The following is a 142960-nucleotide window of genomic DNA, read 5'->3' as shown; positions in this document are numbered from 1 at the left end:
GCAGGTGTGTGCAATTGCAATGCAGAGGTAGTTGTTTCCAGTCAGGAATGTTTTCCAGTTTTTGGTTCAGAGAGTGTTTTCTTGTTGGAGAGTGTGGGGGGGTGGGGGTGGGGTGGGAGGGGTAGAGTCCAGTCTGTCTTCCTATACTTCTGCCAATCTGGTGATTCTGCTGGCTAGGAGCCGGGAGGGAAGAGAGTTCAGCAGTCTCACAGCCTGGTGGATGAAGCTGTTGGTGAGCCTGGTAGTGCGGGAGCGGAGACTTCTGTATCTCTTTCCAGAGGGCAGGAGGCTGAACAGACAGTGCGCGGGGTGGGTTGCATCGTTGACAATTGTGATGGCTTTGCGGGTGAGGCGAGTGGTGTAGATGTCTTGTAGATGTCTTGCAGGGAGGGGAGTGGTACACCAACTATCCTGAACTTAAGTCTATGAGCAGCATTCGTACATATGTGTCTTTATTGTCCAGGTGGGTGAGGGCAAGATGTAGGGTGGAGGTGATGATGTCATCTGTTGACTGGTTTGGGTGATAGGTGAACTGCAGTGGGTCCAGTGTGGGTGGCAGCTGGGTCTGAAACATCTGGAAGCACTTCATCATGATGGGTGTGAGTATAATGGGACAGTAGTCATTGAGGCAGGACACTGGGGACTTATTTGGCACAGGAATGATGGTTGTGGACTTGAGGCACGTTGGGACGACAGCAGTGATCAGGGAGAGGTTGAAGATGTCAGTGAGGACATCTGTCAGCTGGTCTGTGCAGTCTCTGAGCACTTTCCCAGGGATGTTATCTGGACCAGCAGCTTTTTGTGGGTTAACTCTGCAAAGAGTTTTCCTCACATCAGGTCAGACACAGAACCTGGTTGTTGTGAGGGGGGGGGGGACTTCCTTACCAACATATCATTCTGAGCGTCAAACCGTGCATAGAAGTAGTTCAGTGCATGTGGTAGGGAGGGAGAAATTCACAAGATCGCACGAGATTTCAAACTGGAGTTATAAGAGGCAGACGACTACACACACACCACGTGTATGCTATTGCTATTTATTGTGGTGTAACCTGTCAAGGACAAAAACGTACAGAAAATTCTTCATCAAGCCTAGAAATCATAGCTTTCCTACTTTTGCTAAACCTGGATTGGTGGCGTGGTGGTTACAACAAGAAGGTCCTGGGTTCAAATCCACAATCTCGCTAGTGGTTTCTTTCTGGGAATTCTGGTTTCCTCCCACAGTTAAAAGTCATGCAGTCATAAGAGTTAGGTTAGGTTAATTGGTGATTCTAAATTACCTGTGAGTGCAGATGGTTGTTTGTCTCTATGTGAAAGACAGGTGAGCAGTCCAGGGTGTACCCTGCCTCTTACCCTATCACTTCAGGGTTATGCCCCAGCCCCCCTGCAACCCGGATAAAGATAGGAGGATGGCAGTTGTTGTAGATCCATTCAGTTTTTATGTTAACCAGACTCTAGAGTCTAGACTTTGTTGAACATTATGTAATATGAAGACAACATGTAGTATTTAAATGACCAAGTAGTACTGGGGTAAAAGCTATTGAATAGTGTTGAAATAAAATGACAAAATTGTGAAGGATTAAAATATTCCGAGAGCTCAACTTTAGCTCATCTAAACATGTTTCAATTGCGTTTTATCAACACAAAATGCACAGGTTTATGGAATATGAATAAGTTGTGTTGATTTAACTAAGTTGTTTAAGTTTCTGCCAAAGCAAAACAGTTGTGTGCAACCAATGTCCACTATTGAATTAAGTAAATCTAACATGGCCTTTTTTTCAGAGCAGATTTGTTCTTATGTACTGTCAGTGTATGAGGCATATTATCTCTTGACCTACAATATTGCTTTGCTGCAATTTTTCTTTGCTTGCTCATCTGGGATGAGATGCCTAAGGATACCTTGTGCCACATTTGGAGATGCCAAAGTCATATGACACAACATTATGATTTCATCCCATTTTATGGGATTCATTTTTGCAAGCACTTCTCTCTTTATTAACAGAAAACTGCTTCTGCTGCCCAGTTCCACATCCTCTGTTTGGAAACTAAGACGCTGTGACCACACAAACAACTTTACATGAACTCTATGAAAACTTTGGCATGTACCAAACTTTGTGTCTAACAAGTAAATTATTGTCATGAAGGGGTCATTCCATGAAAAATCAGCCAGTCTCCTGACTTACTCTTTCAGAATCACCTCATTTCTTTCCATAAGAATTTTAGAATATTTTACAAAGGCAACATTTTTAACATTAATAAATTCATTGAAATAAAGAACAAAAACATCAAAAAAGAATCACACTCTATTAAAAACTGCTGCCACTCCAAGTGTCAAAAATACAATCCTTTGTGTTTCAGGCTCAAATTTCAGACATTTTGAAAAACATCTTCTGGACCTAAGATTGTTATGATAAATGTGATATGCATATGCTAGGCAGTTTGAACATGCTGAAGTATGTTCAGAACTCAAATGCTCAGTTCTTACCTGCACTAATTCCTATCACCCCCTTCCTTATGTAACCATACTGGCTCCCAGTCAAGTTCTGCATCTCTATAAAATCCTTCTCCTCACCTTAATATCCCTACATGCTCTTTCTCCCCAGTATTTACCTAATCTTTTCCTCCCCTAAACTCTATTCTTTTCTTTTTTCATGTTACATGCAAATTGCATGTTATAGTATTCATATTTATTCACATAGTACTCAAGGTTTTGCCCTTTAATTACATAGATAGTGTATTTTTTTTTTTTACTCGGAAATCTTGTTGTTAGTTTTTTTTTTTTTAACTAAATGTAACTAAATGTATACCAAACATTCTAACTTGTAGCACTCTAATGTCTCAAAACACAGTACAAATTCACACACTGTACTGTGCTGTCACATTTGTCATGGAAATTTAATTATCAAAGTCTGTAGACGTGGTTAGCAGTAGTCAACCCCTTTGAACTTATGTCACTGTAGGTTAACATTCATCTGTAGGTTTAATTTTTGAAACAACTTGTCTGTGGTGTTGTTGGTGTGTCTGACCAGAATAACAGATTATAAACTTTTAAGGAGCATATGGTTCCAGTGGTATTGATGCTATAATCATTGATGTCAGACTAAAGTGTGTGTCCAAGCTCAGACCCAGGTGATATTCAGTTTATAAATGGAGGAAAAAATGATTTCCAAATTTGGAATTTGTGAAAGCATCAGTCCAGAGAACGCATCTCAACTGTTCAAGAGTCCAATGGCAGTCTGCTCGATACCACCATATGTGATGCTTTGGATTTTGCGTTGTGATGTAAGGCTTGGAATTAGCTACTCAGCCATGGAAACCCATTCCATGAAGCTCTCTTTACACTGTTCTTGAGCAATGGTCACAAGAAGTGTAGCAACTGACTCTGCATAATGTGGGTGACTGCACATTATGCGTCTCAGCATCTGCTGACCCCACTTTGTGATTTTACATAGAACTGAATGATTTGCATAGGGGAGTGAATACTTCTGGCAGTATAGTTTCTATAATTACTGTAAATTTCAATAACAATGTGCTTATTATTTTACATCTGATAAGAAATACCATGTTTCACCACATGGGGATGCTGTCCCTCTAGAATTTCCAATCCGTCCCTCTTTGAGCTTCTCTGCCATAAAGGAAGTCTTATCTCCTTTGACAATACAAACACAAAATACTGTGGTTATTGAGACAACAATTTGTAAAAATTTTATATATTTTTCAGTGTGTTGCAATAGTCCCAAGGTTTGAGTTAAGCTGCATCATCTGACTTTTTCCACTCAGTTACAGATATGACATATGTATGTTTTTTTAATGGTACAAGCCAGTTAATGTAATTTTGGCATCTGACTAGGATGTCTCCTGGGTGAGACCTTTTGGACACGTTTTACTGGAAGGAGACTCTGAGGCAAACTGGAGAGATTACATCTCTTGATTGAGTTAATGAGGAGTTAGTGCCCCCTCTTCTAATGGAAGAACTAGAAGAGGTTGCTGTGGAGAGGGGGGGCTGGCAGCTCTGCTTTGACTGCTGCCCCCGCAATGAGGACAGAGAATTAATGGATGAATCTACTTCTACTTCTAGCTTTGGTGTGGTTATATTTTTATTTAATTGGTCTTTATTTGTTATATTGTTATTAATAATACTATTAATAAGGACATATATTTATCTAATATTTAAATAATAAGTTGATTCTTGATATCTTGACGTTAAACAACTCATCACAGCGCAAACATGGCTACGACAAATGGGACAAAAGAAGAGAGGGGAAAAGAAAACATGAAGCTCTTCTTTTTTGCAGTTCCCAAACATTCCTGGACCTTAAATGACCTTAATGGGAATTTTCCAATCAGCTCCTGTCAATGCAGGAAGTTGGCCATGGGAATCAGGACAAATGTATAAAAGTGCCCCTTCCTTAAACTATCTAGCATTTCTCATGTATCTTGATGCCTGTTTTGTCCATCGTTACTGTTCTGTCTTTCATGGGAAGAAATCAAGTCAGCTGGCCCAAAGTGTAACAACACAACACAGAAATACTTGGTGCTCAGATGACTCTGTTCTTTCTGCTTGTCTGCTGATTTAAATTTTATTACAAAAGCTCAGCAGATGTGTGGCGATGTGTTGCTTGAGATATTGAACAAACATCGACCTTCAGGTCTGGAAGTACCAATAACTCCATTTCCTTAAATGTCTATTCGAGACTGACTTCAAAAATGAATAAATTGCCTATGTTAAAATAACCAAATTTACATTAACGGAAAAAAAAACATATTTACAGCCACCATTCTACCATTTCTTGGATTTCTTTTACAACTCACAACACTGATTTTTTTTAAGGCTTAATATTTTAATTGTAGCTTTTGTTAGCATTTTTGCAGATGCAATGGAATTACCTGACAAATAATATGGCCTGCTGTGAGGGATAAAAGTGTGTGCTTCAGATTCTGTGAGTAAAATTCTAATTTCAGCGCTAATCAGCAGATATTGCTGTCTTCATGTTGCACCAGTACAGTTTATGAATGCAGGATGTTCCCAGCTCCAAATATGGCCGCCTATGGCTCTAAGAGAAAAAAAAAATCAACATGTCAAGCAACTCTGAGTCTTCAAAGACTCTGAGGCTGCAATTTGCATTCCTGGCTGAAAGCATCATGTGTGTCCTGTATATACAGTCTATGATGCTTTGTAGCAAACAGGTCTTAACTTTCCACATAATATCCTGCAGAACTAGTCCACATAGTTGCTGCATGAACACGAACAGTTTCTGGCTATTGTGGTTCCAAGCACAAACTCTAATGGTTTGCATATGTTGCATTTATTTTCAAAATGTATAAAGCATTCACATTATTCAAGTGTAATAATAAATATAAAACAAATTTAAATTGTCATTAACAGCATTGGTCACTGCTTAATACCCAACCTTTTTTGTGTGTGTGTCCAATGACATTACGAACAATTTGAAACAAAACACATCATATACATTATGCTAGACATAGTAGTAGTCCATGCTTAATTCTATGTGTGTTCATAGCTAAAATGACCATAATATAATGTACTAGAAACCCATCAGTATCATCCAGACTGTCATATTTTAGGAAATGCAAGAAATATTTGAGAAGAAATGATAAAAGACATGCTGGTATGAAAAGATAATCTACACGGTATCAAATGTGGCTGAAAACAGAGTGCAGTTCAAATGTGAAAAAAAATTAGCAAAATGTTTTTAAGCGGTTTTACAAAATCACATTGTAAATTTCCAGTGCAAAATGTTAAATAAGTCAGTCATAAGTCCAGCCAATAAGCCACAGAGTTTAGGCTCAGTCTACAGGTAACGTAGAAGTCTCCAATGTGTCCAGTGCTGGTACTTCCAAAGACATGAGGCTCAATTTTGTATTTCCTGGGCACACTCAAGGACTGTAAACCAGCAAGAACTATAAAAAACACTGCTCATGCAATATTTATGTGATACTGAAATGTAAATGTATTGTTTTAAAGTCTCATTTAATTCAAATGGCACCTAGTAAGAACGAAATTCAACTGATTATAGAGCAGGTGAGCTAGAATAAACATTTCTGCAAAAAAAAAATGTGAAGAAGTGACAGTGAAATAAACACAGTGTAAGTTTGTTATAAGTTTAAGTGAAATACCTGGCAAGCAGTTAAATGCACTAGCATTGGAGGAAATCTTCATCTCTATCTTAAGTTTATCGTCAATGATAGGCGACAAATTTTGGGAGTAAAATCTCAGAAAAATATATATTTAAGAGGTGTTTGCCTTTACATGAATGTGCCTCATGCCTTTTTCTTTGGGCTTTGAAATATAACAAATACGTCACAGTCAGGATTTTAGTGCATTTTTTAGCTTTTCCATTTGGGCCTTTTAAGGTCCTGAAACACATTAGTACTATTAAGGCAGCTGTGACTTGGACCAGATCTCTTCTAGCCTGTGCAAGCTGCTGTTAGTCAGGAGATAAAAATCACAAAGAGCATGTTTTTGAAAAGCTTTCAGATACAGTCACTGCTGCTGTTCTCAAAAAAGGCTTTATCAGCATGCTTGTGACTAAAGTCATGAATTAATTTGTGCCCAACTGAGTCACACCAGTAAATAAAGAAAAGAATAAGACATCTATGCTATACAGTGCAGACTCCCTCAATGGTGTCACCCAAACTGTGTTTTTTTTTTTTTCACCTTTTATGGCCTTTTTGGTGACTTCAGTCTCAGCATATAAACAGTGCAAGCTTCAGGTGCATGTTTGTTTCAGTTCAAGAAGAAGCCACAATCCAGTTATTCTTGATGGATTTAGCAATCTGTGTAGCACCACAACTCCAGACATTGCTGCCCAGTTGTTCAATCCCTAGTGCTGGGCGTTTACTCAGATGTTGGGTAAAGACCATCGTTTAAGTCATTAGGAGCCGTATAATGTTAGAAGGAAGAAGACAAAAGGAATTAGTCATCATTTGCATGATTCCTTAGATAAAATGAATCATGTTATGAAAGCTAAGGTGAACGGACTTATTCAGCTTTAGATTATCTTTTATGCATGTGTGTTTTTTTTCAGCAGGTTTGTAAATCTATTATCTATTATTTTATTTTTTTTCTAAACTGCGAGGTCATCTGCTCTAGTTCGGCTGCTCGTTCCGCTGGCTTTGCTGTATCTTCGCTTGTCCTTATGCAGCAGCACGTCTGGGCCACCATTTTGGATCTGAACACAGCCGACGTCCCTGCTCTCGGGGGTATAGCAGTTAGCATCGGGTCTCGGGTATCTCCCATCTTGGATCTGACCGTCATTGGTCTTCTGCCATCCATGCGAATAGCAGCTCATTTGGAGGAAGTTTACCTCTTCCACTGCGGCTGCCATTTTGTTCTGCTCGGTAGCCATGTTTTCAGAGTTTTGTTGGTTTGCTAGTCGGTGGTTGGGGAAGGGGAGGGGTAGGAAGTGTGTGGAGCCAGTCACGCACTGGTTGAAATCTGGAGGTGGTGTTGATGGTGGTGGAGGAGACAAAGAGAGCTGTCGGCTCAGAGAGGTGTTGGCTGCTTTGTTTGCTTTTGCAGAGCACAAGAATCGCCTGCAATAAACAGAGTGAACCAGTGGGAAAATGTAAGATTTCAAGTTATGCTGCCAACCACAACATACCGTGCTGCCTGCTGTGAACACTTCTTTAAGAATTCACTACCACAAAGTGGAAACCAATCCCTGTTTTCTTCATTCCATTTGTTCTAATGGTAAATTCCAGGAAGTACATCTGAATCACTGAAGGCTTAAAATTTTTATTGGAATCTCTTGAGGGAAATGAAATTTCGTGAGAAAGTTGTGTTGTTTAATTTTTCAAGACTTTAAAATCCATATGAATACGTCTCACTGTTGACCAAAAATCTGAATCATCAACAATCGTTATCTTTATCTCTTTCTTTAATCAGGTTTAGACTGAATACAGGAGAATAACCTGTGTCTAGTACCATATTAGGATATTATTACCACATTGCAGTATTTACTCTTACTCTTCAGAAAAAAAGCCACCTTTATTTTTTCATTTTTAGTGGCGTTTTAGTGGAGTTAGTGGAGTTTTGTCTAGTTAAAACTCCACTTTTTTCTGGCCACTTTGGGGGTCACAAAACAACAGATTAACACAGTCGTATAATAATATAATTTACATAATTTACCACTATTTTTGTTTGTGCAAACTGGCAACAAATTACATCTTTGTTAATGACTAAATGCTCAAATAGGTCTTAATAACTTTATCAACTTTAAGCTTCTTAAATAGGAAATAAACATAACAATCATTAAATAAAATCATTAATTAACTAAAAAATTATCATCAATTATCATCATAGTTCAAAAGAATATTCTGAATCTGTTGAATCTTTCGTCTATGTCGTCATGTAAAAACCTCAATCATGGCTTTTCTAACTAAAAAACTATACAATGAATTTCTGACCTGCAACAATGTTTCCATGCCAGGTGATGTAGTTCAAGCACACTGAGGACCAGAGAGACAGCTGACACGACCAACATGAACACTATAAAGACATTTTTTTCTGTAGGTCTGGAGACATAGCAGTTAACTGGATGTGGACATGGCCATGCCTAAAAGAGCAAAGGAACAAGAGAATTACTGTTATAGGCCCAAATATTGTGGATAACAGCAAAGAATGAAATCAAAATTATGTCTGATTTTTACCTTGCAGACGTACAGAGGATTGAGAAAGATTCCATACAGGAAGTACTGAAGACACAGAAACACCACCTGGATGGAAGGACAGTTTTTTTGTTGTTGTTTTTTTACAGGTAGACATCATGTTTTAGGCACAATACAAATACGAGTCCTTTAATGTTTACAAATCCTAAACTTTCATGAGCAATTTGGTCCAAACTCTGCAATACAATTTTTCATTAATTTACTTCTCTTGGCATTTCAGACCCACCTACAGCCTTTGGAGGACAGACACGAGCTTGAACTAGACAGATTTGAAATCTTGACCTGCTATCGAGTTATGTTTAAGTTAAAGGCAGAAATGGTGACATTTACCTCCATGATGCTGCGTATCAGTATACTCAGAACATATGTCTGCAGCAGCGCTCCCCTCAGGCGAATTCGACCTGCTGAGTGACTTTCATTTTTTTCATTTCCATCTTCTTCCCCTTTCCTCTCTTGTTTCTCTCCACCTCCACCTCCTCCTTCACCTCCTCCTGGGTCTTCTTCTCCCCCTCCCTCCTCTCTTCCCTCCTCCTCCCTGTTCCTTCTTTTCTCCTCTCTGCGGACAGTGTGCATAGCGTGGCCCATGTAGATCAGACTGGGAGTGGATACAAACACAATTTGGAGCACCTGGAAAGACATGAATATGATTTAAAATCAAAAGTAAAACAAAGTTATTTTCATCTGCAGCAGTGTGAGATATTTCTCAGTATGGACTCCCAGGACTTTATACTTTAAACAATTTAGGTGGGGAGAGAAACAACGAAACTCATCCAGAGCAGATCAGGCATCAGTGATTGAAAGTATGAAACGCAAGAGATGTGTCATTGTTCTGGCCCATTAGCCCAGTTATGTGTTTTCATGAACTTTAGAATCATATTTGATGTTGTAATTGGCTCTCCGTTATAATTGATTGCCATGTTTCTTAGTGTTTTAGTTCTTTGTTTCTCTCTTTCTTCCCCTTACTTCTGGTTTTAACTGATAATCTGTTCTTGCTTGTTCCTTGCTTTTAATTTTACTTCCTTGTGTCTAGTCATCCTGATTCATTTCAGCTGTCTCTTTTTACCCATTTTCCACATCCCCCATGTCTATATAGTTTCTAGTGAGTTTCCTTCTGTTGTCTGCTGTGTTTCTGGACTTTGTTATATTATGATCTGTTTTATTATCGGCCACAATAAAGGTTTTGCTCACTTCAAACCCGTCTCATTTGGAGAATGCATATGGATCCTATTTTCCTGCAGTCTTTGACAGAATGACTCAACTAGCAGTTGAGTGCTTGAACAGCAACAGGTGGCGCTCTCCTTTTTAAATAGGGCTTTTGAACTGAAGCTATGGCTCAGTCCTGAGTATTAGTCTGTACTCAGGGGGACAAACTGGGGCAGCTGCCACTGCAGGCTTTGCAGCCTGCTTGAACATATTACTTGAACATTTATTTTTTTAGGTTTACATAAAGGTTAGTGACTCAAAATTAAAAGATTAACTCACTAATCTGATATCTGCAAGAGTTTAACTTCCACCATTGAAGATTATTCATTTTCTAGGAAGCTGTTAAATTTAGGTCAGACTAATGCAGTAGAATGCAAAGATTTAAGCTTGATAGACCTGGAAATCTATGTCCTAGCCTACGTTGTAATTGGAAACTCAACCTTTCATACCATTCAAGTCTTTATGGCATGCATCAACCCAAAGTGTTGCCACATTTCTTGGGAAATGAGTTTCCGGTTTTTTTGGTTCTGAGATTTTGATAAGAGTTTTATTGTTTGATCTGAACTGCTGTTGTGGGGGGGGGGGGGGATTCATTTGCAGGGAGGCATTTATGAAGCAGCCCTTGCTCTCGGCTGCAAGCATAGATAATCTCAATGAATAGCCTGTATGACATGGAAACATTTCACTATAATTAATCCCTTGAGGACATCAAGTGACTGCAATTTATTTTTCACACTGCACTGAAATAAATGGAAGTAAATAGCTGTAAGGAAGGTGGCAAACCAATCTTAACACGTGATAGATTTAAAATTAAAATGCTTCTTTTTCTTCAACGACTGCAGGATACTGTAGCCTGAAATGTTTGATGAATGAACAGGGATGTACAGACACAGATACATTCCAACTGACTAATTAGAGTTCATATTGTGTTTACAGTTTTAGAAAATGTTTAAAAATCATCAACAGGTATAAAGAAGTTCTTTTGGTTGATGTGATAGAGTAACTCTAATATATTTCTAATAAAATGTCAAGCTTTAAGATGGATTGGCTGACTTCTTTATGATCTTTGATTTCAGTTGGTTAAAACAAAAAGATAATCTTTGACTGCCAATGCATTACCCAGTATCGTATGTGTGCTATGGGGAAGGCTCGGTCATAACAGACGTTCTCACAGCCTGGCTGTTCAGTGTCACAGTTAAAATCTTCCTGTTCATCTCCCCACGATGACTCGGCTGCTGTCCCGAGGACAAGGATTCGGAAGATAAACAGGATGGTCAGCCACACCTGTGGAGAAAAAACATGAAGCAATTATGACCTCCAGTCTTCTTCTTCTTCCAAAGATTAGAACAAAATCAGCATTAGCTCAGAGTAGGTTAATTGGATAAGTGTAATTTAAGTGTTACTATAATTATTTGTTTCTGCTGAATTGCTTCAATTAAAATATCCTTTAATCAAAGTCTAGACTGTGGACATTCCATTTTTACCCTTTTTAAAACAATAAAGGTATAAACAGCTCTTAAAGGTTACTCCAGCCCAGAGGGGAGGGCCACTATAATGAATGAAAATTGTTATTTTCATCTGCAGTTATTTGTGTTTGGTAGTATATTTATGTTATGGGAACTCATTTCCACCTCCATCCATGGAAAAGCAGGGAAAGCAATAGCAAGACCCTGCACAGAGCAGTGAGAACAATAGGTCAGTGATTTGGTCGGGTGCACCATGAAAGGAGGACTCGGAGTTTAGCTGGATTGTAAAGTGGCATTTAAATAGTTGGATGCCTTGACAACTTCTAACTGAGCCATCAGCTGGCTGGCAGTGAGAATAGCTGGTCTGCCAGTACTGACTTCATGGCCACCCTGAACTAAAGTTATTACACACTTTAGGAGCTGGTTATCTTTGTAGTACTTCTAAACAGATTTAAAAATGCCTTAGAAAAAGTACACAAAGTGCTGACTGATTGAATTGACCATTACAATTAGTTATTTAAGAAAGAATCTAAACTAGAAAACTGAGCCTTCTCACAAGTTCAGTGATATATAATGTTTATTGTTTTGTTTTTTTAAAACCAAGAGCGTCATCATTTCCTAAACCTAACCAAGCGAGTGAAAGAAAGATTTAAAAGAAACAGTCCCACAAAGAACGTGAATTCCAGTCCTCTTGACCTTGTGCCATGTCTAAATTTGTTATCTTGGTTTATAAATTGTGCTCCTGGATTCCTAAGCTTTGCCAACAGTTCTGTAAACAACTTACTTTGAGGACTACTACTACTTAGCTTCTCTGAAGAAAGAGGACGCACACAGTACATGCACACATTTTACAACAATGGACATGCATTGAAAACCAGAGGTTACTGCTATCGTTACAGTTGTAAGTAACATTAGTTCCATAAAATCTCTGAAAGTGAAGTTATTTGTTTTTGGTTTCTTTTAAGACTTGTTGAGTTGAGTTTCAAATGGTTAAACTAACAGATGTTTGTATGATGTTTCATTCTAGTGTTACAAGACTCTGAAACATAAACCACAAACCACGAGTCAGGATACACAAAATAAACAGGATGATTTAGAAATACATGAATGTTCTATTTTGAGTGTATATGTTTGTCTGTCATGAACAGAGGATGTCGGACCAGTCTTGTGTGTTAGTATGCAATGTGTGTGTACATATACATGTCTGTGTTTGCATGTTACCTTGCCGACAGAGGTAGAGTGCTCCTGTACTTCCTCCAGGAAGTTTCCCAGTAGGCTCCAGTCTGCCATGACTGATTACAACTCAGATTCCTTACTCACTGCTAAACTGTGAGCTGGGCAATATCCACCTGAACACACCAACAAAGAGCATGGGGAGGTTTGCATGAGTAACAGGTGGGTCACATGATGCATTCAACTAATTTTATAACAAAGTTTAATAAAAATCTATGAGGTACCAAGAATAATCCTCCCTGAATCAGACAGAATTTTATGTTTTCAATAGATTTTAGGACTTCCTACATTTATGGAGATGTAGCTTCTTTTTTATTACTTCATGAGAATGCTTTTCGACAAAAGCAGGGAATGTACAAGTGAGAAAATGTCTTTAGCTTAGAAAAAAGCATGAAAATCTATGAAATTAACATCAACTGTTAACATTTGTTTGGCACAATTTTTTAATCTTCCTTTAAAAAAACATTTCATCTTGTTTATAAATAGATTTTAGGGCTATGAATATGAAGAAATGTGAAACGCATAACTGAATGCCATGTAATGACTAAAATTATAGTATAACAGTGTTATATTCAATATATATATACATTTCCTTGTTCTGTATATAAAGCGGATTTAAAATATTTTTCAAAATATTTCAACTTAAATAATTCATCCAGGAGAAATACTGAGAATAGAATATCACTTTGTAGTGTTTTAATCTGGAGAGCTAAAAGACTTGAAATATTTCAGTGGAAGGTTTTGTCATGCATGTTATGGTCAGGTGGGCTGAATTAAACACATATCTCGAGAATAACTTGGGGCAATCTTTAAAAAAATGTTTTATATCTTTGTATGATATTCATTTGCACTTCTCATGAATTCGTGATTAACCACAAAACATTTAGAAATATGGGGTTATTCTTCTGGTATTATTTTCTTTCATTTGGGGATTGGGCAAACTGTGTTACTTAAAATATTTCACTGTGTGTGCTTCTCCTTGTTTTCTATTCATGGAGTATTAGTGCACCTTCTAAAATTCCAAATTTGGTGCAATTATTATCTTTTTTCCATGCTCTTGCTCAAAAAACCTTAGTTGATGAGTGGATAAACCATTGAGGAATAGACTGCCTGTTGCTGTGTGTGTGTGTGTGTGTGTGTGTGTGTGTGTGTGTGTGTGTGTGTGTGTGTGTGTGTGTGTGTGTGTGTGTGTGTGTGTGGCATGTTTACATATCTTTGTTGGGACCAAAAATTGGAATGTCACTGTACTTGTGGGACCACCAGCTGTTATGGCTACAAAATGCCCATCCCCAAGAGTTTGAAGGCATTTTTGAGACTCAAAATGTGGTTTTGTTGTTACAATTAGGTAAAGGTTAAGTTTAGGCAAAGGGTTAGGGTTAGCCATTAATTTTAGATGGTTAGGGTCAGGGTAAGCAGCTAGGGAAAGCATTATGTCAATTATATGTCCCCACTAAAATATGAGAACACGGCTGTGTGTGTGTGTGTGTGTGTGTGTGTGTGTGTGTGTGTGAGTGTGTGTGTGTGTGTGTGTGTGTGTGTATGTGTGTGTGTGTTATTCTATTATCTTGAACCTCTGAGCCTCCCTCCAGCCCGGCCACGACCCCATTAATAAAAATGTCTGTGCCCATGGTTTAGTTTAGCTTCACTCTCTGTTCCCACACTCCCCCTCCGCCTGTCGCTGGGGAAGGAAAACTAGAGATCTACTGTAAACACTGCTACCACACACACACACACACACACACACACACATCCAGTCTGTTCCTATGTTTGGTTGTGTCTGTACCAGTATGAATACAAATCTTCCTTCCCAGCAAACATGCCCCCTTGGGGCCAGTGTGGGCAGACCTGCATGTCCCACAGTGGGCAGTCCACTATGGGCCCCAGTGCCATGCCAATGCCTGTAGGGGACTAGGCATCTGGACCGAATGGTATGGAGCCCAGAAGTACACACATTCCATACCAGTACCAGGATCAAGAGTGTAGGACCCACATATGCCCCATGTTGCATTACTGTCACCAGCTGGTATGGAATGTTGATTAAAATCTGTGCTTCCTTTAAGCACTCCCTCGTTTACAATGTGCATCAATGCACAATGCTGGAGATTTTCACACCAGGCACCTGGCCTGACACAACCATCAGGTCTTATGTCTCTTGTGCTTCAACCAAGAATCTTTTGCTTGTTAATTACTCAAGTCTCCAAGTAATAGAGGCACTTACCCTTAAAGACAAAAACCAAAACCCTCAAATTCTTGGAATATGACCTGATATCTTTCACTTCTTGAGTTATTTTGCAGTATATCAATAAGAACCAGTTTAACTTCTATTTTACTGAGGTTTTGAATCAGTGACCTTCTCTCAGCCTCATTTAATCTTCTCCTCAACAGTCATTTATTCCTTCATGGTGATTCCTTATCATAAAGAATGTGCTAGCAAACAGGCCTGTTTGACCCCACAGTGGGCAGGTGTGGGTGAGCTGTGGGGCTGTATGGGCGCAGAGCAAACCTACATTTATCCCACTTGGGATTCAACTGGGTATGTTGGGGTTAAAAAAGTTAAATATTTCACATTACTTTTTACTTTTAAACTTTTTTAAAATACTTTTTTAAAAGTTTTGTTAACACCAAAACTCTGAGGAGATTTTTCAGTTATCGTTATTATCTAAATACATGTATGTGTAGATACATACATGACAAGATAATAAAAAGGAAACACAGACAAGGTAACTGATGATGACATACCTAGGTATTAGGATTATGGATTTTGATGTTACACAAAATGTGATTCTGATGAGTACCAGACTCTGTACAGACTTCCAAAACAGGGGGAACAATAAAGAGCATTTCTGGGTGGAGTGGGACTGCTTTACATGCCAAATTTCTCACCCTTCTGTCATTTGATTGATGTCATTTCTCGAACCAGTGGGCAAATGTCTCTGACTGTTTTTGTCCCTAACTTGGAACTCATATTAAACTTATATTAAAAGTCTATTTCAAACGTGTTGTTATGCAAGAAGCACTAATTTCAGATGAGAAACGAAGATGAACTTCTGACCAGAAAAAAAAGTTTAAAATCAGATTACAACTTTTTTGGCAACTTATTTATTAAATGCCCATCCCTTCCTGTTTTTGTAAAGCCCAGAAGCTTCAAACAAACCATGTGTGTGTGTCTCTGTGTTGTGTGTGTCTGTGTGCTCCCATTCATATCTTTCACAAGTGATCCCAGCATCATTAATAACAATATTACTTCCTTGTATAGACTTTCTCTTGACCTTTGCATGCATGTGTGTTTCTCTTTGTGTGTGTGTGAGAGAGAGAGACTGGGTGTGTATATGTGGAGTCAGTATTGTTCTGCATCCTGTCTTGATAATGGGCACACAGACACACAGACACACACAAACACACACACACATACAAAGGCCCCCTCTTTCTCGGGCTGGTTTACAATAATAAATGATGAATCATTGACATCGGTCAGACATGAGGATGTTTTCAATGCGATAATAAGCTGAATAGAAAGTATTAACAGGTCAACGTGATAAAATTCTGCCACATCCATCAACATCATGGGCGTTCATTTAGAGACAAACTAAATTCCAAACTCAAGTAACAAAAGAAGTTTAATTTGTTAATTATTTTAGAATTTACTCAAAGATTTCTCTATCTTTATGCACACTGGCATGCACACACACACACACCTTTTATCTGTGGCACTTCTTTGTGATCTTATTTAAGGTTTTGGGGTCTGAAAATGCTGTTTTGTGGTCATTTTTAGCACTGATGTGGTCATTATTAACACTGGAATGCATAAAAACAGAAAAAGATGCTTACACTTTTGATATTAAACTGATATTAACTAAAACTCTGCCACATACAGATACTTTACCTGATTTAGGATACAGAGAAAGGAAACTTCTAATCCAGTGATAGCCTGATGATTGTAGACTGAAGTTAAACTGATGGATGCTTTCTTCCTGTTGGTGAGGTGCTAGTAAGCCAGGCACTCCTCCTCTTCAGAGTTGATCCTCAGGACGTAGGAGCAGCAGATTTGACAGATGCACGTATTCAGATGATCTGTGATGAATGACGGCCACTCTCCAGCTGTGAGTGTGAGCGTTCCTGTTCAGCCTCAGTCACTGAATGTCAGCGTGAACTTGATGAACCCGACAAACTTCAGGACAGACAGGTTGAGACTGACACAAAGACGGATCGATGGAGAGAGTCAAGTTGATTCAGGGGAGTGAAAAAGGAGTCAATCCAGCAGTTTGGAGCAATTTGTGTCCAGAGAGATCTGAACTGAAATGAAATGTGTGTGAAGCTGTAGTTTATACCCCCCCTCTCTCTCCCTCTCTCTCTCACTCACTCTCTCCCCCTCTCCTCCTTCTACATCTCCAGAGGAAGTGGGCCTGGTGCCTCGCTGCCTGCTATTCAACTCTCAAATATAGGTGCATGTGTTTGTTTGTGGTGTTTGGCACTGAAGGAAGTCACATATTGTATTAAGACACAATAGCTAAAAGACCCAGTCCTGCATTCCTTCATGTCACTCTCTCGACATATATCTCTCCGCTTCTCTTAAGCTCTGGTAAGTGACTTAAGCTTAAAGTATAATTCCACAGGATTTATTATGGAATCTCTTTGGAAAACCGCTGGTTAGGTTCCTGCACTGAGACTCTTCCGAAGATAAACACAAACTGGTTTCAGTTTTTCTTTTTTGTGATTTCAGTGAATTACATTCATTTCATTTACTTATTTGTTTTTAATGGAAACTGAAATTTGCCAAATATAATCAAAAAGTAAAAGTGAACATCTTTGCTCAAAATAAAAAGTAGGCTAAGATGCAACATGTGACTTCAGTTCATGACCCCAGAATGACTGAAGGGTTAAAATGTTGGACAGAATTTTGCTTGGGGTTTTTTAATCAGCATGAAAACACTTTCTAGCAGCTGTGTCTTCTTTTCAGAGAACTTGTGATAGAATAAAAAGCACCATGGCTTCCTCCAGGCTCTTATCAGCGTGTCTTTTCCTCAGCATATCTAAAGCAGTGGTTATACCATGTGACACTTAAAACAATGTGGCGAACAACACTGCACAGCCAGAGGATATAAACGTTACACCAAATGTCATAAATTTTCAAGGTAATTTTCTTGTTTTGAACCAGCTGAACTGCGATTAAAAAATTAAGTGATGACATTTGGCTTCATTTCAGTGAATTCATTGAAGTTTTCTTAAATTTAGTGTGTGATATGCAAACACATAAATCCTCCACTAATTATGTAGTTTCACAGTTAGGGGATTTTCTTGAATGGAGTGGGTAGATAAAATAAGGTCTCTCGCTTTAAAATTACCAGATATTGTTCTAACATGCAACTCTGCTCACTGCTCACTTCATTAGGTACACCTGTTTAGCTGCTTGTTGATGCAAATACCTACACAGCCACTCAGAGCAATGAAGCGTGTGAACATGGTCCAGATGATCCTCTGTTCAAACAGATCATCAGAGTGAGGGAAAAAGGTCATTTAAATAACTTTCGATGTAGAATGCTTGTGATGCCATACAGGGAGGTCTGATGACCTGGGATAACTATTTCTACAGTCTGCAGAGAATGGTTAAAAAAAGAGGAAAGCAGCAGTTATCTGGGTTAGATAAGGAAGGCAACAGTACCTCTAGTAATCACTTGTTACAACCAAGGTATGCAGAAGAACATCTCTGAAAGCACAACACATCAAATTTTGAACCTTGGGCTACAGACCACAATGGGTGGCGGCCACGCCTGTCAGCTAAGAACAGGAGACTGAGGAAGTTATTACATGTAATATAACTGTAGTGTAGTTTGCTTAAAGGCTACTGCTACCGTTTTAATTCTTAAACAATTGAATATTTTATTTCCTTATTGCATTTACACTTCAAAAATTCTAAAAGTTGGAATAACTTGTGACACATTTTCAGCTGGAATCCAAAAACCTAGTTGCTGGCTTTTTGTCACATGAAGTAGAGTGATCATTTACTTCTGGGTTGTCCTAAGAAAAAAAAAAAAAATCTCCATGGGACAAAACAACAGATCCCTCAAAAACTTCCTGTAACGCATGATCTTTTCATCAAAGATCAACTTTTAATGCTTCACAAAGCATGCACACCCTTTGATATACAAAAACTCTTTATTTTGTTCCAAATAGCTTCAGTTCTGCAGATTTTTAAAATAATAAATAGAAAATTTCCTTGTTAAACTTTTTGAACTTGTTGATTTTTTGTTTATTTCCTTGTTTTTGCTCACATGTTTATTGAATAGGCGACCATATCTAACTAATCTAGAATACAATCATGCACATGTGACTGAGATTTCATACCATATTGATACTTTGGTATTGTTATGGATTTTCCGTGCATTGGGTAAACTAGATGAATTGCACGAGGTTAGTGTTCTTTGTCATTTATTTATGCACTAACTTATACCTTAACTTATAACCTACACCTGTTTTGCATCAGTTAAAAGTATGAATAATTCATTTAAGTGTCATCATAAATCAGATTAAGAAGCACTCTGAGAACACAAACCTCCACCATGGCAGCTCACTCTCTGCACACTATTTGCTTTTATGCAAATAGTTTTGTATTTTCTGTATATTCATTTTGCCTTCTTTGTTCTTTTTAAATGTAATTTAATAAGTTTAAGACGTGAAACAAATACATTTGAGCATAAATGTTTATTATTATTTTTTATTTATGTGCTTAGACAAATTTAAATGTTTAGCAATAGATACATAGTAGGGAAAATGGATTTGCTAAGTAAATAGCATAAGTTTATTTTGTTTTCCAAAAGAAATTAGTACTTTGTACATGTCTTCAAATTTTTATGCATTTAAATCGTGATGAAACCTGTTTCTGTAATGTACACAAAAAGTATCCAATGCCAACATGTTTGCCTCAGTCTGAAAACCTGTTTTCATTTTAAATAGCTCTGTATCCCTTTGACCTTGAGGTAAGTTTATTGACCTTGAAGTAGAGGTCAGAGGTTAAATCTAAGATGAATCATAGTTCCTAAGTTTCTAAAAGGTTTTCTGTCAATTTTCAACCAATAAGTCATCAAGCTGGCCGCGACGACCTTAGTGGATGTAAGGCAAGTTGTAATGGATTATTAACATGACCCCACTCTACACAATAAACTTTTATCAGAATCAATTCAAAACTTTTTTAGTTATTGTGTTCATGGGACAAAATGACATACATGCAAATGTAGCCAAAAACATGGTGGTGGTAAGAAACTTGCTGTGGAGTTGTGAGATGTGATACATGTTTGTGTCACCTTATTCATAAAGGAATTAAAAGAAAATTAAAAGAATTTAACTAAAAAGACAACTTCAAGCATAATTACACTCTTTTCCACTTTTGGTGCTTTGTCATTACTCACCCAACAAGCAGTTGTTTTCCTAAATTTTCTCACACAGAAAGTCGACTAATGTGAGGTCATCACAGTTTACCAAGTAAAAGTGATCACCTCACGTTAGCCTCTAGAGAAACAAGGATTTCTTCTTAGCTTGAAAAAGGAGATGTATATATTTAAGAAAAAGAAGAATATCTCTAAAGTGTCAAATTATATGTAGACATATGAAGAAGAGAAAATAATTAAAATGAAAAAAATCAAGACACTGATGCAGAAAATTTAAATTGAATTCCCGTATAGTCAATATTTGAGAAGGTATAAAAACTAGATAGGTGTTATTAGTGGTCCAAATAATGAATGTAGGCCTGTTTAAAACTGTAAAATGAACCAATAAACTCTCAGAGACTCAATGATGAAATGCAGAAAGAGTACAGGCAAACATTTACTTCCTATCATCATCTCCTCTCCTCCTCTTTAAATTGTGTCTGTATGTGTGGCTGTGTGTGAACTGCATATTGGTGTGTATCCATTTTGGAGTGTTTTGGATGCATCACACCTCTGCTATCTCTTAGCTAATGGGAACAACGATAACATACCTTCCATTAAAAGAACACACGCACACAGAAAAATGATGTTAACACTCTGGCTGACTGCTCCCGACTATTTTTAAGAAGCACTCCAGTGGTGTGGCAGCGCACACCGGGAGGTTGGGTTTATCTGAACCTCAGCACCTCCTCTGACAAACAGCTGACTGTCACACCCGAGAGAGAGGAAGCTCCAAGAGGGATGACAAAGTCGAGCAAAATGTTAACACAGTGCTGGAGCTACAGAGTTTTGTTATCGGAAAGGTCACACTGTGAACAGAAGCCTACAACAATCATTTCCAAAATCAAATATTTAAAAAAACTAAGTGCAATTCAACTAAAAATACTTTTTTTTTCTAATATGGCCAAACTTTTCAGATGAATTAATATTTAATTTCAAACACTTATCTTAACACTTGTGTCCTTATCTTAGTCTAGAAACACATGTGACTGTTAAGCTGCTTGCCGCCGTTATATGGGCTGATCAGACCAAGATGATCCAAGTTTGTTCCAGTTTTGTTCACATGATACTGTTCTTAGCTAAAAGCACACACTAAATATCTTATCTTTATCTTGAAGATTGTTTATGACATGATTGATATTTTGTGATTAACATTTGGAACTAATGATGACACCTACTACATAAAGAAGAATGGATCCATCTATGGTCTCATGACTCTCCCCCAGTTACAGTTCTGGCCCCTGGGCACAGTTTTTCTGCATGTAGACAGTTTGTGTTTATGTTTAAGATTAAATATTAGCACATCTACCTCCTGAATCCCATTCATTATTGCTCAGTGTGCTGGTAAGAGTATAAATTTAGTCGTAGGGTTTACACTTATCTATGAGGGCAGGTTGGTAGAAATAGTCTGTGTGGGACTGTTTGTTTCATTCACCATCCTGTTTTTTTATGTAATATGTGGATGCCTAGTGTACTGCTTCACACATTTGCCTGACAAGTGAAAGACACACAGCCTGCCCTCTGCTGGTCACAGTGTGGTACTACCTCATCACGCACAAGCTACATTTTATGTGTTCCTGTTGTATGGGCTCAAAATGTGGTCATAAATATTTTGTACTTGTAAAAAAGATTTGTATGTGTAAAAAAGATTTGTATGTGTAAAAAAGATTTGTGTGTGCGTAAAAAAGATTTGTATGTGTAAAAAGAATTTGTGTGTGCGTAAAAAAGATTTGTATGTGTAAAAAAGATTTGTATGTGTAAAAAAGATTTGTGTGTCCGTAAAAAAGATTTGTATGTGTAAAAAGAATTTGTGTGTGCGTAAAAAAGATTTGTATGTGTAAAAAAGATTTGTGTGTGCGTAAAAAAGATTTGTATGTGTAAAAAAGATTTGTGTGTGCGTAAAAAAGATTTGTGTGTGGACTTAGAAAAAAAAACCCTGCAAGTTACAAGTACGAATTTTGACCCTATTTTTCTTCCTTTCATCTGATTGGTCAATGTCATGTCAATCACAAATGTAACAATCCAATCAGAGAACAGATGGGTTTGGCTGTTGGAGGGGCGCTTTTTTTGAACTGCAGGTCTTTGAAGGGAATAAATGCCCTTTTACATGCCAACCCAGCGTTTTCCTTCATCACCACGAAGGAAAACAGTCTGTGGTCGTCCGAGTTTGGTGATTTTTGTGTCACAGGTCTACGTGTTTAATATAGGGACTTCCACAGCCTTTTCAACAGCGCTGCGGACCGCGGGGTGGGGGCGGGCAGTGTTTTGGAAATGACAGTCTTCATTACAAAGCTTTCTTCGTTATGAATTAGCATACATGTTTTTATTGAACATTTGAAGAACCAGCAAAAAAAACAGAAACTCTTGTAGAGGACATAAAGTCAGAGATAGAAAAGACAAGGAGCAGGTGCATCTAGTACAGGTAGAGCTGCTGCAAAAACCCACAGAGCCCAGCAGCCAGCGCAACAAATTCTGGATCCTTTGCTTTTAGTTAGCAGTTAGCATTAGCAGCACATCCTGCGTCTGATGTGAAAGGACTTTTATGCTGCGCACTGTGACTCACAGCAATGGTCCTGGGTCAGCCCTGACTTTGTGTTAAACTAATCCTAAAGTAATAATGGTATTTCTAACCACTGATATACCACAACTTTTTCCTTTCAACAGCTACTGAAAGTTAGGGGACCTAGCTGCTATCGGATATTTATATAGAGATCCTCCAGCTTCAAACTGTATCACCCTTCAAGGACCTGCAGTTCAAAAAAGCGCCCCTCCGACAGCCAAACCCATCTGTTCTCTGATTGGATTGTTACATTTGTGATTGACATGACATTGACCAATCAGATGAAAGGAAGAAAAATAGGGTCAAAATTCGTACTTGTAACTTGCAGGGGTTTTTTTTCTAAGTCCACACACAAATCTTTTTTACGCACACACAAATCTTTTTTACACACACAAATCTTTTTTACACATACAAATCTTTTTTACGCACACACAAATTCTTTTTACACATACAAATCTTTTTTACGCACACACAAATCTTTTTTACACATACAAATCTTTTTTACACATACAAATCTTTTTTACAAGTACAAAATATTTATGACCACATTTTGAGCCCATACTGTTGTGTTATAAACATTTTTGTCTGCTGTAAAAGTGAGGGCAGAGGTGTTACTAATGTAACTACTGATAGTGGTTTGAAAAGCTAAGCCAGCATGCAGTACCTGTGTTGTTATTGATGGCATTTAGATATAGAAGCACTAAAAAATGCAAATGCTTTACTTCACTTGGTGGTCTCAGTGCTACAGCACTGAGAAACTGAAGGGTACAGAGGCCAAACAGGGCAGAAAAGTCAGTGGTAGTAAAAAGTAACAGCTGGAGAACATTTTCTTTATTAATTAGGATAATTAGAATCGAGATTGTACACAAAGACCTTGTATCTTAAGTCCAGAGAAATTGTTTAATTATCTAATAATAAATAACTAAATAAAATATAATAAAGAATATAAATACATAAAAATATAATAAATATAAATAAAAATTTAAAACTAGATTATATAAAACATAAATCTATATTCATAAATACGTATAAATATAATTTGTGAAAAAAAACAGTGGCACTTTTTTTTTTTTTTTTTACTGAAATTTGTCAGCAGTGACTCTTTTTTTCCTGCATCTGTCAGTCACTGTTTAAAGTTGTCTGAACATGTTGCATGCCTTTAACTCATTATTCCTACCACAGAAGACAAGTGGGTTTTTATGTGTTTCTGAGGCTTGGGGGGTAGAGGGGTGGGGGTGACTCTGGACAGCTGGTCTTCTTTCTGTTCCTGCATCACTCCTCCTCCTCTTCTCCCCCTCTCTCTCTCTCCTCATACCATGCTGTCATTTTTCAGCAGAACAAAGCAGGAGTCTTCACCGATCACTGCTGGATATAAACTCATCATCTATGCAGGTACATGAGGATATTTTGGAAGTTTGGGTGTTTAGCTTTGAACAGACTCGCTATAAAGTGAAATTTGGATACAGGCAAGTTGGTTCTTACAGGCTGATTGCAGCAATTTCTGAACAAAGTATGATCAGACTCAGTCTTCACTGCTATTTTATTTTTCACAGTAGCATTACTGATGGTATCATGCATTAGGGCGCCGCTTTACTTCTGTTATTGTTGGACAGCATCATGATTGTTCCACTCCTGTCCACTTCAGATGTTGACCATCTCTGTGCTCCTGCTGCAGTTCCTCCTCTTCTTTCATCCTGTGTCCTCCTCTCCCCTTTCCAAGGTAAACTCACTGCTGAAAATATGTCATTTTGTTTTTATTTCGATAAAATGGAAATTGAGAGAAGTGTACGGGATAATTATAGTGCTCTATTATGTTTAAGTACTAATGAGAATATGTTTAATATTACACTAAAAAAAGCTTTTGTTGTTACTGTTGTTGTTGCTAATACTCACTAGTTAGTAGCTGATGTTTACGGGCAGGTGTGTGCTTGCATATGTTGAGGTAATCATGATTTAGGAAAGTGTCTGCATGTGTTTTGTGCAAATGTTTTTAAGGCAACATAGAAACCCACAGAAATATAGAACAGGTCCTCAGGTGTGTCTCTGAATAGAACTGTCAGCCGCTCATCTCTAATCACACTCCCTCCACCTGTAATTTTGGTGAAAACACACTCTGCTATGAGTAAGCTTGTTTCAAAAGAAGTTTCCATGGCAACTTTTTTTAACCTTTAGCTTTGAAAGAAGATTAAAAACATATGGTGACACACATTAAAATTTACTTTAATTCAAAGGTTTCAACAATCATGAGATAAAAACACTTTTTGAAAAATGTGAATAGAGTAACTCCAACATGTCTTTTTAAATGTATATGTCGTACACAACAGCCAATTACTAAAAATACATCAGGAAAAAAAATGAAAAAATACAATAAATCAGAACTTTAATACAAAAATGTTACAAAAAAGACAGAACATAAACCAAAAGGACTTTTGAGGGAAAAATGGATTACTGCAGAATTGAAAATCTACACAATATTCATGCAGAAGAAGCACAGCATTGTTAGAGAAGAGAATAATGAGGTTGACTAAGGGAAGGAAAGAGAAGAGAAAATATAAAAGAGAGAACGAGAGAACAAATCCAGAAACTTGTTTTGCAGCCAAACAAAGTAAATAAGACATATACTCATAATTACACCGAAAACTTTACTGCGGTGTTTGTGTGTGTGTGTGTGTGTGTGTGTGTGTGTGTGTGTGTGTGTGTGTGTGTGTGTTCCGTACCGTCAGCTGGTTGCTAACAGCAGGTTTTCAGTGCAGCAGGTGTCAGCTGGACAGCCACAGGCGACAGATGTACCTATTGTGTGTGTGTGTGTGTGTGTGTGTGTGTGTGTGTGTGTGTGTGTGTGTGTGTGTGTGTGTGTGTGCACCCTTCTGTGTCTTTGTGTAGAACAATCTGGGAGTGAAGACATTTCACTAAAGTGAGAACATTTTTTTAAAGTGACGGGTTTGTGCAGTCCTCTTTCATTTAAAAGACTGTCCTCAGATCAAAGTGAAGATTACTGCTGGAGCCTGAGTTAAGATGTCCTTATGGTAGAGCTTTGTGAATACATGATTTCAAAAATGTTTTCATACAGAAGTTTTCAGGTTTTCCATCCTGTTAATAAAGAGGAATGTCAGGAATCAGAGTGTAATTTTGTTCTTCTGTGTATTGAGTATTTATTGCTGCTTCATATAATTCACTGTCTCTTTAAGAACACTTTGAAAAGTAAATCTTAGGTTGTCATATCATAAACATGATGAACTTACTGAGAATTATCATCTGAATCTCGTCTGTTTTTCAGCTTTATGAACCTTTAGTAAGTTTATGTTGCGCTGATTACCTGCCGGCAGGTAATCAGTACAGGGATGGAAATAAATACAATACAAGACTCTGAATATAATAAAGAAAACAAAATATTTCACAGGTAATCATTATTATTTTTATCATTATAATCATTTAAATTCAGCATTTCTCATTTGCTTCCAAAAATTTGGCTTTTGAATAAGTTTATTAAAATTGCCTAAAATAATATTTATATAAATATTTAATGATATTACAATATATTATAACAGTGCTTTGCCTATATTTACATTGGTTATAACAACATTTTACTTATCAACTGTATCTTATCAACTGCATCTTAATTTGGTGTTTAATATATTATTTTCTATACATTCACATTTAATTCAACTTCTTTCAGTTCCTTTAATATGTAACTGGATTTAAATTTGTTGATAAATCAGTTTTTGTCTCACTCAGAAATGGAGGTGGTGAAATTAAATTTTAAATTATAAACAATGAAAAAGTCCTGAAGAAGACAGAATTTAAAATGAGATGCATCGCTGCGCAGCTGCTCCAATACATTTTGTCTGTGTGTGTTTGTGTGTGTGAGAGAGGGAGAAAGTCATGGTCATTCAGCGTGCCATGTGGCCTTTCAGACGAAGGTCAAAGGTCACCATCTGGAATGTGGAGCACACCCACCCCAAATTATTCCTCCACTCTTCCCAATTCTCTTCACTGTGATGACAATGTCTTTGTCCCTGTGTGTGTTCTTCTGTGTTAGGATGAGTCGGTGTGTGCCAGGACTTTCTGCGGTGCAGGTAGAGAGTGTGTATCGACTGACCGAGGAGAACCAGTCTGTCGCTGTTTACAGGTAAAGGAACTGACTACTAGCAAACATGTGTACTTGTAAATGTGTACGTCTGTATTAGTTTAGGGAAAGACTGCAGGTAATATTTCTGCAGCTACCATTTTTTGGTAATCTTCTATTGACAAGCCTGTTTCCTTTGCAGCAGTGTGACATGTCAGAGCACTGGGTGTGTGGCAGCAACGGAAAATCCTACAGGAATCACTGTGAACTGCACAGAGACGCCTGCATCACCCAGACCAAGATACACATGGAGCACAGAGAACACTGTCTGGGTCAGTATCCACAAACACAAACTCTTTATGCTTTGAGTGAAGCTGTGCAGTCATAAAGGATTTGTGTGTGCTTCTATTTGCAGAGAAACCAACAAAGGCCAATGTGAGCCCCAGTAAGTCACGAAATATTTCACATTTATACACAATTCAGCAAATTTGAGTGGCTGTCTAAAGCCGGTCTCTTTTTCACGTTTCACGCTTGCAGTCGTGTGTTTCCTATCTGATCGTGACTGGATGAGAGAGAGAGTGATCCAGTGGATTCAGAAAGAAGCTGAAGATCTGGCCTCAAACACATCAGCTGGTGACATCCTTCAGACATATTTTCAGGTGTGAATACTTCATACACTGTATAATAATTACAAATGTATCTGTTAGTCACTTGTAGGAAGAAATGGTACATTTTAGCTTATTATCTTGCATAGCTTCAGCCTTATGATATACCATTATTGTAACCATTTATTAACTTACATGGATTCTGACACTGACTGCTTGCATAGTCATTCTTAATATATTCACTTCCTAGTTAGAGAAGAAGTAATATATGAGAATATCTGTGAATAACTAAACGAGGTAAAAGGTTTTGAATGCAGTTGTTGATGGTGTTTTTGTGTCACAGGCGTATGATGATGGGGATTCACAGCTTGATTCAAATGAATTTCTGCGATTCCTGAAGCACAATGAGACGGCACTCAACATCACATACTCAGACACTCTGCAGACTAACCTGCTGCTGAGGTATTCGTTTTTTCATCGCTGAGAGTTTGTTCTTCTAATTGTTTCGCGTTTTGTTTTGTTGTTTTGTTTGTATATTGCAGCACACATTTTGCACATCATTTTAGAAATTAAATGGCTGTTAAAACTTCATATCCAGACTTCTCCAGTCATTTGTCTCTTACTTCTTTCTTTTTCTTAGATCTCTGTGTGTCGATGCTTTGATAGAGCTGTCGGATGAAAATGCTGACTGGAAGCTGAGTTTGACTGAGTTTATCAACTGTCTTACGCCCACCTACCACCCAACTGAGAGAAGTAAACATGCATACACACAAGCAGCAACATAAGAGTACGAACCTGGACAAACACTTTTTGTGTTTGTGTGATTGACATTTTTATAAGATTTCTATTTGCTTTTCTCTATTGTATTCAGCTTTGGATTTATCCTAACACTGTTTATCATTTGAAGACTATTATTTACTGGACTTTACAATCAAGAACAAAGAGTTTACTACTTGGGGATGTATGTATAAACCCTTTTGATTCTAAAAAGGAACATATAATTACACAAACACATACTTAGTGGCAAAGTATGTTTAACTCAATGTATGATCTACATCAGGAGTGTCGAACACAAGACTCACGGGCTAGAATCAGCCAAGCAAAGTTTTGGATAATGTGAAGAAGAGCACATATTTTGGACTATTTTAATGTATTTTCACACATTTTACAGCATCTGTTCCTCTTACAAGAATTTTTATTAAAAACTGAAAACTGAAACGTTTTATATTTTTAAGGACAAGAAAGTTAGCTGTTCTTGTGTTTATTACATTGTGTTTTATGTGTGTAGAGTGTGCTCTGGAAGACGAGGTCTTTGAGGATGGAGCTGAAACTCAGATGGAGTGCAACAAGTGTGTGTGCGCCTGTGGAAACTGGGTGTGCACCGCTCTGACCTGCAATGGTGCGAGTTCACATAAAAACACTAGTCGTATTGTATGACTGCTGCATTTGTTCTGTTTCTGCCCGCTGCTGTGTTTATCTTTGGAACATGTATTTCAGGAGAGCATCAGGTTGATGAAGATACTGATGAAGGAGGAGAAGATGAAGAAATGACCGAAGAAGAGTGGAGCAGGAGGGTGGCTGAACTCAATGCTTTACAGGTCGACAGTCTCTCCTGAAACAATATTATTAACCTTTAAATTGTTATTCACAGAGACGTTTAATCTCAACATAAAAGTTACTCAAATTTAGACCAGAGTGGCAAAAATACATTTATTTCTTCTGAATAAATAAATGCATTAAAATGTAGAATAAGGGAGTTTAACAGAAAGGCACAACCACTGCCTGGTTTTCAATAATTGTTGATTGAATATTTTTTATTAATTAAAACTATTAACTTAAATAAGTCATTTAAATGTACAACTACAAAAATCTTCTGTAGTAATGTGATGCACACATGATTGGTATAAGTTTAAACACTACCTACAGGTCAATGAACGTCTCTTTTACCTGTTTCAGGCATCTGTCACCATGGAGAACTGAGGTCCTGAGTCACAACAGCCAGTCAGCAGCTGAGTGGCCTCCCGCTCCAAACATGAGGAACAGGTTTAGTTTAAATAGCTGTTGTTATTATTCTTATAAATGATTCAACACATTTTATTTGTGTGAACTGTTAAATCACTTCTAAACATTATTCTACCTCTTATTTTGCTTCCTGAATTTAATGCGCTCAAGTTGGTTGCTAATATACAACTAGTTTTTAAAAAATGTTTTTAATTTGTTATTAATTGCTTTATACTTTTGAAGAATGGAATTGTATTTTCTGGCTTTTGAAGAGCACATGAGCACGTTTTTGTTTTTTTCATTTTTTGATCGATAACTCTGTCTAAACTTTGATTTCCCTCCGTATTAATGAACAAGTATTTATGAAATCTAATTTCTTATGATCAGTGAAACAAACAAACAGCCCCCAATGCTGTTTGTTTTCTTGGGGTTTGTAATGAGATACTACTTTAACTGTTTTGATAATGAAAGCTATTTTTGTATCATTTTTTATCTAATAAAAATGAGCGTGAGAAGCAACTATCGAATTCTTTTTTTATTATTCATTGTTCAACACAATATATACAAATGTTGTTTTAATAAATAACAGTTTACAAAATATCAAGAACGTAGGTTTAAGGATTTATTCTGAGAAAAAAAGAAAGAAAAAAGATAGAAAAACATTAAAACTGGTTAAATGCTTACATTATGCTAAAATAATACATCCAATCATCAATAAGGTCTCCAAACAGGCTCCTCCCCTCTCATGGAAAGACATGCCCCTTCAATGTAATTGGTCAGTGCTGTGACAACATTGCGGTCCTCCCCTGTGGTTTGGAATGGTTGGTTGGGCCCGTAGTGGAAGCTGCCGGCCTGGAATGGACCACTGTGGCTGAGCGGAGCGGGGGGAGGAGGAGGAGAAGACAGATAGGAACTGTATGGAGGAGGTTGGGTAGAGTAAGGGAGAGCAGGCAGGTGGTGCATTCTGGGAGTAGGAGCAAATGAAGATGCCAAAGAGGTCACTGGGCCCAGAAAGGACTCATTCATCCACAGAGAGGTGGAAGGAAAGGATCTGCATTCTGAAGCGAGACAAGAAGCATCAACATCAGTATTTCTCCAGAACTTGTTGTCTTCTTTTGTTGTTTGCTCAGCTGTCATGTGACATGAGCATGACTACGCCCCACTACTGTTTCATAAGAGAAAGTTTTCTTTCTAAAAACTAAAATTACAAATGAACGACATTTTCAGTGGCCTTGCTGTGTCATTCTTGCTGTGACATTTTATGTCTTACCTGATGAAGCCGTGCTGCTACTGATGCTGCTGGTGGGCCTAAAAACTCCAGCCTTCATCTCCTTCTGCCTCTGACCTGAGATCAGAAGAAATAATGTTAAAACCTGCCCGGATCACCTCAGAATTGATCCAATCATACTGTTTTCACTCGTATTTACTAACGTCTGGGCAGCCGTGGTCCGTCCACGGTAATCTTGATGGCCCTGTGTAGGGTGGCGATCTGAGGAGGTGATGTCAGCACGTTTATCGTCAAGGTGAAGCTCTTGCCTTTAAAACAATAATAAAACATATGTACACATGAAACTAGTTGAGTATACTTTATATACATTTGCCTACTTTGTTTTTATTTACTTAACTGAATCAAATTTTTTGTCTTATTCACTGTTTTGCTTTGACTGCTCAAAACTTTTCACTTGTTAATGTACTTTATCCAGCGTTATTTCTATTGTATTTTAATTTATTTTTAATACTCTTAATTGTATTTAGTGTGTTCTTTATTTCTTTTAAATCTTATGGCTTTTTAATTTATTTAAATGTGCTCATGATTACACATGATTTGCTTTCTTTTACTCAGTTTTGCTCTGATGTTATTGATTAAGAAACGAATTAATTAACTAGAGTTAATTAATTCTGGCTCCATAGCTTGATTATTGATCTAACTTTACGGGTATTCAAATATTTAAAAGAAACATATAACAACAACTAAATGTTTTAACTGTGTGATTGCAGGGCACTGCAATTGCAAATAGTGTAAACAGTGTAGACAGAGGTGGTAAAGATGGCAGGCTGCAGTCTTTCCTCTTGTTTATTGACAAACAAGTATGAATAACTTGTAACAGTGCTGCATGTATCTGTTTGTATACCTCTGCCGCTGCGGCCGATGAAGCGGAGGTCGTTGAAGTGGGCACAGCCTTGCTTCATGGTGGCTGTGGCATTACGTAGCTCAGCGCTAACATTTTCATCATTGCCAGCCATCACTGTCACAACCACGCCATTAGGCACATCGTTCCCCAGGGCAACAACCTGACAAATTAAAAAACATTGTAACAGGTCTTTTATCTTTGTGAACAGAAGATTTTTAGTCTTTCAGTATGAATAAACTGTATTTTGGTTTAAAAATAGCACCAGTGTATATGTAGATTACTCACAGTAAAGGCTCTTGGTAGTGTCTTATTACACCTCCAGTGCTGAGGCAGGCTGCTGCAGAGGAAATTTGGGCTGTCGGTCGGGACCAGTCCTCTGGGTTTAGCTGTACTGCACTGGTGGAGACACCTCAGCTCCTGTTCATCCAGTTGACGAGTGCTGGCTGATGGTGACAGGTGGCACTTCACCACAGGATCTTAATGATAGGAATAAAGAAGTCAATTTTTATCCCATTTTGTCTTTCATTTTTTGTTCTTTTCTCTGAGATTACATGCATTTTAGACTTGAATATATTTTTATTTCCTGAAGTCAGTCTTAGATTCAGACTGTATTAAGAGTCATATTAGATGGCAATTTAAATAAAGGGTTAGCTATTGTAGCTACTGCCTCAATCTAAAGCACTCCAACGCCAGTTATATTTGTATACATAAATGTGTATTGTAAAATCATTACTAATTATATAAATTTATTTACTTTTTAATTTTGGACCGTTTGGTCCTCCATACAGGTGAGATTTCCGCAGGAGAGCGCTCAAAGATATACAGTATATTTTGCTAAAGCTGTGTCGCTATGGTGGATATGTTAAAATTCTGAGCACTGATTAGAGTATAAACACTTCCCCTTTAAACTGTGTATCTTCTTCAACTCTAATCTCAGCTGCTAACCTTGTATTTAACAGCTCATAGCTGGAGTGTAACGCCTTTCGACCAGGACGTATAGAAAACTACAAGTACCACACCCTCGCGCTCCCTTGCGTCATCAAATCGCGCCGAAAACAGAAGAGAACCAGAACATTAACAGTAATAGCGTCTCTCTGACAGACTCTGGTGAGAGTTTTTACTTGTTTTATGCTTTTCTATGTGTCTTTGGTTCTCCTCTTCGCCTCCCCTCCTCTTGCCTCTCCTTTGTTTCTTTTCTGCATTGTGTTTCAGCCACCGCAGTGTTTGAATATGAGGGAACTGCGCTGTATTATTATTCATATTTTACTGCCGGAGGGGAAGTTACTGCGGTCACACCACCTGTCCAACTGTAGGAGTGTGTATGTGTGTTTTTATATTTATGTATGTGTGTGAACGTGTGTTAGGACGTTGTGTTTATTCTCCAGAGCTCTGTTCTGCTATTTTGTTGTTTTAGGCTCTTGGCTCGGCTTCTGTTGTGCTCTGATTTGTTTAGATGAAGTGATCCCAAAATACTAAAACCACATGAAAGTGAACTACAAGTGCAGCATTGTGATTTATTTCATTTGAAACACGCACACACACACACACTGTATAAAGAAGACACACATACACATCTGTCAAAGTAGAGACTAAGTGCAACAAAGCCGTGCAAAGCCGTAACATGAACCAGCAGGTTCCTTCACATAGATAAAAACATGATGCAGGAGGATCAATCTCAGATGCAGCAGCGATCAGGATGAAAAAAGAAGCTAAAAAAGCTGCAGTATTTCTAATTGGAGCTGCTTTAGCTGTTCTATACTGATATACAGGGTGAGTTTCTGTCTCTATTCAGACAGTGAAAAGGACGGCACATAACATCCACATGTGTGAATGAAGTTATGGTCGTTGGCACTAAACTTGAAGATGAAACTTTTCAGAAGTTTCAAGCAGATGAGATGAATGTTACTTTGTTCAGCTTGGGACTTTATTGGCATTAACTTGGCCGGCATTAACAGACAGTGTTTGGAGCTGCATGAATGTTAGCATGCCTGTGGATACACCAGAACACTAACTTACAGAATGACTTTTCAGTCTGCAGTAATGACCCAAAGCAGGCTTTCAGAATTAACCGAGATTCCTTATTTCATTCCTTATTAAGGAGGGGGGAAAAGAAGAAAACTATAACACGCTCTGATTTTAGTAGAACATTCAACACTGCTATCAGAAATCATTCAGGAGGCTGAGAGGCGAAACTGCTTTAAAATCCTAAAGAGGTCCAGCTGCCTTCTACGATGACGTTGATGACTGAGAACCTACACAGACATTTATATTGGGGGTGTTCTCTTCTTGTACAGTCAATAGATGATATAAGAAGATATAGTATATTTTGACTATATATAGTCAAAGTATACCTTATAGTCAATAAAGTATATTTAAAGAGAGAACAAAAGTTAAAATATTGTTAGATCTTTTCTTCACTCAAAAGATTGTAAATTAATTTTGCTCTCTAGTTTAAGGTGGTTCTGTCTTGGTTTTGTCATCAGGTGGGTGTGGTTATGAGCAGTCCCATGGCTGGCTCCGCCCCCTCCAGCTCTAAAGACCGTCCAGCTTCCAGGATCAATTTTATCCCAGAGCTACAGAGCATGATGTAAGACACACACACACACACACACACACACACACACACACACACACACGCGCAAACAAACAAAGAGAAGGAGTCTCACCCCAGTACAGCATTGGGCTGGGGCTGCTGAACAGACTGTTTGAAGCCATGGAAACCTGTTTTTTAAAGGAGAGAGCCACAATATTAGCATTGTGGTTAATGACACTTTGCAAATCCAAAACAGATGCCTGAAAACAGCACATAGCCCTTCATTTCAATATTTTATATAACACATTTGTACAAAGAGTTCAGAAGAATTTCAAGAAATTTTTTTTTTTTTAATTGCTAAAGTATAACTTTAAGTAACATTTGGTTTTATGTCAAGCAAAACAAACGAAAAACAAAAACATAAAAGTATGAAATTAAATGGCTCATATTCAGAGACATGAGCCACGAGTGATAATCAGTTCAGACTTGAAGTCTCTAGACATTTAGTTAACCTTTACATTCACAACCAGTCAATATGACTGATGGAAAAAAGTACTGCTCTGCACAAAAGAAAAAAAAAGAAATCTAATTAACATTCCTACAAATTCACAGTAAGTGACAGTAGGTCAGTATATACAGAATGTAATATTTTATCAGTTTTTATTAGCAACTCTTTCATTATTAGCTTATTTCTAGGTTACAATAATCACATTCTGTTGTATTAAGTGACAAGAAACTCCATATATTTAGATTTTGGACCTTTTAGTTAGAAAAAAAGAAATAATCAGGAAGGTTCAGCATTAATAAATAATTGGCATTTTTCACTATTTTCTGAAATCATCCTGTCGGGGAAATAATTAGTGGATAAATCAGTGAAAGTGGAAAAAGATCTTTAAAAATAAAAATGTAGTTAAAAACAACTGTTAAAAGCAACTGTTAGTTAAAACTGTTAGTTAAAGTTAAAAACAACTGGACAACTCCGGTACCATAACAAATTACTTTTTGACCTAGTTTCTAATATGAAGTCACTTTTTCTGCTTAGGTTTTTTTTAGAAGTACTACACATAAAACTGTCATATTTAAATTCTTACTGAAGGATTTTTTTTCTAAAGAAGCCACATGCCTGCTGCAGCCTCCTTTGTGTTGTGTGTCTTTTGCTGTACTCACCTTGTGTGGGCTGCAGAGAGGTGATGCTGGTGGTCAGAGAGGCTAAAACCAGACTAAACCCCAAAACCTAAAATCAACCTAAAGTCTGAAGCCAACCTCCGAACCTGAGGCCAACCTGCCCACAACCCCAAACCAAAACCTCTCTCACCTGTATGACAGAGCAACAAACAACCAATCAGGGAGCAGGTTAAAGGGCCGGGGGGCAGAGATTAAGCAAGGGGAATGGTGGGGGTGGCGATCAGGTGTTTGTATTTCATAGAGAAATAAAAGGAGAGAGTGGGAAAGAGAAGAAATGAGAGAAGGAAAGCGCTCCAGGATGTGGGTTTACGTTAGTCTGCCATCATGGAAGTGGCTTTCTGGATGCAAATTGAGGTTTTGACCAAATTGTGGTCAAGGTGTATGTGTGGCCTGTTGACCTTAGTGTGTGTGTGAGAGAGAAACAGAGGCATACACAGACACATTTACTGGCTGCATGTTTATTTGGAAAGAAACCAAAACTTCAGCTCTGCCTTGTTTTTAGACAATAAATCATGTTTTTGTTTAGTTTAGTAACAGTTAATAATTAAATAAAAGAAGTTTCTTAAATACTGTACAGATTAAGAACTGCTTTTCATCTTATGAAGATTCCTTTACTTATGTAAAATGTTTATAAACAAGCAGTCACACCAGATTTTTAACAAATCTGAGCTGAACTGAATCTCACTACCAACTTAAAGTATCTGCTAATTTTTCTCCTGCTATGTTTCAGTTAGTACCAAAACAAGTTTTAATATCCAGCTACATTTAATTTGGATGCAATTTAAGGTATTTAAAGTAATGTGAGAGACGCATCGTTTAAAGGACTAAAGTCATCTGAGAAAGCGCGTTTTACAGTACCTGTAAAAAAGTAAGTAAGTACGCCCCACTTTTAGCAGCAATAACTTGATTTAATTGATTTCTGTATGACTTCATCCGTCTGTCATATTCTTCACAGCATTTCACTTGAGTTGAGGTCTGATCCATTACAGCAGTTTGATTCTCCTCTCTTTCAGCCATTGTGCTGTAGTTTTGCTGCTGTGCTTGGAATCATTGTCCTGTTGCATGACCCAGTTTCAGTCGGGTTTTAGCCATCTGACATTACCTTACACTTAACCCCAGAATACTTTGAAATAGTTCACAGTCAACTCAATGGCTGCAAGGTGCCCAGGTCCCCCGTACTTGATTTGTTTGGCTTTCTCCAAACGTGGTGCTGTGCGTCATTGCCAAACATCTTCACTTTGGTCTTGACTGTCCAAACGGGATTGTTCCAGTCTTGTGGTTTGACTGCCATGTTCTCTTTTTTGAGAAGGGGCTTTCTCCTGGTAACCCTTCCAAACAAGCCAGTCTGTTTCTAATTATTTGCAAGTGTTAGTGGTTTATGGTGAGAACAAAAATGAAGGTAATGTCCTGTAATGACAGTGTTGAATGTGAGCATCTTTGTATGCCTCTTTAAATTACTAATAAAATATCTCACCATTCACAGGTTTTAGCTGTTGTATAGTTAGTAACGATGTGTTATTCATAATTTATTTATTTTGGGTAAATTTCTGTGTTTTTATAAGGCATTTTTTCTTGTTTGGTAAATAAAGTACTTTGCTTCTGTCAACTGGAAGAGGCTTCAGCCTCCCTGAAACCTTTGGTGAATAAATGGTTTTTAAAAAGGGATGGATGATAGAATAAATATAATTGCTGTAAAACTATTCTTACAGGTGTTATAATGTACAAAATATATACTTAGAATATATAAGTATGTTTCTCTGCAGGAAATCCACTCTTTAAAAAAATCCATACTATATATTTAGCTTTTTTGTTACTTATTATGATTAATTATGTAATATATTTACCTTTTAAATAACAGTGTATAAATACAGTAATTTTAATTTTGTGAAGGTGGTAAGAGGCAGGCTTCATTAATGGAAAATGATAGAAGTAACCCGTTAGATAGTTAGAAGTGATCTTTCAGAGCAGCAGTGAGTGCTGTTAGCACAACCGGCGCTATGTTTAAGAAACGTTAATGAGTTATGACTTTAGACTTTAACAATTAGCAGTTCTTTAACACGTGGCAGTGTAATTAGATTCGACTGATGCACTGGAAGCTCTGCAAGGCTCTGCATAACTATGATTATAGCTGTGTTTGATTTTCAGGTTTGCTCTGGGAGACGCTCGCAGGCCTTTGCAAGAGACTGCAGCGCTGGTGGAGGATATTGTACACACACAACTCATTACTATGGTAACATACAACATAACAAATATAACGCTGTAACAGTTATCTGTTCAAACTTCAAGATCAAAGCCTAAACCACCTGAAGAGTTAATTACAGGCTGAACAATAGTAAAGCACATAAGACAAATAAAACCCTTACATGTATAACTGATGTGGCTGTAAAAATCCACGATTCTGTCTCATTTCGGAGCCTCTGAATAGCAAAAAAAACTAAATGTAATTATATTAAAGCATAAGTGCAATTCATTTCTGACTTTACTGAAGCAATTGGTTTATTTCTCAGCTGCATCAGGCCTGCGAGGGAGCGGCTCTGCGTGGCTCGAGGGTTATTTCACCTGAGGACATCTTATTCCTGATGAGGCGAGACAAGGTACAAAATGCACACGTGAATAAAAAAAACATTAAATATTCAAAACTGTATGTCCATGAATCTTTTCTTCCTTTATTGTTTTTTAAGGTTTGAAATAACTAATTCCTTTCCCCTTTTTCTGTTCTTTATTTTCACACCTCAAAATCTGCTGACCAGAGGAAGTTGGCAAGATTATTAAAATATCTCCAGTTTAGAGATTATAAATCCAAAATACTCAAGACTCTTGACGATGAAGACACACAGGCAGAATCAGGTATACATGGAGCCTCACACACACACACAGTGACCTTTTAAATGTTATTATAACCCTGTGACCCTGTTTTGGAGTGGAAATCAATGCGTGGGCTCAAGAGCACTTCTGAGTCATTCAGCTTGTTGCTGCATCCACAAATAGAATTTAAAACTCTTGAAAAGAGCATTTAAATAGTTTAAATAAGAAAAAAATTGTTTTTTTTTCCTTGGCTCACACTTCTTTCAGATGGACTGATGCAGAATTGTGCTGTGGCCTGATCGGTTAAAATTTAAAGTTCATTATGGATGTGGTCGCTCTCCTCTTACACAGGCTGAGTGATATATGTGATCGTTTGGCTTCACATCTGTAATTGCACCATTGATGCTTAACAATTGCTACTACTAACATTTGCAAGGCGATGTCAAAACGTATCAGCATTGCACTATAGTTAAAAAGTCCGGGTGTTAAGCTTGTGTACACTTGTGTCACATTATGGAACAAAAAAAAAGCCAATTTTAAGTTGAAGAACTTCAATTATGTGTCAGACATAAGGGTCTCGTCAGCTCCCAAACGTTTATGTTTAAAAAAGTGATGCAACACACTGGAAAACATGGTCTTGTCCCATCTTGTTGGCTTAAATGGTAAATGGCCTGTATTTCTATAGCGCTTTTACTAGTCCCTAAGGACCCCAAAGCGCTTTACACAACCAGTCATCCACCCATTCACACACACATTCACACACTGGTGATGGCAAGCTACATTGTAGCCACAGCCGCCCTGGGGCGAACTGACAGAGGCGAAATTTAACATTATCATATTACACATTGCACAATACAAAATTCACCTTAGTTCCCACATTTGATATGTTGTTTTTGCAATACCTTAAATTACATATAGGTTTTAAATAATTTGCAGATCTTTAAAAATATATATTTTTACAGCATCCAAACTTTTTCAGAAACCACTTTGTACAAAAAAAGCTTCAAATGCTACAGTCAAAACCCAAGTGAATACTGAGCTCTGGTTTTCATCTTAAGTGTTTCTTTCTTTTTTTGTCTTTCGTGAACAAATGGGGTGCTGTAGGTCCTGCTGGTGCTAACCAGCGGAGGCAGCGACTGGCCCAGGACTTCCTGGTGTGGATGGATCAGACCGGTGAACTCCTGTCATTAGCAGAACGTCAGGAAATAGACCCCATCAAACAGGAGAGGATGGAGGTCAGAGCCCATCGATGTCTGCATGAAAATGATTGATTAGTAGGGCTGTTTTGAAAGTAAATGACACATATATGACCTTATAGATTTAAAACGTCTTGACGCATGCTCAATCATCTGGATAAAGATTTCCCAAAAAGTTGATTCTGCTCATCTGGACGTTTTCAGTGGGAGAAACTTTTTGGGATTATAGATTTAACTTTAAGTGTTTTTATGTGTATTTGAATCTTCAGCGTTTGGAGCGTCAGACTCGGAATATGGACCCGGCTCAGTACGCTGAGTTCTGTGAGAGTCGACAGCTCAGCTTTGGTAAGATTTTAAACGGCCCATTTAGTATCTGTCTCTCAGGAAGTTGATTCTGTCATGGGTACAAAAGGAGTAAAGGATTACATTTTATTGCTAATGTTTGCTTTCATGTCGGTTTGATGTTGCGTATATTTTTTTTAATGCGGACTCTACCTGTGCTCTAAGTCATGGTTTATGGGCATCTTATAAATAAGCAAATAAAGCTGTGGACTGTGTTTTTATCCTGTTAGTTCACCAATTGAATAATCAGCTGATTATTTCAGTTCTAAATTTAAAAACGTACGGTACGTACGGTAAAAACCTGATTCAGGATCAGTTTCAGCATTTTAACCCCGTCTGACCTCTTGTCGTGTGTGCTTACTTTGCCCGTCTTCGCTCCAAGCTAAGAAAGCTTCAAAGTTTCGGGACTGGCTCGACTGCAGCAGCCTGGAGCTGAAACCCAACAGCATGGCCATGGAGATCCTGTCATACCTGGCTTATGAGACTGTTGCCCAGGTAACTTGTTAAGTCATTACTTCACATATGTGCGTGTAATTTAAAAGCTTTCCCCTGTTTTAAAATGCTTTTCCTTCGTTCAGATCGTGGATTTGTCGCTCTTGGTGAAGCAGGAAACGACAGCAAAGACTAATCCAGTCAGTCATGTGATCTCTGCCAGCTACATCCACTACAACACACATGCTGAGGTGCATACACACACTTCATCACACATTGAGACCTATCAATCGCTAAATCTACCGTCATAATATTACTGAGTAAATATCATCTGTCTTTCGTCTTCCTCCCCAGCAGGTGAAGAAGGATCCAGACTCACCTGAAGCCACCCCTCCCTCCACCCCAGGGTCCTCACACTCGTCAAAGCCCGTCCTACAAGGTAACGGCAGTGTGGATGGCAGGGCGAGGCAGAGGAAACGTAAAAAGGTGAGTCCCAGCTGCAGTTTCTTATGAGTTTAATGTCTGTGTGTATCATGAAGGCACAGGAGAAATTACAAAGGCAGTTTAATTATGGCGGCAGGTTTCAGCAAAGGTGTTTGTCTGCCTCTGGACAGGTTTTGTCAACACAATGGAATCACAACCTTACATGAGATCTATATAAAGTGTGCTTAACAAAAGATCGTCATCGACACGACCGTGGAATAAAGGATGCCGCAGAGTAGGGGGATTAAGGGGCTTTTGGCTGCACAAATACACCCTGTAAAACAGCGGTCCCCAACCTTTTTTGCGCCACGGACCGGTTTATGCCCGACAATATTTTCACGGACCGGCCTTTAAGGTGTTGCAGATAAATACAACAAAATAAAACTAGTACTGGTACCGAAAAAAAGATTTATTCATAACACACGTGAAAAGACCCAGGAAAACCGAGTTAACGATAAAAACGATAACAAAATAACGCTGAAAACCGATAAAAACCCTGAAAACCATACATTTGAGACCTGAGCCTCAACTCTCGCGGCCCGGTACCAAACGACTCACGGACCGGTACCGGTCCGAGGCCCGGGGGTTGGGGGCCACTGCTGTAAAACATAATTTTTAACTTGTAAATTATTATTAAGTATCTGGTGCATAAATGTTTGTTTTATATGATGGATGTTGTCAGAGAAGTCACTAGCGTCACTGCAGGTATGATCCCAAACCAGTGGTTTTCATTTTAAATGAAACTCACTGAGATTCAGTATAACTCTAGAGATCAAAACACATGTTAATAGTCCTGAATCTAAGCAAGAGTGTCTGGGTTAAATGGGTCTAAAGTTTGGACCCCAGGTACAACTAAAGTAGCCAATAATTGTTGTGATTTATTGTACATTTATTTGCTTGATCAAATTTTTAGAAGGACTTATGATGAATAATGAATAAATGCTCTGACAATAACAAACATTTTGCTGTATTAATCCCTTGATTGTACTAATTTAGAGTCAGACTTTAAGCAAATGTTTAGGAGAAAGTCTTCTGTGCAGATGTAGAGTATGAACTCCTCTGTTAATTTTCTTAATGTACATAATAACTGATGTTATTGCTAAATGTACGTCTCTGAACACACAAGACAAAGGTGACCATTTTCAGCTCATGGAAAACTCCACGTTCCTAAAGGAAACATCCAAAACATTTCATTGTGTCCTTTGTTGTATTTGTGTTAATACTTATTACTCATGATTGTGTTTCAGAGCTGTCCGGCTACAGTGGAGCCTCCCAGCGGAGCGATCCAGCCCTGTCACATCCGAGAGGCTATTAGAAGATACAACTACAGACACACAGTATGTACACAAAGAGAAACTTACACAACTTTTCCACAGCTGATTTTCTTTTTCTTTTTTCTTTTTTTTTAATTCATGGGTTAAAAGTCGTATAACTACTGCATACTATACTCTTAATTTAAAGGGTTGGTTTAGATGTTTTACTTTTTCTGTACATGTTATTGATTGCTGAATCAATAACTTTAATTTGTCCTCCATGCTCACCGATCCAGATCGGAGTCAAAACGAGCATTCCTTGCTTTTTGTGAAATAGGATTCAGAGTTCAGTTGAATGCAAATGTGACATTTAAAAAAGTTAATTGTTTGAAATGTCAGCATACTTTGGTTTGCTCGTGAATTTGTTGTCAAAACAAAGGTAGGATTTTCCCACAGCCGTCGTTTTTTTGTGCACAAATGTGGGTTGTGGGGAGGTATTTTTATATTATTTTAAACAAACCATTAGGTCTTTTTTTGGTACTGAGTAACTAGTCATGTTTGTGATTTTGGTTGTCACAAGAAAGCGTCTGTGAACCGCTGTTTTGTTGCAGGAAAAGAACAATTACTCTGCTAAACAAACCAGTTATTACCAGACCCCCCCCCAAAAAAAAACAAGTTATTTGAAGCAAATCTCTGTACCTTGTGTCAGAAATTCACTCTGGACAGGAATTTAAATGTGTTTTCCCTACTGAACAACATGCCGTCCATCTTCTCTCTCTGGCAGAGTGCCTATTCCAGGAGTGGGATGACCTTCCTCACCTGCTGAGGACGCATCAATTATTTTAGGCATATTCTTGAATTTTGTTCTATACATTTTTTTTTTTTCCCCAATTTCTATTGTAATAAAAACTTTTCAGTAAGCCGGTGTCAGATTCATGGTTTATTGATTTTTACAGACCCAAGGTAGTTTTCTTAAAATACATTAAACTTTACTGTTTGCTGCACTTGATAAAAATCTACCCCAGGCAAATACCCAGTGATACTAAGTTATGTTGAAAAGAAACTTTATTGGTCACTAATACAGAAACACAAAGGACCACTGAGCATGCTGAAAACTCAGCCTGTGACATCTTAACAACATGAGCACATGGAGGAGGGCTTATCTGTAGGATTTGCTGCGGAAAATTAAAAGGTTCAACACTTGCGGCAGCGGTCAGTTCGACATCGATGTCTCTGTGATGAGTTTGCTCAGTATTTCTGAGCACTGTTGAGCAGCGACTCCCTCTCCATCAACAGCTCTCCATATCTCTGCTGAAGTTCTTTCTCTCTCTCCATCTGCCTCTCCACGTCCTCCCGCAGAGCCTGAAACACAAGTTGAAGACTTGTAAACACCAGTGAGATGTGTTAACTAGCTTTTTTTAAATAACCTCAGTTACACCGCTGCTTTAAAACTGGATAATTTTAACCCCACTTTTTATTTGGGTGGGCGTGTAGTGCTGCAAGTGGTCTGTGATTTAATTTCTAACATTCAAAGACTTAAAGTTACTAACTTTGTGTGACCAATGGAACAAAAGCAAGGAGACACCTTGCACTGTGATACACAGGTTTGTGTGTGTAATGTCTTACCTCTTGGCGCCTGGGAATGGCTGTGTCTTCTTGTTTCTTCAGTTGAGTGAAGGTCTGGAGCTCTGTGGCTGCCTGCTCCACCTGGTGGACACATTATGAATAACATGATTGTTATAGAAACTATGACACTGACTTGCACACTGTTTCAGGCGCCATAATAATTTACAGCCTGTGACAACACAACCTGTCAGTCCAATGAAAATGTGTTCAGTACCTGTTCCCAGAGTTCGCTGTGCTGCTTCAGGAGACCCAGTGCTCTGGACTGAAATCCTCCAAGCAGGATTTTCAGTTTCTTCTCCAGTTTAGCTGCTCTCCTGGCCTCCGCTGTCATGTGACCACGGTTCACCTATAGGGTCCACAAATACAGAGATGTCAGTGTTTAGACCAGAGCTCAAAAAGATGAAAGAGTCAAGTTTGAGAGCTTTTTCTGTGTGCATTCTCACATCTAGCTTTTTCTCCAGGCTTTCAATACGGTCTTTCTTCGATGCCAGGTTTGCTCTGGTGTACCTGTTCTGAGTAGGCAGATACAGCACCTGTGCAGACGCAGATAATATTAACAGTTTCAACAACAGACAAAAAAATTTAATTGGTACCAATATTGTGAGATCACGAGTACAACAGTTTCCCCACATACCGTAAAGAAGTGTTTGTAATGCATATTGTTAAAGGTGGCACACAGCAAGCCTACTCTGCTTTAGATGCATCCTCACTGCTGTATATTCTTCCTTTGGTTTAGGTGAGGTTGTTACTTTAGTAGAGCATGGACTGCTCAAGTACAGCATGAGAAAATTGTTATTACCCCAATTTGCTGAAACGCATATTATTCCAGTGGGGAGGTGGGGGTGAAAAACAGAAGATACAGAATCACACAAGGCCCAGACTAGTGTTTTAGATCACAGTGGACTTGCACACCTCAGGAAACTCACTTCAAAACACTTAAGCTTCGGGGAGAATGATCGAGAGTCAACACCTCAGCTGTGTGCCATCAAAGGCAGACTGGGTGCGTAATAACTAGTTGGGTTAGTGCACTACACTCTACTCCATCCATGTGTATTTCTACACACTAGAAGCTTCTAATTTAGAAATATGACAAATATACTGACCAAAAGGTGGTAACAAATCTCTACACCTATTTATGCTTCTCTGACTTCTCATTTTTGGTCCGTGGGTGCTCACCTGTCCGTAGCATTCCTCCCACACCTGGCTGTAAGCCTCCATGCTGAGGTCACCGTGGCCCATACCTCCCTTCACCACCTCCATTTCTGCTGCCAGGACTAACTTTGCCTGTTTGTTGACACACAGGTAAACAGAATTACTGAGAGTAAACAGTGTAAGGGACTTCTTTTTTATAGCAGAGACATCAGCGCTGCCGGGTTACCTGTTCCATCTCCTCTGTGCTAATTGGCTTGTAGGAGGTTTTTTCCAGGTAAGCAATATGTGACGCGTTGTTAGACGTAGACGTGGGGCCTCGGATTTTGCCGCGCTGCAGCTGATTGGCAGCATTGGCTGAAGGGTGATGCAAGCAGTCAAAATGCAGCATGGTGATCATTTCCTGTTTGATGAGCTCTTCGGCCTGCTGGAGGTCAGAGAGTGGCTCCATGGAGGTGGGACGGAGAACAGACTCGTTTACCTGCAGACACGGAGGATCATAAGCACAACTGGACCCGTTTAATGCCAGCTAAAGTAGACGAAATTAGTTTTTTCTTTGCTTGCTTTGATTTCTGAAAGATTTGGTGATTACATTCAAATACACATTTTCCTGCATTTTATTTAAATTATTTTAATGTTGTGATTTTACCTCAGTAGGTCTGGGAAGACTCCTCTGAACAGCAGTGTGCCGCAATTTCAACTCCTTCTCTCTTTCAGCGTCTCGTTGAGCCTGGAAAATGGCATAAAGTGAACCTGTTGGATATATGTTATTCAAACTACGTGTGTGTGTGTGTGTGTGTGTGTGTGTGCGCGTGTGTGTACACGCACCTGCTTGCGTGCTTCTACATCTGCAGAGTCTTCTATGAATCCCGTCTCAGTCTCGGTTTCTTCGAGTTCTTTCTCAGCATTTTCAGGAAGAACGATCTCAAAGTCGTTCTTAGGGACAGGAAGTGACATCAGACCCTGTCGCAGGTGCTGCAAGCTTTCCCTTTGCTGTGAAGAGAAGAACAGCAGATTCATTCTGTGGTGTGTTGTTTGTTTCTTAACACACAAACTGTGCATCTGCTGCCAAAACATAAAACTAATTGTTTAAAGTTGTGATTTTTTTCATTGTATTTAATTTTTATTCCAGACAGAAAACTTGGAACTTTTCTGCAACATTCAGGATTTGTGGCACGTTACACAGATTCTTAACCGATCATTACAAATCTGTTTGTTGTGCATTCAGATATCTATTAGTGTCTTTTTTATTTTACCGTGTGTTTAGCATATGCAGGGTCAGCCAGTTGTTCCTCTGTGTTAATATTCAGTTTGTCTCTCAGTGGTGTACGGCCGGGAGTTAAACCTGGAGTCCCTCCCACACGTGGAGTCATCGCACCTCCGACTTGAGGTGTCATGCCATCTGACCCCTGACCTGGACCAGGAGTTCTGTTGTATTTGAAATACACAAAATTATTGAAATTAGTAAACTGTATAGGAACAAGTATAGAAACAAGTCTAGGAAATCCTTTCTCTTTGGTGAAAATGGTTGAGTTGTGACATGGAATTGTGCACCACACATTCAACAAATGCAGCTCATCAAATCTGACACAGCATTTGAGGCTTGAGTACTAAATGGTAACACATGTCTCTTTAAGATTCTTTCTTTGTTCACACAGTTTACAAAATGTAAAAGGATAATAGCATCTGGTTTTTTGTTAGAGCCTTGACAAAGGACACTTTTGTTTATTACATCTTAACTTGATGCAGAGAGTAAATTTAAAAAAAAGAATTCAGTACTCTATTTACGTGACAGAGTTTAAACCTTATGCTATGTGACGGATTAAAGGTTTCTTACCTGAATGGTGTACTGAGCACAGTGTTGGGCGTTTGTATCTGTTGGCGCTGAGGCGTCACTCCACTGAAGTCGCTCTCATGCAGCGGGGTGTTGAGGCCTCCCTTCAGAGGGGTGTCGATGTTAGTCAGAGCCATCAGGTTCTGAGCTTCCTGAAAATACAGACACACACACAGATGGTACAAATTAATTTACAGATAAATACTAAAAAACAAAAAGAAAGGAATTTAGTATAATTTCAATTTAATTTAATTTTACATTAGTATAGGAGAAACATGCTCTCTCTTTCTAGTCAGTACTTTTGCTGCAGCATTTTGGATTAACTGAAGGCTTTTCAGGGAGGTTTTAGGACATCCTGATAATAATGAATCACAGCAGTCCAGCCTGGAAGTAATAAATGCATCACCTAGTTATTCAGCGTCACTCTGAGACAGGATATTTCTAAATTTAAACACATTAGGCAAGTGGAAGAAAGCAGTCCTACATATTTGTGTAATATGTGCATTGAAGGACATTTCCTGGTCAAAAATGACTTCAAGGTTCCTCACAGTGTTGCTGGAGGACAAAGTTATGCCATCCAGAGTAAGAATCTGGTTACCCACCATATTTCTAGATTTTTTAGGGCCGAGTACAATTACCTCTTTCATCTGAATTTAGAAGCAGGAAATTAGTATCAACTTTGTAAAGTTACATTTTTACTGACAACGATATTCCTTAATGTATACATAAATGCAAATACATAAATGATGCAAACAGATTGGTGGCCAAGTGATCAACACATAATATGTACATGCGTTTTTAAGCACTATCCTGTCTCTACTAACTTAAGTTTATTATTATCTGGATTGGCAATAACTGACCAAACAGCAGACTATAAGATATTTTTCTGATGTAACTTGTATGACATTCAAATGTGCAGACAGGACTGTGATTTCCCATTGGCCCTCTAATTTTGACTGACTTTATTCTTTATTCATGAGGGACAATTTAGCTTAGCATCTCTGTAATTACATGGATCAATTAATATAAAATATCACAGATATGCAGAAATCACACATATGAGATTAAACAAAACATATGTGAGACATTTTGCTTTTGAGTGTCTTTATTACCTGCATGATTCTGTCCTGAGCAGCAGGGGTTCGTGGGGTCCGTAGCCCTGTTGCCATGGTATTGGTGACACTGTATTCTGAGAGGAGGGTGGAGGAGGCGGAGTTAGCGCTTTCACTCTCCTCGGCAGCTTGACGGGCGACCTCACTGGCGACACCCAATTTGACAACTTCCTCCAACTCAGCATCACTGATCTGTGAAGAAAGGCAAATTAAAAAACTGAATGTACTACCTGTTATCAATATAACAAGCACGTTATATTGATATATAAAATCAAGAAGTAATATCAAAAAAAAAAAAAGTGGTTACCTGTGGTGCGGGTAACACTAGTTTGGAACGTTTTTTGGTAAACTCAGCCACTCCGCTGGTCTGCAGGATGGCAGACGGCAAGTCACTCTCCTTCTTCTTCTTTATCTTCTGTTTATCTTTTTTCCTCTCCCTCTCTTCAGTCTCACTATAAAAAACACAATAGGGCTTATGAATGGATGAAGACAAAAAAATGTGGAACACATTTTGATCCTTATTATTTATATTATATAACATTAGCGTGACATTCTCACGCCTTCGCTGGGAGAAGCCAAGAACCAAGGAAAATATTCAAGTGACATAAACAAGCCATGTTAGCATACAGAAAAGCACCAGTAGTTTAAAGTTATACTAACTTGCGTAATTCCCCATCCAAGTGCTGCTGTCTGAGCCTCTTGAAATTAGGCTCTTGAGCATCATACTGCTCCATGCTGGTGTCATAGAAACCCTTAAAGTAAACAAAAGACAACAATTAGTACTGTAAGATTAAGTTAATCTCACTGCTGATGTTGTGGGTTATTTTTAAGTATACAACACATAAAGCTGTGGTTACCGGTGCAGGTTTCTTTTCAAAAGGGATTTCAGCATTATAGTCTACTCCTCTCTTCTTCTTTCTCTTCTTCTGAACATCGATTCCTGCTGCTCTCAGCTCTCTGCGTTTCTGCAGAGCAGCCAGCCGTCTACAGTATGACATCAGGAAAAAATAGTCAAATATGATCATTTTATTATTACATGTCAACTGCTCTGTAAGAGGTCCAGTTATGGACCTCTAAGACAGCTTGTCTTAGAGCAATTGTAAAAACATTAAATTAGCTGAACCTGGCTTCCTCCAGCTGTTTCTCTCTGGCCTTCCTCTTGGCTTTCTTGCCCTGGGTGTTGGCCAAACGAGCCCTGGCCTCTGAAAGCATCTCCAACTCATCTAGAGACCGATGAAGACAGACAGTCACACACACACACACAAAACACATTGATTAGTTACCACATATGACTGTGTTATGATTAAACTTATTTTTAAACTCTCACGTGACTTGACTGAACGTACAAAGTAGAAAGGAATTTTTTTTTAAAGAATTAAATATAAAAATGTACAAGATAACTAGGAAGCAAATCCATTCTTAACATCAGGATACATTCTTTTGTTGGCTCAAATAAATCTGACAGCATCTGACAGTGTGTTTTTGTACCTTCATCCATATCCACAGGGTCAGGTCTGGCAGGTTTTGTTTCAGGATTGGGATCAATTTCTCCTGGTTTCAACTTTCTGGGGTCATCTCCCACTTCCTCCTCATTGTCTCTTTGAGCTGCTTTGTCCCTGAATAAAACACAAAATACATCTCAATTACAAATCGACAGTGATTAGCAACAATGAATGCTCCTGGACATACAAGGTGAAAAGCCACAGAATTACAAATCATAGTGAATAAATGTGTCCTTAGAGATAAACATACAGCAGGTATTCGTAGTGTTCCAGACACTGAGCAGCAGTCCTTCCTATGATAGGAGCAATGGTCCTCCACTGGGTGGGCATCAGCTTGGCCAAGTGAAGCAGCTTCTCCTCCTCTTCTCTGGACCATTCTGTTTTCTTGATACTGGGGTCCAACCACTCGTACCTACAGACAGAAACAAAGCCAGAGGAGAAGGTCTTTATTTCACTCTTCATAAAGAGAGATTTGAAAGCTAAAAAAAAATCACAGCGAGAAGAAACAACCATCAATGTATGTAGACGTTTAATTAATCTCATGTTTTTGACACAACACACATTACTGACTCAAAACTCACCATCGGGCTTTACACTGTTTGGCAGACTTTCGGTGCAGCAGGGAGGCAATACGGGACCACTGGTTTTTCCCATATTTCATTACAGCTGCCTTGAGGATCTCATCCTGAATAAAAAATTTTTTAAAAAGGAACAGACGTCCATAAATTAAATGGATGTACTGAATGACAAATGATTTATAAAGACTAAACATGTCAAAATCTTTTATCCTCAATCCGCTGTGGGCTGATTAATTTTCATCCCAGTGCTGAACTACAATTATATTATCCCCTATCTTTTGCTCACTTATAAACTTTTATGAAGTCTTGTGGTTTATTATTTTGGCCATCTAGACTGCCAAATATTCGCTAACTGTAAACATATATGTTTAAGTGCAAATTAAAAAGCTGCGTTCATGCAACTCAACACAAGCACGAAATAAAGTATTAAACACAGCTGGTGATAATTTAAATGAACTTAAAATGTCACACGGGATAAATTCGTTAAGTGAGTAGCTAGCTTCATGCTAACTCGAGACCATAGGTTTGCTTTCGGAGGTTAGCATCATGCTAACCAAGCTAGCCATGTAAACACGTACCTCAGTGTTGCGCCAGACGCCTCCTTTAATCATAATTCGCGGCATCTTGGCGGCTTCGTTGTATCTCCTCCTTCAGTGAAATGCTATAAGTGATTCTTATCCAGTTGTGGTGTTTTCTAGCTTAAGATTCAAACAAAACAAAAATCCAACTACAGAACAAGCGCTGCGAGGGAAAAGGCGACATGCACCATACCGGAAACTCAGAACGGGTCCACCAACTGAATTGTGGGTAATGTGGTCGACGAGTAATGACGAAAATCGATGACAGTTTCCTTTACCCCTCCTACCCCGCCCCCCTCTTTCGGAACCTGATTAAACAGACAAAGTCTATGAAAAGCACACACCATAGCATTAATACATGTTAAAAAAATAACATTAGATACATCTGAACATTTAAACATAAATAACTTGTATGAAAAAAATAATCCATTTTAAAAAATACCGTTGGAAAAACACATCCTCTGTGTATACACATTTTCATTTAATGAGAGCATATCTATTATTCCATATTGGTGTTACATGTAGCGTGAAAATATGTTTCTCAACCAGTTTCGAATAGATAGGAACCATTGATATGTAAGTTCCTGAATTCAAATCATAATAAAAAAGTCTATTCCTCCTAAATTACCCATTTTAACTTTAAAGCACCAACACCAGATGGCATCTGTCATTCTGACAAGACTAGCATATGCCATTATGTTATTCAAGGTTATCTGGCAATCAAAAGAAATGTGCAGGATGGTCAGCAGAGTACAGCTGAGACACAAGGTCTGATACAGTGTCCTGCTGACTAGGTGAGTGGATGAATAAATACAGAGCTGCTTGCTGTCTGGAACTCAAAGTCCCACAGGCTCTTACCTCTGTTGTTGTCAGTCACCTGTGGTGGTGTCTCCCATAGTCACAAAGGCAAAGATGTTTCTCACCACTTGGTTGTGCCTCTCAGTGCATGCGGTCTCAGTTTGCATCTTACAGTCTGGCAACATGTGTTTGATAGTCTGCAGGGCACCTTTGCACAGTCTGCAACTTGGGTCCTGTCATGTATGGTAGACTCATGCCTCTTTGGAAGCAGTACTTATGGCCTCTTCTTCTGCTGCCATGATCAGAATTTCTGTGCTGTCCTTTAAGCAGGCCTTTTCAAGCCACTTCTTGGCTTCAGGCATTTCCTCTATCAGTCAACAGCACATCACATGTAAAATCTTGGTCTTCTATGGCAGTTCCTTTTCCTGTTCTGTATATATACATGAAACAAATATTCTTTGAACACAAAAGCTAAATATGAACCTCCTCACCATTCCTTGTTGAGCTGTGTTGAGTGTTGCAGAATTCATCTTGGTGTATCCACCTGCCTTTGGGAGAAACCTGATTGACTCACTCTCACCTATGACTAAAATCCATTTCAGATCCTAGCTTCCAAAATCTGTAACTGCAGCAATACCTACCACGGAGACACCAGTTCTATTTAGGAATGCGTCTATGTTATGTTATTAAAGTGAATGTAGTGTATTTATTTTCCTTTATTTATATTTATTTTCATGAGATATTCTTCTTTCTCAGTGTTCTCGTCTTCTGGCCTGTTGTCTGTTTCCATATTCTAAATAAACACCCAGATACTTGGAGCGCTGATGTTTTTATTCAACTCGGTCTCTGAAGTACATATTTACCGATTTCACACAAATGATACGAGGCTACATGTATGTTCTTCACACATTAGCACAACACGGAAAACACTTACAACAACATGACAGTAGACATGCACAAAACAAGGCAGTGACATGAGTCAGCACTGGTGGCTTACTGTGCCGAACCACCACTGGCCTGAACACAAAGAGCCAACCAATCACAATGGGTGATTTCACTGATTTGACAGGGTGTGGGGATGCGGAGAGGACAGTGAGACAGAGGAGGAGGAAGAGAAGAAGTCAAGGAGAAAGGAGAAGGAGAGAGAGCTGAGGGGCTAATACCTAAAATAGTAAGACAAATCATAACACTGAGCACCATAATAAACAATACATATGTTCAGTATTGACAATAAATATCAGAAATCTCATAAATAATATTTCTCAATATTTTTTTTTTTAAATAACACATTTCCTTAAATCTCATGTAAGCTGCAAACTTTCCCATCAGACAGTTTCATTTACCTTTCTGGTGTGGACACACACTCTTTCTCTTTCACACACACACGCACACGCACAGACACACGCACACACACACGCGCACACACACTTTCTTTCCACTCTTACTTTTTAAGTACAATTCTGTCCAGTGTTACGAGAGCAATACTGCAGGACCGGGAGACACGGGGTGATCTTAAGGTGATTTAAAGGTGATGCTTAGCTCATTGGGGGGCAGGTCACATGCAGACTGATATGTACAACTGTAAACTCCTTCACCTCCCACCCTCTTTCATCTTTCTGCCTTTACTTTATTCTACTTTTACACATCCATTAAGATACATGCCTTGTCCCATCATTTAATCCCTTCCACTCTCATCTTCCTTCTCTCTTCAATGGCCCCTTTCCCTATCCCCCCCTTTGTTCTCTCCCCTCTTCTAAGTGTGTCTATTTCAGGTCCCCAGCGTCCCCCTGGATGGTTTTCTTGATGCGTAGCAACATCGTGGTCAGCCACTGGTCCAGGCGAGACACAGAATCAAACTCCTTCACCGCCTCTGTGAACGCCTCGCTGTTCTGCTCCTCGTGGGCTTCTAGCAGTTTCTGTTGCACAGAGGAGTGGCGAATAGGCGAATGTTCATGGGGAAAAAACACACAAATGGCACAATTAAGCTCTGATTAGTAGCAGCAGTGTTTTTAATGATCATATTCTGTGGGCTTTCCTTCACCTCATAATGTTCTTATGACTATTTACATTAAATACTATTGAAAGAAATCTACATGTTTGATTTCAGTGTCTAAACTTAACTAAAGGTGTGATATCTGAAGACATATCAACTGAAGTTGGAGTAAGGCTGGGCTGTACCTTTGTGCAATGCCAGTTTGAACCACAAGATGGTGCACTAAGTCAATGCAATTGTTATTTAATCACGTAAGTCAAAGATGGAGAGCTACAAAAATATACAACAAACATTTGAAAACATTTCAATGCATCCACTAGTAAACAAAGTTTAGTCTAAACCTTTGCAGAGGTTAAAAACAAAAATTACATTTAAATTTTCCAGGAATTTGTTTCATAAATCACTGTCTGCTTGTTGTAAAGAGTGTTTATATTATTTTTCATAAAATTATTGTTTCAGCGTAACAGATTTTATAAACCGTTAAAACCTTTAATAAAATATTTATGCAAACTTAGAAAGTTACGTTGAAAAAAACAAGAAAAGGTAATTTACCTTTAACAGTTTGAGCTCTCTGGAGTCTGAGAAGGCTGGAAACATCTCTTCATACTTCTCGATGGCCAACTGAAACACACAGGCGTTAGTGTTAAGGGTACGTGTAAACTGATTTCTGCAATGAACAATTAAGCATGAAACCCGACCCACAAATACATCAGATTCAGTGTGCATGTGTCTGTGTGGACTCAGTGGCTGCCTATAGTTGTTGTTTGTTGTGTTACCTTGGCATTGAGCTCATCCACAATGAAATGACAGAGCGATGCCTTAAAGAAATACTCTTTTGCGTTGTACTTGAGTAGGGGATTGTCCATGGTGCTCATTGCAACCTAAAACACACATGGAGGCACAGACATTAACCAAAGTGGGCAAATGTCATAAACGACCAGTTTTTAAAACCCTCTCTTTAACTTGATACATTTTTACATTTTTGGTCACTTATAAACCAATCAATTTTGAAATGGGATGAAACATTATAAAAAAGGGTTCTTTTCAAATACAATAAAAACTTAACATTATTGCATTTATAAAAGCAAAATGGGTATAACAATCAGTTGTTACCTGCTCATAGATTTCAATCGCTTTCTGGTACTGTTCCAGCTGAGCGCTGTAGTGTCCGACCTTCAGAAGACATTTGTTAGCTGAGCTGAAAAGACACAAACAATTTTACTTTAACATCTGCTGTTTCTTTCATACTGAATCTTCCTACAGATGACTGACAGTTTTTTACCCACAGACTGTATACAAAGCGTATTATCCAGCTGTAAAGACCATCAGGCTTGGCTGAGTGAGCATCACTCAATGACCACTTCATCATATTGTACGAGAGGCAGCTTTAGCATGAAACACTCCACCAGTGTCAACAATATCACAGTCACATTTATACATGTATAGTTATACATTTTCCCCTACAAGGGCTATAACCACTGCTTATATTTTAATCACAGATCAGGTTCTCAGTTTTTTCTCACTAATCAGACTAAAGAGTGATCCATCAAACTCCAAGAAACACAACTTTCCCCAAATCAAAAGAAATAAGAGTCCATAACACAAAAATACCAAATAAGCAATAAAATCAGCAACCCCACTTCCGGATTAACCCTCTGTGTAAACTCTTATGTTTTCCTTTGTCCTTTGTTCAGTTGTCTGTAATCATAGTCTGGTTGGTTCCTTCCAAGTTTTCACAAAATTATATACTAGTTTCATAAGTATGCTGATGAATATGGGGTAAATTTAGTAGTTGAACACAATAGGTCTGCAAAAAAATGTATAAAGATAGCATTAACATCCACAGTTAGTTTAAGAGAGAGCAACTCCAGGAGACAACAAACAGGGGCAGTGAAGACAGAAACTGTCATGGTCCCCGTGTCTCGCTGGCTGGCTCTGTGTTAGGCAACATGTTTTTTTGTTGTTTTATGCTCTCTGTCTTTCGCTCTCTCTCCTCTATCTGCGGTGAGCTCATCACAGGCTCCTGCCTCTGGCCCACGCATCTGTCTCCAATCACAACACCTGCTGCTCATCTCCTGCAATCCTGAGCACTATTTAAGATGGCGGTTCTGTGGTACTTGTCACTGAATCGTTGAGTATTCTATGTTAGTCTGGCTGGCAATTTCTGATCTGAACCTGTGTATTTATCTTAGTCTGTTTCTAACCGAGTCCTTTGTGTGAATAGATCTTCCTGGACCCGTCCCTGTAAACCCAAGGGACCTGAGAGCGTTTGAGTGGCAAAGTGCTTAGAAGCGCGAGTGCCTACAGAAGAGAGTGGAGTGGAATTCCGAAGAGTGTGGCGTGTGTGTGGATCTCTCCCTTTCCCACGGACCCTGGAGCCCTGGTCCCCCCGCCCCCCCAACCCCTGCAAGTTGTACATATTTGCAGTTGGTGTTTACTGTAAATAAAATCACTGCTTTGCAAAGGATTCCTGGTCTGCGCCTGAGTCCATTTGAGTAACCTGAAAAAAATGGTCTTTCTACTTTTAGTAATAGAAATAATTGTTTATTAGAACTGTTTTTTTTTATTAATATTCTAATTTATCAACCTGCAAATGGTAATGTGTTGTTTTTAACCCATTATTATGTCAAAATTCCAGTAATTGTGATCTACCAAGTCAGAAGATTTGTGTAATCATACCCACACAGAGACTTTCTGCTGTTTCTGTGTACTCCCTCGATCATTTACTGTGATCACATCAGCTTTAAATCACATCTTGATTTTACTTAAAATAAAAAAATATTTTGTGCATTGTTTAGTTTCTCAAATATGTTTAAAATTGACTTGAGTTCATGAAAAATGTGTCTAAGATTGAAAGATGTGAGACAAATCTCTAGTGGCCATTTTCAATGCTGAGTCACAGCTCAGCAACATCCAATAATCGTAAATGTTTTGCTCTTATATCTGTTTTTTAAATTGCCCCACTGCTTGATTGCAAAAATAATAAACAAACCTGACTCTATAAATAAATGTCGGTTTTAGCATTATGTATGTACTATATAGCTCATTTACCTGTTAGATTCTTCTCCCTTGTAGTAGTCTGCTGCCTGCTCGTAGTGGGCAATGGCCTGAAAACACACACACAGAGGAGGACATTCAGAGCGTCGCACATAGATCCAAAATCTTTTCATCCCAAAGAAAGGGAGGAAGTCCTTTTACTCCCCACTTTACCTTCTCAATGTCCACCAGCTCTGACTCATAAATCTCTGCTATAGTGATGTGATGTTTGGCTGCAATGGTAAACCGACCCTGTAGTCAGCACACACACACACACACACACACACACACATAGATAGAAGAGGCAGTACAGGACATTAATCAAAGGAAAGACTGAGATCATTGTCAGAGAGTGAGATTTAATGGCTGGCAGAGGTCTTACCATGTCAGTGTAGATGTCAATGGCCTGATTTAAACAGTTGATAGCCTCTGGAAAGAGACAGATGAGAGGGTAAGGAGGGCTTTTATAAATACAAAGAAAATGGAAAGTGTGCTGAAGCCCCGAAGTCAAATTAATAATCTCCAATTTCAGTTTCCTCCCTATGTGACTGTTAACCTGATAACCCACTGTATTTTATTAAGCTCATCACCAGGAAGCAGGAAGTCTGTCACAACACAACCCAGATATTAATTTTCCTGGAGCAAACCAGGGACCCATTTTAATCTTCCATCAATCCCACCCCTGGGCCCGAACCTGTCGGAGAAATGCAGTGATGCAGAGGCTTCCCCTTTCACCATGTAGCTTTACACTTTTTTGTAGTTGTTCTGAGGAAACCGAGGAAGTGTAAACACAGCACATTCATTTAGCACATCTGTGGGATCAGCTTTAACCTCTTTAATATCTCAGTTAAAACTGTTGCAATTTGCTAAAACTGTTACTGCATTTTGGGGGGAATGGGACGCAGCAACCACCAGAAACAGGATTTTCCTGTTTTGAACATCTTACATAGAGGCAAAGAAATGAACCAGTGCTGTCAAATAGTAACTGTTTAACCAGTTTTTACATGTATTTTTCTTTACCTAAACACAGCAAACACTATTCTTTTGGTTAAATTGTCAAGACATTTTATGCATCCTGCCTCATTGAGCTCCATTGTAGAGCCCTTTCAGCTACAGTGTTCAGAGGCTCCTGTTTTTCCTGTTTCTTTAAATTCTTTAAAATCTTCTTTTTACTACTTTAAAAAGTGTTGAATGAATGTTTTTATGGAGCCAGGCTGGTTTAAATGGACCCTGTGATATGTTTAAACAGCAGAATTTGCTGCCCAATGTTTAGAGAAGCTTTAAACGTGTAAACCCACAAACAAGTAAGAAAAAATGGATAAAGAAGGACAGTAAACAGTTAGGGCAGCTCAGCTAATCCAATTTTAATCTAATTACCATTATGGATTCCACTGATTATAAAAACAAGCATATCTTGTTGTAATGTCACTGCAATGTCTTTCCATTACAATGATGCACTTTCAACCCTCTCTAAAACTCCAAACTCACTCCTCTGACGGGATGTGGAAAGTGTTTTCTGCATGGGCCACAACAACAGAGCACCGGCATTTATATAATGCTTTTCTAATCTAATCAAATGTTGGCTTCCAGCACAAATGCTACGAAGACTGATTACCACATATTCTACAAACAGCTTAAGAAAATCAGCATAATGAACGTAGATTAAAGTTCTGACACACCCATATTCAGTCCCGTCTGCCTAAGCCTGGTTCTTCTGGAACTTTCTTCCGTCTAAAAGGGAGTTTTTCCTCCCCACTGTCACCAAGTGTTTGCTCATAGGGGGTCATGTGATTGTTAGGGTTTTCTCTGTATTACTGTAGGGTCTTTACCTCACAAACATAAAGCACCTTGAGGCACATTAGGATACTTCTCATTAAACATTTTACTTATGTTGCACTTTGTGAATAAAGGGTGAAGAAATCCAAGAAAATTGGCAAATTTGGGTATAGTTGTGGCTAGAGGGGGACAGTTTAGATGGTCAGTTTAATTCTAGTGCCTTTTCTGTTGCTCCTCCCTTCTCCACTTGTTAAAGCGACAGGTTTGAAGTACAGAAATCTGAATAAAGCCAGATAACAGAGTAAGCATCAGGAGGTAAATGATAAGAGTCCTTGAACAAAAAAAACAACAACACACTGATTTTATCTCCGGGCTGACATAAATGGATGGTTTTATCTCCTGAACATCAACAGCACCTATTAAAACTGTGTCTCACTCGGCTCATCTCAGAGGAGTGAGTTTGGTCTGATTAAAATCAAGGCAATTATCTGCGTATCAACCAAGTAGCTTCTAGCCAAACATCGGTGCACCACAATGTTGTTCTTACATAACAAAAGCCATGTTTTATGTCAGCAGACCTTTCCGACACAGCCCCAAACAGACCTGTGTCTCCTCTCAGCAACCAACCATCGTCCTGTTATTAGGCAAATGTGTAAATCTGTGCTGCAACACTAAAAGGAGACATAATGCACGGCCTAAATGTAAGTTTGTAGTGGTCACTCAGCCAGATGTGTGTGTCTGTGTGACAGAAGCACTCACCCTGTGGGTCGGCCTTCTTGTAGGCGTTTCCTGCATCGACGAAGCTGGTGGCAGAATCCAGTTTGTTCTGAAGCTGCATGTGGAGCCGAGCGGCCTGACAGAACGCGTTCCCAGCAGCTACAAACACACACACACACACACACACAAACACACACACACACACACACACACACACACACACACACACACACACACACACACACACACACAGTCACATCTTGAATGAGAAAAACTTCAACCAGGTTTCATTTTTTTACTCCTGCTGCATTACACAACCATGCTCACGACTGACTGTGTGGACGGACACACATCAGGCTGCATCAAAACACACATCCAAACAGCTCAATTCTGCACAGCGTGAGCTATTATTGGCACATCTGGCATATCTAGAGCACAGGGTGGCTCCTGCAGACAAAATCTCACTGATCAGTCCATGTTTAAAGATCTCATTGCTGTATGTGGTAACATGATGTTTTCTACAGGCTGTTGAATCATTCATATGCTACTAAAAAGCAGAGGGTAAAAGCATTCAGATACATGTGCGTGTCTGCATGTGGGTGTTTGTGTGGGAGTTTGTCTTTTTTTTGTAAAGCATTTTTTTTTTACTGTCTAATGAATGTGACGCATGTACTTGTGTGTAGATAGTGTGTTTGTGTGTGTGTAGATAAGTGTGTGTCACCCACCACTCCAGTTCTTTGCCATCTTAAACATGTTGGCTGCTCTGGCGTACATTTCGCAGGCGTCCTCCACCTTATGGTTCCCCCTAAAACACACAACAAGGATGCACATAAAAAGCAAAGTCAAACAAAATGTATAATTTCTTTTGTCTGTTTTCATCAACCTCATTTTTAAATGTTATTTTTTAATGTAAATTTACTTCAACACTACAAGTTATTACTACAGCTCTTCCAGTTTAAGGACATACGTGCTGAGAGGACAGAAACCCCTCCAGCTGACACACTCTCAAGTCTCAAATCAAATCATTTTTCTCTTGCATATTGTATTGCTGTGCACACAGATACTTGCTGCACAACTCAAACTATATTTTTCGTTCCTGTTCGATAACCATGCTCATCTGTGCATCATATTTCTTTCTGGTTTACTACATGAAGGCTGAACTAGGTCACAAAGTATTTACGTCACACTCCACAGGACAGAGGACTGGTTTGCATCTAGAAAAAAAGGAGGACAATAAACCAAGCAGCCATAAAAACGAGAGAGGCAGGCTGCTGATTTGCTGATTAGATATGGATAAAAGATGCGTATTTCTCTTGCAATGAGAAATGTTATCTGTTAAATGTGATTTAAATATGAGAAGGACCATTTCCTCAATTTTGCAAACATTTTTATCTTAAAAAACAACTCAATGATTTATTTTCTGTAAAAAAATGCAAAAACAAATGTGGAAAACAGTGTTATGGAGCAAAAATGAAAGCGATATTGCACGGTGTTCTTTGCGTGCAAACCACAACAAACAGACAAAGTTAAAACCCAACAAGGATCCTTCTCAAGCTCAATGATAAATAAAAAGTGTAGATTATGTTCAGCATTTGACATTTCGTGGCTTTGCTACTTCCCTCAATATTTATACAAGAGTCTTGAAGAAAATCTTTCACAAAAGATTTCAAATAAAAGGCAAGTAGCTCTAAATCATGAAAAAAAGAAGGGGCTTTGTTCAGCAACAACATCTGCACCTTTCTGTAGGAAAATAAATGCAGCTTTTAAATTATACATCAACACTAATTAGATGTATGATATAGGGCTGCCACAAACGATTATTTTGATAGTCGACTAGTCACCGATTAATTTTGCGATTAGTCGACTAATCAGATCATCATCCATTGGATGTAAAACGTACAACTTACTGCACCAGCAGCATCTGCTCTTATATAACTATCATTAGCTTACAGCTTTAAGTGTGTAAGGTATGTGCTAACTAAAAATAAAGACAAGATGATAGTTTATTAAATTTTAATAAAATTTGCAGATTGTTTCGGTGAAGTTTAATAAACTCCTTGCTATCTAAAATATAACAGGACACCGGAGTAAATTCTTGAGCATCTCACACTTCTGATAATCAGTTGTCTGCTTGACGTTTATTCAGCTGTGTAAAAACTATAACTTTAATCTCAGCCAAACCGATTTACTCAGGAACAAATAAAATACTAAAAAAAAGCCAAACAATAACATTTTTAAGTTATCTAAGTGACTTATATTACATGTTTAACCTGAGTAGCGAAAGACGGCGGTGGGTTTGAAAACGATTTGCCGGGAGTCCGGTGTTCTCAGGGCTCTAGTGAGCCTTGCCCCCGGCTAGCTATCGAGCTAGTGGGTAACAGACATCTCCGAAAACGTCGGAGCGCTTTTAAAAATATGTGGTGTCTTGATAAACTGAGCAGATATTTGAGGTTTACACAGCTACATTCTCGCCTGAACATATGTTAAATGTTTATTTTGTGTCCCAGAAAGAATAATAAGAGTAATATTAAAACTAACTAGCTGCCGCCATTGTTGGAAACTGAGCAGGGCTGCGCTATGAATTCTGGGACAGAGCTACTTCTTCTTCTTCGGGGTTTAACAGCAGCTGGCATCCTTGTACATGCAGTGCTGCCATCTTCTGTTTCAGTCCGTTATTACACTCTTAAATCCTACTACTTATTCCTGCGTCTTTTGGGATCTTACAAAGCTTCAAACGACGCGTCGACTATTAAATCAGTCGTCGACGATTTTAATAGTCGACGTAATCGTGACTAGTCGACTAATCGTGGCAGCCCTAGTATGATATGATATGGCATCACAAATCTACAACCTACCTCTGGTCACAAAACATCATCAAATAATCATGGTATAGCTTATTGAGTGACCTAGTTCTCAGTTCTAGGACACCAAATAAGTAGCTCTGTGTCAAGTCCTCAGTTTTTTGTCAGGAATTGTAATTTTTGACATTTTGTCACTGTACAATACCAAAATGAATTTGAAATGAAGCAATCTGTATGTGTCTGAAGTGTTAGTGCATTAACTATCTAGAAATTGCTCAAATTTTTATATGGTTTCTTTATTTTAATGACTCAAAAACTATTAGGTTCAAAAAGGACTGATGGGTTTAACTGTTACTACATGACAAATCAAACTCAATCAGAGACACTATTAGAGAGGTACATGACACTCAAAGTATCCTGAAGCAGAAACTATGGGAAACTTTTTTAAAAGTAAAGATAGTGCCAGAAAAAAACACACATTTTAAAACCTTATTTTGGGAGAGGTGAGAAAACTTTGATCACTGACATGCAGCTTTTAATGTCCTAGTGGTCAATAAAATTAAAGTTAATTAGGATAATGCTTCAAAATATTTGCCCGAAAAAGTGCCTTTATGCATTATCAGGATGATTTGCTTTTAGAAGAGCTTTGGCTCAGTTTATAGTCCAATGAGGTGTGGACACAACTGTTGTAGAGTTAGAAGGAAAATTATTAACACTGTGTCACTGTATCTATCTATCTATCTATCTATCTATCTATCTATCTATCTATCTATCTATCTATCTATCTATCTATCTATCTATCTATTCATTCTTTTATAAATATGCATCTATAAACAAAGATTTAAGACCTATAATATAACTGTATTTTCTGATACTGTATGCCAGACTTGGTACTCTGGTATTAATCATAAAAATTTACCATAAAAGACTATATGGGATTTAGTGTCTGATCGTGGCTACTCCTCCTTATTCTTTCATGGTTATTTAATAATAACCAGTTCTGCTTTGTTGGCCAGCTCACTTATTGTTCTGTGTGATCTATTTTATTGGCTTCTAGGTTCATATTACTTGCTTAATCTTATGTTTGATTTTAGTTAATTAGATGTTCCTTAAAAAAATGGCTGATCATAAATCATAAAATCCTAAAACCCCATGTTATATCTCTAAATATGCAAGCTGTCAGTTGAATGGACCAAAAATCAGAGTAGTCCATTAATTGAAAAAACAAAAACCCCCCCAAACAAATAAAATTATTATCCGTCTCCGTTGTGTAGTAAGAAAGGTTTTTCAGGGATCCTGTTCAAAACAACTCAGATGATTTCTCTTCTAAGTTACCAGTTTGTGTTAGTTATATTAGCCTGCATTATTTTTCTTTTCTTATTTCTCAAATAACGATAAATTCCTAAAAATCACTTTATAATACACGTTATGTATAATTTTATAAAACCGACATGACTCTAACAGACACTCAGGACATGCAGATGAATTGATTTTAGCATCTAAACCTTAAAGATAATTAGGGTAAATACACATGTTCACAGTGTTTCCTTATACCAACCTTTTACATGTCTGTTTGAGTTGAAGCTGGCTGCAATCATCTGACCCAAATTTATCAGATTCAGATAGTAAACAGTCAGATTTGGAGAGACTAATCTCAGAGGCCATCGGGTCAGTTTGAATTTGGAGAGACCTGCTTTGCACAGAATACATGTTTTTCTTTTTTTTCTTTATTACACAAAGAGCCCTCAGTTAATAAGTTGCCTCAAGCAAACCGGCTGTTTGTTATCAATGGTTACATCATATCAAAAATGATGGCTAAACATCCGCCCCTCCCACACGCGTGAAATAAGCTAACTCACTCCCATTCACACACACACACACACACACACACACACACACACACACACACACACACACACACACAGAGCAAATAAAAAACCAAAAAGAAAACCATCCCCCGCAAACACCGCATCACCACCGGCCTGCCTGCGCTGCTCTCCCCGCCTCCCTGCATCTTTGCCTCGGCCTCACGCTTCATCCAAACTCGCTCACCTCCAGCATCCTCAGCATCAGCACCATCCAGAGATGCGCAACATTTAAATTTGCCAAGATGCACAATCTGCGGTGCCAGCCAGTGTTTCTGGCATGAAGCCGACTCCATGATTCGTTTATAAACGTTAAAAAAAAAGGACACAATGTCATAGTGAAAGTTAGGCGCACCTGGTGGGATTTATAAGGAATAAATTAAAGGGTGATGATAAAATACAAAAGCGTGCAATGCAGGCTCATGTGCCGCTCGCTTCTGAGCGTCAGGCGCGTTATTTGTATATCACAGGCCTAATATAGACATAATAAAGCGGTCTGTCCGTGGAGAAGATGGGCCCTGTGTGCAGAGAGCCCCCTCCCCTCCCCACCACCACCACGACGAGCTGGTAAACAGAGGCAGAGAATCAGAGCATCCTTTACCCGAACATCCCTCCGAGGAAGGATCCGGACGCTTTGACCTTCTTGTCGGCTTCAGCCATCAGCTGCATGGCCTCCTTCTCTTTCCCGGAGTTGTCCATGACGAGCTGGGTGTCTGCCGCTGGAGGAGGGACGGGAGGAAAACAGGCCGATGTTCCGCAGTGGATGGAGAAGAGGAGAGCTGAGCAGAGGAGAGGAGAGAGGAGAGAGAGACGTCTCTGCTGGTTGCTGAGAGGCTGCAGCTCTTCTTCGACGTCGAGAGTGGAGCGTTAGTTGTGAGTCAATGGCACCATCTGCTGGAAGGAAGCGGAAGTGCAACTAACTGGCGCAAGGTTGAAACTAAACTTAAAACTTAAAACTAAAAAGTTAGGAGAAGTGTGGGTTGACCCCTAGTAATCTAATGGTGCCCAACACCTTTGATGAGCATGGATAGCACCTGTTGAGGAATTAATTATTAGAGTTAATCAAGTAATTACTGAAGGTGTTTATCTGCCTCTAACCTGTTATTTCTTTATGTCAGCATTGTACTTTGTACTCCATACTGTTTTATTTTAAAACTTTACTCTTTATTTTGTGGACTTTAAAACATAAACCTTCTTATACTGCCACTTCATTGGAAAACTGCACATCAATGCAAATATCTAATTATCCAGTCAAATGGCAGCACCTTGGTGTATTTAGATTTGAACAATTGTGAAGACAACCTGCTGGTGACCTTCAAAGTGAAAATCAGAATAGTGTTAGTTTAGAGACCGATGATCTACTGGGATTTTCCTGCACAAATACCTCAGGTTTGTAGAGAGTGGTACAAAAAGATAAAATATCCAGTGAGCTTTGCGTGAAAAGGTCTTGTTCATGCCAGTGCAGAATAGCCAGACTGCTTGGAGCTGAAGGCAACAGTAACTCAAATAAACACAACCGAGTTATGTAGAACAGCACCACTCAGTGCACAACATGTTGGACCTTGAAGCAGAAGAATCAGCAGAAAACCACACGGTGTGCTACGTTCCTAAGAATACAAACTGAGGATACAGTTACTGCTGATCAAAACTGGAAAAGACAAGATTGTAAAACTGATTCTGATGCAACATTCAGATAGTCACAATGTGGTATAAACAACATTATTAAGGCCGGCGGTAGTGTCATGGTGTGGGGATATTTTCTTGGCACTCTTTGGACACCTTAGTATCAATTTAGCATCATGTAAGCTTCGCAGCTGACTTGACTACTGTTGCTGACCATGTCCATCCTTTTGTGACCAGAGTACCCATCTTCTGATGGCTGCTTCCTACAGGGAAATGTGTCATATCATCTTATACTGTTTTCTTGAATGTGACAATGAGTTAACTGTGCTCAGATGGCCTCCACAGTTACCAGATTTCAATGATAGAGCACTTCTGGGATCTGGTAGAGCAGGAGTGTCTCATCATGAATGTGCAGCCGACAAATCTCCAGCAAGTATGTCATGCTATCCTGTTAACATGGACCAAAAATATCTGAAGTATGCTCGCAGAACCCTTTTTTAATCTGCGACATGAAGAATTAAGGCAGTTCTTAAGGCAAAAAGGGGTCCAACACAGTACTAGCAAGATGTACACGATAAAATGGCCATATATTATACTGTATCACTACTGTCAAAGCTTAATTAAGCTAAATAATAAATTCATATCAAGCTGTGAGATTAAAAAATTCAGCAATTATGATCCAATAATAAAATACAGTTCACAAATGTTCCATTCTGCATATTGAGTATTTCAACTTAAATACTTTAAGGATGATTTTAGGATACAACTGTTGCTCGATTGCTACAGTGAGATTATGACTTTTACTTAAGACAGTAATGTAAAATAAAACAAGTTAAGGCCACCAGTTAAGAGACTATTGTAAATATTTGTGTTCGGTATAGCATTTCAAAAGTTGTAAATTTGGTTAACTGATAAATTTGGTGATAAATGTCTTATTACAGATCTCACAAAATTCAGTGCAACAACAAATATAAAGACACAAACAGCAACAACAACAACAAAAAAAGATTTGAATTCTGGTCTGAGTTTAAATTTTATCATTACACCTGCGTTATTGTTCTTGCTCACTAGAGGGCAGCAGAGTCATGCAGAAAACATCTGTCAGAAAATCATCTTATAAGGTTAAAAAACAACGCAAATGACATCAGGGCAAATGAAAACATACAAGAGGAAAGTTCTATTGACAAATATGTTGCGTATATTAAGGAAACATATTTAAAAATATTTTCGTAATATATGTTGTGTTTAATTAACAGTTCATGTACGGCTTGATTCAGTTCACTACATGTTTTGTTATTTAGGAAGCAGAAAGGTCATCATAGTCACATTAATCTCCTGTGACAGACTGCCGCTCAGCTCCTCCACTTTCCTCCCCCACACCTTCAGTACGGCGCCCGAAAGCTCACGTTATCCCGGCTGTGCACGCAATTACAGCAACAGCAAAGTTTTGTGAACAGGCACGATTCAGTGGGCTTGCCTTTGACGAGGCTGACAACAGCAATTACCTCCTCTCACACAGTGCCTGAACAGTGCATCTTCTCGCAACACTGTAAGTCTTCAACTGTAATGGTAGAAAAAACATTCCAAGAACACTTTGTTTTTTAGATCAAATATTTAATAGTCTGGTCTTAAAATAGCATTCAATTAACCCAAGAAACAATTCAACTGGTGGAGAAATCTAATACAATAAAGCATGCTCAGTATATGTGCTAAAGCATGAGGCATGTTCAACAACACATTTTTGCAGTAGAACCTCAGCCACTTTGCAAACATGAACATCCTTTAATAGACAATTTAGTGAACGATGAGGCACTCTGATGTTAGTGTGAAAAGTTAATGACTGAGTCTCTATATTGCCATGAAGACTGCAAGTGTAAGCTACCTTTATGAGGTCAGGAACAGACAGTGACCCCAGATTGTTCAGCTCAATCATGTGTGGCTTAAATTTGAAGTAAAGGTTCACAGCAAAAAAAGGTTGTTGAAAGCAGCTGAGGCCTTAGAGGAAAAAAAAAACATCATGGAAAATGTTCCAACAAATATTGTTCTGGAAGATCACTATACAAAGAGGAACAAGCTCCAATCATTTTACATTTTTACAGCAAAGTAAAACTTTACAAATTATGCTGTTAAATATCATGAAAATAGCAACCGATAAATCCATACGTCATCAGAATGAGGACTACGTTATGTACATCTTACACATTAGAACAAATAAATCATGCAGTGGCAGCAGACTTTCACATTTAACAAAGACACCTGGCCACCAAATCAGCTCTGCAGCAGCATCTGGGGGAAGTCGAGGGGGTGATTGCTGCTACTACAGTAGTCAGAAAAAAATCCAAAATAGGCCGATAATAAAACCTTTGTACTTTATCTTTCAGTGCAAATCCTTCTCACTCATATAAACATGTCTTCTACTAACAGTCTTTAAAAAAAAAAAAAAAAAAACAATGAAAAAACTTATCAGTTTTACATTTTCTGCCAAAATCTCATGAATAAATACATAAAGCAGATAATGATACACACTTACTGGGAACTAGCATAATTTCTGCTAGAATAAAACACAGAGTTCTGCCATTAAAAAAATCCTTAAAACAGTTGTGTCAAAATCCTTATTAATGTTCAGATAATGCAGTATATGGATGAGTGTTACACACCCACACACATACAAAGAGCTGGATATTATCTTCTTGAAATATGACACGTGGCAATATGTTTATATAACAGAATCCTGAAACCACAAATATGAAATTAGATGTTTATGCAACTGCATGAGGCAAAGGTTTAGGATAAGAATTACTGACAGAGGACCTACTATGCTCATATTTTTGTTCTTGGGCAAAGCTAAAGTAGCTTTGCACAACTCACAGGTGAAAATAAGCCTTATTTATCTTATACTGGGCACTGTTGAAGCACTGTTGATTCATTCATCATCCTTTAAGACTTCTCTTGCTTTAAGCCTTCTGATTGTCTGGCCTTCCTAACCAAAGGATGGAAAAGCAGTTGGGACTTGCCTGAAACGGAGCGAAGAGTACAAAAAATTATCTGAAGTGCCATTGTGACCCCTTGCACCTTTGGTCTGTGATTTCCCTACACACTCCAAGCTTGTACAGAGAGAAAACATCAACCTCTGCTTCAAACTGACCTGAGTTTTGTGTGGATGGTCATTAATTGTAATGTGAGCAGGGTCTCTTTCCAGTTGAAGACTTCACAGTTTCCACTTGTAAAGGCATCTCTTCAGACGAGAAGTGGCAGGGAGAGAATGCTTGTCATTTTCTTTCAAACTACATATGGCTTTAAATTATAAATTCACCTCTCAGTGAGAGACTGTCAAGACTGAATATAATTGTAGCAACTTGAGTCAGTGGAAGGATATTTAAAGGAGAACATTCAGAACAGAACTGAAAATGCAGGACTTCTTAAGCCACACACACACACTGCTTTAGACCAGTCACCAGATTTGTCTCCCTGCAACAATTATAGAAATGAAAATCAAATTGAAGGATCGCAGTTGTGACACATGAGAGGAGATCCAGCGTCTGTCACAGAGGCACAAGTGCAAGAGGACAAAGCGGGACTTCCACTGGGAGATCTAAAAAAAGCATCTCTATTAAAAATTGTCCAGATGTGCACCAGAAGATGACTTTTAAGGGAGATCAGACAAACTTACAGCAGGTAAAGGTTTTTTATATTATGGAGTTATTGTCAGCTCCTTTAAAAAAAAAAATCACACCTCATCCGTATGACAGTAAACAGGGAAAAATCCTATTTAAAATATATAAAAAAAAGAAACGGAATGCATTAATATCAGGATGCAGGCAGAAAAAGTAAAACATTTGCCTCTCTTGCATTTCCACCACTCAGGTGTCCCTGACAAAATCACCAACATCCCAGCTGCAAAGCTGCTTGGAAGTCAAGCATATAACCTGTCGCTATATCAGTGATGCTAACAAAAAAAAAGAAAAGAAAAGAAAGCATTTATAATAACAGTGATAAATAAATGCATAAAAAATACAGCATTAACTGTTGTCATGTATTAACCCCTTAAATTCTAATCTTTCTGTCTTTCTAAATAAAAGAGTTTCATCCAAATTTAGTGAGTAACAGCTTCCAACTGTGAGTTCAGCCAGCCTTGGAGTGGAGATACTTGGGAGAATTGTGAATTGCAAAATGTCTTTTTCTGTCCTTGAGAGATTTAACAAAACCCAGACGTTAGTGGTTCTGTTTTAAAAACTCTCAGCTCAAACAAATGCTACAGTGCATTTTATTCTTGGCAGCACCAGACCAAGTGTGCTGATTGTGTTTGTAAAAGCATGGCGCCGAGTACTCCAGGATGGAATTGTTCTAGCTTTGTAGTTTTTAAAATTTTTTGACATTGTTATAGCAGACTGGACAAGTAAAAAGGGCAAACAGCTGCTTAGAATTTGTTGAAACTCTGTTGAAAACTCTATATTTGTAAAGATTTCTCTCCAATAAGACAGAGCCTGATGTATGTTCAGTGATCTTCAAATGATAGATAGATCAATAGATAGGTAGAGATAGACAGATCGATGATAGATCGATAGATAGATAGATAGATAGATAGATAGATAGATAGATAGATAGATAGATAGATAGATAGATAGATAGATAGATAGATAGATAGATAGATAGATAGATAGATAGATAGATAGATAGATAGATAGATAGATAGATATGCAGTCATGCAGTACAAACTGTTGAGGTCTAAAATAACAGATGACAGAATAGAAGACTTAATGCAAGACTAAACGGGGTCTGATTAAACACTTGTTTTAAACACACAAAGTTCATGCTAGAATGGAATAAAAAATAAATTGTTAAAGCATTCTTCCATTAAAAAGAAGTAACAGTCTATATAAACTTGATTATTTACTCTTTCGCGTCCTCTTCATCAATACTTCTTGTTATCTTTTATTCTCATGCTTTGCATTTCATTGATCTACTCCACGCTGCTTCCATTGATCCAATTGTTCTCGTTCCTCATTCCCCCTCGCTCCTTCATCCTTTTTTCCCCTCTTCAGTCCTCCTCTGAAAGAGCTTCGTGTGGGGTGGAAGGTCGTGACTTGCTGTGGCCTCGAACCTCCAACTTCCTGTCCTGCAGGAAGTCGTGAATCTCTCCAGGCAAACACTGGAACTTCTCTTGAAACTCTGCCTCCACAGAGCCCTGCAGCTGGAAAACACCACACACATTCGCTTGCTCACTGAGGATAGATTGCTTTTAAAGATTTTTTGTGGCTAAGGTGGGATTACATAACGGCAGATGTAGCGAAATATAACCATGATGAGTCAGGTCCCAGTCAGAAACACCACACAAATTTGTTTAGTTATCTCCTACAGTTGAGACAGATGGGTTGTACATTCAGAAACGCAACCAGCTGTTGTCAGCCGTTTCTGCCAACACTCGAACAGCTCCAATATGGCTGCCAGAGGCCACATTGCATCCTTTAAATGCCCCACGTTGACGTCAGCGCTGCCTCTAAAGTGCGTGGGTGTGGGCAGACAGCAGCACCAGTTTGGAGCCTCATGTACAAGAAATGTTCTTGCCAAGCAGTGCATTTGAGCATGAAGCTTGCAAAGTGGTCGGTGGCAGATTTCACTGACTTTGGCTAAAAATAAATGAACTTAATTGTGGACAGAAAGAGAAACTTGTATTTACCTTTGGCTTCTGGTCTTGTATCTCTTGCAGGAGATCATTGTGTTGCTCCACCAGCTGCTCGTGGCGCTTTGCCTGAGTCTCCTCAAGCTGAGGATAAACAAACAGACATACAGTTTTATGGAGCATTTTATGATTGCAGAAAGACAGAGTTGCACTAAATGGAGAGAGTGTTGCAGCCATAAAATTTTCATAATTGTCTCTTTGGAATTCATAAAAATTCCTTTAACCTCATCTGCTGCTCACCCTTTTAATATTCTGGACGACTTCATTGACGTAGGACTTATTGATCTCAATCTTCTCTCTGGGAACATAGAGACAGATGGATTGGCATTGATTGGATCTGAGATAAATATTTTTCTCTTCTAATGAGACTAGATCAGTGGATCAGTGCATGAAGCAGATGAGCAAGCTACAGCAGCTAGATAAATAGTGAAATGTGTGTGTGTGTGCTTATAGATCGTACTCCTCAGCCAGATGTTTCTCTTTGGTCTTTGCTTGGTTGATCTTCTCTGTTCTCCTTCGATCCATCTGCTTCTTCAGCTCTTTTTTCTCCCTACAGAAGCAGAAAGAAAGATTAGAGCAAATGTTTGGGGAAAAACATGGTATCAAGTTTTTAGAAGTGCACTGGGTAAAAGTCTGGCTCATAGTATCTTTTGAAGAACAGCTGAAATAAGATAGGGTACATATAAAGTATCACGTACTTTAAAAAGACATCTTTAGCAAGGCTAAAAATCCAGAGCCATCTTGGTAACTCTTCCTGGCAATTATTTGGGTCGGTATTTGAAGAATTGCCCAGATGATGCCCTCCAATCTGTCCCTTTCTATTGTTAACCTTATTTTAATTGTCACTACAATGTAAAAACTGAAAGCGAATTACCACTTGAATCTGATTCAAACTAAAAGCTTTTTTTTATTTATATTTTTTATATAACAGAAGCCACGGTTTTACCATCATGGCTTCTGTTGTGGAATTCACATCTAATTTTTGCTTCCAGTGGAGTTGGTCCCTCTGGGGCCAATAGAAAATGCGGAGGTCAAAACGATCTTTCATGCCTTACACTGCAGGCTTACTTGTTGCTCCCAGAGTATTTAAAAGTAGAATGGGAGGGAGAGCCTTCATTTTCCCTCCTCAGTGGAACCAGCTTCTAATTTGGATTTGGGAGACAGACACTATCTCTACTTTTAAGATTAGGCTTAATCTTAACTAGATAAATACCTAAGATTACGCCTTAGCTAATCTTAGCTAGGTTTTCCTTTTTGATAAAGCATATAGTTAGGGCTGGATCAGGAGACCCTGAATCCCCCCTTTGTAATGCTGCAATAGGTGTAGGCTGCTCAGGGATTCCTATGCTGTATTGTGTTTCTTCTTCAGTCACCTTTCTCACTCACTGTGTGTTAATTGACCTCTCTGCATTGAATCATACTTGTTATTAATCTCTGTCTCTCTTCAACAGTATGTCTATCCTGTCTTCCTTCTCTCACCCCAACCGGTCGCAGCAGATGGCCGCCCCTCCTGAGCCTGGTTTCTTCCTGTTAAAAGGGAGTTTTTCCTTCCCATTTACAATCTAAAGTGCCTTGAGGCGACTGTTGTTGTGATTGGTGCTGTATAAATAAAACTGAATTGAACTGAATTATTAAATCACCTTCAATTAGCTCTAGGAGCCATTTAAGCATTTCAAGGTAACTGCCTATAATTTTAAGCTGTTAAATGCATGCTTTGTCTGTTTTTCTTCCACCATTTAATATGATAATACTAGGAGAATTTCTACATTAGTTTCAATTTAAAAAAAAAAAAATAATAATATTGCAGATCATTAGTTTCATGTTCTACAATATAAATATTTCTCAAAATGCTGGCAGCAGATATATGTTGTCATAATTAGGTGTCAAAACAGTGATTATGATTTCATTTGAAAAAGAAAATATGCTTATGTGAAAATGTACCTTATAAATAAATAAATGACATGTTTTATTTACTGGAATATGCAAATACATCCAAACAGGAACACTTCCAGAAATCAGTGTCTGTGAACACTGTGGATTTGCTGTGCCATCCACAAATGCAGGTTAAAGCTCTATCACACAATGGAGAATCCATATGTGAACATATTCCAGAAACGTTGCTGCCAAAACTCAAACTGGAAACCTGTTTGAGAACAATTTGAGATTTTCTTTTGGAAAACATGGAAACTACATCCTTTGGACTAAAGAGGAGTGGAACCATCTGGCTTGTTATCAGCACTCATTTAGAAGTCTGGACTTGGCAGTTTGCACATCTGGAAGGGCACCATCAGTGCTGAAAGGTATATACAGATTTTTATGGAAATATACATTCACATGCAGATGATGCTGTTTTTCAGGGAAAGCCTTGCTGATTTCAGCAAGAGAATGCAAATGCAACTATTGTGACAGCCTGGCTTTGTACTGGAAGAATCCAAAGCTGAACTGCAGTCCAGACCTTGTTTTAAAAAATAAGAAAACAGACCATTGTTAAAAAATGAGGGGATGCTACACAGTAGTAAACACACCCTGTTTTTTTTAGTTGTATTGCTAGGATCAAATTCAAAATGAACTCTTAGCCCCCTGAAAGCCTACTAGTAGTTATCCGTGCAGCTCTTTTCTGAGCCGAGTTGTTTGCATCAGAAGTAGGGAGAACGGTTTCTAGTGGTTGTCAAACCACATCTTTATTCGTATATACCGACACATCCAAACTTGTCATTAAGTGTAAAGGGGAGGTTGTCAAATTTTGTCTTTATGGTATAAAGACCATAAAGAATGGCACCATGCCCTGCAAAAATCCAACCTGCTGTTGCCTGAAGCAGCTCAGAGGGAATGCTCTGCAAGCTACTGCTGTTATGAAAATAACTCTAACACCATGTGGAATTCCTCTGAGCTTAAAGACCCGTGAGACTTCAGTCACAGATTTTTATCTCACTTGTCACAGATGTCTTTGAGCTTCTTCATCTGGGTGTTGTGACTCTCCTCAGCCAGACTGGTCAGCCGCTCCGTCAGCTGGAGGGAACAAAGACACTGGTTCACACAAATGCATTTTACAGACATGCTCAAAACTGAAGGCGCTAACTTAACACAGAGCCTGTCAAACATCATTCTTATTGCTATACAACCTGGGGGGGAGAGACTTTCTGTCATGCCAATCATAGCGTGATACTTATTAGCAATTTGTCTTTTGGGGAAGATGTTATTATGAGTTTCCCTTGTCAATAATACTTCAATCAAAAGTGAAGAAACTATTTTTTTTGTTTTAAAAGTTCGTTTTGTTAGATTTTACCGTTTTAATGTGTTCTCTCTGCAGATATTTCTGACTATAGTACTGTTCCTGCCTCAGAGCCAGAAGCTGCTGATGCTGCTCTTCTCTCAGCTGCTGCAGACGGTCGTCCTTCTCACTGTCCGAGTTCGAACTCCTGACAAGGGCAAATCGAAGATTTTAAAATGAAACACTTTCCCCTCTCTTTCACAGTAAAATAACAGGTGTTATTTCAATATGATAAGAGAAAAAATGTTATAATTAAAAAAATACAAACATAACGTGTCTGTGTGTGTCAGAGTTATTACAGCTTTAAAATGTTTTTCTCTTTTTTTCCATTTTGACTTTGTAATTTTGAATTCGGTTTAGTTTTAGTTAGTTTTATTTTATTCACTATAATAACGTTGGTGTGCGTACCTGTTCTTGCTGCATTGTCTTGCTGTCTTCTTGTACTTATTGTTGAACTCTCGGAGGAGCTCTGACGTTTTCTTCTGGTGTCTCCTTACTAACTCCTTCAGCTCTTTAAACTGGCGTCTCTGCTCCTTCTGGTAAACTTTGGACTGCTGCAGATTCTCCAAAGTGCACACTGGGACATCTGTTACCATATGTGATCACAGATCATACAGTGTATGATTAGTTTGTGTTAAAACTCCGGAATCATTGTTTTTTGTAATTCAGTTCAGTGAGTGTATGCCTGCTGGAATTAAGTCAAAGGCTGCCTCTATTGTTTCCCCCAGGATGAGTGTGGGACAAGAGAGAGCAGTGAGCATGGGGAGTGCAGAGAGCACTAAACAAGGATTTTTTGGGAAGAAGACACAGCATGGGAGTCAGGGGAGAGCATCGGGTTTCGTGTGAACTGTTTACATCACTGTAAATAAACGCACCGCTCATCATTAAGAGTCCTGCAACTGGGTCCTCATTCCCCACTTCCCACGGTCTGCCACACAGACCGTGACAACTGAAGTATTTCATAATGTCATTCAAAGTACACAATGCACACATTTTTAGTCATGTACAAAAAGATTTCCAAGCCTTACTGCTACAAAAAGGATACAGAATTTCTTTTAATAAAAAAAACCTAAAGTTTATTATCTATAAGCACACACTGATGACTATACTAGCAAAATACAAATACTCCAGTACACCTTCTCTGTAAAGGCTCTGTGTAAACATGCAAACCACGATGAGCGACTGAGAAACCAAGTAACACTTCATGCTGTCAACCAAGAGGAAACCTCACCTTAAAGTACACCACACTTTATAAATGAAATGAATAAACAAATAAACAAAAAAAAAAATGATGCCATTCATGTTAATGACTGTGATCATATACTTAGTAGGAATGTATTTCCTGAGATCATTAATCAATAAAGTTCATTTTCCCTGCTTCTATGAAAACAGACTTCTTCTGCAAGCCTTTAGAAAAATCACAGGTTTAAGACACGCATGGATTGGCTTCACTTTTCAGACCTAGTCCTAGACTCACCCCTATATAAACATATATAATACACATTTATTTAAGATACACTCAGTGCTAATTTTGCTCTTAATTATTTTTTAAATTCGCTATCATTGAATCACACTTTCAGACCAATCCAGAGAATTAAAATAAGAAATCTTAATGTGTAATTATGTAAATACTGACCTATCAAAACACTTAAAACCAGGTCTTCAGTCTTGGCTGCTGGTTTGGCTGCATCTAAAATGTAGAAAAGAGAAAATCCATACTAACTCAATAAAAAAGTAAATTTAGTATTTGTTTTGTTAAACGTATTACCATTAGAATATCTGCAGTTCACTTTTATCAGTCATTTAATATTTGAATGAATGTGTGCATCTTCACTTGCAAGTGCTAACTACCTGTTGTGGCTGCCTGTTGATTGGCTGCAGAAGCTTTGGGTGTGGTGGCGATGGGGGTGTGGCCCGGTGGGCCAGAGGCCGGGCTAAGCCCGTTTTCTAGTGGAGCTGATTTCAGATCAGTCTTACGCTCTGCACAGCTTTCAGTCTCCTCCTGGAAATCAATACCAAGACCTTTTACAGCCAAACTTTTAGCTCACGAGACAAAGAATGAATAGAATCGAAGCAGGTCTGACCTCAGTCTGCGTGTCCTCCTCACCATCCTCCAGAGTCAGGGCTGCCAGCTGTTTAGATCTTTGCTCCAGAAGGTTGACATAGCGAATAGGGTTCGATAGAGCCTCGATTACATCTAGAAGAAATATGAACAAACACATACAGAGCTGATGGCATTGCATTGAGGACTATGTGGACATCATGAATATGGTTATGTGTATGTGACCATATCAGTTTGACTAACATGTAGCAGTTATTTAAAACAGGAAGAAGTCATAGTTTTTGTGTACACATATGAAGATAAAAATTGAAATGCTAAAACCAAAATCAAGTGAATAACTAAAAGACCATTATTGTATTAAAAATACACGCAAATATGAATTAATTTATAAAAATATTTAACTTTGTATTAATTCCCCTATTTATTTACATCCTTATGTAATTTTCATTTTTTCACCATTTTTATCTAATATTTTTTTCATTTTACATGGATTTATGTCAATTTTTTGTTACTGTATTTCTTTCCATTTGCCAAATTATGCAAATTATGAGTAAGTGGATGAAGAGCATATGTAATGGGGTCCTTTCTTTCTTTACTGTATCAGACGAATAGCAGTACTAATGTTTATTTATGTGATTTGTATTCATGTGATTTGATTTGTGATTTTGTCAGTTTTGGTCATTCATTAAACAAACAAACAAACAAAGCTTCCCCACTGCACTCTGGACTTTAAATGCATAAACAATGTTCTGAAAGCTCTTCAGCTGATGATCAAATAAAATATTTTAGCCGTTTAAGACACTTGTGCTCAATCATGTGGGTGAGACATTAAAATAATAAAACCTTTATTCTATTGAGCCAATGAATATGTTCAAGAGATTTACTGCAAGGAGTGTGTTTCTGCTAATGGATGAGCCAAATAGACGCAAAAACAGGAGCCCACTTCGGCCATGATTGGTCATGATATGTCCTGTAGGTGGCACTACAGAGCTTGGGATCCTACATGTGTTGAAAAACTGTCACAACAGTGGATACTTTCGCTGTAAGCCACCTTGCATAAATAAAGACACTGCCCTTTCCCCCATGTTCTTTTATGTGATGCTTGGTTTTGTTATGAAAACAAAAAACATCAGTTAGTGTAGATATTTGGTTCTGTGATGCCATTAAACAGTCCAGAAGTTTGTACCAGCAAATGTATCTGGGACATAGTCTTTGACTTCAATGTAGACGAACACAGCTGGCAGAATCAGAGACTGGTTTTTCTCATTCCTCAAGCCGATGTAACGATAACCTGCAGAGTAACAGATGCAACAGTCATCTGGTTCATGTAGACAGATAAATATTTAATGCAATGCACAAAACCCCGGCAATAAAGTTAGTTGGCAGTAAGAAATGCTAAGTGTTTTCAGACCAAGCAAGAGTGAATTCAAACTACACAGAAAAAAACTTATTTAGTTCACATTGTTTGTGCCTCTGCAACCTAATCACACAACTAAAGTCTGAACATAAAAGTCAGGATGTTTCCCGGGAGGTAAGGTAAGTAGAAAAATCAAGAGCCCCAAAATATGATCAATGACACAAATATCAACGTCTGTACAGTCTCCACAAGCATGAAAAGCCAAAGAAATATTTATGTATGAATCTTTCGTGATAGGTGCCGTAAAACATCTACACATATAAAAAATGCTGATTTTTATTCTCTGTGACTTTTTATTTTATTATTTTATCATCAGTTCATTTCCTGGGAGTTTGGACAGTTATTGTCTGCTAAGCTTTATGACATATTGCTGTCTTTGTACAAGGAAAACACAATAAACTCCATAAGAAACATGGAGAAGAAAAACTGCAATACAAACTAGTGAACCCATAGAAACTCAAGCACACTCAAAGAAATCTCTAGGAGGTGTAGTTAGTAATAGCAGTCAGCACTAAAGATACAAAAAGGTCAGTATCTGATAGATAAATACTTTAACATTTAACACCAGGGTGAGAATCAAAGGTTGAAATGAATGAATACCTGGCCTAATGGCAGACACCGGAATAATTCGATGACCAATAAACTTCCCTCCTTCTTCAAAGGCAGCAATTCTTAGTGAGGCCAGAGTAGGAAGAATCACCTGTGAAAAGATTTGTCACAGTCACACTGTTAATAGGCTAATTAGTATGCACAGGTAAGACATCTGACTCCCTGTAACGCACCTTTTTGAACATAATCGGCTCTTCGTCCCACACTGGATTGATGGCATTGTTGTTCTGAGACGTTTTGGTCTTCAGAGCTTTCCGCCGAGTGTCTGCAGGGAGTCCAAACATCTCCACCTCCACATACACCCCCACTCTCCGCTCAGTCAGGAACTGGCCTGAAATGACCTGAAACACAGAGGATTCACTTGCATTTGTTTAAACATATACAGGAAGATACAACAAGAGTTATACCAATGGAGACTGTTTAAAAATAAAAAAATGCACTGTGAATATACCTTCACAGAGAGGGTGTTAGCTACAATGCCATCTACTGTGTTTTCCGTAAAAGGGTCAAAGTGTTTGTCTGGGCGCCTCATGAACTCAGGCTTCAACCTGTAGCCGCTCCGACCGTTGTACTCGAACATAAAGAGATTCAGCTGCATGGACAAATCTGCAACAGAAAATTGAAGTTTAGCATCACAAAGGCTTAAAGCATCAGTTTGAGTTTGAGCTGTACAGCTGCACTCTGGTTGTTGCACAAAAGAGCAGCAAAGTGGAATGTGTTATTTTGGGGAATCAGTGGCTTCTGAAGTACATTTTCAGTTGATCTGACTCTAAACAAGGGTAAGTGGTTAACAAATGAGTACATGCAAAGCCTGGATAGCCTTGGAAAGACTATCTCCCTTAATTTAAAATGCACTAAAAAGGGGGGGAAATCTTGAATGCTTTCTTTTACTAAGGCAGAAGCATTATAAGGCAGAGACATGGCACTCAAAAGAAACCTAAATGGGAGAATTCTGCAATTCCAAAAATGGCATTCCCTCTAAAATGTCAATAATGACATTTCTTCATGACAGTCAACGGTGGCACATAAAAGTCGCAATCTTCCAGTGCACAGTAGAGGTTTAATGTGGATTAGCACAGCAATTGTTCAAGATCTCTGTAGGGATGAGTCAGAGATGAACTGTTATGTTCGTGGCTCCATTTATTCAGATTAGTCTTTTAACCTGGAATTGGCCAATGGGCTTTCCATGATAGGAGACTTGCTTGTGGGAGGACTTTTATTAAAGGTCCTTGAAGGCACCTTTTACAAAAGAAAAAGAAAAAGAAAAAATAGTTTACCAATAGTTTGGTAGTTTAGAGCCACCAGTTGACATCCTGCATTCCAGAAGAGTTGAGGCATAAAATTTGATGAATCCACTCTGGTTCCTTTTGGGTAGATACGACTCAGCTGAGATTTATTATATCTGGTTAACAGAAGGTTAAGGACCATTATTTCATTAGTAGTGCTAACATATAGATTCATGTAAAATGTATTGTACTGAAACTGCTGGTATAGAAGCTGATGAAGTGAAAACTTAATCAGAACTTACTGAGTTACAAAGATTTCTGAAGGTTAACAGAAAAAAAGCAAGCAAAAGTGAGAAGTCAATGAAAAATAAAGTGATGGTGCCTTGGTGTGATGTAACTGTGGTAACTGTTGCCAAGGATACTCTACAAACTCCACTGGTGACTTTGTGAGATGCTCCAACGCTTTGGTCTCCACAAAAGACGACATGTGGTAACAGCGGGCTGCCTCTACACAAACACACACAAAAACGAGAACACACGCATTTCTGAGCAATTAGTTTGGTTTCAAACTTCCTGCATCTACAGAAAGTTAACAAATTGAAGGAATTGGATGAACCCATTGGTCTCTATGTGGGGATCTGGTGGCTCAGTTATTTTGTGGGGGCCACTTTACTGACATGTTTTTGCTCTTTTAGAGGGACATGTCAGTGTAAGTGTCTGAGTAATTACCTTTATCCTACAATTAAAGGTGCCTCTTCCAAGAGGACAAAGTGTTCACTGAATGGTTTGATGAGAATTAATATGATGTAAATCCTGTGCTATGATCTTCACAGTCACCAGATCTTAACCAAACTGATAAATTATAGGAGGACTGAGGTGTTAAGTGCTCAACATGACTGTGTATAGATGCGATTGCAGAGCTTTGCAGATATGAGCTGCAGGTCTGTAGCAACCACAGGGCAGTGTCAAAATATGTGGTACAACCATAAATATCGTCTACTTTTGCTTATGACTGGCTGGCTAGTTCACTGAGAGAAAGAAGTTTTGTTTGATTTTTGAAAAAAGTTTTTATATTATATTATGGCAATTTGTTTTTCCCTTTGAGGGACTGTTTTCAACAGATTCATCCATGTGTTTTATTACTGACATCAAGCTACGCACTGGTAGCTCAGTTTTATTCACACAGCAGTTACATTTTATATTGTAAAGAAAAACACCAGTATTTACAAGAAAAGCCTACAATTAGATGGTCCCCTGTGAGCAAGCACCTGGCAACAGTGGGAGGGAAAAAGTCCTTTTTAACAGGAAGAAACCTGTGGCAGAACCCAGCTCAGGGAGGCGAGAAAAGAGAAGAGATAAAATAGAAAGAATGAAAAGAGGAGACTGACAAAGAGAAGAGAAGGAAGAATTCCCACAATCACTCTCTCTGCACAGCCACAGACCCACACGCATAAACAACAACATGGGACAGTGAATCCTGATTTACACAACTCTCTCCAACTCCATCGCCTAAACACCAAATAAGGATCTATCTTCTGGGAATTATGTTGTTCCATTCTTCCAGTAGAGTTTCAGAGACTTGAAAGATTCATCCCAACCCTGAAATTTTCTAGACATGTCTTTTGAACGTAAAAACACAGATCTACAACCCAGGTGGATCAGATATTTAGGGGTTTTCAATTTACTAGCTCCCTATGCCAAACTCACAACATGAGCATAGTGCAGGTAACTATGGGCTGGGATCATGTGATCTGCCTATTGCAAGCTCTATTTAGGTTGAATTCCAGCAGTCAAAACACATTTGGCCCTGAATAGCTCCTGCTGTGTGTAAAACATTGACATGATCCCCTCTTCACACATTATCATCTATTAAAACTGATTAAGTCACTTTGTGTTGAGTTATCCTTTCATTTGTCACCTGACTTTACTTTAGATACCAATTTTAATTAAAAAAAATCTCTCTCAGTTAATCTCACACCCTATTTCGTAAACACAGTGAAGGCCAAACTTATGCATTATATCATTTATATTGACTTACAGTGGATATCACTACAAAATAACAGATCTCTAGTGAGCTTTTCTTACTCTTGGAGGCTTCAAAGGAGTTGAACTTGGTAGGCTGGACGTAGTTAACCAGAGTTGACATTTCCTCTGTTGCCACTGCTTCCCGCTCAGCTGAGCCCTGCAATAAATGACAGAAGGAATAAAGTATAAGCGTCACACATCCAAAGCATAGTTTCAGTGAGATGAGATACATCTTTTTCCATAACATCTGGAGGGAACAGCAGCTGTCATTTGAAGCAGACATTTTCATTGTTTGCAGTCCTGCATTTCTCTACACAGCACTTAGTAACAAAAAGAATGGCAGCAGCAACAGAATCTGACAGGAAACACTAATACCAACACAACAATAAAAATATACAGCAAAATGAAATCCATCGACTTTTTAAACAAATACACAAACACTTGTGCACACACTCTATGTCCGACCTGCTTTTCATTTCATTTTTTGTTTATTATCCTGTTACTTTTTGTTGTGCTTTTTTATTTGTTTCAACCTTTCACTCTCGTCTGTGTAATGAATTCTGTCTTTCTGTCTCAACACCTAACATGCTTGTCTGGTCTGTTTGATATCTCTTGCCACATTATGTCTCTTCTACTTTTATTCATTTACATTCAGCATCATCTGAAACTTAAAGGGGAACTCTGACATCAAACGCATATCAAAGACTGTTTACAGCTCCTGGGGAGTAGTTTAAAACAAAGTGAAAAACACACATGTTATATAAAACCTCTGGTGGCTCTAAACAGAGTTGCATAAAATCTGATAAATGGCCTTAGGTGATTTCACTCAAGACAGTGAGTTTAAAAGTTAGAAAGAAGGGAGCTTACCAGACTTCTGAAGCCAGCTGATCACCTTTGCTCAAGGCTACATTAGCTTTTGATACATGCAGTGCAATAAATTCCCCAGTAGCAAAGATAGAGGTAGAACAAAGTATATTTAGATGCATATATTTAGATATATGTTATAATCTATAACATATATAGAGGTGTCAAAGCTCCTGATTAATGGTACTAAAGGGTACATTAGGCGTACTAAAACAATATCAAACAGGTGATTTTGTATTTTCTTTTGCAGTCTTTTGCACGATCTCATCTTCTATAAAAATTAATAATTACTAGAGATGGCACGATACCACTTTTTTATGTCCGATACCGATACCGATATCATAAATTTGGATATCTGCCGATACCGATATGAATCCGATATAGTGTATTTTTTAATCAATAAAACGTTTTTTTAATATCTTGCTGCATTTTGTATAAGTTTACACTCAAGTTTAAATAAATAACAACACTAAAGCTATTCTGTTATACCTGTATGTAAAAAATACACTGCGCCCAAAATATTTCATAGTTCAGCAAAACCAATCAATCTAATAAACTTAAACATACTCCATCCTCCCTATTCTGGTATTTTAAAGAGTACTTAGCAGAAATATTAAGCAACCTAACTAATAGGGTTGCAAACTCCCAGCAAAAAAAAAATAGGGAACCACCCTCCACCTCATGATGCTTAATCGATGTAATCAAATTTAATTTGATACAGGGGGAAAAATGCACAGAAATAAATTATTTTTCAAGAATAATTAAATAGATTCAACATCTTTCTTCAACAGAATTGCAGACTGCACAGATGGTGCCTTCCCAAAGGAAAAAGTAGTATAGCTTACTAGGGTATATTAGACTTAACAGTTACTATATACAGTAATGGACTACTATATATTTTACATCAGATTAAAACTTTGGGTGTAAGATTCAGATAATTATTTATTAAAAGCTAGACATTTTAAATGAGAATAAGAAAGAAAAGTATGTCTTTGTGCCCCCTTTTCCCTGTTCATGCCCTATCGGCCCCCCTGGCTAAACTTTGCTAGATCCGCCCCTGCACAGTTACCAGCTACATAGAAAAAGATCCTGGTGTAGAAAGTAATATTAAATAAATTCTAACAACAGCTTATCAAGCTTAAACGTGCTGCTGTTGTTCAACCGCTGGTTTCCTCTTTCTGGTGAGAAGTGGGCCAAAAACTAAGAAGAGAGACTCGACAGAAAAGCCGATCAGCTGATCATTAAGCAGTTTCACGATTGAAGTAGCAGCAGCAGGAGAGAGAGAGAGAGAGAGAGAGAGAGAGAGAAGCAGTCGCTCCATATATCGGTTGTTAAGCTTAACGCTAAAATGCTTTACAAACATTCAGAGATGAACTTACACACTTGCTTTACTTCTCTCTGGGATAACTTCCTCGGAGATGAAATGCTGGTTTGGTAGGGAAGCTACAAATACACACAGCCGCTCTATCACGTGATGCATACTGCTGCAACATGCTAGGTTATGAGCCGAGTTACGCCATGTAGCAAGTTTTGTGAGGTGCTTTTTTGATATTTAATGGATCGGATTACATTTTTTATTTCTCGCCGATATCCGATCCAGTAATTTGGGTCAGTATCGGACCGATACCGATACGTAATATCAGATCGGTCTATCTCTAATAATTACTGCAACAAAACCTTTTTGTGATGCCAAAGCTTGGAAGAAAGTACAATTAAAAAGGCTTTTAAATACATATTTAATGCCGTTAAATGGTTAATTTTACTGGAAAGCAGGATGTTTTCCTAAATCTGTTTCCTCTGTGCTGTACTTTGTTATAATATAATGCAGATACACAGAAAGAATAAAGGCTGAGAGAGCAGCACTAAGAACTCATCACAGAGTGGGCATTAACAGCAACAGATATGAATCTGTCTGGGATGAAAGTGGGTTGCAAAGGGGCTTGCAGATATGCAGAAATTGTGGGCAGGCTGAAGCAACTTCAGTTGCACTATGATATCACAATACAATGGCTGGTCAACTGCAGTGATTTTGTGGGAGCAACATTAGTATGATGCTCTAGCAAAACCAACATCCTGGTATCAGACATACTGTATAACCCCCAGTCAGATAAAATGATAGTAAAGTAATGCTACATAAGTGCAGTCACCTTATTAACAAAAACTGTGAAAACAGAGGAAAATGCACGAATGGTACAGATACGGAATAAGCCACAAGAACCACTGGAGAGACAACAGCAAAAATAAAGCACAAGCAACAGCAAAAAAAAAAAAAAAAAAGCAAGTGTTCACAACAACCCACAACAACAACAATATTCAGGGTTCAGAACAAGATTAACAATGACAATGGCTTAAAGAATAAACAGCAAAACCATGAAAATAAACAGCACTTGTAAACATTAACTAATGGCGACAGCAGTGAGGGTGACCCTCTGTCAGCTCTGTTCGATGTCACCACTGACCTTTTTACCATCATCATCTTCATCATCATCATCTTCCTCACTCTCAGCTTCCATCTCTGTTAAAATTAAACAAGTCTTCATCATCTCTTCATCTCTTTGTCTTTTTTTTCAGATATAAACGGCCAGAATAACACAGTTATTCAGCTGACACAAGAACAGGATTTGCATTCTGCTTGAAAAGCAGAATGCAAATAAAATACCCTCACATAAATACTTCAGTTTAATGAGATGTGTCCTAAAGCTGGTGAAAAGAGCTAGAGACTGATAAAAGTATTCACTGGAGGAAACTTAGCCTGTGAACTGCTAATCAGGTGTGATTGATATAATCATCCAGGAATTATCCATTAACATGACTGTTTGGAGCAATTTAGCATATGCCTGAGAGCAAGGACAACAGATTTTCTCCTGAGCTGTACAATAAAATCTGTGCACAAATAAACTAATAATAGATAATCATGCACAGCATCTGAGAAACACATGACAAAGGCAAATTTGTGCACCAAAGAGCAGAATATAAACCAAGCAGATAGTGGAAGGAGTTTAAACAGCCCTGTGCTTTAACTTCTCTGGTGCTGATTATTCAGCCCACTCAGGCAGTCGTTGTCTAAAGGGTCACGGCCACTGTATGAGCATGGACTTCAGTAAAGATGCTGGTCTGATCTTCATTCATGGTTGTGCTCTCAATTGCTGTCCTGTTTTCAGAATCTCCATGTCAAACATGTCAATAAGGCTCCCTTATTTCCCTCTGCTCTGCTATTTAATTGCTGAAAAGAGCTTCAGACCTCATCTGGGATGTCCTGCTCATTAAGCATCCCTGATGAGGTGGAGTAGATAATACTTTGGGCCAAAGGATTTTACAAAAAGTCATGATGGAAATTGTGGTTTAAAGAAATGTGCTGTCCTCTGATAGTGACCTTTCAGAAAACTAAACACTACAAAATGATTTGGGGCAGTAATCACATTATTTTTCCTGGGTCTTTAAAACAAATTTCTCAGGGACAGTGCTGAAGCTCCAGCCACTGCGCCTTTTTCCAATGATGCTGATTACCCGATGACTCATGTTTGTGAGGACATACGCCTGCTGAATGTGAAAACACTTTGAAAGACACACAGTGAAAGCGTTTTTTGGACATCTGATGCCCTTAAGTTACAGCCGGAATATGCCTGGGTTTTTAACATTTCTCCAGCCCCGTGCAGCTGTTGAAACCACAGAAGAATTTACTGTCTGTCGTATTTGTTTATACAAAGGCTGTCGTAGTTGAATACATTTCACTTGGATTTCTGGGCTGAAAAAAAAGTCCTTTTGTCTTTGTGTCTTACCTCCTGTGTTGTTGCTAGGAGACACTGGTTCATTGCTCTGATTGGCAGGTTGGTCCATCAGTCTCTTTGTGTCTGTGTTATTGGAAGGTTTGTGGGATTTCTTGTTCTTGATGAGAATTTTGCCCATCAGCTCCTGAGGACTGGGCAGAGGGACACCTGGCTCCAGCTGCAAATACACACAATAGAAGAGAAAACAAAGACAGAAAAGAGAGAAATTAATTTAAACTGCAGTCTGATCCCAAAATAGACACTTTGAACACTTTCACATGTCAGTATTTCTTACAGGGTATTTGTCCAGAGGGTCAATCAGAAGAGCTTCTCCAAAAATGGATCGACAGTATTCAGCCATTTTAGCCTGCTGCTTCAACCTGATAGATGGGTAAATGGAAAATTACAGATATAAACAAAAAGATCTTATGATTCAATCAGGATATTAAAAAACATAAATAATGAGATTCTCACGAGTCCACGTGGTTTTCAAAAGACAGGATCACAGGGAAGGGTGAGGTCTTGAATGCGCATTCTGCAATAGCTTCAATCACCTCCTAGAAAATGAAAGACAAAAATACATTGCAAAGTGGCTTGCAGATATTCAAAAACTCAAGGCAGGTTTTTTAGGGAAGACCTTACATATTTAAGTAAGACAGTGTTGTAATGCATCTATTACAACAGCATAGCTTCGTAGTAGAAGAGCCCTGTTAAACTGGCCATCCCACAGTCCAGACCGTGAACGGCTGAAATCATTTGGCACATCATGAAACAAAAATTACAGAGTCAGGACTGTTGAACATCTAGAATCCTATGTGAGACAAAAGTCCAGCAATGGTCTGGACGTGCAGATTACCACTTTATTGAGACATGATTCTGCCTCTTCTTACAATAGTACATTTTGTCAGTTTCATTTGACATGTTTTCTATGTAGTATTGTGAATAAAATATGGGGTGTCTGCAATGCTATAGTTATTGTGAATTCTTAGGGCCATGATAATCATGCACACCAAAAGTACAACAATCCCTCAGAGAAAATGAATGTTTTTAGCCTGCTTTTAAAAGTTAATGGTTGACACATTTTATGTATTCTAGCAATCAGGACCATTCAAAACAAACACAAGTTGGCCTCTTTAACAAGCAGAAGATCTAAGCCAGATGACTAAGAGGTTGCAATTAGCTCTTAAACAGTCCAGAATCATTGCAGATGGCTTGGCATTTTCATTCAGCCACAAAAACAATGTGAGCAATCAAATTCAGAAGGTTTAATCCAGTTCTATTTATATTTCAACAGCACCAAGACAATTATTGTACATGTTACAACATTATACACAAAAAAACCCAATAACTGCCCTATGAGCACATGCTTGGCGAGAGTGTGGAGAAAAAAAAATCCCTTAAACAGGAAGATGTCCAGCAGAAACTGCTTGAGGGAGGGGCAGCCAGCTGCTATGACCGCTTTGGGTGACTGGGAAGCAAAGAGAGAAAAGAAGAGCATATAGACCAAACAACCAAGAGGATTAAGACGAACCTTCTGGAGAGAAAACACAAAATTGTACCAAACATATTCTTAAATGGCTTCCTAAATGTGCACTCTTAACTTGCATGATTTAATTCCCACTTAGACACACCTTAAAGGAGATTTCTGAAGTCATGGTGAATCCATGAGTGATGACAGGTTCCTCCTCAGCAGTCCGTCCTTTCCACACATCCAATTCCACACAGCGGCACCCGGCCAACAGAACTTGCCTGTACATTTCTACTGAGGAGCTCCCGGCCAGCTGGCCCGCTGAAACACAAGGACAAGAACAAATGATGCAAAACAAGGCTATAGATTTAAATACAAAGCTACTTCCTGGAAGTAAGTCTGTGTAGGCTCTCAGTCACTGAGGTCATGGTAGACTTGAGGACTTGAAAAGAAGGAAATTACTTCTTTTTGCTTTGTTAGAATGTTTCATCTCTCATCCAAGAGTCTTCTTTGGTTCTAAAACAACTCATGAAGAGTCCCAGGTATTTAAAACATAGCAGGATTGCCCCTTAGGATGTGATCCCGAAGGTTGTTCGTCCATTTATCGTATGAATAGTCACATAAGCCAAGATGTGAAATAATGCATGGATTATTAGTGTCACACCTTGTCTCCTTGTGTAATAGATAACCAGTTCCTTCAAATATTTTCCTTTTTTTTCTAACTGTTGGACAAGCAGGGAGTTTGCATGCTTATAGAAGCAGAAGAAGCAGGAGACACTTGAATCCCACCAGGCCACGATTCCAAGCTCTCTTTTTAGGCCATCTCGTTTTAGACTCAGGTGCAACAGGCCTCAGGTCTGTGCATAATTTTGATGAAACTGAAAAATGTTATGTGCATGTTAAGTCGCTTTGTGTCCCATATCCTTTATGTCTTCATTAATGCTCAGCCTATTTGGAAAAATCTGGATGAGATCTGCAATTGGCTCATTTACATGCCATTAAAGTGCTTTTGTTGCTGCAAATGCATACTTGTTGTTTAGCAGAGGTGTTTTTCTGGGATGTTGTTTAGCTCAGTGTCACTCTGAAAAACTATAATGGCTCTCTTAGTAGAGCTGTGTGTTCCCCCGATACTCTGCTTTGTTGGCAGAATTAAACTGTCAACTTGAAGAAGACTTTGGACGTATTTGAGTCGCAACTAATAAAAAAGTTTGGTAATTCACCTTTTCTCCTGTTTGCATCAGTTGTTAATTGAACAGACAAATATTTTATTTTCTTCACGCTCACACATTTAAATCAACTCATTTGTTCTCTCCCAAGAAGTTGCCAATGCCTATCAAAGAGAATGTATTTGGCTCAGACCGGTGATGGAAAGTAATGGATTTATTGCTGAGCTTTTAGGACTTGTGCATGCGTACCTGTCAGGTAGGTATTATGCGATGAGTTGATGAAATAGTGAGATATCGGGAAGCTCATGTCTTCAGACTGATCCAGCTTTTCTGGTGGAATGACTCCATTCTCATCACTAGACAGATAACTGGAGAACGCCTGGAGGGAGATCTTGCCTAAAAATATTGTTCACACAAACACAAAAGACAAAAAGTGAGAACCCTATTTCAACAAAAATCAGTTCAGGACAATAAAAACGGGTCACTTTGACTCTTACTTCATTTAGGCATGATCAAGACAATCTAATGAAGTTGGGAAAGTGAATTTGAAAGTGCCGTAGAGTTTGGTGGCACACAGGCTGGTATTTCAGAAGCTGCTACTCTTTTTTCCTACACAACCATCTCTAGTATTTACAGACAGAAAAAGAGAAAATAGCCAGTGAGCGTCAGGCCTCTATGAAAAAAAATGCTTTGTAAATGCCAGAGGCCAAAGGAGAATGACCAGACTGCTTTGAGCTGAAAGGAAAACAGCAGAACTCAAATAACAGCTCGATACAACTACGGTACATCTCTGAATGCACAACATGTTGAACCTTGAAGCACATTGGCTACTGCAACAGAAAACCACACCACATCTAAAAAACAGGAAAGGATGCTACAGTTCATACAGGCTCACCAAAAGTGGACAACAGAATATTGGAAAAACTTTGCCAGGTCTGGGAAGTCTCAATTTCTGCTGTAATATTCCGATGATTGGGTTTGGAGAAAAAAAACATTAAAAGATGGAATCATCTTGCTTTGTATCAACAGCTGCTGTCGGTGGTGTAATTGCGTGTGGGATATTTTCTTGGCACACTTTGATCCCGTTACTACTAAGTTATCAACATTTAAATGCCAGATGAGTTTTGTTGCTGAACATGTCCATCCCTTTATGACCACAATGTGTCCATCTTGTGATAGCTCACAAAGCTCTAATCATCGCAAACTGGTTTCGCCAACAAGACAATGAGTTTACTGTAATCAAGTGGCCTCCACAGTCACCAGATTTCAGACCAGTAGAGCACCTTTGGGACCTTGGGAATGAACGCCATTTTTCTATAAAACATCCTGTCATTTGGTGATGATAATGATGGAGCGCACAGGCTGACACGACTGTCCACAATGCTGTTTGGTGTTCAGTTGGGCTGAGATCTGCTAAATGTTAGCGTCATAGCATCATTGTCATACTCATTAAACCCTTTAGTGACTTGTCGCCATCCTAGAATAAAGCTTCAGGTTTTTCCTTTTTAATTTCTCAACCCTCCTCTATAAGGAATTTTTAATTTCTGATAAGGGAATATAATATAATATGAACATAATCATTTGATCTCTTATATAGCAGCAATGTTATCTTATGGGTGAAAAAAATCTGTAGTTTATGTTTGATACAAAGTAGATACCTAAATTTCTTCTAGTAGGATCTACACAAATTACAGAGTAAGTATATAGGTGGGTTAGAAAGGTATTTTTGGATCAACTTGTGTGGTGAAAAAACAACAACAACAACAAACAAACAAACACATAAAACCTCCAGCAAAATCTGGTTGTCTAAGTGTGTACCTTGCTTCAGTTGTGCCTGGTCATGTTGATACCTCTCCATCGCAGTGTGCGTCTGTGCAGGACGAAGAGGTGGGTAGAGGATTTCATTGAGCCTTGGGTCTCTCTGCTTATTGTTGATGAACTCTGTCATCTGATCGACTGACAGCATCCCATCATTGGCTCCTCTGCAGAGCAGAGAAGAGTCAGGTTGAAAGTGAGAGCATTAGAGGATAAACCTTCTCAGAAATTTGTATGCTGTTTGTGTATTTTTGTGGAACCACTGCTGGAGTGCTGCTTAACCTCATACTCTTGAAAAACTGTTTTTAAAATGGGAAGAGTGCTATTGTATTGGTTTTATCAATTGATTAAATCAATTAAGTTAAATCAATTTGCAAGGGTTTAGAACGTTTGTAGAAACTGGAATACGTCAACATGTTTTCATGTGTGATGAGAAACCACTAGAACAAATGTACAAGTGGTATGCTGCATAAATCTGCCAGTTTTCACATTGTACAGATTTATCTACTGCTTTCCAATGCTAGAAAAAAACCCAGATACAGAGAATTACTACTACAAGTACAAGTGTAGTACGAGTACTACAAAAATTATAGGTAAACATTTAAATAAATTTATTATTATCATCCTTTATTGACTCCAGTTTCTTTGATGCAGAAATGCCCTGTGATAATATTTGAGAACAACTAGATGATACGCTTCATTTTTTTAAAATATCAAGTTGTCATTCTAAGTGTGAAGATACGATGTGAAATTTCAGATTGGGCCTATCTCACAATGGTTCAGGTCTCAGTCACACAGACCTAGAGACCTGTTGGCACTTATCTAGCAACCACCAGTCATGCGGGAAAAGTGTGTATTCTGTGACTAGTAAGCGAGTGGTTGCTGGAGGTTCCTGACATTCTCTTGCATAACAAACTGGTAGTAAAGAGGTATATGATGAAGCACTGAAAAGCTCCTTGTGATTGCTGTGGTCTTTACTAGGCTACAAGTAGTTTGCACAGATGTTTGCAGTTTCACTGCAGCTCAGAGAGAAAAAGGTAGAATGTCTATTTTGCAGAATAGACATTTTTTTTCCTAGTGATCAGTGGTCGCCAGGGGGTTGCTGACTGGTCTTAATGAGGTCTTAATCATCATATATTTCCAACTGCATCAACTTGAAATAAAAAGAAATTGTGACGTATTGTCTTGTTGTTCAAGAAATTAATACAAATAGATTTAGATTTAGACACCTTTCTGGTTCTAGGGACACAATTACATTTAAAAAAAACTCCAGGATCAGGATTTAGATGGGCTCCAGAAAGCTAATTACTTCTAACAAACTGGTCCAGTTGCATAACATTGTTGGAAGAGGGGATAGATTAGTTTTAAGAATATGATTACTGCTGCAAAGCTAAAGATCAACCAGTTTCTTCAAATCCCTGTCTGTCTGTACAAGTGGGACAGACGATGAATCACGATTTTTCTGATATCAAAAAAATTGGCCTGAAGCAAATAACAACTTTTCATTTTGTAGAGTAGCTTCTTCATCTTTAATACATCTGTTAGCAGAGTAGAGGTCAGTAGCTGCAGCAAGAGCTCCAGCTCAAGTTATTTTCTGTTTACTTACTGCAGTTTGAAGATGTTCCCAAGCTCAGGACGAGGGCACAGACTGTCCAAGAAGTTCCGGTAAACTTCAAGTGTTAAGTCTTCCAGTTTGATGCTGTCACCCTGTCAAATACAAAGAACATGGGCATTAATTATTGATAATGCCAACTGCAAAATATAGTTCAAAAACCTTTTTGAAATGCAACTTTTCCTCCAACATGTCTTCTTCAAAAACAATCTTTCTGTGCTCACAGGAATATTCAATGTGTGATTCATGTAAAATCAACACGACTTTGTTTTGAATTGGAAGTGGCTGCTTGAAAACTTGATGACCCAGATATCTGAGCTTATTTCACCCATCCATGCACTATGAGTCATTCTGGACAAAACCAACAGACAAAAGCTTCAACAGCAAACAGAAAACTGAGAAGAAAGAATAAAGAGAAAAAGAGAGAAAAAAACAAAATACTTTGTGAGTCTAATATGTAGTTATCCATGAAAAGAGAACAGCTTTTCATGTGTGTCTTTCATTCCCTGCCACCTATAATAATCCAAACTAACTGAAGTATTTACCCGTCCATAGGGCAGTTTGCAGCTCTCCAGGGCATTCTCGACTCTTTTTCTGTCCGATGAAAACAGCCGAACAATACTGAAACAGACAGTGGTGCAACAATATTATGATCATTCCACCAACCCAAAACTCATTTTTTTACTTTCCGTAAGAACCTCTACGTATTCTTCTCTCCAACTAATGGGGCGACATTTACGGTGCTAATCCTCCATAACGGTTCTTGAAATGCAACTATTCCCCGTGTACGCAATTTCACTTTGGCAAATTTCACCCTCTTCACTCGAGCCCAAAGCTTCGACTGTGCAAACTGTCAAACCGTGCGGGCTTTCTTAAAACTCTACTCCCTCGGCTTCTTAGATATCAGCTGACCTTAATTCGGCTCTCGGTTTGCTTCTAAAATACAGCTTCCTGTCATAACTGTATTATCCATCTCATGCTCTGGCAGTGGTTGATTACCAGGTCAGTGCTGAATTAAGCACCTTCATGAATCCTGTCCCTGTTTTTGCTTCCCCAAGTGCACATGGAATTAAGTTTATTTTTGGAAGCAAGGGACAGGAAAGAGCAAAGTTAAAGTTTGTGCGTGTCTCTGAAGATTTCTTCAGGCTAATTCCTCACGTTCCCAACCATATACTGTAACATGTGCCGAATGCTTGGGTAAAACCACTGAGTGAGGCTTGGGGACCTAATAATCATCGGGAACTCACTTCTTGACAGGAATTCTCCCCTCTGCATTCGGCTGAAGAGTTAACTTGATGTACCTGAAGCAGAAAAATTAGAGGGTGTCAGTTTCAAAGGGTGAAGTAGCAAAAGTGGTCGGGCAAATGGGTCAATGGTGTGTGTGAATGAAGCATTTTGTAAAACCATTAAGATTAAAAGATTAAGAAAATAGGTTTCAAAAAGGTGTCAGGAAGCAGCAGGGATGATTAAGTTTATCACAAAAGACTCAGTATTTTTTTTATTAACCTCCAAACCCCACAAATCCACATCTGTGCTTCCCTTTAAGACATATACTGTTTAATAAAACAAACAAGTGCGTGCAGTGATGAATGTGTGCGTACTCACGCTTTCAGCAGACTCTGGTCTCTGTTGAGATTGTGGCTCAACAGGTTGGAAGACAGAGAAAACAGTTCCTCACACCACACCTACAAAAAAACGAAACACAAAAACAGTCACACACTGCATCATCATTATCATCGCAATTAGTCATGGTCACGGTCGCTTTAATGAGCTCAGCACCTTGGCTTCGTCCTCCTGCGAAGCGATGAAGTTAAGCTGGTTGACGTTTACAAGGTCTGAAGCCGTAACCACGGTAACCATGCGGTTCTCCAGCCTACCAACCAGGTTTCCCACATCGAGCAGCTCCCGCAGCTTAGCCTCCTATTGGATGACACAGAGTGAAAGCTGTCAGTGGAATCAGAGCCACAAGGGAGGCATGCACTGTAGAGAGGAGATGGATGAAAGTGAGGGGACCTGGAGGGATGCGGGGACGGCTGAGACCATTTGAGGCAGTTTATTTGCATCTATTTTTACCCAGTGTGACATGTTGTTTGTAACATACAGTGTGTTATATGTGTAAAGAGAGTGCAGGCTGAACCTGACAGTAAATCAGGTGATCAAACAGAGAAAGATGTTTTTGTGGAAAGTAAGGAAATAAAAATAATTTAATGTTTGTCACCTTCCTCAAGAGGGACTCCACATTTTCTCCAGTTTTTCTGACTGAAGAGGGTCTCATCATCCCTCATGCAAGTCTTGAGTTTCCACTTATTTTTTTATTTTCTAGTAAAATGGGTAATAGGCACAGCGACTCATTGAAACTTGTGCAAATATATATGGAAATACAGTATATAAGGGAAAATCTGAGTCTGTACAATCCTAACAAGGCTGAAAGCCAACACTGGGTATACACAGCAACCTCTATTCTTCAGCGCAGCCTGAATTCTCCTAGGCAAGCTTTCAAGTAGTCTTCAGGAATAGTTCTCCGGGCTTCTTGAGGGAGATTCCTCTTGTTCCAGTCAAGATGATACACGGTGTTTCAATAATGTTGAGGTGCGGGCTCTGGAGAGGCCATTCCTACTATATGCCATCTTACTGATAGTGTTACGTTGTATGTTTTTCTGTCTAACACTGAAAGTGTGTTTGTGAACACTGCTGCCAGATGCTTTTTAGATGCTACTGTCTGGTTTGTGACTGAAATGCAGTCCCAGGACATGATGGATTCTCCACTGGTTCCATGACCCTCTTGGGGAAACTCCCATGGGGCTTAAAATCTGGGACTCTCCACCAGTTACTCTTAGAACTGAAGAAGCTTCTCTGATGAGAGGTGAAACGTCTTCAAGGAAACTTAAAGAAATCCAGACGCTTTTCTTTCCAAGCTCCTTAGACTACCATGACCTGGTTGACTGAGAACCTTCACAGACATTTCAAATTTGGTTTGTGTAATTTGGCACATCTCAGACTTTTCTCCTGGTTCCTTTCTTTGGTTTTTTCTTGACAGCCACCCTTCAATTAATACTATTTCTATGAGACTTTGGGGAACCGATCAACTGTCAGGTGTCAAGTCTTCTACATTTTTGTTTTAATTTCTTAAGGACATGACTTTCAGATACTGTTTATCTGTTGTAAATAGTTTTTTGACCTGACGTTTTTTCTTTTGCACTCCATTTGTTCAGTTTCCTCAAATATTTTACGGATACACGTTACACTATGTACACCAGTCAATAGCTGGAGAATTATTGCTCAAGACCATTTTAAAAAGTACTAAAAAGTCTGGTGCCTTGGAAGCAAAATGTAAGAAATGAGAGGCCAGTTTGGGAGATCAGTATAGTCTTGCATTCTGTTAGTACCATGGTCTGGTGGGTTAAACGTTATGCTTAAATAGTGCTGCCGCATGTGTAGATTTCAGGAAAGTTGATTTTACATGTCCACCAGTGATTTAAAGCACATCATTCACATTTCCATAAAGAAGTTTGTTGCCTGATGGCAAAGAGGTCCTGGGTTCAAATCCATCAACCAGACTGGTGCTTTTCTGTGTGCCTGTGTGGGTTCTCTCTGGGTATTCTGGCACCCCACTACATGCATTTTAGGTTAACTGAATCAACATTGCCTGTAGGCTTCAAAGTAATTGTGAATGGTTGTCTGTCTCTTAGCCCTGATGGCAGGTGATCTGCCCAGTGTGTGTATGCCACGAGGTAATGGCACACCAGCCATGTCTCCTTTTGCGTACTTATTGAGGAAAGATGTGAAAGCACTGATTTTAAAAAAAATGTTTTCCAGGGGTTCGGTTTGTTAAATGTTTTTGCGTTTTCCTTCTGTTGCTTCGGTTTAATGTTCAATCTTGTGATTATCCAGTTAAATTCCCTCCTCACATGGTGGCACATCATTTTCAGGATGACAAAGTAAAAGCAGGGGTAGAGGAGGACCAGAGGGAGGAGATTATTAGAGACTTATGAGGCAGTCACAGTAACAATCAAGGATTAAAATCATTAAGAAACCCAGTCAGGCAAATATTATGGCTGCCCTCGAACAAAATACATCAGATGCTTTGCTATTTATGAAAGCAAAGCACAAGTCTTCTATTGAAGTAGGAAGCAAAGCAATAAATATAGCATAAATGATAGTAGGTAACAGAAATAAAATCTAAAGTATTTCATTGTAGTACAGAAAGAAAAAAAGAGGCAATAAAAACATCAACTTATTATTAAAGCACAAATGCCGTAATGTCAGCTACAAAAAGTAATGCAAACGTTAAGTCAAATATTAAAAATTTCATGAATAAAACATCACATTCTGCTGCATAAGAGGAGCAACTGTTAGGTGAGAGGTCACTGGCTACAGAGATGCAGTAGGAGGATTGAAAATTGCAATGCAGGAAGAACACAGCATACATTTCACATGTGCAGGGTCAAGTAGAGGTGAATATAAGCAGAGAGATGACAGTACCTTGGGTGTTTTCGTGCTTCTGCCTGTTCTGACATCTTTTACCAGGGTCAGGTCCAACAGCTCTGTGTCCTAATGAAAACACACCCACACATAGAGCACACACACACACACAGTCAGCTGTTATCTGGGAGCTAAAGGCCTCCTCCTGTTTCCTGTTAAGGATTTAAGCCAACCTGGAAAGAAAGTCTGCATATGAATACATAACCTTAACATTAACAAGCCTCTTGATTAACAAAGCTAAAAATAAATAAATAAATAAATTCCAACATTCTTGGAATTGTCTGTAAAAAATAAAAACAACTAATTCCTGAATAGCACACAGTTTGTGCTTCTCGTGTATTTTCATACTTTCAGGTGACAAAGCTAACCTCTGGGTTTTTGAACATCTGGGTGGCCACTTGTGATCGCAAGGCGATTGCACAAGTCACCTGATGGGAGGCAATCTGTCTCCAAATAATCACGGTCCAACTCAGACTGACTCACTCTCAAACAGGTTGGGGAGGCTTTGCAAGTAACTGATGTCTAATTTATGAAAACTGACAGTTTGCCAATGTGTTGCAACCAATCTGAATCAGTCTGTGCTGCTGAGTGCAACTTGTCTGCTGTTCATGTCTTTGCAGCAGCTGACTCGACTCAGCTGGTTGACAAACTAGCTGTATTCTGGTTATATCCTGAAATAAAAGCTGGAATGCTGAGTGTTTATGCCATTCTGCAGTTAAATCTTGCAGCAACTACCTCATTATTTGTGGAGGCCTTTATTAATATTTGTTTCAAATCTATGTGGTTCTGATTTGACTGACTTTGAATGTAAGTATTTACTGTACTTTTCTGTGTAATGCAAATTTCTCTGTATGTAGATGGCAACAGAGTTGCTATTTTCACTGCTTTATCACAATAAATCATCATATTATCACAAAACGTTTGCATGTAATTACCAACCTGTTGCTATTTAACTGTAAGCTAACTCAGACTGGTATCTGACCAAGTCAGTGTAACTACCATTTGAAGACAGGAACTGGCTGTGAGTGGTCACAAACTTCAAAGCAACCATTTCAAAGGTAAGAAAACTGTAAAATCATTACACATGGTGGGAATCATTTTGGCTCTGCTATGATCTCCAACTGCAGCATTTAGTATATCTTTTTCTCTGCATTCCAAAAACATAACTGGTTATTGTTATCACAGTGAACCTGAATGTTGTAAATATGTATGCAGTTTATGTAGTAGATAAAGGTCACAGACAAGACTATGTGGAAGCAAGATATTTAGCATCTTATAGCAAAACATAACATAGCATAGCAAAAACAGATCAGACTAACAGCTAGACTGTATTGGTTATATTTTTGTGTATAAAAAAATAATAAAATTGCTTCACAGGTGCACAAAAAATGATTCAGACAACATTTAATCAAACTTAAAATGGAAAATTAATTTAAAAAACCAATCTTCATTAGCAAATTAATTTAGTCAAATGTGCATAAAATAAGAAGGTAATGAAACATTTAATGATTCATCTTTGATTCAGAATCTAGTCTGAAAACAGTTCCAGTTTTAATGACTGAAATACTGAATATTGATGAGTCACCAAATCAATTAATGTCACTTTTTGAGGTATCAAGCTAAATTTGTTCCTCATCATTTAATATCTACAGTCAGTCTAAGAGAATTATATCTAAGACAGCTGATTTTTGTGCTTAACCTTGTTTTGGTCGGTCCAGTAGAGGTAAAATCCATGTGGATCCACATGCAGAGTCACTGGAGTCACAGTGGACAAATCCTAGGGAGACAGGTGGAGAGAATGAAAATAACCGTAAAACATCATAAAAACTCAAGAGAAAAATCATTTACGTAGCTAATGCACTCATAAAAATGTTCTACTTTCTACTTGGTAGGGCGAGAAAATTATGTAAGAATACACTTGTCTGTGGTGGCATGAAGTGATAATGATTCATACTGTAAGTGTCCAGAATCTTATTTTACTACTCACTACAGTGTGACCTCTTTTAACCAGGGAACACTAAGCGATTTCATTTTCATGTTACAGAAGTTCTTTTCAGCTGTCATAACTCTAACTCTCTATCCATATTAACCCACCATGACAGTTCCTAATTGGCTCCAGGTGGATTCAGACAGAGCAGCTCTTCTGATGTTTTGCTGTTTGAAAAGTCATAGCATTTTATACACAGCAGGTGTCTCAGAGGACCGGTTTCTGTGGCTAATTACTGGTTAAAAATAAAAGCACCTTGAAGCCTGGTGTAAATATCTGGTATTGAATGGACAAAAATAATACTTACTAAGTATTTTTTATATGGGGTTAAGCAGTTTGAATCCCCCAAATTATTTGATAAACTGATGTTTTGAAGCTTGCAGCCGAATTGAATATGCTTCAAGGGAGTGCAAAGATTTGTGACTATGTAAAGCTTTGAGTGTATACAGTTTAATAAAAGTTTAATCAGAGTGGTTTCAGTTGCTTTTCTGCAAAACAGAGATAGGATTGGAGTGACTTTATTACAGGTACTGATGAAATCTTTTAACAGTTTCAGTTGCCATGAATCAAACAAAAAGGTTCAAAAGATTTAATGCGACAGATCAAAAATAACTTAATAATCAAAAATAAAGCAACTTAAGCTGTACAAAATCAATAATAACAGCAAAAATAGTCTAAATATCGAATAACACAAACAATGACGCCAGAAGAAAACAGCATGGCATCAAAAATTAAAGCTGACATTTGTCATTTTTGCAAAGTTGGTGAAGCAAACTTAAGACTTCTTTATAAAGTTGATTAACCTGCAGCTTTTGTAACCGGGGAGCTGTGACTTATAGTTATAGTTACAACAAGACAATTCAACCAAAAAGTTTTAGACATCATATCATATTGACAGTACATGTTAAATTGAATCCAATATTTCTGCTGGTTCATTAATAGGAGATTCAGTGAAATAATGAAGGCTAGGAAAGGATTATTGTATAATAAAATAATAATAATATTGTTAAGTTGACTAATGCTGTTAAAGATTATAGTTGTAACATTGGCTGCTTTCGATCTCTCGAGTTATAAATATCAACATGTCAGAAATGAGAGAGATGGGAAACGTTGCTGCTTAAATAAACCACCAAACTGCATGTCATTAATGTATGATCTGAGCAGAGTGAAGCATGATACCATGCAGCTCAACTCATCTGCTTAAACTAGCTCACCGGCTTTGCTTCTTCCTATTCCATACCAGCACGGATTGGACCGATTTTTCTCCACTTTCAAATCTTTTGTTCTCATTGTCCTAACACACTGAATCTTCCTAAAAGGGCACACACAAACAAAGACTATGGCATGCCAGTGCCTTCTCATCCCGGGGCTTGTAATGCTACATTTTACTGGATGCCTCCGTGCTATGCGTAATGTGTCCTTTGTTGTTGGTACCTTGACACGGACTTGACAACAATCTTGTCTGAGACACAGGAATAAGTTGTTCCAATACAATTTAATGTTACATCTAATTAATATAGTGCTGTCCACCTTCTTATAAGCTAAACCTTAATCAATTTGATGCTCAAACCCAACAGCTGCATTATCTGTGTGCAGAACAAGAGCAGGGAGGTGTGAAACAGTGACAGTTTCCCACTTCCAGCATGAATCTTTTGCATCTTTCACAGCTGCACACAGTGGTGAAGGCTTTAGCCTAACAAGGTTACTGGACTCAGTTACTGTGAATGGATATCAGTTTTGTACTGCTACAAAACTGCTCAAGCTGTTTTGTTAATGTGTAAAAATTATTAACAGGAACAGAGATCTATTTAGGTATTAGTTAAATGAAAACCATAATAAATGCCTGGCACATAGGTTAAGTGGGCTGCTGCCTTATACTATACACTGCCAGAAAACCAGTACATGGTTAGGGTTAGGAAAAGAGTATAAGTAAAACACACCCACTTGAAAAAAGTAGCTCATATTATTGAAAAAAGGATATGTGGGCTAACTTGCGTATAATCGACCCATACACCCGCCTGAAATGATGCCCCAGGGACGACTGGAAAGGTTAATGTAGTTTGGCAGCTTGTAGCCATGACAGGCAAAATATCCGTTAGCAAAGTAAAAGGGTATAGGCTACTGAAATAAACGAATCCCCTCTTTGAGGAAAGCAGCTGAAATCAATACCAACAGGAGCTAAGGGCACTGATGACCGATTCAGATTCCTTTATTGTCATTCAGTCAATACATCACAAGCGCATTGCTGAACAAACTTACAAGCACAAAAAAAAATCACAATAAAACAGAACTAGATTTAAAAAATCTGTCTATTAACCACTGAATGATGGACAAAAAAAATTAAATAATATGAAAAGGTATGAAATATATTTTAGGGATACAAATGCAAAAAAAGAGCCTGGAACATCCACTAGTGGCCAAAAGTCCACCACAAGGAAGGAATACCACCTAATAAACCAACTAATATCACCTTTTACAGTAACCAAATACAGTAACTGAACCAACACTAAATTAGTCACTGAATTCTAAAATTTGCCATATTTCTTCAGAATCTTTAGAAAAGAACATATGTTCTCCTCATACGTAAAAAGCTGTGAATTGTGAGTGAGAATAATAGAATTTATTGATTTAAGATTTAAGCTGGACTATTCCAGATGTCACAGGGAGAAAAGAAAGGTATCCTCGTCAGTTCTATCATTATAACTTGTCTTTAGTTCCAGCTCAGAATGTTGCACCTTAATTTAATGGTGCAAAATTATATACAGGGGTACACAATAATTTAAATAATTAATTGCTTGCATGCATGGAAAATGACTAGCTTTAAAACTCTTACTAAGACTCAACGGTTTGTCTGTCACACATCAGCATCTGCTTTCCATGTGGCACAATTGCTAACCTTGGCAACACAATATTTCTATGGTACTTCTTTTTCTCTTTGTTTTCTTGATCGTACACAAACTGTTTCATAATACTAGTCAATAAAATTTGGCAAAGCTATACCTCTTACCTGCTGTGCTATAATTAATATAGCTATTCAAAAGGGCATATATTTAACCCTTGGAGGGACTTTTTACTCCATCCCTATTTCTGAGAAGGTACAGGAACCAGCTTGAGCTCAGTCCTCTAAACATTAGATGTCCGTACTTATAAAGTTCTTCATATTCTTTTGCAGGATTTTTGTTTTCTTGAAAGTATTAACACAGCCTACATTTTGAAGAAGAAAAACCAGAAGAAGAAGAAGCTCAGAAGCTGGTAAACTAGCTCCCTGGTTGTCACCTGTTGCCATAGCAACTGATTCTATTTTTCATAAAGCCCGGCTCTACATGTTGGAGAGATTCAAATATCAAAACACACACACACACACACACACACACACACACACACACACACACACACACACACACACACTAGTTTAAGCTATTGTGAATGGATTCAGCTCTGCATTGGATTAGTTCTTAAGTACTTCTCCATAAGTATGATCCATGACATTATAAAGCTCAAGGCAGTGATAATAAACACACACACACACACACCTGATCTGTTTAGGTGCTGGTAACCATGTCAGTTACCATGGCAACCGGACAGCATTTTTTTTTTTCCCTCCTCATTGTCAGCGCTCTGTACTTCAGCATACCAACACACACACATGCACACAGAGGAACACACACAACTCTGCAAATACCTTGTGTTTGACTGTGCTCATGAAGGGCACAGGAGTAAGTATGTGTGGGCTTTATACACACACAGTACATGAATACTGGTGGATGCCAACAGGTGCCAACAGAAGACTGATCAGAAACACATTTCAGACACACACCTACATACACACACACACACACACACACACACACACACACACACACACACACACACACACACACACACACACACACTATCTGCCTCACTGGTAAGATCCACAGGTGCTTACTGCCAAAGCTCAATCAGCAAATGAATAGTAAACACATCTGACAACATGGCACATTTCCTCCTCTTCCTCCTCAATTTCTCACGCTCCACATTAATTCAGCTAGTTTCAATTCTTTGACTGTTTTCTCAGCCTCCTTATTTTTTTTCAAGTAGCAGAATTAAATAAAACTATTTGCTTGTGCTTGAGGAAAATCAGTCCTTACCTCATCCCATTTAATGAAGTTGCTTCCGTTCCTCAGCGTGTGAGAGACGGAAGGAGGTTGGAGTTTCAACGCGTGGACCCCCGGCTGAGCACTCGCCATGGCTTCACACACACATTAACCCTCACTTTCTCTCTCTCACACACATGCACGGACTAGAGATGCTCAGATGCAGGAATGCTGCATGTCAGTCATGTCCGAGCTGAGAACTCCTCAGAAGTCAGGCATAGATGCTCAGCTGCAGCAGCATCCTCTCCTCTTCTGAAGAAGAGTCTTGTATTTTGTATTTTGTCTTTGCTTTGTCTTTGTTCACTCTTAATTTTTTTTTATTTGAGCCCTTCTTCTCTTTCTCCTTTCTTTCTGCTCTGTGCCTCTGTTCTCACACCTCTTTTTTTTTATTCTTCCCTCCTCTCTTCTTTCTCCCTCCCTCTTCTTGTCTCCCCCTCTCTCTGTTGGTGCTGCATCTCACAGAGAGACAGACTGAAACAGATGCCTTCGTGGGAGACAGGATATGTGTGTGTGTGTGTGTGTGTGTGTGTGTGTATGTGTGTGTGCATGCACTGCCTCCACAATTTGACTCATCGGCGACATGCGCACAACGGCAGCTTCCCACAGATGGGGGAGGGGTAAGAGAGGGAGAGCTGGAGCGACAGGGAGAGCGAGGGAGATAGAAAGAAAGAAAGAGAGTGGGAGAGATGGAGAGAAATGAGGAGAGAAGAAGAGGAAGGAGGGAGAAAGAAGAGGAGAGAGAGAATAAAGAGCTAGAGGGAGAAAAGAAAAAGAGAGTGGGCGTTTTAGTGGAGGGTGAATCAAACCAAACCAGGATTATAGTCAAATGAGGCCAGTTTTGAATACACACTATATTAACAGCTATATTATGTGCTTCCTATACCAAAGGCATTAATCTATTATAACAGCCTCTGCTCGTACGGGTAGGTTCGCCATCATGCTTTGAAGCTACGGTGCAGGGATTTGAACATCAGTCCGGTTTGGTGCTGATACTGTGTCATGAGGCTTTTACTTAGACAAGGTTTGGTTGAAGATTTGGCGACGTGCTGGTAACGAGTCAGCTTGTTTACAGCCAGCTTTAAATTTTTGGTTTCTTCTGTTAGTTTGATTACTCAACTGTTTAAATTTTATTCAGGCTTACACAACAGAAAAGAGTAGGAGTAGGATCAGCCCTCCCGAGCTATGATCCCCCCCCCCAAGCGCCACCCCACCAAAGACATTGAAGTACAGTACTGTTCATCTTACAGTCCACATTGGATGAGAGCACAGATCAGTACCAATGGGAATGTAACTGAGTACATTTACTTCAGTGCTTGTACTAGTATTGTGCTGCTTTCTAAATGTATTCAACTATATTCTTAATATACTTATTGCACTTGCTACTAATTGCACATACTTATTAGTATTGCTGTAGTTACTTGGGTATTTTTCAGATTCATTGGATCATTTTAGATAAAGCTATAGTGCTATACATAGCTAATTAAAAACATCAACAGCTGTAACATTAAACATATACACACATCAATAAACTGCTAACTTTAATCCAATAATATCATAAATAGGATTCTGAAAAGTGTAATTTTGTGTGAACTATTAGCTACTTAAGTAGAATTATAATTTGTACATAACTGAAAAAGTAAAAAGTCTAAATACGTTTTTCCACTTTGCTTTAATAAATCTAATAAAAACAGGGTTGCAGATGAGCTTTATAATTTTGGTGTGTACACCAGTTTTCTACACATACACCCACCCCCTCTGCATTCTTGGTTCAAGCATATCACCCCATTTAAAAATTACATATCTTTTAAATGTAGTCTTCGGTTTAAACAAACATTTCCAATGTGACTTATAGAATTTTAATAATTACATTTTACAGATTTAATACATTTAATACAAGCCAGCTTTGTGCTCAGGGGAACGGTGAAGGTAAAAGAAGAAACAGAAATCCCCAAGCTGTTGTCACGAAGCTGGAAAAAGCTATATTATATCACTGTGTGCTGTAGAATTTAGGTTTTCCTTAACAGAGACCATAGGACTGTGGCCAAAACAGTTAAACAGCAAAAGTATCTAGAATGCGCGAGTTTCCACAGACACAAAATACACAGCATTACTTTCTTTGTATTTTTATGGCTGTGATTTTTATGTTTACAAACACAGCTAATTATAACAGAGGAAGAAAGAGAGTGGGCGAGATGGTGAATGTTGAATAACTGAATATTGGATGATATGAAGGAAAAAACAGAACAATTGAGGACAAACAAGCGCAAATCACCGACAATGCGTTCCTTCCTCTAAATGCAAAATCTGAAATTGGCAGGTTTGATGCAGTCAAAAAATAATTACCAAAGTGTTAGTGGGAGTGTAATCATTCAGTGGAACAAGAAGCCTATAAGGACATTTAAGGACATAACCTTGTGAATGTCTGCAATATCTGCATGCGTGCTGTGTTTAACAATAAGCGGTAGATCTAAATCCAGTTCTGTTTTCTGAAAAGCAATCTCAGTAAAACATGTCACTAAGTGCTTACAGAGAGGGACACAAAAGAGATACATAAATACAATAAAATGCTCATAAAAATGCATCTGCTGTGATTTCACTGGGAAAGCGGTGGCACAAAAAGGTGAGCTCACACATTTATCTGTCTTTGGAGGGATGAAAAAAAAAATTATTCACACAGTGTGCTATTGGAACCATTTTTGCAATAAGTAGCTGCGTACAGTGCTTACTCTGAGGATTGATTGCCCATTTCAGTAAGAAACAAACAAAAATAATAAAAAGGAGAAGAATGTTATCCCTGATGCTCTAGAACTTACAGTTATTATTATAGGCAGAGAGATTTGGCTGTCGTTTTTATTGCAGAATTAATAAATAAATTAACTTCCACTATATTAATATGGATCCAAGAATCTCCCAGATGGAAACTGGGTAAATAAAACCAAAACCAAACAACACAGTCTGTATGGTTAAATATCATGTATCTAAATAAGTTTTTGAATAATTGATCACATAGACTGTATGTAAAAGATGGCTATGGCTTTATTAGTTTTGAAATGTGAATCAGTCATATGTAACTACAAAACAGCTATAGAGCAACAAAACTAAAAGCATTCAGAATAGCTTGTGTGTTGTATCTGTAAGCCGTATATAAAAGAGTTGAGGCTTTGGCTTTGCTTTTCTCTTCTCCAAGGAAAGAGAAAAGTGACCCCAATAAAGTGCCTTAAACCTGCATTATTTGTAATTGCCAGCAGGGGGCAACAACTCTGGTTGCAAGAAGGAGACCGATTGTATGCAAGTTTGTGGGAAAATTACTCTATTTCTCCCTTACTCTATGACCTTGGTAAACACTTCTTAATGGGTTTATAATCTCAGTCACTAGCTTCAAGTCTTTTTCAGATCATTTTGGCCCAAATAGAGAAAAGAAAGGAGTATAAAATAAGGTGGCTCTTCTGATCTGAGTAAATCACTTCCAGTTAAACGTTTTTTGTGCCCTAGATTGTCAGTCAGATCTACCCCTCACTTGCAATAGCCATGTTCAAAGCAACAAGATGCTGACGACATCATATTTTAATGACATTCATATTTTGAGATTGTTGTAGTATTTTCAAGTGTCACTAATGGCGTGGATTTAAGATAGCAAGACAGGGAACACTGCCCACCCATTGCTGTTTACCTTAACACATGTACCTCCTATGTACACTTATATATGAAAATATTTATTTCCATATGCCATTACATAAGTCACAAAAACACAGAGCTTGTTGCAATGCAGCAGTGTGACCCCATAACCTCCACAGGGTCTTACACACTCATGATATGCACTATTTCAGGGCCCACTTTACCAGCTATGCAGCCTCCTACACACTCACACTTCAGTGCATGAAAAGACACGTGCAGAGACTCATGTTGCCATGATACTGTGTGATACTGTTCGTCAGTGCCAGAGCCAAAATTATCTGTAAATATACAAAATTAACATTTTGTTGACAAGCTTGGCTGAAAAAACAAAAACATGACTGTATTGAAACGATGAGCTACATAAATTTAACATGAATTTAACTTTCACCAAGAATGCCATTTAGTCTTGTATAGTGAAAAGAAAAGATGTGAGAGAACACATCTGAAGTCTGTGCTCGCTCATCAAATATCTAAGCAAGGCATTTCTGAACACACAGACACCGAGCTCTAAGAGCCGACAGATTTTTATATGAAATCAAAACCAACACTGATGAAAATGAGGATTAAAGAGGCATTGTGTAACTATATTTGAGCCAGCAGCAGAAATGCCTGAAATGGTTAAAGCATCTATCTTTGTGGCTTTACCTACTGAATTTAACCTGAAAGTTAAAGTTTGTTAAAATCTTCCTTCGAGATTCAGTATAACTAAATAATCTAAATGCGTTGTCATTAAAAGGCAGAAAATTATATCAACGTGACAAGAATTCTATATATGAAGTTAATTTACAGTGGAAACTGACCAGGACAATCATGCAGAGAATTGCAGGCCAAGAAGAGAGTTATGCACATCTGCGTATATTAAGGCAACTTTTCACACTTGAGCACAGCAGATGATATAGATACATAAATATGGCCAATTGCTCATCAAATAACCTTTTCACTTATGTCGCAGGGACAATGTTTTTAACAATTATTAGCTGATGAGAGTGTCTATGTTTGTCAAGATGCCATAAATGATTATTTTGACTCTCCAGTTTCCTCTCTGAACCTTTTTGTGGAAACTAGCTCTGAAGTCTGCAATAATATATGCTTGTTGTTTAAAATAAAAGACACACTTACAAATAGTGTGGATGTATCTGTATATTTTAGCAGCTTTACAGTAAAATCTTCTGGCTTCTTGAGCTCTGAGATGTGACAAAAAACAGCAAAATAAACAGGAAAATAAATTGAAATAAGTCAAAAGTGCAAAAGAGCAGGTAGATTTTGCACTATGGTGAGATGACACAGAGCAACTAAGAAACTCCCACAGCCAGGTTCTGAGTTTTTGTCACGGATGGCTTCAGTTCAGAATCTTCCTGTTAAATTTTCATACAGCGAGTCTAGTGAACACAGACTGTAATCGGTAGCTAAGTGCTGCCTTTTAGTAGCATTTCTGGGGGTGCAGAGTTCTCCAGTGAATTTCTTTTCTGCATTTATAATTCAAGCAACATGAAGCACGTTGCAAGTCTTTGAGGATTAGGTTTTAAAAAAACACATAAAAAAACTAAGACCCATTTAAATTATAAAATTATGATCAACTGAAGTTTTTGGCAGTTTTAAAAATGTCTGTTAAAACAGGTTTTTATTAGAATTTACAATGACAGGCAGGAACATCAAACCCACTCTCTGATATTGTTTAGTTCCCTCTTATGGCTACAAAACACTCGTTCCCGAATGGCTTCTACAACACCCCTGATGATGTCTTGTCACAATAAGATCTTGGCAGCAATGTATTCCTTCTTTATTAGATTCTTGATTAGATTCAGATATGGGAAACGAGGTGTCCAAAATCAAGCTGAAATCTTTGTTTTGTCCCTCAAACCGTTCTTGAACCATTTCTGGAGGGTAGAAGGGTGTATTTTCCTGTTGAAAATTGGCCCTTTCAATCAGGGAATACTGTTGCCACGCTTAAGTAGGGGGTTATGTTTGAAACTAACACCTACTTCAATGCTTCTCAGCAAAACATTGCTCTGAGCTTCACGCCACCTCCACAGGCTTGCCTTGTTCTCACAGTGTATCCTGCTGCCACATCTTCCCAGGTAATTGCACATGTTGCTGCCAACATAAAAGAAAAGGAGATACATTAAACCAGGTCCCCTCAGTTCATCTTCTGCCAAACCATGGGCCTACTGTAGACCCCTTCAGGGATGAACAGGCATCAGCAGGAGCAAAGCCCTTCTAGAAGAAAATCAGAATGAATGTGGGCAGTTTTCTCATATACCCTATACACCAAAGTGGGCTATAAAAATATTCTATACACCATTATATTACAGTACCAGCACCAGCCTGAACCACTGATAGGATGGATCCATGCTTTGATGTTATTTAAGTCAAATTCTGACACTTTCGAATGTTGCAATAGAATTTTTCCCCTAACATTTTTCCAGTCTTTGTGAATACTAGTCTCAGTGTCAGTCCTTCAGTTCAAGGTTCAACGTATTGTGCATTCAGACATGTTCTGCACACCTGTAGCAAGTGGTTATTTGAGTTTCTGTTGCCTATCAGGCTGAAGCAGTCTGGCCATTCTCCTCTGTCCTCTGACATCAACAAAGTCTTTTCACCCAAAAAGCTGCCACTCACTGGATATTTTCTTTAGATTAGTAGTTTCTAAATGCTCTGGCACAAAAAATCACACCATGTTCAAAATCACTTAATTTCCCATTCTGTTGCTCTGAATTTCAGCAGGTCGTCTTCACCACATCCACATAATTTATTTAGCTGCTGCAATGCGATTGGCTGATTAGATATTTAGTTAACAAGCAGTTAACAAAGTAGCCAGTGAGTCTATTGTTCCCATTTTAGCCACAGACTGGCTCTTGATTTTCCCATAGATTTCTATTCTAGATTCTTTACTCTTCATATCTCCACCTTATATAGTATATCTACAATGGATACAGCTCCAGAAAGCTGCAGTTCAAATTTGTTGTGACACTTTTATCTTAAGCAACATCAAGAGTTTCAGTAATTTGTGCTGCAGAAGCGTTTCAGTGAGTCATGCCCCCCCTTCATTGGATCACTTCTGCATACCAGGAACACCTGATAAGACTTGACATTCTGAAGATGTCCAAGCCACTAAAATAGACAACACGGCTGCTCACAGCCTTACTTTTGCCCATTTTTCTTAATTCCAACACATCAAATCTGAAGCAAATTGCTGTGCTAAATGCAGTCCATCATGTCATAGGTGCTATTTGTAACAAGATAATCAATGTTACTCATGCCACCTGTCAGTGGTTATAATGTCGTGGCTGATCGGCGTATTACACTCAGTCACCCACTCGTGCAAAATGTGTCCTGCCTCAGTGTCCAGATAGAAGGAAACATTGCTTACAGAATACAAGGCCATTTCAAAACAGAGACTGCTCAGAGTTTCTGGTAATGGGACTCCTTGTTATGCACCAGAATCCCTCTGCAGAAGCAAAAGTAGCAAACAGATAATAATGATGCAAACACTTTTTCTTTGTTGTCTGGATTTCTAATACTGAGTCACATTTTACTCTATCTGGCTCACAGGTTATTAAAAAATTATTAAGTATACGTAAAAACCTTTGTTAAAATAACATTTTAGAGTAATACTTTTAAATTAAATTTTCCACTATGAACGACAATTACAGTGCTACGGTATTGAAATTCTTTCCTTTTGAATCCTAAATGCTACAGTTTGTATACTATGCCGTCTTACTAAATGTGTTCTTTGCCCTTGCCCAGGTCTTTTATAACCAAATGATGGCCAAAAACTACAGAAAAAAGGCAGCAATTATGTATTTAAGAACATTTCTTTCCTTCAAGAAATTGCTTGTACTTTGCTACGCACTGCATTATCAACAGGAATCTCAAATCATAAATGCTGCACAAAAACACACAACTTAAGACACTCCTACTGCCCACACACTGGCACTCACACAGACACAAGTGCACATGTGCACACACATCAACAGACAGATGCATTAACACACACACACATTTGCACACACCCCAATCTTCACCAGCAGATCTCCGTGCTGGGAGCTTATATAAGGGAGAGTGGGAGGCTGAGAGCTATTTCAGGACCAGAAAAGATGTAAGTGTGCAGGAGCATGTGTGTTTGTGTGTGTGCGGAGCTATAGTACCCATATGGATTTGTGTTGGTACGGCTTTGTGAGTGTAGGCCTGGTGTAAGCACTATAAGGACTCTGATTCAGTGGGTTTCATAAGCAGTCAAGTTTGAAGTGAAGTTTGGCTCAGAACCTCTGGCAGCTCAAAGTCTCTGTGCCTACGACGTGTCCAGTCACACCACGGAGCTTCATGAACACACACACTTGAAAGGCAGCACTCCCACGGAGCTGTGCAACTGGAAAATGCCTGTTTACTTGTCGTAGCCACAGACAAATCAAGTGCACCCGGATCTTGTGGCAGCCACATCCTTGCCTTCGCAGCTCTGATAACAGCCTTTTGAAAACCTTTTAATTGAAGTCTTCTCCCTGAAAATCCTCTCTAAATTGCCTCAAGTCTCTAAAAAGGATTATAAAAGAGTCTGTTCACAACTTTGTACTTAAGAAAGAGTGCCAGCAAAACTGACTGCAACATGTTTTGTGGATTATACAGAATAACGGGAAACACATTGCTGCCGTCTTGTAAATGTAATTATTTATGGCCGTGAGCACCACAAATTAAATGCAGTTCAACTGAACCTGATCCAGTGAAACGATATGACTACCATGAGAAAATATGTTCATGCTGGCAGAGTGGTTACGGGCATGGACGGTGATGTCAGCAGTTCAGTCCACCACATTGCTCCAGACTGAAATGTCTTGTCAGATTTTGCATGGACTTGCATGAAATTTCACACAAGCACAGAAACAGGATCAGGAATGGCAACAACCATGGTGTCAGACTCCTCAGAGGATGCTGTTGATAACCTACACAGCAAAGGCCAAATATTACACACAGGTGGTGGTTTGTGTCAAAAAACACTGAAGTGGAATAGCAGTGACCAGGGAGGAGTGGTGTCAAATACAATCTTCTACTAAACTACTGTTAGCCATTTGAAAGGTGACTTATTCAATTCAGAGTACATCTTCATACTCCATGTCCTTGGATTTTATTAGAGCTGCTTTAATAAAACAAGGCTATTTAGTTGCTCTCCCTGGAACACCCTGCCCTCTGTTTATGCTCCCAAGTTTTTCCTTGCATGCTGTAAATTATTTTAATTCTTTAAAAAAATCAATTACAGGATTAAAGTTGAATTGTACTTAAATAAATGTGAGCATGATAGCATCAATAAACTTGTCTTTGCTTTCTCTTTGACAGTCTTATTCACTCAGCTAGTTTCACTTTGTGTTTTTCCTACCTTCAGTGGCTCATCCCTGTCCTAAAGTTTGAAAAGCAGTGCTTTAAGCCTACTAGTTTCTAATTGGCTTCACCTTAAAAACAAAATGACCAGATAGGCGATGGTTGGGTCTTCTATGCTCACAACCACAGATGTGTGACCAATATGTAGCTATTAGGGATATTTTCTCTCGCTAATATCATATATCAATAGTTGAAAAAATAATAGAAAATTAGCATCTAGAGGAGTCTGAGTCCTATGTTTTTGACTCACAGGACAAAAACTGACCTGATCATGTGAAACTTTAGCCATGTTTAATATGAGCATCCACCACTATAACATTACCTGACAGACAAATGTAAAAGCAAAGCAGGCAAAACAAGATTTCAAAGACATGTCTGTATAGGATATGTCTGTATAAGTTCTCAGTCATCCAGGTCATGGTAGTCTAAGGAGTTTGGAAAGAAAGCAACTGGATTTCTTTAAATTTCCTAAAGATGTTACATTTACACTGAAAAAAATAAAGGTCACTCTTTTGAGGATGCCAGTGTTCACATTTTGGATCGAGAGCACAGATGGTTTGAAAGAGCAGCAAAAGAGGCCACCTATGTCCACTGTGAATGACCGTCATTGAACAGAGGGTGGCTTATGACAGCAGCTGTCAGCCACCTACAGAGCAGTCCTGAGATCCCTTTGCAGGCACCTCAACCCCCACTCAACTCATGCAAAGTCTCACAGTGGTTTTACCCACAACCTCTAGTAGTAATGACTCATGCCTTTCTTCACAGCTTGGCTCATGGGATGGGATGATTAATAGTGGGTCATCGGCCCTCCTCCACTAGGGTTTAAATACCTAGACTTGACACGATTTGGTTTTAGAACGTCAATGAAGTCAAGTCATTTTCTTTACAAGCACCTCATATATATATATATATATATATATATATATATATATATATATATATATATATATATATACACACATTTCACCAGTTTTGAAACTAATCTAGTAAAATCATCAGGAAACAAGGAGTCTCTGTTGAGATGTTGTTGGGCAGAGCTAAGCTTTCTTTAGCTCTGGAGGACAGAGGATACCTCTCACTTCTCACTTGATGCAGGGCTGACTGAAACAGTGAGCGGTAGCCGCAGGGCCGTGCTGACACAAGCATACAGATCCAAAGTTTGTCCTTGTTAGTGTGATTCAGCCTGTCTGTGGGTTTTGGAGAGCTGGGCTGTGAAGTGTGAAGGCACATTTGGCTTTTTTCGCCTCCATCACTAAATCATCTGTATGAGTGTTGGAGGGATTCTTTAACTGGTTTTTCTAGCAGGTTTTGAACCTGGCTTCACTAAGCATGGATAGTCCCAGGTGACAGTTTCTCAAATGTGTCCTGTTAAGTTTTGAAGAACAGGTTTGTTTCTGCATCAACTAAAAGATGAGCAGTAAGGAGAAAATGAGAGTGGCACCAGGTAGAAAATAACACACCATTCCTAACTAGCAATCACCGTCAGGTTCTGCTCTATTGTTTAGAAAACTGAGTAATCTGGTTAATCTAACATAATTTACATAATTTAACATATTTCTACTTTTAGCTGACCCTCTTTTCTCTCGAGTCTCACAGTGGAAAAGTCTGTCTGTTACATTAGAGCTCATAGCTGTAGTGTAACAAACTGTGCACCAGTTTCCACTTCTGTTATAGAAAAAAATTGTTTATTTTTTGTGCTTCCAGTTTTTAAATCCTTTCTGTGACTTTAAACATTTCCTGTTTAAAGTCACTAGTTAAGGAATATGACTTTTGCAGTATTTGTTAAATATATAACATATAAACACCTAAATTGTCAACTTATTTTTGCAGCTTATCTTAAATCCTTTAATTATAAATGCTTATCTGTTAAAATAATCACATCACTGTACAGTTGATTGCTGAGGTCTTTAAATATTTATTGACTGCACATTAATGATACAAACAAGGCCTCTACTGACACTAATGTAAAATCACCTTTGGCGTTTCTTTGCAATTTCTCCATCTAGTGGCTGAGAAAGGCCTTACAGTGGCTTACTTAAACTATTCTCGTTCAAGGTGAATGAGTTCAGTAGCCAGACTAAAGTTTTGTTTATTAGTGGCGTCAGCCATTGTATATAAAGAAAAATAATCCCCACTATGTGTTTTTTTTATATAATTTGGTTTGTGTTCTTGCAGAAGATGACCTCCTGATAGTTCTTAAATAATCTTATTATTTTCACTTTATTTAAAAACTTATTTTCGGAGATGACAATGCATAAAATGTAAATGGCAGATCCTTTAATCAGGGCCAGAAAATACAAATCCGTGGATTCTACTTTAATAAGTGAGAGAGTCATTTTCTGAGACAAGAGCACTGATTTCTTTGTAAATGTGACTAGACAAGAAGATTAATTGCAACAGACCAGGAGTCATTTAGACTCCAGTAACTGTGAATGAATGAGATGGAAGAATTTGAAGGGATAAGAGATGGATTTCCAAAGGGAAGATCATATTTGAAAAAGAGAAAGAAAGAAAGACAAGCCTTGGGTAAAAGCACTAAATAATTGCTGGATGGAAGATTTTGCCTTTTTTTTTTAACCTGAGAAATGTTTTAAAGGCATCTCGGAGGTGCTGTTATAGTGAGAATAAATCCTGAAGACAGTTTTCATCTTTAGCTCTTTGTAATCTAAATTCTGACTCACTTTACTGACAGAACCATCACCGTGTAAATAACAGCTGTCAATATCTGTCAGTCACGATGACACGCATCTCACTGAAGTCCATCACTGAGGGCTTGAAGGTATGTTTTCCCCATCTTTAATCTCAAAGGCATAACTAATTAAAGCTTCTCCCAAACACTATATGAAAAGACTGTGGGGCACCAAACAACTTCCAAATTATAGTGTACACATCCAATTAGTCTTATCAAATATAGACTTTGGGGGAAAAAAAATATAAAGCAGCAGAACTTCTTTAAGCAGTGTTTTAATAAGCGTAGGTATCAATTTGTTCTCGGTGACGGATGTCTCATATTAAAATGGGATCGTTTAAATTTATTCACTGAAGATATAATGAGGAGACATCCCACTCAAGGCCATGAAAACAACTTGCAAAAGCCTGGCAGTCATCAGCACACGCTCGGCGAGGAAGCTGCATTACCCAAGTGGTGCAGAAAATTGCTGGGAAATAAATGGTGGAGATGAAAAGGTTATGCTTTCTCATTTCCCCTCATCACACTAGTTTCTTCTTGAGGGAAAAAATGCGCAGTGGAGTAAGATACGACCGCCTGAGGAGTTCATCCGCAATGGCTCGTGTTCTCCCTGGGCCTCTGCATAACCTCTGGCTTATCAGGCATATTGATCCCAAGACTGGAAGAACTTGAAAACAGCACTGCAGTTGTGGTTTTTAATGATACACATACATAAAAGCAAAGGAAATGTGTGCAACCAGTCCCTATTATTTATTTTCTTGTCTACAATACATGAGGAAAATAATAAAATGGGATCCTCACCTTTCCCAAAGCTGAGGTGTTTTGTTCTCACAACAGCTGATAATTTGAAGGTTTGGATTATTAGCAGCAATTTAAAAGTTGATGCTTTTTATTAATTATTCAAGTAATAATAGGATCATTGACTCCACATTCCTTAATAAGGATACTAATCTGCAGCTCGGCATTGGCCTTGACAAATTTAAGCTCAAAGCAGCACTAAATGAATCAGGACTGAGAATCTGCTGGGCCTGTGGAGCCCAGCTAGGATGTCATTTCACCGCGCACCCAAATTTTAATCCCCCGATTGTTGGTTTTAAATAGATCAGCTGTCACATGTGTGTCCCATAAGATTACCCCTCCCTGAGGAAAAAAAAAATCCCCTGCATCCGAAAGATTCTCGTGGACAAACACGAAAGCAGATTTCCTTTTTAATCATAAATCACCGTTGTGTAAAAATGACAATCATGTGACAATAATTAGGTTCACATTGCAACCCCTTGATTGAAAACCTAAGAAAAAATAAACAGAAGCTCTTGTTTTGTGTTGTGGGTGGACGGTCTATATTTGCGTTTGCTGTTTTTATCCTGTCTCCGAATGCTGTCTGCTGGCTTCACTGCTGTTAGGCGTTTCTGTAGTGTTGCAGTAAACCATCTGCGGCCTCGGTTGGTTTCCATGTGTCATTTCCATGGCGACATGTGTACAGTTGTCACATCCACTTGGTCTTAGAGCTCCTGGCGATCGTCCATCTGTCTGCCTGTCTGTCCATCCTTTTACTGGGGCTCAGTGTCTCTGGGGCGCTGCTTTTGTTCTGCTTTCGGTGCGTTTATGATGGTGATCTGGTGTTCAACACCTGAACAGTCTTGCGGCCGTAGTGCCAGTAGCTATAACCTGATGCAGTTGTAGTCACTGCTGTAATATACCTGCAACATGATAAATGACATGTGCTGTAATACACACCAAACTTTGAAAGTATTTGGTCAAATAATTTTTAAGTGCAAAGTTAGAAAAAAGATGAAGGAGAGGTAAATCATTTTTATATTAATATTAAAAGAATAATATAATTTGTTATCTTATTGTGGTGAGGAATGAATTAATCTCCAGTTTGTTATAAACAGTAAATGTGTTGAATTTGAAAATGTGACTATGCTGCCCCCAGTGGTCTTATGAAGAAAGACACATTGGCTAAACAAAGAGTATGATGAGCTTTAACTGTAATTTACCCTCATTCATTTCTTAACCTGTTGTTTAACTTAAAACTCGATTTAATTGAAAAAATTAATTTTAACTGTATATACTGTTACGGCCCTAGCAGGGCCGCCTCTTGAAGTTGTCTGTGTGGGCGTGTCCGACCATCTCTCCTGCCTTAGTTGCCACCTTTCTTTTGTGCAGCTGACTCTCGTCAGTAATTAAAAGTATTTAAGCCCAGGGAAAGGTGAGCTCTGGGCCAGAGTGCCATTAGTGTGGTTACAGCTTGTGAGCTGAGTGTTTGTTGTGTTTGCAGCTAGTGAGCTGTGTTTTTGGTGGTTTTCAGCTAGTGAGCTGCATGTCCGTGTTTGCCAGTGTTGGGACTAACGCGTTATTAAGTAACGCGTTACAGTAACTACGTTATTATTGTGGTAACGAGCACGGTAACTAGTTATTATGCCAAAATCAGGAACGCGTTACTCGTTACTGGGATTTAGATAGGCTCGTTATTCGTTACTTCGTGTGGTGGCTATCGCGGAGCTTCCACAGATTCAGTAACATTAGCAAGTGGTGGAGGCCAGCAGGTGGATGAGAGAAAGGGGAGGCAGGAGGAGAGACCCGAAGCGGCCGCCCGTCCGAGTGTCAGGTGAACTGAACTTCAGGTAAGACGTTATGACCTGCAGTCTCTCTGGGTCAGATATAAACCAAGTTTAGGTGGAGTTTATTTTCGTTGTGCTGACTTTTTCGTACTGCGTGCTAGCTAGCATGACGGGGTTTCTATACAGCTGGGTGGTGCTATGTTACTGATGTTGAACTTTAATAATTAACCGTATGAACAAAATAGAGTTGCCAACTGTTCCCTAAAAAACAGAATCGTCTCATATTCAGAGAAATTATTACGCGTTTCGTATTGAGGTGAAAAGGAACAGTTTGTCCCGGACTTCAGCTACAATGAAAAAGACACAAAGCTGGAGTTATTCTGTGTCTTTGCTGCACAGCTGCCTCTTCTTCTCTCATTCTCTCCCCTCCCTCTCCCGTTGCTACTTTAATCATGAAACTGATCAATGATCAGCTGATCGGCTTTTCCCTCTTGTTTATTTATCGTCCGCTTTGCGCCAGAAAGAGGAAACCACCGGATGTCACGTTAAACAACAGCAGCACGTTTGATCAGCTGTTGTTAGAATTTATTTAATATTACTTTCTAGTATCAGCTGATGTTTGCTGGATCCACAGCTGTAAAGCTGCTGGTCATGATGTCGGTTTGGATATCTGGTGAGTGGGAAACCAGATGAAACCAGGAGATGTCCTTACTGAATCTTCAGAGCTGAACAGGTGATGGAGTAACAGGTTTACCTTTTAGGTGACATGAATGAGTTGAAGGGAAGTTATGAACTGTTTCTGAGAGATAAATAACACCAGGATCCTTTTCTATGTAGCTGACAGCTGGTAACTGTGCAGGGGCAGGTCTAGCAAAGTTTTGCCAGGGGGGCAGGTAGGGTATTAACAGGGAAAGGGGGGCATAAAGAAATACTTTCTTATTCTCATTTCAAATGTCTCGCTTTTAATAAATAATTATCTGAGTCTTACAACAAACGATTGATAGATTGATACATATATACCATCAAGACAGTGTACATCACTGTCACAACAGCGTTTGTTTTCATTCAAAGGCTTTATGATTTTTGCCTTAATGGTGGGCCGGTCTATAGTCAAAATGCCCGGGCTGATTTTTTTTGTCCCAGTCCAGCCCTGTATGCAACTCATCTGCAGTCTGGTGTTACCTACATCTTCCTATTCAGAAGGCAGAATTTCTGAGTTCTGAGTACAATCAAAAGCACCACGACTGCAGTTTTTGTGTTGGATGTAAAAAGTGCACATGACGCTGTAACGTAGGCTAGAATCATGGCGGTGGTCAACGACGGTCCAGGCGTGGGATTTCTCTCGTGGAAATATGCACATTATTTTTTCCTTTGGTAGGTGGCACAGTGCACTTGTGGCAAGTAAGCAAGCTAGAAGACTGGCACTCTTGCTGGGTATCCAGTTAGCAACACATTAACAAGAGAAGTCTGAGTAAAACCAAAGTTACTTTCCCTAGTAACTAGTTACTTCGAAAGTAACGAGTAACTTGAAGTAACTGAGTTACTTCCATCAAAAGTAACTAGTAATGTAACTAAGTTACTAATTTAAAGTAACTTACCCAACACTGGTGTTTGCAGCTAGTGAGCTGCTCCCTTTCTTTTTGGCTTACGTTTTACTTTATTGACCAACGCCTGAGTTTTGTTTGTTTTCTTAAATGGTGATAGCGGTTTGTCCGTCTCTTTTAGTTGAGCTACTTTAATAAAACTATTTAATTTAACCCTTTTGCCTCCTTGACTCCTTTTTCTGACCCGGACACTTTTTGTTACTTCCCCCTCACCGCCTGGACCCTTTTAGGGGAACGTAACAATACTATCTTTAGATATTTGATATAGTCTGTTTAATCAACCACAGCAAACAAAAGCATTTAAGATTTGTCTTACAACTCTAAAATCTAACTAAATAAAAGCCCATAGTTTCATATCAGTAATCCAAACTGTAAGGCTTGTAAATCAATTACGATGCTCAGTTCAACAGTCCACTGAAGTAGATTTGTAAAAATGTAGGTTACTATGGCACAACATGTTTGTCATTGGTCTGATTTCTACTCAAGCTCACTCTGAGGTGCAGACTGAAATGAGTCAGTACACTTAACCTGAACAACGTGCTGCAACAAACAGCATTTATGTGCTTGACTGAGAGGAGACCATTTGCATCCATTGTACATTTTTTTTTTTTGGTTGTACCACCAGACTGAAAGGAAAAGAACATTTTGGATATTAAAGCTAAGTGGATGAAACTGCGATTGCATAAGTAATGTGGAGCGTGTGGTTTACCATAAGCACTGCAGCAGGATGCTGTCTGTATACTGGAAGACCGGAGCAGCCAAAGAAGCTGCAACCAGACAGAGCTGAATGGCCGTGTTAATCTATTGAAAAAGAACATGAATCATGAATAAAATAAAAGTCAGAAAAGAAAGATGAAGGCATGATAAAATTTTGCACGTATTTGAAATGAAATTATGCTAGTATTTCAGACTGTTTAAAGGCTATTTGTGGATTCAAACATACAGGGTGGGCCATTTATAGGGATACATTGTAATAACATGGGAATGGTTGGTGATATTAAAGTCCTGTTTGTGGCACATTAGTACATGTGAGGGGGCAAACTCCTCAAGATGGGTGGTGACCATGGTGGCCATTTAGAAGTCGGCCATCTTGGATACAACTTTTGTTTTTTCAATAGGAAGAGGGCCATGTGACACATCAAACTTATTGGTAATGTCACAAGAAAAACAATGGTGTGCTTGGTTTCAACGTAACTTTATTCTTACATGAGTTATTTACAAGTTTCTGACCACTTATAAAATGTGTTCAATGTGCTGACCATTGTGTTGGATTGTCAATGCAACCCTCTTCTCCCACTCTTCACACACTGATAGCAACACTGCAGGAGAAATGCGAGCACAGGCATCCAGTATCCGTAGTTTCAGGTGCTGCACATCTCGTATCTTCACACCATAGACAATTGCCTTCAGATGACCCCAAAGATAAAAGTCTAAGGGGATCAGATCGGGAGACCTTGGGGGCCATTCAACTGGCCCACGATGACCAATCCACTTTCCAGGAAACTGTTCATCTAGGAATGCTCGGACCTGGCACCCATAATGTGGTGGTGCAACATCTTGCTGGAAAAACTCAGGGAACGTGCCAGCTTCAGTGCACAAAGAGGAAAACACATCATGTAGCAATTTCAAATATCCAGTGGCCTTGAGGTTTCCATTGATGAAGAATGGACCCACTATCGTTGTACCCCATATACCACACCAAACCATCACTTTTGTTGTTCCAACAGTCTTGGAGGGATCCATCCAATGTGGGTTAGTGTCAGACCAATAGCGGTGGTTTTGTTTGTTAACTTCACCATTCACATAAAAGTTTGCCTCATCACTGAACAAAATCTTCTGCGTGAACTAAGGGTCCTGTTCCAATTTTTGTTTTGCCCATTCTGCAAATTCTGTGCGCCGATCTGGGTCATCCTCGTTGAGATGCTGCAGTAGCTGGAGTTTGTAAGGGTGCCATTTGTGAGTAGCTAATATCCGCCGAAGGGATGTTCGACTAATGCCACTCTCCAGTGACATGCGACGAGTGCTACGCTGTGGGCTCTTGCTGAATGAAGCTAGGACAGCCACTGATGTTTCTTCATTAGTGACAGTTTTCTTGCATCCACATTTTGGCAAATCCAACACTGAACCAGTTTCACGAAACTTAGCAAGCAGTTTGCGGACTGTAGCCTGGGAGATGGGTGGTCTCGTAGGGTGTCTTGCATTGAAATCTGCTGCAATGACTCGGTTACTGCGTTTACCAGATATCAACACAATTTCGATCCGCTCCTCACGTGTTAACCTCTTCGACATGTCAATGGCTTTGAACAAAGAGAAACTTGTAAATAACTCATGAAAGAATAAAGTTACGTTGAAACCAAGCACACCATTGTTTTTCTTGTGACATTACCAATAAGTTTGATGTGTCACATGGCCCTCTTCCTATTGAAAAAACAAAAGTTGTATCCAAGATGGCCGACTTCTAAATGGCCACCATGGTCACCACCCATCTTGAGGGGTTTGCCCCCTCACATATACTAATGTGCCACAAACAGGACTTTAATATCACCAACCATTCCCATGTTATTACAGTGTATCCATATAAATGGCCCACCCTGTAGAATGAATCAGTGTCAGGTGTATTTAAGAGAAGTTACATATTTTACATAGGCTACAGTACTGCAGTAATAAACCATATAACTTGAGAATGTTGGCTGAAGTTATGAATATTAAACCCTGGATAAATAAACTGCGCAAAATTGGGAAATACTGAAGCACAGGTCTTTTATACAAAAATGAAACCATTTTTTAATTATCTGGGTATTGATAGGGTGCGGACACAACAGGCACAAACTAGTAAAATAGCTTTGTTCATATCCTCATCACATTGGATGTCTACCTCAAAAACATCCAATGTTTACAGAGTTTAACTGACATCCAATTTGATGCCAAGCACGAGGAAATGTGCCGATGTTTCCGGCAAGATGCACAACAGGCTGTGTAAAGGTGCTGATGAGTAGCCTAAAGACATTAGTCATTTATTGTTTAGTAACTTTTGCTTATTGAGTGTAAAGATTAGTAAACTCTGTAAAACTACATCAGCGGTGCTCCTAACACGCGTAGAGGTAAAACAACATTACAAACACTTCATGGTGAAAGGTCTTCTACAGTTTTCCAATCGGTAAAGAGCAGAGTGCACGGTTGTACGTCTCACCTTGCTGATGAGTGTGGGCTTGAGCTGGGCAGTAGTATAGCAGGGGTTAAAAAACTTGGTGAGGGTCACCTGCAGAAATAAGAGGAGGAAACTGTAGATTCAGTATTACAGACACTCACAATGCAGTCCAGAATCACTGTGGCCCCAAAATAGTAAAGAGCAGTTAAGATTTACTTTAGTAATATTCACGTTTTTGGTAGAAGACAACATAAATTGTTATATAGATTTATTTATTCATGTTTTTCAACTTACTCACAAATCAATACACATTTTCTATTCTTACATAATATCTGAGTAATCAAAGTAAACCTCTGTTTACTGCACTATAAACCTCTTAAAGTATGCTTAAAAAGAACAAAGAAACCAAAATAAATATATACAAAATAAAATATTATTGTTTGAACGTAAATATACTCAGCGAGAACGCTGCCTTGACAGAGGGTTGCACTCTCGAAGTGCTTCCTTTCAATTAAAATGCATTATAAATACAGGGACGGATGGATATAAATAATATAATTACTAAAATCAACTGTGCCATTTTTGGCAGTGAGGACTACATTGCAAGCACCCTCTGCTGCACCCACAGTTTAGCTGCAGCAAACTTCTGTACAGTGGGATGCACATAAAAATATCTTGAAATTTGAGTGTCTACATGGCATTTAAATACAAGATCCTCAGTTAAAGTTTAGTTTTTTAGAATGATATGTCTCACCGGTGGCGGTACCGTCTTGTATCTGACCCAGAAGACAGCAGCTATCAAACCAATGTCTCTGAAAATCACTAGAGCTGTCAGTGGAGCTGAAACAGAAGTCCACAGTTAAAAATCTCATATCCTTGTTTGAGACAGGAAGAAAACACAGAAATACACTGAGTATTATACCTGGTATAAGTTCAGCATAGGTGAGACTGACATATAAAATACTGATGAGAATCTTGTCAGCCAGTGGGTCGAGAGCACTGCCCAGTGCCGACTTTTGAGTGGGCCACGTTCTGGCAATGTAACCATCCAACTGAGTAAGAGAGAATGAGACAGAAAAATGAATAAATAAAGATGTAAATTCAGTGTGGTACAAGTTTCTAAGCTGAGCTAAGTAAGACAATTAGTTTAAAGTCCCAATTTAAAAGCCTAATTAACTTTATTTGCATCTCATGTATCTTGATCTTGACTTGATACACAAATAGTAAATATTCCAACTACCACGTTTTTAAAAATATTTTTACAGGTGCATCATTGACATGTGTTAAATGTCCAAAACTGTTTGCAATCCTCAAAAGCTGAAAATGAGTTTACAAGATTTCCTTGTACAGGTGTGCAACTCCAGACTGGAACCACACACCTGTGCAGGAAGTGCTTTAGCGTAAATGTCCGTTTATGTGTAGATTACCAGGTCAGTAGCTCCGGCCAGTGCAAACAGAGCCAAACTGAGGTGAAATTTCTGCTGGATGATCAGATGACCAAGGAATGGAGCCAGCAAAATCCGACACACACATAACAGGTTGGGGATTGTCCATGGATTCTCATACTGAAGAAAAAATAAGTAAATATTACGACAGAGTTTACAGCTAGAGCTATAAATAAAAAAAAATAAATAAAAAAAAAATCACAGAACTTGCTTCAGATCAGTCAGCCTAAATCTTTTCTAGCAGCTGTTCTCAGTAATGTGTGCAATATATATCGATTCTGCATTGGCCTTATTAACAAATAAGACGACATTTACCAATGGCAGGAATTTATATTTTCTCTAATGACTCAAATCAATTTTATGTTGGCAAATGCAATAGTTAGCTTTAAAACAGTTTTTTAAATAATGATTTATTTGTTTCACTTATGAGTAGAGGACCTACAACAGGATACAAGATGGTGACAGTTAAATAAAAATAAGACTCCATTTTTTATCAGGTCCAAGGAATATGAACGTGTACCAATGTGACTTATGACTATGATTCATCTAAAACAGTAGGCGAGAAAATAGCTGGTGTTATTGTTGTTCTACAGTCACAGAACTTAAATTTTCCTAGAAGACAAAAAAACCCAATAGTGACCAAGTAAAGCTCGATTTAAGACTGCAGGAGATCTACTTCATAACTGAAAACTCCTTTTATCCCTACACCACAACCTTCCACACCATTCAAGTCACAGTGGTATTTAGTAAACAAAAGCTTATGTTAAGCTGGGTCATATGGCGGTTAACACTGCTGTGTCATAGGACGAAGGTTCTGGGTTTGAATCCAGTCTGCAGAGTTTATGTGTGGAGTTTGCATGTTGTTTGTCTGCATGGGATTTCTCCAGGTACTCTGGCTTCAAAAACGTTGTTCATTGGCGATTCTATAAACTGGCTCTAGGTGTGAGTGTGAGCATGAATGGTTAACATTCTTTTTGTGTTAGCCCCACAACAATCTTGTGACCATAAACCTCTATGACCGCTGAGATGGGCTCCAGCCCACCGCAACAAGTGGAACAAAATGGACTGATGGGTATTTCAAACATGCCATTTTTATGTAGAGGAAAAACTATTTACTTATGGACTTGTATTCATTAAACCTAATAAGGCTGTTTTACGAGGAAACTTACTGTAAAAAATCTTGACATTTAAACCTCTGGGTTCACAGAGTCCATTGGGCCAGTAAATGACCCAGGGGGTCATTTGGGATAGCTCACCAACACAAAAATCCAGTTTCTCTTACTTCATGCTTGAGAAAGGTATGAGTTTACACTAAACCTTTTTTTCTGGAACAAAGCCCAGTGCTCCCTCTTCAGTGGAAAATTACCCACAAAGCTCTTCTAGTGTAACCAATGATTACACTATTGTAAATTCTACTTAAGCAACTGTGTGTTTCTTCATGTTTTGGTCATTTGGTCATGTTATGGTCATTCGACCATAGTTCCTTTTAAAAGTATAAACCATTGCACCGTTTTGGCCAGCAACTGATGAACACACATGAGTTACACTTTATTAATTGTTGTACAACATGCATCTACGGTGCCTACCCCCTTCTGTAAAGTTCATACTCCTGTCACCTCTGTACTCACCAGCTCTTTGAATTTGAACAGTCCATGTCCCGGTACCGTGCCGGCGTCACCCCTCTCCTCTCCGGTGGAACTGTCCGGCTTCTCGTCGGTCTTTCCACTGCACAGTCCTCGAGCTGTCGGGGACAGCAGAGACCGGAAACTGGCCGCATACCGCTCGTGACCTCCCTGGGTCATGGGTATAGGTCCTTGCACGTGCCATGGAGTCTGCTTTCCCTGCTGGAGGACCCCACTCCAACACGCGACACGGCTGTCTGTCCCTTTGAGTCTCGCGAGGTACGGGCCGCTCACCTGAGGTCGTTTCAACCTAGCGAACTCCGTGACAGGTGTGTATCTGAGCCGCCATGATACGGGCTCCAGGAGGCACACGGGCGCACTCCGCGCGGACACCAGACAGCGAACGTTTGTGTTGCGGCACAGCGGTGCAGAAATCGCCCGAAAACACAGCGTCATCATCTTCACGAGACTTACGTTACCGACCTGCTGGCCTCGTGCCGTCTCCCCGCGAGTTCATCATGAAGTTAAAGACCCTGATGGTCAGAGCCGACGGGTACCCTCATCGAGCCAGCAGGCTGCCATGTTGCCGTAAATCGATACGGTACATGATGTCGTAAAACCTACTTTCCTTCAGCGCTTTTAATTTAAAAAGAGAATCGCTTATTTAAATAAGTGGTGTAACAAGAGATAGAAAAATCAGATAATAGTCGGACTTGTAGTTAATAAATTGTAACAATTTCTTAAATAACAAGTAAATATTTAACGTATTAGTCTTTTGAATTACAAATTAAAAGCATTTTCACAACCTCCCTTTTTGTAAAAAAAAAAAAAAAAAAAGCCCAACAACAACAAACAAAAGGCTGAGTGTTCCACATCATTTAATAAAGTGCACAGCAGAGAGACAGAACGTAACCATGAACTTATGTTTAAGACAAAAATGAAAAGCAAATACTATACATCCAACAGGACACCCAATACTGAAGTCAATCTTTCAGAAAAATAAGACATTTTATAATACAAGGGCAGCTTATTATGACACTATAATGGGTTGACAGGGTTATATTAGTGCCTTCTCTAAAATGTAACCACAGACAAGCTTACATAAACATCATATACATATTATGTACATTCTTCTGAAGTATTCTTGAAGTATTTGTAGAAAAAACGGTAAGTAATCAGTTTTCTTTCATATTCAGTTTAGACAAAGTTGTGTAACTTAAAGGCAAAATTTGCAACTTTGCTTAAACTAAGGGTTGCCCAGTTCTGAAAATCTATCTTTATCTGGATTATGAATGAAATGTTAAGACAATATATCAATCTCAAGTCTAACATTTCTCTGGTTAGTGAGATATCATCTTTACAAGAAGCTGTGGTAGCGGTAAAGATCAGGTTTCAGTAGTTTTCTTTTCTTTTTTAAATCAGCTTGTTTTTGTTGTTTGTGGTTGTTGCCATCTCTTCAAATGGTTAAACTGCAGTCTCCATTTCTTTTGCTTTATACAGAACACGGTCCAATGATTGACCTTTTGGTAAAGTCTGCAGGTTTGAGCCTGTGAAAGCTGTAAGAAGTTAGATTGTTTGCAGCTGGTACAGCTTGGGCCCTTTCTTCAGCAGAAAACCTTGTTCATTCAGGGAACTCAAGAGGCCTTCGAAATCCATCACCTAGAAAGAATTAATGATTGACTTAATATAATTAAGAATTATACATTTAATGCAATTAAGCATATAGTTTTCATTCATGTTTAAGTATGAAATCACTAAGGTTTGTGGTGAGGAGAGGGAAGCCCACCTGTGTATAGTTACAAAAGGCAAAATATAAAGGTTTTGGAAAATCTTCTCTATATAGGTACAAAGTTCAGTCAGTAATGCACCATTAAAGATGTGCTGTGTTTGATAAAACGTTTATAGTTGGAGTTTTATTTCATTTTGGGATAATCAAGAGTTCTAACCCTTGCTGGTGTGGTCTACATGTTGGCTAAAGCAGTGTCTGTATATCTTTAAATCTTCCACATGCATTTCTAATGTTTGTTTTTACATTTTTATTCACAAAGAGCTTAAACAAGTCGATACCTTTTTCCTATTTTCCTTTAATAAAATTTTTGTATCATGATGACATCCAAAGTAATTGCTCACAAATGGTGAGAGAACACTATTAATATTTGTGTCTTTACCTTTATACTGTAAATCAGACACAGTGTTAACTTGACTCTTATTATTTATTATTTTATATTTCAGTGCTTTCACCTTAACGTTCACTCTGTCGGCAATGGATCGAAGCATCTGTACGTCGAACTGCTTCTGACCGGTTCTCTGAGCGTGCTGGTGCAGTGCATTGACCAGTCGTTTTGCAGCACTGCGCTGACTCATACCAGACCCGAGCTGAGAGCGCTCAAAGTCCAGGTTGCCGAGACCATCTGAATACGTGTTGGCCAGACTGAAAAACAAGAACCACAAAACAAAGGAGAGAGAAATTTACATGCAGGTGTGAGCAATTCAGACGTATTAATATTGTGAATATTATTTAACAAAAATATTAACACTTATCATCTTAGAGTTGGCTTTGGCCTACCATACTATGCACATTATTACTAGTATGTATTTTCTGTGATATTAAAGTGTCGTATACCGTATCCCTGCAATAGCAACACCATGTATTTATGTTCCCCAGTGAAACAAGTCCAAGCATGTTTGACTGTAAGAGCTGTTTCAGTCTTCTATTACAATTTAGTTCCTAGAAAGGGAGCTACTTCAACAACCTCCAACAAAGCACAGTACTTTGCAAAATATGCAAGAAAACTGGTGGAAACAACAAATGTGTTTGAGGCAAAAACACCATTGAGAACAACCAGACTGCAAAGGAGGAGGAGCAGCTGGCGATGTGGAACTCAAGAGCAAACACATGACTCAACTGAGCATTGCTAGCTCCGCTCCACATGACACTATTATGGATGGAGAGGGTTACATTAGTCCAATATTGTCCATATGACAATAAGCAAATGGTGGATGCAAATTACTGATGCAGTAACATGGTGGAAAAGCTTGGCTTTAATCAGCTGGTTAACAAGCGCAAACCACGACATAAGAAGTACAAGTGTTGAGCAATGATTTTTTTTTTTTTTTACTTTTATGCTTAGCGCCCTCACAACTATTGCGCTATAATGGTGTTGCTCCTGGCACCTTGGAGCAATTGATCAATACTTCAAATTAGGTAATGTGTCATCAAAGGCAGCAGCTAACTGAAAGGACAGAAAATGCATTTCATTTTCCTACATTTATAAATGCTATTGCCTACAAGCTGTGAGTATCGATTGTTCGGCTTACCTGTGTTTCATGATCTCAACAACATCCTCAGCATCACTCTTAGTGGCTGTTTCTCTCAGCTCCAACTTGACTCTTGCCTACACAAAAACAGCTAGCATGAGACACCAGCAGGAAAATGATCCCTTCTGTTCCCCATAACTGTATTTTTACTTTGTGTATTCATCCATCACATTTTGCCAGGTGTGTTGAGAGAATGCACCGCTATCCAAACCTACCTCAGTTAGTCTAATTAAAGACTCCAGCTGTCGTGTGGTGATTGGTGTGGCATCAGTAGGGTTTGCCTGAGCTCTCAGTGACAGGTAGAACTCCTGAAGGGTTTGTGCTGCTTCAGGAGAGAGTTTGGGACGGACATACTGACGAGCATAGCTGATGTACTTTCTTAAAAGGCACGTTGGAATGGGGTCTATACTTTCACCTGCAGGGATCTAGAAAAATATACACTTAATGCCTGAAAACAATCGCTTTTTTGTGATATCATTGCGATCCGTGTGCGCTGAGAGCAGATAGCGCATCTTTACCTGCAAACGTTCGGACAGTGGCATGTCAGAGTGCTCTAATAGGATTGAGGTCTGTAATTCAGTGTTATTTCTGGTAACTGTGGCACTGCTGGTTCTGCCTCTCCCGGACCTATTCGCCATGACATGCTCTGACAGCTGGCGGTCATGTGACTCGTCTGGGATGTCCAGGAGCAGGAAGACAACATCAAAACGAGAGAGGAGAGCTGATCCCATTCTATACAGAACAAGAGTACACAAATGTAAATACAAGTCACATACTATACAATCTGCTGTATCCTCCATCTTTAACTTACTTCAGATTTTCAGAGACTGTTTTGCCTCTGTTGTAATGTCCTCCAACTGGGTTTGCAGCAGCCACAACTGAGGTTCTAGCAGGCAGAGAGGAAACTATACCAGCCTTGGCCAGACTCACAGATTGTTGCTCCATTGCTTCTAGCAGAGCCTGCTGCTGGTTGCCCATCTTGTCAAACTCATCAATGCAGCAAAGACCTAAATAAACAAGTAAAAAAGAAACGCAAGCAACTAACTGTGACACATGTGAAGCAAAAAGATTCCCCTGCAGGCTGAAAGGCTTGTCTGATAATTTGAGCCTGGCAAACTAAGTGAAAGTGGTCAAAGCAGTTGAGGAATACTTTGTGGAAGATGCTGTGAAGTTAAAAAAAAATATATAAATAATACTTTATACATGTTTTTTTTAAGCAATATGGCTAGATACCAAAGTGCAATTACCTCAAAGCCACTAGAACAGGTCGCAATGTTTTATGTCCACAGCACATTAAAATATGCTCAAAAACAAATGCATTTATTCTATTTCCCACCTTGGTCTGCCAAAACCAAAGCACCGGCCTCCAGAGCATAATCCCCTGTTCCTGCATCTCGAGATAAACTTACTGTGAGTCCTAAAGAAAAACAGAAAAACTGTACAGATCACATTGCTAATTTGACTATATTTAACCAAATACTTATTGACTACTGTATAACAAATCAGTTAAGAAGTTTTCTACTTTAACACATCGTACCTGTGGTGCTGGTACTGTTGCCACAAACATAGATACCCCTGGGAGCCACGTTACACACTGCCTATGCAGAGTAAAAGACAAACATAGAGCATAGTACTAGGTCGAAGAAGAACATATCACAGTTTCAAAAAGGAAATACACAGCACAATACACAGTCTCAGCTTATGAGTCATCAACATAGCGCTGTTGACATGACTTTAGTATTCATTTCTCTACGCAAAGTCCTCTAAGTTACCTGTAACATCTGACTCTTTCCCAGTCCGGGGTCTCCCACTATTAGGATGTGGGGGTCTGCTCTCACTGGAATGCTATTCTTGCCTGTTTGTTTCTGTCTGCCTCCAAACAAAACCAAAGCAAGGGCAGCTTTCACCAGCTGCAGATACACAAAGACACAAGGATTACACGAGACACAAGATGTTAGACTAAACTTTAGCATTGCAAGTAAGACCTCATTAGCAGCAGTGAAACTGATAAAAGTAGAGGTAGTTAAAGCAGATGAGTTTAAATACCTCGGGTCAACTATCCGAAGCAATGGACAGAGTACAAGAGAGGTGAAGAAGAGAGTGCAGGCAGGGTGGAGTGGATGGAGTCAGGGCTGATTTGTGACAGAAGGACAGCAGCAAGAGTGAAAGGCAAGGTTTACAAGTTGTAGTGAAAACTACTTTGAACTATAATGTATGGTTTGGAGACCATGACAGAGAAAGGCAGAGCCAAAGGGGTTTGGGTTTTCATTGGGAGTGATCAGTATGGACAGGAGTAGAAATGAATATATCAGTGACACATCTCAGGTCAAACACTTTGGAGATAACGTTAGAGGGGTAAGGTTGAGATCTTTTGGACAGGGAAGAGAGAGTAGATACACTGGATGGATACTGAATATGGAGCTGCCAGGCAGGAGCAAAGGAGGAAGATCATGGAGATAGATCATGAATATAGCAAAGGACGACAAACAGATGGGATGACAGAGGATGATATTAGTGATAGGATGAGATGGAGTTAAACGATCCGCTGATGTGAGCCCTGACGGGAAAGAAGTAGTAATTTCTAATGAAAAGCTTGTTAGTGTACTCAGTCTTGCGGAACTCACCAGATGGCCGTAGATGACAGGACACAAAGAGCTGTAAAAACAAGTGGACGCAATTAGTTAAAATATGTTGATGTGCAGTATGCCATCATTTTTGGATGACTGAAGAATTTTATAGTTCTAAATCCTGACAAAAATAAAATAAATAATCAAGCTAACTTCATAGATAACTTGAGATTAAATTGTTAAAATTGACTCATCGCCATACCATTCAAATTCCATTGTTTGGACAAAAATTAAATAAATAGATGCTGTGATAACTCTTAGAACAATACTACATGAAACTAGGTAGCTGCATTAAATGCAGTAAGTAATCATCTTACTGCACTATAAGTCGCAGCAAGTCAGGCTGTGACTGGATCTCCTGAATAGCATACAGTTCCTTCAGACTGAACTCTTCCCCACCACAGCGATCTTCAACTGTCCCGCTTGAACCTTGACCTCCCATCTTCGACTGCCTGCCTAAATATTTAGAAAAAGTTCCAGTTCATTAAATACTTAAGACTAAAGCCTATTAATATAAATGTGAAGGTCTCAAAGAGAATACCTTTTGTATTGCTGACAGAAGTAGCTTCAATGTAGAGGAGGAACATACACTGATCCTTATTTCCTCTAAAACTGCCTGGACCTAAAAAGCACAGTTAAACTATGTTTGATGTCTAAGTAGGAGGGCACTTCTTCCAGCAAACTCCAACTTCAAAGGCTTAGAGTTTTTGTTGAATAAATGCTTGATTTAGTTGAGACATTTTTTATAATTCACTACATATTTAGAATTAGAGACTGCACCGGTATTTCTTTGGCTTAACTTTTCACAATGATCAGAATGTGTGTTTTTGTACCATCATTGCTAACTCTCACTATCCCTGTCACAGTAACAGTGTCTCCAGGCACACAGCTGTCACAGAGGTCAGAGGTCAGGTGACACTCCACTGTCCGTGGGATTCGTCCAGTCTCCCTCTGCTCTCCACTTATCAACTCCTGCACCCTGAAGTGGCACAAAATAATTCAAATTCAATTGATCAGGGATTCATGACAAAGGTTATTTACACGAGATGTGCCGTTTAAGGACAATACTTCATATCTGTGAACTGCTGATAAAGCACAATGTCCAGAGTGACACATAAAAACTACACACATATGCACAGTAAATGGTACACACTAAATAATACAAGCAAAAAAACAAAAGGTAAAGTCCCTTAATATAAATGAATGATAACTTACATACAAAGATTCTTCATGAATCAACTTAAAATTAAATGTAAGTGACATGGGGTTAGGGTGATTATAATACGGACCGGCAACAGAGTAGTTTATGGACATGCTGTATATACCTCAAAAATACATGCAACAGAAAGGCTTTTCTTTGGAGGAGCTTTCATGCATTTTTACATGTACATTTAGATATCAGTACATGGCATCCTTTCCCGCTCTCAAATAACAACTGCAACAACCATTTTTGTTAGCTATGTCTTACTGTAGTTTTTCACTGTACATGATATACTCACTTGATGATCTGCCAGTCTACAGTCTGTGTAAGAGGAGAATTGCGGATGGGGATGAAGGTATGACTGCGACAGTCTGGCTTTCCGCACTAGGCGATAAAACACAAACAAGAGATGTGTGAATGCTGACAAGAAAGCCATATGCATGTATGCAATATAACTTACAGCCTTTAAGTACAGGAAGAAAGTTGCAGAAAAAAGTTAGCGTATAAGTGTGTGTGTACATACTTTGGTAGGTGTAGTGTATTTCCCATGCTGCAGAGCCAGAGACAGTGTGGTCGAGCAGGTCCGACACCTGAAGGCCAACCTGGTGCATAGCGGTCTAATACTGCTCACTCTCACCACTGTTCCCTTCACACAAACTAGCCGGCCAAACACACTGGCACGTAACATTCGCAGTGGAGTCAGTGGCTCATAGTTATAGAGCCTGCAGATGATTTACACAAATGCAGTCATCCGTATTTATTGTCATTCAAAGTGGCTGTCAAGAAAACAACTCATTATTCTTCACCGAATGAAATACCTCGCACTAATATGGGGAATATTGATGACTGGTGTAGCAACAGGAAACTCTTCCTCTTGCAGCTCAGCAGCTTGCTTCTCCAAATCCAGAGTCAACACCTGAATGATGTGCAGACAGTTTTCAGTCAGGGTTTGGGGTTTTTAGATTGACAGAGACTTAGAATTTGAGCATTTGTTATAATATGAACATCATTAAGACTGTAACATCCTGCTAGCATAAAATGTGTGGTAGGGTCTTTTGTGTGTGTACCTGGTGAATAGCCAATCCCAAACAGTTCAGCATCACCTCTGGTTGTTGTTTCAGTTGTGTGACTATGTCAGGAAGTGCTTGACGCACAGTTTTGTCTGCAATCAAGTCAGCATAATCAACCAGGACACTTCCCTGACGCTCAATTTCATCCTGTACACAAAAACAAAGTTCACTTTAAGTGACATGGAAACAGACAAAGAAAATAATACAGATGGATGAGAAATTAAAGGAACAAAAACATACTAAGTCTCTTAGTAAGATGCCACCAAGTAGTGCCATTGCTGTGACAAATGATAACTCAAAGAGCCAGTGTGTTGTGCACTGAGCTCATCTGACGAACCTTGTCAAACAGATGAATCCTGGAAGTGAAATATTTCTCAAACACTTTGATCTTCTCCACATTAGGTCCACTCTCTATAAATCCTGGACATAAAAAGACATGGAGATTACAGGCACAGACAAAGACACATTATCCTGACTATTAAATGTGACGTCTTTCTAAAGTTTCCATTGTAACAGTGTGACAGGGACCCATTAATGCACACATACCATCTGTGAAGTAGAGTGTCCATCCTTTGTATGGACACAATGCATCAAGAGTAGTCTGACAAAGGACTGAAGAGACAGTTGAGCAGTTGGTTATTTTGTTGCAGCTGTTCATTCATTGTACAACCACAAATGTGTGGTTTTTTTAGACAAAGCAGTAACACTAATATGTAGCATGTATTCACCTCGTCATTTTTCAATAGAAAAAGAAAAATATAGTTCTACTAATGGTTTCTTACAAAAAAACACTGTTTGTGTCAGAAACTCACCTCTCTGCGCTCTGTAGGTATGGTTTCCTGCTCCACCTCTCCAACCTCCTCCGGATCCTCCTCTCCATGGTCTACCTCTCCATCCTCCACCCCCTCCTCTCCATCCACCACCACTACCTCGTCCTCTCCATCCACCACCACCACTACCTCCTCCTCCTCTCCATCCACCGCCGCCACCACTTCCACTACCTCCTCCTCTCCATCCACCGCCGCCACCACTTCCACTCCCTCCTCTCCATCCTCCCCTGCCTCCTCTAGAAGAGCCTCTCCTGGAATCCTGTCCACTCATTACTTTCCCAAGACAATGAAAGGAGGAACAAAAATAAGTGACAGTATTAACGAAACACAAAACACTGAAAATATGCACTACAGCAAATGTTGATTGGCTCTACTTTTCAAAGTCAACACTGCAGATTTAAGATCAACTTTAACATTTTAAAATACTGTTGGGTAACTTAACTGCCCTTCCGTTTTAAAACCCGTGAAATCCCTACAGATCTAACTACACATTTCAGGTTACAAAGCTGCGGGCTAATGTTTCATGTCTAATTTCTTTCTCTCCAACAGTTAGTAACGTTATCCTTATTAGCCAACTTACAACTACAATCATCGACTTTTTCATCGAAATAATTTCCCCCAGGGATCAATAACGTATTCTGATTCTGATTTTTCCTACATGTTCCGTTCAAAAAGTGCCAACAGGTATAAACACACCGCCTGCCTTTTCTTGAACAGAATGAGTAAAATAATCTTACAGTTTAAGAAAGTGCACAATATATTACTCCATATACCAAAACTGTGTGTTTCGGTGTCTCAAAATTCACGAAGACTGATATTACCAAACAAAAATTCCCTCCACGAAGAAACTTCTTCTTTTAATGTTATTTTGTCAGATGTGCCTTTAAGGCGCTTTACTGCCCCCCAGAGGATAGCGAAACTACTACAGAATTCTTATTCGCCTGCCGGCCCCATACTCTGCATACCCTGAGCAGGAATTCAAACCCTGTCAATTGCTCCAAAGATGTTTGATTTTACCCCGACACTATCCAGCTGCTAAAACGAGCAGATGTAGGAGGTAACGATGATGATGATGATGATGATGATGATTATGCAAAGTGCAAACTGATTTCAGTATAAATAGAAGCATTAGAACTTGTAACCTCAAAACTGGAAGACTGACTCCAACATCAGAGGTCTATGTCCAGATTTTTCATTTCTCATCTTTTCCATAGAGCTCATTTCCACTGAAAACCTAAACATCTTCAGCTTTGGGGATTTGATACCTCCAGCTTAGCTTCCTGTTTTTTTTTTTTTGGTTAATGCTGCTGTGTCCAAGCCATACATCTTAGCGGCTCTCCCTACCATCTTCCAGGCTTTCCCTTTCTCTTGTGTTGCTATCATTCTGTCTCAAATGAGCCCTGACACTCACCTCCACCTATTCCACCTGCACTTCTTCACCTTTCTTGTGTTGCACTGTCTGGTGCTTTGGATGATTGAGTCCAGGTTTTTAAACTCATCCACCTTCATTGTCTCTACTACTTGTAGCTTTACCTTTCACCATTCACACACATGTATTCTGTGTTGCTGCTACTGGCTTTCATTCACCTTCTCCTGAGCATATCTCCACCTCTCCAGGGCCCTTCAACCTGCTCGCTACTCTCATTACAGATCACATTGTCGTTTGTGACCTGCCTGACCTCAACTTTTAGCCTGTCGATCACCACCATGAAAAAAAAGAGAGCAGATAAGGACCTTGATGTAAACCCACCCTCTCCTTCAACCCATCAGTCACGCCTACCACATAACACAAAACAAAGCCCTCTGCCTCCATCTTCTGGACATTTTATGTCATTACATGAAATAGTAACTCATTTCAAGTTCAATTCAACATTATTGTACAAACAATCCATGTATACATATTTTAGCTAGTTATTATAAAATTAGAAAAAAAAAAAGTCTTGAGTCACCTTTTATTCAGACTTTCTTGTACATATTGTAGTCTTTTTGTAACCTGTACAGTCATTGGTCGGGACTGGCAGATTTTGCAGAGTCAGAATCAGGATTCGAATGCATCGTTGTGCTAAGCATATTTGCTCTTCAAAGATGAGCTCCATAGACTCTCTGTAGGCTCCTCTTGTTGTGTTTGTCTTTTTCTTTTCTTTTTTTATTTATTGATTTCTATTATTATTCACATCAGTGCTCTTGTAATATGGCAATGTCAGAGTTGAAGAAAAATAGCAAGGAAAAGGGGGTAAAATAGGTAAAAAATATAATAACAAGAGGACAGAGCACAAGTGGGAAAATGCAATGGGTCTCCTACTGCTGCACCTGTAAGAAAACACATCCAAAGAAAAGCACCTGAAAAGTCAAAAAAATACATGCACTAACCAACAGTCTTGTTGTGTTGTGTGTGTGTGTGTGTTGTGTTTGTGATGAAATAAGGGTGTGAAGGCGCAACAACGCCCTCCAGGAGCCAGATGCATAGAGAAAGACCCAGGGGACTGGGTCATCTGCAGCCCAAGAGAGTACTGAAGACCCAAGGATACACATCTCGATGACAACTGCATGCCAACACCAGAAGAAGGAGGGATGCCCCGGGCAGAGCCCTCGCGGCCGAAGGGCAAGATCCCCAGAGAGTATACCGGATTACACAAGAACTGAACTGAAAATCAGCAGCAACAGGTCTTTGGTTCGGTTTTGATTTAAATGGTTTTGGTTCAGAAAAGTACCATCAGATTTTGATCCGCAATGCAATGCCATCTGGAAAGTGTCTGATTACCAGTGGCCACATTTTTCAACATTACAATGATCTGCCAATGCACTAAAAGCATACCCGGACAGAAAAACACACAATAAAACACTCAGTCATGGATTGGCCAACATTATTAAAACAGTGTGGAATCATCTTGACAACTGACAATACAACAAAAATCAGCCAACATCCGAAGAACCTTGTGATGTCCTTCACGAAGTCTGGAGAACTATTCCTGAAGCCTCTTAAATTAGCTTTGCCTAAAGGAGTTCAGGCTGTGTCAAATGTGTTAAAGAATAAAGGTGGACATACCAAATATTGACTGCCAAGCTTGTTTTTGTCATTTATGCTGCATTTGTATGTCTGATTACAGCTGTATATTTCAGTAAACATCTGAATCCATCTCTTATTTTCCTAGAAAAATATAAAGAAATGAAGAGTGGTTCAAGCCTTTTTGCACACTTATTTTTTTTTACCAAAAGTAAAATAAACATGTTTGCTTTAAGTGTGTCTTCACACATACACAGCAAATTCAAACTCAGATGGTTTGAATAATTGTACCATTTAACCCAAAGAGAGATGTTTTTATCTGTGTGATTTTCCATGTACCTTCATAAAATCACATATTTGCATTTCAAAACCTGCGAGGACCTCTGCGAATGGAAATTTATTCAAGATTAGTGAGATTTCACAGCTGAACTAGAAAAATACACATCCATCCAAACATCCATGTCAAAAAGAGGGGCAGATGCTTGGCCAAAAACAAGAAGCAAAATGTAGTTTAGAAAGTGACCAGAAAGTGTGTTCTTAAACTAAAAGTGGTCCACACAACAAAAACTGTTTGAAAGCACACACTTTCTCTCTCACACACACACCATCTCAAGGGAGTGGTTTTAAGGGGATAGAAAGACAGAATGAACAAGGGGAAAAATCAATACCTGAAGTACTGTGGCCTGGAGTAGTTAGCGGTAATAGCAGAGGGCTGAGAGGGATGGAGACACACACTCACTCACACACACAAACACGCACACATACAGTAAAGGGAGACAGATTGTGAAACAGGTTGCTGCAGGTTGTTGCTAAGGTCAGAAACAACTCTTGTCAGGGAAGCAGACAAAGAAATAAAGACAGAGGGGGAGATATGTCCTCTAATTCTCTCCTATCATTATCCTCAAGGCACTGATAAATGAAATAAGGCTTTTTCCTCGGTGTGTGTGCCTTTGTGATGATAACAGGTCTTTTGTGGAGAGAGATGTAGAAACTGAAGTGCCGGGAGAGAGCTGAACCACCAGCAGTCGCCGCAGAGAGATGAATGCGCGGACTGCGCCTCTCGGCAAGGTATTTAATCTCTACTTGATCAATCAACAGCAAATCAGTGTGAATTCACAGCTATTTGGCAAACAAGGTGAAATCATTTTTCAGCAAAGTTTGTTTTTCAGCCAGACTCGAGAGTTAAGTAGACGATGAGTCACCCCCGCTGGGTTGTGACATGACAACAATATCTTCAGCCTATGTCTAAAATGAGTCTGGGTGTCAGGAGAGACAGATTTCATTACTTATGGATGTGTTAGGGACGGGACAAGATGGCATAAAGTCAAACTGAGTTATTTTCACAGCAGCAATCCCCTATTTGGATGCTCTGCTTCTATGCTCAGCCATTTGCAGACTCTTCCTCTCGATGATTCAATCAGTTTCTCACCTGGAGTTTGAGTTTGCCACAGTGCTAACCCACAGAGTAACCATAATTTATTTTTTCCCCCCAATACAATGTCCCCATTGACATATAGGGCAATGATTTATATCAGATATACAATTTTGTTATGTTCCAAATGTCTTGTCTGCGTCTGCAGCCATCAGATCAGCAATAGATCAGCACCAAAGTGTTCAGGTTTACAAGCACCTTAATCTCTGGTGGCCACAAGCTAGCAGAGAAAAACAAATAAAAAGGTGCAAAGATCGAAATACACATTAAATGTATGCTTTGTTAACATTGGATGCTTTGTCCTTTTGGATCACACATGCATTTTCCTTTGTCTTCTTTATAAGACACTTGATATTAGTTGCTTATAAACGTTTAGATGATATAATTTTAGTTTTTGCTGCTTTTTTTCACAGTAGAAAAGGCTTTCACTCGTTTTGATGTTTGGTGATAAGTCATACTTTATGGTGAGAAAACTCTCCTAAGTATAATATCCCAGGTTCAGTGGGTGCAATATGGCTCCCCTCGAGGACTGTATTACACACTGATCAATCGTGGCTCCAGGAGAACAGCATGACTCAATGAGTACAGGCAGGTGGCCATCACCTTTTTGCTGCAAAGAAAAATTGGGCTGTCAAACCATCATGCTCCCTATTTTGCAGAAAGTACTGGGTGTGGAAGCTCACTGGGAGAAATGGTTGGAGGTTTCACAGAAAACACAGTTGCACATAGTTTAACACTAAGAAAAAAAAGTAACGGTTTTAGTGAAACAATATTGTTAAAATAGTGAAAGCCAAGAAAAGTTTGTTCTTAAACTTTTAGCTCTAAAATGAGGATGTGCTGCAGTGAAAAACAGAACATTACTGTTCCTGTGAAATATTCCTCAGTACTTGCATATAGCTTAGCAGTTAGCAGAGCAGAGCAGTAACGAAAGAAAAACCCTGAAAACTCTGGCACGCATGGCATAAATTCTTCTGAGATGTTAGTGGTTTCATTGAAACAGCAGACTTATTTCTAGTTTTATGCTTATCAGGACTTCAATTTGGCTTTAAATTTAATTATTAAAAGATTTAAAAAATCATCCTTATTCATGTCATACTATACCAGCTCCACAGCCCTTCAGTTTAGCCCCTGCTTGAAATAGACAGCATTAGCTTCCAGCTCTTTAAGGACCACCTTTGTAAAAAGGCAACTTTCTTTGAACTGGCAGGAGTTGTGGAAGCCTGCAGAGGAAAAGTACCCCAAATATGTTTAACCAACAGTGCAGGAGAGCAGCACATGCACTGGGCAAAAACAAAGATTAGAGTAGGATGTTTTTGTTTGACAGTATCTTCATTATTTTCTTAATGTGTTACACAAACACAGTTTTACTCTGTAAATCACATCAACTTTTTTTTTCTTAATGTCTACATGGCCCTGTCAGTAAAGTGTATGCATGTTAATTGGACATTATTATGCCACCCATAATCAAAGGATTTGAACCGAAGTTTGATGGGACTCCTGTGCCTGAGATGACCTTATGAAGGATATCCACTCTTATTGATATATCAAAGAGCATGAAAACCTGAGCTGAGAACACTGTCTGAAGTCTGAGCCTATAACTCACAGCAAATATTTGCACATATAGTGACCTTATTTTCTCCCATCTTTAGCCATGATCTCTTGTAGGTACAGAATCAACTCTTTTCCACAAGGTTTAAGGTTGTTTTGGGGAATTTTGGAGGTCAGAAACTAATGTTGGACAAGAGATTCTGGTTTGCAGTCTCCGTTCTAATTCAGCCCAAAGTGTTCTATCAGGTTGAGTTTTGAGCATTAAGAGTTTTTTTTCACCGGAACTAAGGAGCCGAGCCTAATTCCTGAATATCAACCCCCTCCACCCCTCTCCACCCTCTCCACTACACTTGGCACAAAGCAGTCAGATAAGTACCTTACTCCTGGCAACCTCCAAACCAACACACCAGACAGAAAATTGTGATTCATCACTCCAGAGAACCTGAATCCACTGCTCTTGGGTCCAAGGGCTGCATGCTTTACACCACTGCATCCAATGCTTTGCATTGTGCTTGGTGATGTAAGGCTTGGGGTTGCTCCACTGTAAAACCCATTCCATGAAGCTCAGATCTTACCTGATCTGAAGGCCACATGAAGTTTGGAGGTCTGTAGTGATTGATTTTGCAGAAAGTTGATGACCTCTGTGCACTTTGGCCCTGGGCACCCACTAATAATACCACTAACAGTTGACTGTGGAATATTTAATAGCAAGGAAATTACACAACTGGATAGCATCCTATCACGGTGCCATGCTGGAATTCACTGAACTCCTGAAAGTCACCCATTCTTTCACAAGTGAATGTAGAAGCAGTCTGCATGTCTAGGGTCTTGATTTTATAAACCTGTGGCCATTGACATGATTGGAACACCTAAAGTCAACACTTTTCGCAATATAGTGTGAGTAAAATAGGTTCACTTTAAAGTTTATGTAAAATTTTAATTTGCCAATCTCCTTATACAATGAAGGAAAGAGAATGCTTGTATATACGGCACTTCAATAAGCACTGAAGATGAAGGCACACTGGATGTGAGCTCTAATTTACAGGAGCTTTAGTCTTGGTAGCCAAACTGTAACACTTTTATTTGTCACATAGACAGTGAGAAAGCATTACAGTCATGTGGAAAAGAAAGAAAGTTTTCACAGGACTCTATGCAGTCCAGTGAAAAACTTAAACACACCCTTACTGCTTCCATGGGAATAAAATGGGTAAGTAGTAGCCAAGTGTTGCTAATCACATTCACTTGGTTAATTGATCAAATTGAGCAAATGCGAGCATATCAATAAATGCAGAAGTTTTATGAGTGTACTGGTCTAGAGCATTCAGTTGTGTATTAAACGAATGTCACAATCTTCCCAGTTGTGGCTGTCCCAGCAATTTCACCCCAAGGTCAGACCGTGCAATGCTCAGGGAAATACCCAAGAGCTACACCTCACACTCTCAGGCTTCAGTTAGCATGTTAAACACTAAAGCTCATGACAGCACAACTGGAAAAAGACTGAACAAAATTGGCTTGTGTGAAAGTGTTTCCAGGAGAAAGATTCTTTTTTCTAAGAAGAACATGGCAGCATGACTTCGGTTTGCAAATTTGCATCTGAATAAAATCTCAAGACTTCTGGAAAAAAGCACTTTGAAAAAACAAAAGCAAAGTGGAGAGGTTTCTCATAATGCATATCATATTGATGGCACAAAGACCTCATACCAGCTGCCAAGTAGAGTGGTAGAGGGGTGATGTTTTGAGCTTGTTTTGCAGCGACAGGATCTGGGCACGTTGCAGTTATTGAGTTTATGATAAACTGGCAAAACTAATTAGAGTCAACTGTAAGGACATTAGTCTGAAAGCTAAAGTTTGTCAAAACTAGATCATGCAATAGGACAATGATCCCAGGTACTGTCATGGCACTGGGTCTGCGACTCAGTGTTTTGTGGTTGTGGATTAATTGATATTCCTTGATTATTGTTATTCATGGTTTTGATTCTCATTATTGTTTTCTGCTTATGTTATATTCTTAGTTCCTACAATTTAGGTTTCTGTTACTTTGTCTTCCACATGTTCCACATCTAGTAACTTTTCTCCATGTTCCTTCTGTCTCCCTGTCAGTCGTGTCTCTGTGCCTCCCCCTGTGTCCTGCAAGTCCTGCATATGGGTCCAATCTCTTGCCTGCCACACGGCAAACATGACAGGTATGTCAGAAAATCTATAAGAGAATGACTGAAAAAGATAAAAGAATCAAGAAACTGATTGAAATGCTCTGATGACCGTGAGAGTGTTGTGCATAAACAAATACACACAAATTTCAATGACTTACAGCAATGCTGTAAATAAGATGGCTCAGAATTCCCCTACAAAGGTATGAGAGACTTTTAAAGTCTTATACAAAACAATTGTTTCTACAAGTTTATGATGGGATGCACTTGGTTTTTCATAGGGCTGTATATTCCCACTAATCAAAGTCTATAATGCAGCATAAACTCAGCTGACAAGGTAACATCAGCTCAGTGCAAAAGTAGAATTGGAGTTCGGAGCAGTGTGAGGACATATACACAAGATTTTAATGACTGCCTTTACTGGGCTTCCTTGCAGTGATGAACCCACAGAGAATTGTCACTTATTGCAGTTTCCCGCAGCCTCTCATCTAAGTGTGTTTTTACAGCCCACAGCTTAAGTGTTTTATTTGATCAGTGTTGTTTCCAAAATGGAACAAAAGGGGTAAAAACCAGACCATACCAGCACACCAAATGATATGCACAAAAGATTAGCAAACAGAAAAAACCTACTTGTATTAGGAGCCAGCTATGAGCATAAAAAGCCCCCCAAAAAGCAGACTTCTAGATACAGGTAGTTATGCAAAAACTCTTCTTGCTCTCTGCTTGCTGAATGTGTTAATAGGGCACTGTGAGCATCAGTGATGACTCCTGGGCCAGGCAGAGCCCTCTGGTATTACCAATAGGAGGTGAGAACTAAGAAATAGGGTTGGAGGATGAGGCACATGAGGCATATAGAAAAAAATACACTTGTAAAAAAGATGATGGGTAATCATCATGAACATTGCACAAAAACAAAACTGAAGACAAGTCAAACAGCTATCCCAAGTAAACAGAAGAAGAGAAATCACTCCACACTGCCACCAAAATAAACACATTTAAGTTAGTAAAATGTCAAATAACCACCAAACAAACACGTATCCACAAGCACACACTAAAACTAAACCCACCCACAAAAAGTCTGGAAAAAGCCACTCTGGCAATTTGCTGGCATGCCCTGCTGACACTTCTGTCTTCTCTGCAGGCCACCAGACTACAATTACAGATGGGGGGCATTTCAGCTGTTATCTGAGAGTAACATATGCATGAAGACACCAGCAGAGACTCTGAAACACAGAAAATGAAATTTGTCTCTCAAGGTCTCTTCAGAGAAAAGAGCAACACCTCTTTTCTGAGCTTCGGTCTGATGGGAATGTCAAGGATTGCACAAACTGCTTTTTTTTTTTTGCTTTCCCCACAGACCTCTGCAATTTGAAAACAAAATTACTCTGATGACACTTCGTTGCTCTCTACTTTTCTTCCCATGCTTGTGTTTGAAAAAGAGGCACATAATAATTGCTGCTTTTTACTCTAAGGAGCAAAAAATAAAA

At 38.8% G+C, this 142960-nt stretch overlaps 9 protein-coding genes across 15 annotated transcripts; 2 read left to right on the top strand and 7 right to left on the bottom strand.

The window, feature by feature from the left end:
* Window positions 1–5286: 5286 nt before the first annotated feature.
* Window positions 5287–16901, bottom strand: LOC146375269 (gap junction alpha-5 protein-like). Its single transcript, XM_084949162.1, has 7 exons — window positions 16474–16901; window positions 12579–12706; window positions 11011–11175; window positions 9019–9315; window positions 8671–8736; window positions 8428–8576; window positions 5287–7554 (listed from the first exon to the last, which is right to left on the bottom strand). Exons 2-7 carry the CDS (start codon window positions 12645–12647, stop codon window positions 7086–7088), a joined length of 1215 nt encoding a protein of 404 aa, XP_084805288.1. The 5' UTR covers window positions 12648–12706; window positions 16474–16901; the 3' UTR covers window positions 5287–7085.
* A 6980-nt stretch (window positions 16902–23881) lies between these two features.
* LOC146375268 (follistatin-related protein 1-like) lies at window positions 23882–29750 on the top strand. Its single transcript, XM_084948778.1, has 11 exons — window positions 23882–23963; window positions 24217–24291; window positions 26611–26700; window positions 26840–26969; window positions 27053–27082; window positions 27175–27296; window positions 27586–27704; window positions 27883–27995; window positions 28531–28641; window positions 28740–28840; window positions 29199–29750. Exons 1-11 carry the CDS (start codon window positions 23958–23960, stop codon window positions 29220–29222), a joined length of 921 nt encoding a protein of 306 aa, XP_084804904.1. The 5' UTR covers window positions 23882–23957; the 3' UTR covers window positions 29223–29750.
* Window positions 29751–29954: 204 nt separating this feature from the next.
* Window positions 29955–34183, bottom strand: runx2a (RUNX family transcription factor 2a). Its single transcript, XM_084948016.1, has 6 exons — window positions 34042–34183; window positions 31661–31851; window positions 31376–31535; window positions 30675–30779; window positions 30514–30588; window positions 29955–30301 (listed from the first exon to the last, which is right to left on the bottom strand). Exons 1-6 carry the CDS (start codon window positions 34181–34183, stop codon window positions 29955–29957), a joined length of 1020 nt encoding a protein of 339 aa, XP_084804142.1.
* supt3h (SPT3 homolog, SAGA and STAGA complex component) lies at window positions 32413–42524 on the top strand. Of its 5 annotated transcripts, none has more exons than XM_084948015.1 (12): window positions 32413–32482; window positions 33859–33962; window positions 37239–37323; window positions 37601–37687; window positions 37844–37940; window positions 39003–39133; window positions 39364–39439; window positions 39819–39931; window positions 40015–40119; window positions 40226–40354; window positions 41599–41688; window positions 42389–42524. In XM_084948015.1, exons 2-12 carry the CDS (start codon window positions 33871–33873, stop codon window positions 42428–42430), a joined length of 1047 nt encoding a protein of 348 aa, XP_084804141.1. In that variant the 5' UTR covers window positions 32413–32482; window positions 33859–33870; the 3' UTR covers window positions 42431–42524. The 5 variants fall into 5 exon arrangements, with proteins under 5 accessions (XP_084804141.1, XP_084804139.1, XP_084804138.1 ...); XM_084948013.1 differs by having other exon boundaries at window positions 40223–40354; XM_084948012.1 differs by lacking the exon at window positions 42389–42524 and having other exon boundaries at window positions 41599–42382.
* Window positions 42525–42531: 7 nt separating this feature from the next.
* cdc5l (CDC5 cell division cycle 5-like (S. pombe)) lies at window positions 42532–50223 on the bottom strand. The gene is made up of 19 exons (XM_084948009.1): window positions 49984–50223; window positions 49409–49512; window positions 49078–49239; window positions 48814–48941; window positions 48449–48548; window positions 48183–48309; window positions 47986–48077; window positions 47633–47777; window positions 47326–47517; window positions 46217–46365; window positions 45636–45807; window positions 45208–45372; window positions 45029–45109; window positions 44609–44860; window positions 44407–44514; window positions 43674–43763; window positions 43445–43576; window positions 43231–43311; window positions 42532–42966 (listed from the first exon to the last, which is right to left on the bottom strand). The coding sequence occupies exons 1-19, from the start codon at window positions 50026–50028 to the stop codon at window positions 42853–42855; spliced, it is 2439 nt and encodes an 812-aa protein (XP_084804135.1). The 5' UTR covers window positions 50029–50223; the 3' UTR covers window positions 42532–42852.
* A 1371-nt stretch (window positions 50224–51594) lies between these two features.
* On the bottom strand, window positions 51595–63812 carry napba (N-ethylmaleimide-sensitive factor attachment protein, beta a). The gene is made up of 10 exons (XM_084948017.1): window positions 63571–63812; window positions 59029–59108; window positions 58346–58462; window positions 56193–56239; window positions 55985–56062; window positions 55826–55881; window positions 53888–53972; window positions 53551–53655; window positions 53327–53395; window positions 51595–52697 (listed from the first exon to the last, which is right to left on the bottom strand). The coding sequence occupies exons 1-10, from the start codon at window positions 63666–63668 to the stop codon at window positions 52545–52547; spliced, it is 888 nt and encodes a 295-aa protein (XP_084804143.1). The 5' UTR covers window positions 63669–63812; the 3' UTR covers window positions 51595–52544.
* Window positions 63813–66185: 2373 nt separating this feature from the next.
* plcb1 (phospholipase C beta 1) lies at window positions 66186–102658 on the bottom strand. Its single transcript, XM_084948054.1, has 32 exons — window positions 102174–102658; window positions 97756–97833; window positions 96057–96125; window positions 93354–93494; window positions 93180–93259; window positions 92822–92875; window positions 92120–92195; window positions 91569–91669; window positions 89966–90129; window positions 88397–88543; window positions 87145–87302; window positions 85988–86070; window positions 85809–85893; window positions 85526–85691; window positions 84206–84261; window positions 80943–81039; window positions 79280–79364; window positions 78909–79033; window positions 78083–78237; window positions 77805–77972; window positions 77623–77722; window positions 76792–76896; window positions 75628–75740; window positions 75395–75545; window positions 75180–75233; window positions 73952–74129; window positions 73559–73691; window positions 73205–73281; window positions 70733–70822; window positions 70513–70570; window positions 70270–70356; window positions 66186–69783 (listed from the first exon to the last, which is right to left on the bottom strand). The coding sequence occupies exons 1-32, from the start codon at window positions 102270–102272 to the stop codon at window positions 69631–69633; spliced, it is 3486 nt and encodes a 1161-aa protein (XP_084804180.1). The 5' UTR covers window positions 102273–102658; the 3' UTR covers window positions 66186–69630.
* A 12447-nt stretch (window positions 102659–115105) lies between these two features.
* On the bottom strand, window positions 115106–124904 carry crls1 (cardiolipin synthase 1). Its single transcript, XM_084949161.1, has 7 exons — window positions 124303–124904; window positions 122657–122794; window positions 122152–122281; window positions 121984–122069; window positions 121272–121340; window positions 118791–118882; window positions 115106–115613 (listed from the first exon to the last, which is right to left on the bottom strand). The coding sequence occupies exons 1-7, from the start codon at window positions 124753–124755 to the stop codon at window positions 115517–115519; spliced, it is 1065 nt and encodes a 354-aa protein (XP_084805287.1). The 5' UTR covers window positions 124756–124904; the 3' UTR covers window positions 115106–115516.
* A 253-nt stretch (window positions 124905–125157) lies between these two features.
* On the bottom strand, window positions 125158–134191 carry mcm8 (minichromosome maintenance 8 homologous recombination repair factor). Of its 3 annotated transcripts, none has more exons than XM_084949392.1 (21): window positions 134116–134191; window positions 133325–133615; window positions 133059–133124; window positions 132850–132932; window positions 132510–132659; window positions 132261–132358; window positions 131966–132164; window positions 131741–131826; window positions 131075–131220; window positions 130783–130863; window positions 130559–130697; window positions 130239–130269; window positions 129387–129524; window positions 129152–129212; window positions 128951–129031; window positions 128426–128621; window positions 128133–128346; window positions 127830–128039; window positions 127615–127691; window positions 126538–126727; window positions 125158–125955 (listed from the first exon to the last, which is right to left on the bottom strand). In XM_084949392.1, the coding sequence occupies exons 2-21, from the start codon at window positions 133611–133613 to the stop codon at window positions 125863–125865; spliced, it is 2628 nt and encodes an 875-aa protein (XP_084805518.1). In that variant the 5' UTR covers window positions 133614–133615; window positions 134116–134191; the 3' UTR covers window positions 125158–125862. The 3 variants fall into 3 exon arrangements, with proteins under 3 accessions (XP_084805518.1, XP_084805516.1, XP_084805515.1); XM_084949390.1 differs by having other exon boundaries at window positions 134080–134172; XM_084949389.1 differs by having other exon boundaries at window positions 133325–134172.
* Window positions 134192–142960: the final 8769 nt, after the last annotated feature.

This window comes from Perissodus microlepis, chromosome 13 (assembly GCF_051167445.1).
Source record: "Perissodus microlepis isolate ML-2025 ecotype Zambia chromosome 13, ASM5116744v1, whole genome shotgun sequence".
Taxonomy (NCBI): Eukaryota; Metazoa; Chordata; class Actinopteri; order Cichliformes; family Cichlidae; genus Perissodus; species Perissodus microlepis.
The sequence above is the reverse complement of the archived record's forward strand: the minus strand, read 5'-3'. Positions and strand labels throughout refer to the sequence as shown.

Coding starts and splice junctions, on each gene's coding strand:
- mcm8 (XM_084949392.1), bottom strand. CDS start 133,613: ATGAGTGGACAGGATTCCAGGAGAGGCTCTTCTAGAGGAGGCAGGGGA. Junction 130,864..131,074: donor AGTGAGAGTTAGCAATGATG/GTACAAAAACAC, acceptor TGTGCTTTTTAG/GTCCAGGCAGTTTTAGAGGA. Junction 129,032..129,151: donor CAACAGTACCAGCACCACAG/GTACGATGTGTT, acceptor GTTTTTCTTTAG/GACTCACAGTAAGTTTATCT.
- runx2a (XM_084948016.1), bottom strand. CDS start 34,183: ATGTGCTGTTTTCAGGCATCTGTTTTGGATTTGCAAAGTGTCATTAAC. Junction 31,536..31,660: donor CACTACCAAGAGCCTTTACT/GTGAGTAATCTA, acceptor TTAATTTGTCAG/GTTGTTGCCCTGGGGAACGA. Junction 30,302..30,513: donor TAGCAGCACGGCTTCATCAG/GTAAGACATAAA, acceptor GTCTCGCTTCAG/AATGCAGATCCTTTCCTTCC.
- LOC146375268 (XM_084948778.1), top strand. Junction 27,083..27,174: donor AAAGGCCAATGTGAGCCCCA/GTAAGTCACGAA, acceptor TCACGCTTGCAG/TCGTGTGTTTCCTATCTGAT. Junction 28,642..28,739: donor CACCGCTCTGACCTGCAATG/GTGCGAGTTCAC, acceptor CATGTATTTCAG/GAGAGCATCAGGTTGATGAA.
- plcb1 (XM_084948054.1), bottom strand. CDS start 102,272: ATGGCGAGTGCTCAGCCGGGGGTCCACGCGTTGAAACTCCAACCTCCT. Junction 88,544..89,965: donor CCAGGCACAACTGAAGCAAG/GTACACACTTAG, acceptor CAATATTTTTAG/GCAAGATCTCCCTCCAGGCG. Junction 77,973..78,082: donor CTAACACCCTCTCTGTGAAG/GTATATTCACAG, acceptor TCTGTGTTTCAG/GTCATTTCAGGCCAGTTCCT.
- cdc5l (XM_084948009.1), bottom strand. CDS start 50,028: ATGCCGCGAATTATGATTAAAGGAGGCGTCTGGCGCAACACTGAG. Junction 49,240..49,408: donor AAACAGTGTAAAGCCCGATG/GTGAGTTTTGAG, acceptor TTCTGTCTGTAG/GTACGAGTGGTTGGACCCCA. Junction 46,366..47,325: donor CTCAGGACAGAATCATGCAG/GTAATAAAGACA, acceptor CTGTATTTTCAG/GAAGCTCAGAACCTGATGGC.
- supt3h (XM_084948010.1), top strand. CDS start 33,871: ATGAGCAGTCCCATGGCTGGCTCCGCCCCCTCCAGCTCTAAAGACCGT. Junction 37,324..37,600: donor ACACACAACTCATTACTATG/GTAACATACAAC, acceptor TTTATTTCTCAG/CTGCATCAGGCCTGCGAGGG. Junction 39,134..39,363: donor TCAAACAGGAGAGGATGGAG/GTCAGAGCCCAT, acceptor TTGAATCTTCAG/CGTTTGGAGCGTCAGACTCG.
- crls1 (XM_084949161.1), bottom strand. CDS start 124,755: ATGATGACGCTGTGTTTTCGGGCGATTTCTGCACCGCTGTGCCGCAAC. Junction 122,795..124,302: donor TGTTCAAATTCAAAGAGCTG/GTGAGTACAGAG, acceptor TTTTTTCTTCAG/TATGAGAATCCATGGACAAT. Junction 122,282..122,656: donor TGGCCGGAGCTACTGACCTG/GTAATCTACACA, acceptor TCTCTTACTCAG/TTGGATGGTTACATTGCCAG.
- LOC146375269 (XM_084949162.1), bottom strand. CDS start 12,647: ATGGCAGACTGGAGCCTACTGGGAAACTTCCTGGAGGAAGTACAGGAG. Junction 11,176..12,578: donor ACTCTACCTCTGTCGGCAAG/GTAACATGCAAA, acceptor TTTTCTCCACAG/GTGTGGCTGACCATCCTGTT. Junction 8,577..8,670: donor ATCCTCTGTACGTCTGCAAG/GTAAAAATCAGA, acceptor TTGCTCTTTTAG/GCATGGCCATGTCCACATCC.
- napba (XM_084948017.1), bottom strand. CDS start 63,668: ATGGACAACTCCGGGAAAGAGAAGGAGGCCATGCAGCTGATGGCTGAA. Junction 55,882..55,984: donor AGCTGGTGGACATTGAGAAG/GTAAAGTGGGGA, acceptor GTGTGTTTTCAG/GCCATTGCCCACTACGAGCA. Junction 52,698..53,326: donor GAGAGCTCAAACTGTTAAAG/GTAAATTACCTT, acceptor TCTGTGCAACAG/AAACTGCTAGAAGCCCACGA.